Source organism: Liolophura sinensis, chromosome 5, assembly GCF_032854445.1.
Source record: "Liolophura sinensis isolate JHLJ2023 chromosome 5, CUHK_Ljap_v2, whole genome shotgun sequence".
Classification (NCBI taxonomy): Eukaryota; Metazoa; Mollusca; class Polyplacophora; order Chitonida; family Chitonidae; genus Liolophura; species Liolophura sinensis.
Genome location: NC_088299.1, coordinates 4,778,021 through 4,884,934, shown reverse-complemented (window position 1 = coordinate 4,884,934; position 106,914 = coordinate 4,778,021). Strand labels below are relative to the sequence as shown.

At 37.9% G+C, this 106,914-nt stretch overlaps 2 protein-coding genes across 3 annotated transcripts; one reads left to right on the top strand and one right to left on the bottom strand.

Moving 5' to 3' along the window:
* Positions 1–333: 333 nt before the first annotated feature.
* LOC135466058 (DNA replication licensing factor mcm4-B-like) lies at positions 334–19,586 on the top strand. The gene is given in 19 exon segments (XM_064743468.1): positions 334–397; positions 1,066–1,173; positions 2,757–2,792; positions 3,031–3,222; positions 3,417–3,592; positions 4,280–4,486; positions 6,211–6,345; positions 6,347–6,446; positions 7,127–7,369; positions 7,806–8,043; positions 9,145–9,236; positions 10,278–10,380; positions 10,849–11,025; positions 11,984–12,077; positions 14,460–14,614; positions 15,218–15,335; positions 15,661–15,902; positions 16,382–16,592; positions 17,339–19,586. Coding segments are annotated over 18 exon segments (2,709 nt in total). The 5' UTR covers positions 334–397; positions 1,066–1,079; the 3' UTR covers positions 17,435–19,586.
* A 10-nt stretch (positions 19,587–19,596) lies between these two features.
* On the bottom strand, positions 19,597–72,516 carry LOC135466059 (H(+)/Cl(-) exchange transporter 7-like). Of its 2 annotated transcripts, XM_064743469.1 has the most exons (24): positions 72,234–72,516; positions 66,223–66,384; positions 62,338–62,427; positions 58,957–59,022; positions 50,095–50,227; positions 49,347–49,456; positions 43,594–43,737; positions 43,161–43,244; positions 42,591–42,749; positions 41,987–42,097; positions 40,211–40,265; positions 39,494–39,554; positions 38,944–39,112; positions 38,299–38,392; positions 36,765–36,934; positions 32,746–32,922; positions 32,113–32,198; positions 30,782–30,902; positions 29,265–29,312; positions 26,674–26,742; positions 25,684–25,770; positions 24,741–24,824; positions 23,355–23,435; positions 19,597–22,755 (listed from the first exon to the last, which is right to left on the bottom strand). In XM_064743469.1, exons 1-24 carry the CDS (start codon positions 72,261–72,263, stop codon positions 22,663–22,665), a joined length of 2,484 nt encoding a protein of 827 aa, XP_064599539.1. In that variant the 5' UTR covers positions 72,264–72,516; the 3' UTR covers positions 19,597–22,662. The 2 variants fall into 2 exon arrangements, with proteins under 2 accessions (XP_064599539.1, XP_064599540.1); XM_064743470.1 differs by lacking the exon at positions 29,265–29,312.
* Between the last annotated feature and the right edge of the window lie 34,398 nt (positions 72,517–106,914).

Here is a 106,914-nt window from a genome sequence, read left to right as displayed (position 1 = left end):
GATGAATCAGATCATATAATGAACCAATTTGTTTTTCAAACGCACCATTTTGTTCAGAAATAATGGAGCAGTGTAATGTGAAAATGCGTCAATCGACAATGTTGAAGCAGGGAATCTGCACATTATGCAAGGGAGAAAACTTTGGCGGCACAAAAAAAGAAATATTACTTTTATACGGTGGCCTCCCCTGACACCCCCCCCCCCCCCCCCAATCTAAGGGAAGATAATCAGCGTTGTCTTGCGGTTATCTCCGGAAGATGGCGTTCAGAAAAGTTAACCTCTTACCTCTGACCGCTCACCCCGAATTTCCCGCGCTATTTCAACACGTGATTTAAAGATCTTTGTTGGAGTTGATGATCGCAGTGGGCTGTTGTGTTGAACTTAGAACCAGAAATTGGTGAGTTATGTGAATTTGTCGCATTCAGACAGTCTTTAAGATTATCCCCTAGCTTGCAAATGCATGCTAGTTAATTAGTACAACGAAATTATCGCGATCTGTGGCTTGCTATGTGTCAGTAGATAAGTTTCCGATGTGCCGGGGGACCAATACCGAGGTTGTGAACCGAAAAGAAAATTACTTCAGGTCTTTTTGAAAACGTCAATCTCACTGATACTGTTGTTGTTCTGATGTTTTAAACAATATAAAAGTTTGGAAGTAATGTCCTGTGGGTTTACTGTGTACTGTTGTGTCGCCTGTTGTCAGTCATTACTTGTGAAACGCTCGTGACGGGCAACCATTCTTAGCCAGATAACCATTGGCAATCAACTTCTTTTATAGTATTAGTCTTGTAACCTAACCCCACTTTTGCACACTGTACTCCAAGCTAAATTGAGGTAAAAATATCATTTTCAGTTCATTGTGACATGCTTACAGTTCAATAATGGAAGGAAAAGTAAAAAAAAAAAAATGAATGCACTGAAATAGAATTTGTCTGCAGTTGCATGCATGTACTTCATGCATACGAGTGATACCATCCATATTCAACGCTTTCTGTTACAAGTAGTTTTGGTGTTGAACGCAAGAATTTCATTAAGCAGTGACCATGTTTGTTTGTTTTTTTGTAGCAGTCAGTTGAAGTATGTCGTCTCCCGCCACTACCCCACGTAGGAGGAGCAAAAGGGGGAGGAGCGAAGAGCCCAGCAGCCCCCCGGAGAGTGCTGGAGATAAAACACGTGAGTGGGGATTAACAGGGATGAGAGTCTAGGGTTAAGAATTATCATCATGAATTAGGAGAAAAAAAGTAGCCCAGGGTTAGCCCTGAACGACCCCAATTCCTTTTCGTATCCTAGCATAGCCTCGATGGAGTCTCGAAGCTTACAATGTTAATTTCGTACCCAACGAAGGTCCAAGCCAATTGTCTTTATTATTGAACAAGTCTCGCGCAAATAAAGGACATCAACCTGCTTTCCGCACCCATATGTCCCTACTCGATTTAGTGTAAATGTATTATAGCCATGAAGGCTTCCATCTTCCCACTGCTCCACTATGAAGCAGGACTTACGCGTAGGGACTTACCATGGTGGCAGTGGACAAGGAGCATATACCATGGAAGCCTTCATGACCATAATTAATCTATTCTAAATTGAGTAGAGACGGATGATGGCAGTGCAGTGGGTGCAGAAAACACGCCTTTAGGTAGGTGCCGTTTATTTGGCTGAGACTTGTTCGATAATAAAGACGATCGGCCTGGATCTTCATTGAGTACAAAATTTACATTGTAAGCGTCAAGACTCCCCAAGTGTGGACTTCTTCACACCGAACGACCTCAGCTCTGTAGTACATCACTGACCCGACGCGAAAAGGACTGACATTCAGTTCAACTGGTTCTTCATATAACTGACATCAGTCTGCCATGTGAATACAATCCTCATTTTTAAAATTCCTAAATTCTTCTTTATATGAAAACTAACATTAAATTTAATAATATTGTTCAGCTGAGCTCGCTGTATATTATGAGTCATTGACCCCATCTAGTGGGTGCCCATCTTGTAGTCATTTAAACATTTGTTTATAATCATCAGTGTGTATAGAAATATCACCTTTGTTATGTCTTTGTATACATCTGTACTCTGACTTGTTGAATAAACATATTCCAACGATGCTGGGCCAGTATAATAAAAGGAGTTGAAAGTCCCTCTGGGCTAGCCTTTGGCATGAACTTTGACATTTGAAGTCAAGGGAAAAGGTGTCAACAGACTACAAATACATACAGATGATGTGTTAGAGTGTTTTCTTCCAGCATGGTTTATCAAAAAGGCAGAGTTTTCTCCCCTGGCAAACAGAAAATAACTCCTTATTTTCATCGGAAGTAAACATATTCAACTCCAGAACATATTTTTAGTATATTTAATTTCACCTTACATTAAGTATTTTTCATGTGACACATTTTGCTTGATTCTTATTGATTCATCTCCTTGCAGGGTCACTGAAGAGTTTTTGGTTTGTTTTTTTGAGTTTGATTTCTGTTTAGTCAGGAAAACAAGTCTTGGCATCAATAGTATCATTTGGAGGACTCTATGAGTTTGTAAAAGTAAATTTGCATGTACCAAAGACAATATTCATCCTCATTTATGCCTTCATTCGGCTTTCATGTGACCATTTGTGATCGTTGCACTTCCTGTGGTTGGTTAGACCTCATAAAGTTGAGCATCTACAGTGTTGCACTTTTTTAGAGGACTTTATAGGAATAATGACTTGTGAAGAGTCACAAAGAATGTAAAAATTTTATCTTATCATATGTGACTGTTGTTTTCAGCCTCAAGGAGAAGCACCCGTTCTGGAGCATCAACACGTAAGTTTCGCAAAGCTAAGTTCTCCCCTCACTTTTATATGTTTATATTCACCTTATTAATATATCGTTGCAAAATTTCGGGTGCAGACAGTCTGAAGAATCAGAAGATTTCTGAAATCACAGATATCTTCAATTAGCCATTGATTTGTTGTTTCTAACTGGAAAGTTTTTTCTTACCTGAGTGACTGATTTTTCAAGACATGATAAATGTTTCACGATATTATTTGCTTGTTTTCAGCGAGCAGCACAAGGAAGAGTGCCCGTAAATCTGGACATAACAGTACGACCTCCTCCCCTCCCTCACAGCGCCGCCGTATAGACACCTCCCCTGGGGTAGATCTAGCACCCATGCCCTCCTCGCCCCCCAGTGGGAACCTGGGAGGATCCGGAGATGCTTCACTCTTCTCCAGCCCTGCCCCTCACAGAGGAAGTAAGAGATTTGTTGTCCTCCACTGAATAATATGTTTGTTTTTACGATTGGCGTTTTACGATATTTTGGAATGTCCTGGTTTCATAGTGAATGTAAGTTGTCAAAAATATCTTAGTTTAGAATTCATTATACACAGGAAATTGTTATTCTTGAAGTACTTGCTGATCCATTCCAATGTTTGCCCATTTTTCCAGTCCCCACCAGTGAAATAGACCTCAGCTCTCCCCTTAACTATGGAACCCCCAGCTCCCGTGGGGCTCCAGGCACTCCTATGACTCCCGGTGTCGGGGCGACGCCTATTCGACAGCGTCCAGACGTTCGCAGTGATCGGAAGATCCGCCAGGTAGCTGTGGGGGCTACGGATCCAGTGGTAAGAAACATGAGAATGATTTACATGCAGGTAAAACTGGATTGTGGAGAGTTTAAAAATAGTCAAAAGTTGTAGCAAAAAATTGCTGATTTCACATTACGCTTTTTGCACCAGGTTGTAATTTTATTTCAATAAATTATTACAGTTGATTATAAACTTTCACCTAATGTTAATGTAGAAATAGTGTCGTTGTAATGGAAACGGCAAGTATGAACTTAACACTTGTCTGCAACTTTCGTTGTGAATTACAGGCTTGCTAAAGAAGCAAAGTGTTTCCATCACAAAGTATGCAGATACAAAATACATCATTATCCACAGAAAGTTTGTTAACCCAGAGTTATCGTCCGCTTCGGGACCGGTAGATCCAGGATCAATCCTTGATCGAGTCACACCTAAGACTTTAAAAGAGGAAGTTGTAACTTCCTCGCTTGGCGTTCAGCATGAAGGGGATAGTGCAACGACTGATTGACCTGTATCAGTATAATGGCTCGGGCGGGGCGGCTTACTTGCCTTCGGTAAGTCGTCTCAGTGAAGCAGCACTAAATAAAAGAGCGGTGGAAATCCGTCCTGCAACAAGGAGGCACATTACACGTACATGCACCCTAATGATTCCTTCATCGTCATATGACTGAAAAATTGTTGAGTACGACGTTAAACCCCAAGCACTCACTCACTCCCTTGTTGCAGGAGGGCACCCGCATGACAAGTGAAATCACAAGCGACTCTAACGCAGGACCACAGCTTGTAATCTGGGGCACAGACGTTGTGATCAGTCACTGTAAAGAGAAATTCAAACGCTTCATCACGAAATATGTCGAACAAGACGTACAGACGGATGAACAGTTTGACGGAATGGACATCAGTCAGCCATACTATTTACAGAGGCTGGAAGAGGTAGGTAGATTGAAATGCAACAGCAGTGCGAACATGGCATGTTTGTGTGAATTCATTCTGAAATCTGAAGTGCACTTTAATCCAACTACAAATGGAGTTCTGCTTCCTACACCCATAAGCCAGAGTGCTTTCACCAAGTGAAAAATTCACGAACTCTGAGTTAAAACAATAAAAAATCAGTATTTGGTCTCATAATGCTACCACGAATGAAGTAACTTTTTATACTTTGAAAATTTTTTTTGTACAATTTAAAGTACTAAATATGTTATTAATTTCAGAATTCTCCATGCAGTAGCTGACAAAGATTACCATAAAGTTGACTCCCATCACTAAATGAAAAGTTCTTGAATGCAGTGAAAACAACCAATCAAAGTTCAGTTTATTTGTTGGCTACGGTCTTTCAAGGAATTTCAAAAACAACTCTTCCTTGTTACAGAATACTTCCTTTTTTTCTCACATTCTGAAGAAGATCTGAAAATGTTCCATATTGAGACAGTACTTTATCACTACTGTTTTTTGAGCAGAAGGCCACCCTGGAGGAGTAGTTATCTCCCTGATTAATTAATTAAAATCAGTTCGGAGCATTTGTTAAAGCAGGCGCCTACCTGCTCAATTAGAGAAGTACAAGACTGGGTAGCTGATAACAGCCTTCTCAGTGGTGTAACTTAACATTTACAGTTGGTTGCCATCAGGGCAACCAAAACCCTAAAACTGGTTGCCCTGAAATATTTTCACTTACCTGGAAATTTTTTTTCGCATCAAAACTTAAAAATTTCAAAATAGCAAAGTTGGACACGAAACAGAAGATCTTTCCTTGTAAACTATGAATTTAGGCCAGTATATTCAAGGTCCATATTAGAAAGCTGCATAAATCCTTGCTTTAAGCCTTCGTTGTTAATTACATAATATGACTGCAATTCTTCCTTGAAATTGAGACATACATTTTATTGGGTTATTCCGGAACTGGATAAATATGATCACAATAAAAAGATAGCGATCAATTAAAAACTCTTATTGACAGATATTATCATGAGCACACAATGTATTTATGTATGTCTGGTTCATGCCCGTATTCTGCTTCAGTCGCCCACGGAACCTTTTATTTCCAAGATTCTACAATCTGCCTTTGTCATGTCGTTGTCGTATTCTTTATCTGTAGTAGCGGACTTAGACTTAGAAGCTTGCCATTTTCTGTTTTCCTTTGCTAGTGGGCCTTATTAATTCATCAAAAAGTGCTCTGTCATCACTTAGCAACCACAAGCATAGTGGCATTCAAATACAAAACAGAAGTACGTTCTCGGAGCACGATGAAATCTCGGCAAGATGATCTAGAGCGTGGAGAGTGAACACCAAAAATATAACATCTTTCTGGTTGTTCTGACAACCATTTTATTCAAAGCTCGGTATTGATTATGCCTGGGTGGACAATTTACGTCAATAAATTTATTTATATATCCATCTGTTTGATAACATAAATGCTTAATGCCATACCCAAGAAATTTTGTTTCATTAAATAGTATGCTGGATACACTGCTGATCGGCAAAAAAATGTACTTGCCCAGCCTGGCTGGCAAGTTGGCAAAGCTAACTGCCCGACGCATTTTCTGCTTGCACCAGGTAAAAGGAGAACAGTTAAGTTACTTGGCTGCCTTCTAATGAAACCCATGTGTGAAATCTCTTACCACCGCTTTATCAACAACAACGCTCCTTTAATTTTCACCCAGATCAACATCATTGGAGAGCCATTCCTGAACATCAACTGTGGCCACTTGCAGCAGTTTGACCCGGAGCTGTACCGTCAGCTGATTAGCTACCCGCAGGAAGTCATTCCCACCTTTGACATGGCCATCAACGAGATGTTTTTTTGATCGCTTTCCGGACACCACACTGGAGCACCAGGTACAAGTGCGCCCATACAACGCGGAGAAGACGAAGAATATGAGGAGCCTCAACCCTGAAGGTAAGGGATTCATATTAGTCCAAATTTTAGAAATAAAATTTGGTGGGAAGGGGTGCTAAATTGAGTTTCCAAAAAATTACTGGCCAATTCGGAATCTGAATTAAGTGTTTACAAACTAAGGTTAGTGTTATGTATTAGTATTATGTAATTGTCTGTAGATTTCTACGAACATTCACCGCACCATGCCACAGTCTTAGAAGATTCAATTTTCACACCCAAATTGTAAACATTTCTGTTTCCAGCCACAAAATTCAGTTTTACAAACTAAATATGACACATATGATTCCATGATTTATACAATTGGTCTAGTGTTGAGAATTTTATTTTCTTTGAATATTATAGTTCTGAGCATGCCTCTTTTTAATAAAATTTGCAGTTCACAACCTGGATCATTATAGTTATCACTGGATCATTATAGTTATCACAGGATGATTATAGTTATCACTGGATCGTTGCAGTTATCACAGGATCATTATAGTTATCACCGGATCGTTACAGTTATCACTGGATCGTTACAGTTATCACAGGATCATTATAGTTATCACTGGATCGTTACAGTTATCACAGGATCATTATAGTTATCACTGGATTGTTGCAGTTATCACAGGGTCATTATAGTTATCACTGGATCATTACAGTTATCTTGTTCAAGCAATAGTTTTTCCTATTTTTTATGTCAGATATTGACCAGTTGATCAGTATTGGGGGAATGGTGATTCGCTTGTCCACTCTAATCCCTGAGATGAGAGAAGCTTTCTTCCGGTGCCACGTCTGCAACAACACCGCCACCGTAGAGATTGACAGAGGCCGAATCTCCGAGCCTACCCTCTGTACTCACTGCAACACGAATCACTCCTTCTCGCTTGTCCACAATCGCTCCCAGTTCTCTGACAAACAGATGGTCAAGATACAAGAATCTCCAGGTATGTCTTGGTTCGTGATTTTGGCTTATATGAGATTAAGGAATTTGTGGCTGTGTAGAACAATGTATGTACAGAAAATTTTTTATTTGATTTTTGAAGAAAACATTAATTTTTACAAAAAAACATGGTAATTTGATTTCTTATTTGTGTCATTTTTGAAGACACCATCTGGCCCTTTATAGTTGAACTAATGCAGAAATAAGCCACCTGTCGGGTGTTTTTCATATGCCTACTTCGGTGGACATACAGTGGTTTAATTTCTGAATGCTAATGCAGTTTTATTTAAAATAAAAATTATAGCAAGACGGCAGTTTAAAGCTTGTTATGCTGCGTGAAAATAATTAAAAATAGAAGATGGATTTTCTTGAGCCAGTTTGGCTCTGTAAAACTGAACTCACCAGTGTGTTTTCCTAACATGTCTTATTCTCCTTACTAGAGGACATGCCGCCTGGCCAGACTCCGCATACTGTGGCAGTGTATGCTCACAATGATCTGGTGGATAAAGTCCAGCCTGGAGACCGTGTCACCATCACGGGTATCTACAGAGCCACGCCCCTCCGAGTCAACCCCAGGCAGAGCAACGTCAAGTCTGTTTACAAAACTCACATCGATGTCGTGCATTTCCGTAAACTGGACACCAAAAGGTTGCATGAGCAGAACGAAGATGAAGATAGGTGAGTTTCAGTGGAGATTGGGCGGGTTTCAGTGAAGACTGGGTTTATGTGACACCAGTTTTGTTTTGTTTTGTTTTAAGAGAGAGCCAACTCCAAAAAGTCAAAAAATGGAATAAAAAGAATAAAAAGAAAATTCACCTTTTATATTGGTTGATTTGGATGAAATTTTTTATGTTTTGCCTGTTTTTCAAGGCTTTTTGATCATATAAATAGGTCTTCAACCGGAAAATTATAGTGTGATCGTCAATAAATTCCACATTAGAAGATTTTGAATTTTTTTTATTTATGTCCTCTGACAACATTGAAAAAAGATTTATTTTCTTTAAAAGGGTGTGGCCTTACAAGAAATTAAATTTCCTTGAACCTTTTGTCTGTTGGAAACATCTAAGCATAATAAACTTGTGATGATGTCATTCTTAGATTTTGTGGTCTCTAAGAAGCACAACTTTCTTCCAATGGATGGATGAGATATTTTAGGGTTCTAGAAAGGTTTCTCTCTTATGATGTTGTAAGGACATGAAAGGCACTGTTTACCGACAGACATCGCTATTTTTGAAAGCTTTTAAGCTAGAAGTTTTGCATCGCAGGGATTAAAGTGATTTCCACTAATTTAGAAGGTAATTCTCTTATAATTTTTCGTCCGCTTCGGGAGCGGTTGATCCAGGGTCAGTCCTGGTTCGAGTCACACCTAAGACCTGGAAAGACTAAGTTGGAACTTGCTTGGCGTTCAGCATAAAGGGGATAGTGCAACGTCTGGTTGACCCCGTATCAGTATAATGGCTCGGGCGGGGTGTCTTACTTGCCTTCGGTAAGGCGTCCCAGTGAAGCAGCTCTAGATAAAAGAGCGGTGAAAATCTGTCCTGCAACATGCACTGTAGGGATTTCTTTGTCGTCATGACTGAAAAATTGTTAATTATAGTGTTAAATTCCAAGCACTCACTCACTCACTCACTCTTTAAATTTTTCCATTTCCATGCCACCTAATCCTGACTACTAATGTAAAAGAGGAAGATCAGATCACCCCCAATCAAACAAATAAATACTTCGATCAAAGTGTATTATGATATTAAATTGGTCCATTTATTTCTCTCTTTTCTATAGCAAAGAATCTAAGATGAGCCAAGATAAAATTGACTATATCAAAGAACTATCCAAGAAACCTGACATTTATGAAAGACTGGCGAGAGCAATTGGTGAGTTGTTGTTCACTGTTAAACCCACGGTCTACTGTTCACTGGTAAACCCATGGTTTTTTGTTCACCAGAAACCTACACACAATACCTACTAGAAAGTGAACGATAGGGAACTAATAGCATGTACTGTAATTCAGCAAACTTTTCGTATGTTGGCAAGGTGTTTATTCAAGCCTATTCTGAAGGCATTATTGTGTGCAGACTGATAAAATTATACTTTGTGAAGCCCTGAAACTGGTCAATCCAACCAATGTTATTTTATGAATAAATTGCTCTGAAAGTTGCTCTGTCATATGTGAAAAGGTTGAGGAATTAGAGTACATGTATGTAGATAATATGATCATGTCAATAATTTACAAGACTGACAACTTAAAGATTTGAAAGATGATGAGTTCAGGTCCAGCTCATTCTGGCTTCCTCTCTAGTCATAGGCGGGAAGGTCTGTCAGCAGCCTTCACACGGTTGTTGGTTTCCCCCCAGGCTCTGTTTTTGGGTCACCGTAATGCTGGCCGCTGACTTGTAAGTGAAATCTTTTGGAGTATGGTTTGAAGCTCCAATAAAATTTAAATAATTAAAACATGGTACACCTGAAGACAGATTTCATTATTTGAGATGTAAAAATGTTTTAATAGCTCACATATCACAAAGGGTCAACAAGCTAAAGATTACAACACAATTTCCATACAGTGTTTGAATCACATCCTTGCTGTTGTCAAATGTTTTCACATGCTTAAAAAAGGGTCAGTGATTTATTTCTGGCACTCTCTCTTCCTCCTCCCTTGAACCAGATTGTCAGTATGTTGGCAAATCTTATTTATTTGATTGGTGTTTTGCGCCGTACTCAAGAATATTTCACTTATACGACGGCCAGCATTATGGTGGGTGGAAACCGAGCTGAGCCCGCACGGAAGGCAAATCTTACGCACAGCATTTAGCACACACATGAAATAAGTCAGTCTGTGTCAGTCTGTGTCAGTCTAATAGACAGGTTCTCTGCCTTCATAATAATGCTTTGTTGACCATGTAATTTTGCTTTGCTAGCCCCCAGTATCTATGAGAATGAAGACATCAAGAAGGGCATCCTTCTCCAGCTGTTCGGAGGATGCAGGAAGGATTTCTCACATTCAGGCAGAGGCAAATGCAGGTGAATAATTCCAAATATACAAACATCCATACACCAAATTTTCACCCTCCCCTGCACTGCAGCACTTTCAGTTTTTCACTAATGTTAAATGTGATAACCTCATAAAAATTGTGTCTACTAATTTTCATTTATTACCACAAAGCAAAGTAAGTAACAAGTAGCATCAGACTCTGTTCCATGATGATAACTTTGGTGCCTCAGCTAAAGTTTAAAAGTATATAGATGGGAGAAAAGTGTGAGGTGTATATTTCGATATGTGGATGTAATTCATTAGTGGTAAGAGCTGCTTGCTCTTCGTTTGCTGGGAGACAAAAATTGTGCGTACAAAATTGTCTTTGGACAGGCAGTTTGTAGATTCCCCCACTCTCACTGCTTGGGTCATGAAAATTCTTTAGAAAGATTTATGATTTTGGCTTGTGGAAGCAAACAACTTGGCCCAATGATTATTTTGTTCTTGGATAACTACAGATCTGAAATCAACATTTTGCTGTGTGGTGACCCCGGTACCAGCAAGTCTCAACTGCTACAGTACGTTCACAATCTGGTCCCACGGGGTCAGTACACCTCCGGGAAGGGATCGAGTGCTGTGGGTCTGACAGCCTACGTCACCAAAGACCCTGAAACGCGCCAGCTTGTTCTGCAGACGTAAGTAGTAGCATGAAATTCATCAGTGGCGAAATCCTGCTTCAGAATGAGGTTCGCAGGTTGTCAGATATTCTTGTGTGCATGTCGATCATATTATTTCGAAGGAAATTCAGTTCGAAAGCCAACATTTTGCATGAACTTTGTCCCGTAATTACAGTATTCCCATGACTTTGCCACAAGGAATGTCAAAGCTCAACGAATTAATTCATAAAACATAAAAGTAGATTTGTACAGGTGTATTATTGAACACCTGCCACCCTATCTGTAAAAGTATATAATCTTTGGCACTTTGTTTAGAAACAAAGGGTGAAAGTGTAGAAGTAAAATGCCATACTGTAATTTTTTAACCATTTTGCATGTTTGCAAGGTGTTTCTTTCAAACATATTCTAAAAGCAGTGTTCTGTGTAGATTGATGAAGTCATATTTTTTGTGAAGCCCTGAAATTGGGCAAATCCAACTAATGTAGTTTTGTCTCCAAAATCAAATTATGAGTGTGCATAAATGTCTGTGAAAGATGCTCAGTCACATTCAAAATGGTTGAAGAATTGGGGGAATGCAAGTTTGAGCGAATTTGAGATTCATTGGCCGAGAATACCCACTTGTCGCTGACTGACAATGGCAGCATTGATCATTTTGCAATTTTAAAGTATCCAAAGGGCACAGCTACAACTGGCATTGCTGGAAAGTTGAGTTATCCCCCCTGTCTTGGCTGAGGCGCTACGTGAAGGCCTGTTTTCATATGCTGCTGATGTGATAAAACTTGAGGCATATCATATTTGGAAATAATTGTGATAGCACCTGACAGTGAACACCTTAGGCAAAAACTTTAATCTTGTGTTCGTATATTGTTGCTAACTATACATTTATCTTATTCTCATTAACAACAGGTTGTGTATTTTGCTAGAATGACAGACCCCATTGTGTATATTTGTTGACACACCCATGTTGTATTTGCAGTGGAGCTCTGGTACTCAGTGACAATGGTGTGTGTTGTATTGATGAATTTGACAAAATGAATGACAGTACCCGGTCTGTGCTGCACGAAGTAATGGTGAGTTTCAAGCGTTTTAAATTCTAAAACTTGGGGTTTCCTGTGACCAACTTACAAACAGGGTGCTTTGTGCCAGCTTGGGTAGGACTGGGAACTGGACACAAATTTGCAACTGTTCTTATATTTTGTTTTACAGTAACGTTTTCGATTGTTTTTAAGATTTACGAAATTGAAAACCATTCCTGTAAAATGTGCAGTGGAGTTTCAGACCATTTACCTGTTTAAATCACCTGTTATTCAATTACCTTGTATGACTGTGCCTACATTTATTTATATGAGTGTTTTTTCATGGGCCTGTTGGTGAGAATCACCCAGAGGCCCACTACAGAGGCGCAAAGAAATTGCCAGAAGTAGTTTCACCCAAGTATGACGCGTCCGTGCGCTTAGCAAAATAAACCATGTGTTATGGTCAGATATTAGCTCCCTTTTGTGATGTTCTCTTCATTGTTTTGTTGAGAGTTATACGTTAAGATCATGCATTGAATGAAAATTTTAATTATGGTTGGAGTCGTGCTTTCATTTATTATTCGTTTCGTGTCACGAATGCGCTTACACCTATTTGGAGAATCATGACGGTAAATGACACATACCAGTCGGTACCTTGATTGCCTGTGGTAGTGTATGTATCAGACAGATTTACACCAGGTAAGGTAGCCTACATTCATGTATCTAACAGCTCCTAATAATATTTACAGCAATCGAGCGCTTTTGTTACGTCACCAAAAATGGTGAGAATGAAAGGTTTACAGCAAAGGCTCATCTACCACTACCAGCAGTTGGGGAGAAATTACTACTGTGATGTTTGTATTTAGTGACATTCTCTAGTGTTTGCCATGAAGAAGATGTAACAGTGGCTAAGAAAAAACGGGTATTTGGGTTATTTTACAGCAAGTTCTGCTACTGTACTGCATGAAATCATCTTCATATCATCCCAATGTATGGTTTTAATTCTACATTGATCGTCAGTTATTTGTGCTGGTTAAAATGCCCAGTTTCCAAGGTGTACATGTATCGGTAATTTCTGATGAAAGATGCTAATAGGATGAAATACGATGATCATGAAAACAACTAGTGTTCAGAAACACTTTAGATCCGTACTATGTACTGCCAATAAGTAAAGCACAAATAATAAATTTTTGTCTTCCGTAATAGGCCTACATTTGGATTTAGCATAACAAGCATATCATGTTTTGATCGCAAAAGGGCAGTTGATCGTGTATACAGAAATGTTTCGACAGGTAAAAAAAAAAAAAAAGTGCTTGTGACATTAGGCAAGTTAGCATAGAATGAAATAATACTTCAACCCCTGCTATCGAAATAATATGAAAAGGTAAAGTTGCCATTGAGTGAGTTATGGGAATAAACCCAGTTGGCCTACAGGTTGAGGAATAATGAATAAATGTATGCCTGCGAAAGTTATTCACATGAAATAATCCATTTATTCCAGAAGTCGTGATTCTGGGCAGTCAACATGTACATACATATACTTGTAGTCCTATATGTAACTTCAAGAATCACTGTACCGGTATATCTGTGTAGGCCTATAAAATGTATGTCTTTTGATTTTTCCAACCTTGTTCACTCAATCAACTTCAAGTTTTCCAGGTGGATTGCTGGGGACCCAAACTAGTGAAGTGTTCAGTATTTTCAAAAAAATGTGTACTGCAGTAGGCTTCCTTAGTACTCCCTCTCTTGGAAAAGTAGGGGTACCGCACTACCTGAAAATCACCTAAAACACTGCTTGACCCCTTGGGTTACTGCCCAATAGTTGATCTTCCTTATTGCGTGAATGCCAACAAACATATTATCCAAAGTTTTTCATGGTCTGGTAAAGAAGTTATCTGTTAAATGCTGGAATTAGCTGTTAATTACGTATGCTATATGTGATTAACATTTGGATATAATCCTGAAAAGATCGAAAAAAAGGTTGACAGGTATTTTATGTGTCCTTGCCATATTTGTACTGTTGAGATACAACTATACTATGTAAGGACCAAAACATGTATTTTATTATGTTATGTTGCCTTGATTTGTTGCTGCATATGACAGTGGTACAAATAATGAAGATTGTCATGCTCACACTAACTGAACTAATAGATTTGGAAAAGACTTAGTTGCAAAAGAACTTCGGGAAAATGTGTACAATCTTACAGTATATGATAATACCACATTGTGGTACAATGCGTTCTCTATACATGTCCTGTATTACTGACAGAATAACTGATAGGCCCTTTGTGGGTGTAGAAAACCAATGAATTGTACCAGAAGACAATTGGTCATTAGTTATTAAAAAAAAAAACAGAGAAAGAGCAATAGAACCATTTCACAGCCTTTAGGCTGTAGTTGAAATGATTTTGGAATATTTCTTTCTTGTTTTTGCAGGAACAGCAAACCATGTCCATTGCCAAGGCTGGAATTATCTGTTCTTTGAATGCCAGGACGTCTATTCTAGCTGCTGCCAATCCTGTGGAATCCCAATGGAATAAAAACCGGACAATCACAGAGAATATTCAGTTGCCCCACACACTGCTATCCAGGTACTAGTCATTTAAATTCGAAGAGAAAGCAAAAAAGAAAGTATTTATCAGATAGGTATCCAATAACAAGGAAACCAGTATTAAGCAAAATGTTAGAAGTGGTATCTTACAAAGCACTGGCGGCATTGAGATCAGGGTTGACACACATGTAGAGCACAGAAACACAAAAGGGAAATTCATCGTTGACACAGGGTGTGCATATTAAATCGCATAAATTACCAAATTTCTGAATTAGTATATTGTGTGTTAGAATCAAAGTGAAACAAAATGTTACTGGTGGTATCTCAAAAAGTATAGTATGTATTGACTTGAAGGTTTACATGTGTATAATACACAATGGCACAAAGGGGGATGTTCCATCGCTGATACACGGTGTGCATGTTAATTACCGTAAATTACCAAATCCACGATTTCTGAACTTTGTGTATTGATCTGAAGTTTAGCGTTCATGGGTCTCCAACAGCCTTGCTACTATAGCAAGAGTCAATTTACAACCCATCTTGAAACTTTAATGCTTGTATCATAAATCTTTCTTGTGGAATGAGTCTTGCTAATGTTTGAACTGAGGAAATGGCTTTCATGGTTGTCTCCCCTTTTACACAGGTTTGACCTGATATTTTTGATCCTGGATCCACAAGATGAGCTGTTCGACCGAAGACTGGCCAATCATCTCGTCTCGCTTTACTTCCGCGGAGTGGAAGAGGAGGAAGAGGAGCACGTGGTAATGAACTGTGGTCATTTAATTTAGGCCATTTACCATAATTTGAGTACCATTTGAATACTTTTCTGCCTTGATAATTTAAATTTGGGGTGAAATTTACCACAGTCCTTTTGATTTGACTGGTGTTTTACACCGTACTCAAGAATATTTCATTATACGACAGCGGCCAGCATTATGCGGGGTGGAAACCGGGCAGAGCCCGGGGGAAGCCACAACCATCCGCAGGTTGCTGCCAGATCTTCCCATGTATGGCCGGAGAGAAAGCCAGCATGAGCTGGACTTGAATTCAATCAGTCCTTTTGATGATAAAACTGTGTGCTTGTAGGATATGGGGATACTGAAGGATTATCTTGGCTATGCTAAGAAATACATTCACCCCAAGCTAAGCGAAGACGCTGGTCAAGCCTTCATACAGGCCTACATAGAGATGAGGAAGATTGGCAGTGGGAGGGGCCAAGTGTCTGCGTATCCAAGGCAACTGGAGTCTCTGATTCGATTGGCTGAAGCCCATGCCCGTATGCGTCTATCAGATACAGTGGAGATACCAGATGTAGAGGAGGCTCGCAGGTTGGTTTTGTTTCAAGAATTATTAATGAAAAAGAGACCTCTAGATTATAATTCTTACATAACTTAATGAAGGTTACCATGAAAATGAACCAATTTGAGATCATAACATGGAGAATTACTGAAAGCTGCTGGAGTCTCCGAGGCCAAAGCTGGAGGCTGCTATTATAGCTAATGATGTACTGTATGATCTTCAGGTATGTCCAGTGTTCTGTATTCACGTCAAAATGATCAGCTATGTTAGATGTTAGATCAGCTATATCTTGTTACTAAAAAAAACAAAATATTTATGATTTTCTTTGAAATTTTGTGAAATTTTGAAGTGGAAAGTGCATATTCTGAAGCCAGATAAAAAAAAAAAAAAAAAATAATATAAATGTCAGAAGTGAATTTCAGTTGTCTTTGCTGCTTGGCAATTTTCAGTATTACATTATAAATTTTGGTGTCAGTAAATTATCTATTAACTTTTCTCTTTGTGACAGGCTGTATAAAGAGGCATTGAAGCAGGCAGCTGTGGACCCGTCAACTGGGAAGATTGATATCAGCATTTTGACAACTGGCATCAGCGGGGCAGCCAGAAAGAGAAGGGCAGAGGTCATGCACGCGCTCAAGAAACTCATCTCAGACAAGGGGAAAGTCGTCACCCTCAAATATCCAAAATTACTGGACGAATTTAAAGCCAGCTCAGATTTCGTGAGTGTTCTATTGATCTTGAATGGATAGATTTTCCACTAAGCTGGACAGGTAGAAATTAATGAAGGTAACGCATCCTCTAAAAGTGAGATGTAGCCTCAGCATGTGCGAATTTAGCTCTTGCTGTTTGGGCTCGAGTTAAGTCAGGAGGTTTCTCATGTACCTGGTAAAAGTCTGCTTTACTTCAGGCACTCAGGACAGCATTGCACATGACACGATCCTAGCTTCTGGTGCAAGCCCACAATTACTTAACAAGCACAAATTTGAAATAACTATTAAATGTTGCCAAAGTCTGATGTCATTGCACTCCGGCCACCCCGTCTTGGTACTTCCTGGCTTTATGTTTACAGTGATAGGTCAAGTTTTGATTTTTCTGCTGTCCATGTGCTAAGACGTTCAGGATTGTCTTTAGCATAGCGTTTCAGTGAGTCAGCGCTATCAATGCACCAGCAGGGTATCGGCTTGCTAAATGTCACGATTTCACTCTGATGTCGAATGTTGTAAAGCCAAAAAGGATCAGTGTATTGAATGCCTTATGAACTTGTATAGCCAATGGTCATTACAGTTAATGGGTGGGGAGAATTTGTTGAGTTGTGAATATAATACATGTAATTGCTGAACATTGGTGCAATTTGATGCTCTTACATTTGCATACCGGCTTGACCAGTTAACTTCAGAGAGATATGTCTGAGAAAAGTTTGAAAATGTGACATTGAGATACTGTTTGTTTTCTCTTGCCCCAACAGCCAATCACCAAAGACATGTTTGATGATGCACTGAAAGATCTGCAAGATGATGACTACTTGATCAGGACAAATCAGCTCATTCGTCTTTGCCAGTGATTAAACAGTGGCCAATCAGAAATCATTTTACATCTTTGCCAAAGGCATTCCATGAAGGGGAGTTGACGTATTTACTTGCAGTTCATTTACGTGAAAGTATACCTTGATTATTGTAGGTTGAAAATATAAAACCTTAACTTCTGGTATTTTCTTGGATACATTTGCTGTGTAAATAATGAAGTGCTTCCAAATTAGCTTTTGTAATAAATCTGTAATTTCCCACCCTTGGAAAATATGTACTAGGAAGACAAAAAGATATTGTTACGATTTTATTAATGTAAATAAAACAATACATCAGAAATCTTATGTATATGTGATGGGTTGAAACTCAGCTGTGAAAATTTTTAAGTGAAATTCTTAAAAAGAGATTATGTAGTTATCCGAGATGTTACAGCAATCAGAAAATTTGCATGCTTTGATGTCATTAAATAATTGTAGAGCATCTACATTACATCTGTTTTTGACTTTTACATAACCACTGAATCAGTTTGTAGAAATGACAATAAACCACCATGCCAACTTCAAATGTTGTTTTTCATCTTTTATTTGTACAAAACCTATTTACATGGCATAGATATGTTTTATGTATTCAAGTGCAAAAAAAAAACAACCCTGGCTTTTGTCTGAACAAAAACCCTGTGTTGAAAGGGCGCCATTTTTCTTTCAACTTTACTCCACTTTTTAGCTGTTCATCAACACCGAGTGAAGTTTGAAATAACAGTGAAAACAAACTGCACTATCGTAAGGACCTTTTATTAGTAAAAAAAAAAAAAAAAGTGGAATGTTCGGCGTGTGTGTTGGGGGTGAAATGAAGGAATATCAAGAGTGGTTGTCGTGGCAACACACTATGACAGTGAGAGAAGTAGTAATATTCATTGTTTATATGGTTAAAATAAATCTTTGGTAGAAACCTGATTGATTATGTATCGTGACCTGAACGTCAGTTTTCAAACATGCCAACAATAATAGCAAAAAAGCCACAGGGACTAATTTCATCTGAGGACAATCCACTGCTCTCTTCATGGTCTGACCAAGTCAAAACTAAAACAATGCTTGGTATGCAGATTTGCAATATGGCGGAAAGCAGCTTGTGGATAAACACTGAGAGACCGCAAGGAAACACAATCTATTTGTGATAAATGCTCAACCCTCCTCAGATTTGATCCAGTCTTGTACTTGGGCCTCTTACCTGAGTTAGGGAGGCACACACACTTTCCTTAAGATGTGGTAATGCCTGCAGTATATACACCAGCCTCCGGCTGCCATTCGTAAAGTCTAAATGCAGAGCCCCATTCTCGATCTAAGACGGCTCGTCCTTCTGTACTACACATGAACCTCATTGGTTCATGGCCTGTACAACAACAACTGCTTTGTCATTGCTGGTAATGAAAACTGGGAGGTGGAAGTAGTGCAGATGATTGTTTTGATTGGTGTTGTAAGCCATAATCAAGAATAGGAAAGAAACCAGGGATTAGACCCAAGACCTTCACCAGATTGCTGGCTGACCTTCCCATGTATGGCCAGAGAGGAAGCCAGATTTTGCTGGATTTGAATTCAAAGCGAATGTATTGGTGGGAGGCCAGTTGGTTGTTATGCACATAAGCATAAACTGTAAGAAAAAAATAAGTGCAGCATGAATGTGGTAAAAAAAAATTTGTCCTTGTATACTGAATATATATATATATATATATACTTATATATTTTTGTCCTTACATATTGAATAGAAAAGCACTGTCTACATAGCATCATTCCCCCATTTCCTGTTTCTTTGAGTTTGACTCAAAAAAAGCTTCCACAACTTAATAATGATTTTACTGTCGTAATTGAAGTCGAGCGATCACTGGAAAGACTCTTTTGTCTTTTAAATCAGGTTTGAACTCTGATTCACAGGGCATGTTTTTGTACAATTGTTAATGTGCACTGCTGACATACCTAATTATAGCAATATCTGTGATGCAAATTTGCATAGACGATTCTCCTAATGAATACAATTTCAGTGGGATAAAGCACATCTTATTATCAGCGTGGAAAGTTGATATTAAAATTATGAATGCAGTAATTCTGTCTTACATGGTAGATACACATCAAAGCACTGAATATTCAAAATTACCTACTACACTGCTTACTTTGAAAATGCTTGTAACTGGACTTAAGAACATTCATGGTAACACCAATCAAATTCAGAGCCAGCTAAAATCTTTTTTAACAAGCGAGCTGAGAATATGTATTTTGTCAATGGTTTAAATGCCAGAAATTACCCTGCATATATTTCCCTTCTGAAATATAAAGCCTACATTTTAATACTACATATCAGCGAAAATGTGTAGCTGTAGTTTTAACATCAATGGTGACACAGATTGAATGATAAATTTTGTTTGTGTATTTTTTTTTTTTAGCTCAAGACCAGGGGCTAATTCCCCACAGCCCTTTCTAACTTAAGTCAAAACTTAAAAACTCTGCACGACGCTTAGTTTTTGTTACTGAAAAGTGAAATTTTGACGCATTTGTCTTAACATTGATGTGGGGTACAGAATTTTAATTACTAAAACCCCAAAACAAGCTTTGAAATCTTATTTCAAATTTTGACTTAAATCAGAAATGACTTTGTGGAATTGGCCACAGGCTGGGGTATAATGATGGGTGGGTAGGGGGCAGAGTCAAAAGCACTATACTGTATAAAAACGAATGCAAGTTGTGGATAGCTTGTGGTGTATAAAAATAAAGATGAAACAATCCATAACAGATATATATCTATATGTATATATGGGTTTAAACTTTAACAAAAATGGTTAACAAATTCCTTTCCAGTTATTATATCTCTGGGGTAATAAATATCGCTCAGTATTAAAGTCAACAACTACAGAAAAAAACGACACATAAATATTAACACTGCTCAACAATAACAACATTGTGACAAAATAAAGCACTATTCCTGTGTAAACTGAATTTCTAACTCTTAGTCATCTCTTTACTTATACAGGCATGATGAGATACTGGTTCAATTCATACATATCACTCTGATCACAGCTTTAGAGATTGTCCAAATTATAATAATGTCATCATGCAGTCAAAATGTCGCTAACGTGTACTTGCTTGAAATAACAATAATAATAATAATAAAAATATCACTGCTAACATTCAATAAAAATCACAGCTAAATAACAACTAAAATGATGAAAGGTTATCTTTTGGATTACCATTCAACAACTACTAGTACACAATGAAGAAAGCGTGCATCTGTATAGTAGGGTACATGCCTGGAATAGCCAAGCTAAGGGAACAGACCTGGAATAACCAGGCTGAGGGAACAGGCCTGGAATAGCCAAGCTGAGGGAAAAGGCCTGAAATAGCCAAGCTAAGGGAACAGACCTGGAATAGCCAAGCTGAGGGAACAGTCCTGGAATAGCCAAGCTAAGAGAACAGGCCTGGAATAGCCAAGCTGAGGGAACAGGCCTGGAATAGCCAAGCTGAGAGAACAGGCCTGGAATAGCCAAGCTGAGGGAACATGCCTGGAATAGCCAAACTAAGGGAACAGGCCTGGAATAGCCAAGCTAAGGGAACAGGCCTGGAATAGCCAACCCAAGGGAACACCCAAATACACATTAAGGTACACTTTACAGAAACATTCAACCAAGAACACACAACACCAGCATTACTGTATTTAACCAACATCATATCAGTAGGTGAATGTCCATGTGAAGAAGTATAGGAGCAGTTTGCAGTCAACAAGAGAATCATATAAACCCTGTCAATTCTTGCCTCATATACAGGTTTTCGACACTCATTACATAATAAATACATTAATTATGTAACAAACACTTATTACGTAATAAACACTCATTACATAATAAACACGCTCACTATGTAATAAACAAAGCCATCACAACAGCTTAATCATTCTTCATAAGCAACCAAAGCTTACAAAGACGACCGAGGCCATTATTAATATTACAACAGACTATAATTTCAACAGTGTGAGCTCAAATCATGGCATTTTTTTAATCCTGTTAAAATTGATGGCTTTTTTTAATGTTTTTTACCACAATATCAACTTTTCTAGTAACAGTCGTATACATAAAAAGTACATTACAAATGCCTGGAAACGATATAGCTGTACATCAAATTTCAAATTCAATTCATTACATTCTTTTCTTTGGTGTAATTAAAATTCGCATAATTATCCTGACGCCTAGAATATATAACTACATGTACATAGAAATGACATCATATTAAAACAACAAACTGACACCTTTTAGAGATGTCTCATAAAAAATGTCAACAACTTCAAATCACAAATGCTCTCCTGATAGACATACACGTAATAAAAAATAGGGTAGATCACAACCTTTTCAACCATTAAAATGAAACACGACTTCATTAATGCAATTCACAGTGCACATCAATATGCTTCAAACATAAAAAATCCATTCTCAAAAACTACCAAAGAATAAAAAGGAAACAAAAACCAGTAGATGCAAAATGTACAGGAGATAATTTACACCATACAACTGGTGTTTGATTGTCACAATTGACTTTGTGTGTGTGTGTGGGGGGGGGAGGGGCAAATTGTTACAATTGGTGATTTTTTAAGGGCAAACTATCAACGGCAGTGTGATTGTTGTGATTGTAAACAGTAAAACCTCAAACAAACATTCCTGAAATTGTATAATACACCAAATGTATATATGAGATGTGTGATTTCTAATTTTGTACATGAAGAAAATCATTAAAATATGACATCTGACGATTTCACATTGTTCTCATACAATTTACACATAATAGAAAATCTGAGATCTTTCATGCTGGGTCCATATTTCTGTCATGACATTATCAAATATGCTTTTATACATTATCAACTTTTACACCTTAAAATATGGTTGTTTGAAGACAAAACAAAATAATAACAAAATGGTATCGCTAGATTCACTAAAGCACAATTTCATGTGAAGTAAAAAAATTTTCCACTACATCCCTTCATTTTTTTCTTTTTTTTGTCATTTTCTTTTTAGCCTACTCCCTGAATTTAAGAAGAGGACACACACTGTGTGCTAATTTAAACTATCAAAGACGTGCATAGTTTGAGAACGAAAACTATTACAACAGCACTCCACTCAAAACAGAATTTTCCAGATATGCAGTCAGTCCACGGAGCCATCGTTTCTATTCTTACAACACCACTACTCCATCATGATGAGAAAACCAGAATAATTATAATACTGTGTGCTCATCTACTGAATATCCAGAATCTCCATCTTCAGCATTCCCCTCTTAGGTTCAGTCCTGTAGCGAGCCAAATCCTTCCTCGTCACCATACCCAGCACCTGCCAAAAACAAGTTACCTCACTTCCATTAAAATTTATTTGTTTATTTACCTCATTGGTGCATTACGCTGCACTCAAAAATATTTTTGCTTATTTTCCAAAATATCAGTCGCGATCAAACACACGACCACCTGGAGGTTGCTGTCAGACCTTAAAATTGAAGATTTGCTAAAACATGCCTAATCTAACCACGCTTTGGGAAACTAATGTCGCTAAACATGGCCTGAAATTAACACCAGTAATTAATAAGTTTGAACTAATCCCTTCAGAGTGAATTCATTCCAAACAAACTGAGAAGGTTTTAATATGGCATCACCCAGATTGAAAGCATGTAAAAAGGTACATTATAAGACATAACGATGAAGTTGTATGGGGCCACTTTCATAATGATTTGTAAGTTATATTTACCCATAACTTTTATTCTAAAGGAAGTCTAGCTTATAATGCCATAAGGTGATGAGATTTACAAGACAACGTTATGAAAATTCGGTTAATTTGGTTAAATTTTGTGAAAGCTGGCCCTTACATGCAAATATAGTGAGAGTAACATATAGCTATTTAGCCATAAGAGGGCTGAGGTGCAAAGTGTCTCCACTTACCTCATTTGTATCACTTACAACCACCAGGTGGCGTAACCCTAACCCTCGGAAAATCCGAAACACTCTTGGTAAGGACACTTCCTGTGTGAGACAAATCATTTACATACCCTCAGCGACTACGCACAACAACAGTCTCCTGCCATATATATTTTATGCGCTGACTTTATACAAGTATATCCACAAAGTGTCGCGGTGATAGAGGCAGCCAGTAGATCGGAGCCAAACTGGACCTCAGCAGAAAGGTTATCTGGACACTCAGGCCCAACAGTAAAAATGCTGTATTCTCGATTTTTACCAACTACATTCGCAGCAGGATAAAGAATTTATGCTCATACCGCATTTACTTATTTCTTTGACTGTGCTTAAGCCCATACTGAAGAGTTTCTCCACTTGTACCATGGCGGTCAGTTTTATGAGTGGAGGAAACCAGTGGCGTAAACCACTCCCCTCTGGCAAATTACTGATGAGCATTCCCACATGTAACATACAGATAAGCACACCGTATTCGTAGAAACGACCGTGACAAGTGGTCTTCAACGAATGTTACACTGTCTAGATGTCACATTATCAACCACTTACTGTCAAGAAAACTCCACAAGCAGTAAGAATTGATGTGGATATTTACATGTTACTCTACACCATTTTCATCAGTGTGTTAGGCAATTTTTGTGCGTCTAAAAGTAACTTGAGCAAACGCTGTCTTAAAACAATTTTTAAAAGCATATTGCTTGTAATACATGTATTAGAATCACTTCTAACACAATCTGAATACTGTTTACCCAAAAAATAAAAAAAATAATAAACAAAAACTGGACCACCAGTTACGCCAGTCATGGCAGAGTGAAGAACAGACAATGCCGTGAATTTTCACTTGTTTATTTATTTGACTGGTGTTTTCATCATACTTAGAAATATTTCACTTGTATGACTGCAGCCAGCATTATGGGGGGAGGAAACCAGGCATAGCCTACAGGAAACTCACACCTTCCACAGGTTGTTGGCTGGCTTTGTGGCAGAGACAAAAAAAAAAGTTAACTGACTTTATAAGTGAAAAGGTTCTGTAGATATGGTTGAAACAGAGAATATTTTACAAAAGGGCAAAGGGATTCCGCCAACCATAACAGACCGTATGACCCGTAATATGGATGTATGAAAAGATAACATGTCTCAACTGACTTTAAATATATATATTTATTTATTTATTTGTTTGGTGTTTTTCGCCGTACTCAAGAATATTTCACTCCAAAGACGGCAGCCAGCATATGTTGCTGGCAGAAATCCCGATGTACAGCCGGAGAGGAAGCCAGCACGAGCTGGACTTGAACTCACAACGATCGTGGGTAATTACACTGCGCTAGCGCGCTAAACAACTGAGCCACAACTTACTTTAAATATGGTATAGGGAAAAGGATTCATGTAGGGGCGCAGATCCATGACAAAGTCTTTTTCTTCATCACTGATTGTTATATCCTAGAACAAAGAGAAAAAACCATCCAACCATGTCAACATAGAGCACAATTACTTGTACTGACTAAAATTACAGACATATTATGGTATATAACATGCTCCAAGTGCAAGCACATATTTAACATTTCTCAGGGGTTCAGATTTGTACAAACTGCCTTTGGCCTTGATTTAAATGCATGGAAAAATTTAAAGGCTGATCTTGTCATAAATTCATTGTGTTAATGAAGTCAAATGAGTATTTTTGTTTTTTCTAACTTTACATTTGCTTCAGTGAAAAAACATTCAGGCCTTTTTGAAGTTCAAGCAGTCTCAGCCAATTTCCAAAACTTCTACCAAGGAAGTGAATTTCAAAAACAGGGTTCAAGGCATGAAAATGTTCTTTAATAGCTGAGTGGTAGAGGTGTGGACTCCAAACCCAGAGATCACTGGTTCAAATCCCCAGTTGGTAAGCCCGGTCACATAGGTTTTCCATTACTTTCATGTTAAGCTTTCATATGGAGAATAATGGATACTAGTTTTGTAAATAGTAATCATACAATATGAAATTTAACGAACATTGAAGTATTTTCAAGAACCTGTCACAAGTAAACCTTTCTTTAAAGATTAGCTGTCAAAGGTCTTGCAAACCTTTCAACAAAATTTGAACTACATTCCAAGGACTTCATGTCGGCTTATCTATCGGGTTCCTACAAACAGTTTAACAGCTGTTGTGTTTCTACTTCACACTTCAGAATATTACTCTTTTAACCGGCAGGTAAATTTGAGTAGAAATTTTCCTTGATAGAAGCAGGATGTCAGATGTCACCTGACAGACTAAGTGACTGACTGACTGCCAGATAGACTTAAAGTCTCTGTTACCAACCTCTATGTTGACTGTCCACGGATATTCATTTCTAAAATCTTCCATCTTTATATTTTTTGGAATGGACGACCCTTCCTTTGCATAAACCTGCATTAAGATAAAAATGTAATGTAGATGTAAATGGGCATACTGGTACTGTAACTCTTCCACCTTTTCAACCTCTGAAGAACATTTTTCAGTGAAATTTATGCGTATATTTATTATAAAAATGACACAAAAATGATTTGTTTGTGTCACTACAGATGCAAGCTCCAGTGCAAGTTATTTCTCTACACCACAGTTCTCTCAGAATGTTTCAAAATATTGTTTGCAGTGGTGGTTGAAAAGGTTGAAGAATTAATGTGTGTCCTTGAGGATGGTATTTATTATTTATTTATTTATTTATTTATTTGACTGGTGATTTACGCCGTACACAAAATATTTCACTCATACAAGGGCGGCCAGTATTATGGTGGGAGGAAACCGGGCAGAGCCTGGGGGAAACCCATGACCATCAGCAGGTTGCTGACAAACCTTCCTACTTACGGCCGGATAGGAAGCCAGAATGAGCTGGACTTGAACTCAAAGCGACCGCATTGGTGAGAGGCTCATGGGTCATTACGCTGCGGTAGCGCACTAACCAACTGAGCCATGGAGGCCCCCGGTATAAACACTAATCCTATAAAGCAATCAAAGTGGGTGTAAATGTTGTACAGTATGTGTGTAGGCCTACATGTAGACAGAAAGCATTCATCAACTCACAACTTTCTGTGTGTACAAAGATAGATCAATCAAATCAAAAACATTCAAATTCCAAATAATGTGCATTTTCTTCAATCTTTGAATACGAATGGTAACAAATTTCCTGCTAAAACATGTCAGTTCCAAGCTGTGTACAAATTCATCAAATCCCTGTTGTTACAGTAATGTCCTACATGCAATCCTTCTCTTATTTGCAGAAAGATTCAAGACAACAAATAAATATTCTGTTTACATCTCGCATGTACTTACTTTATTTTTGAGCAGAATTGTGAGCTGTGATCTCAGGATAAGGCCCTTTAACCTGCCGCAAGATTCCACCTGACAACAACAACAACAAAAGGTCAACTGAAAGCATGGGCATGATAGTATTTTGAGAAAATATTTTTTCCGTCATAGCTCCTGAAATTAAGGCTAAGTTACATTTTCAATTTGACTTAAGGCAGCCAGAGAGGCTTGCAAAAGTTTCATCCAAAACTTAATTTTGCAAGATTGCATGTAGGCTATTCAATTTCGAGGACGCATTCATTTTTGGAATATGTACCGAAGCTACAAGTTCTATACAATTTTACATGTTGTTACAAATTAGTCAACACCAATTTTACTTTGTCTTTTATAGGCTAGCTCATACTAAAAAAATCCAATCCAAAATCGAGAATAAAAGTAAAATTGACAATCTATCTTTCCATTTTGCCTGATCTTATAATGCTTTTTTCATGATTGTCCTTTTTCAAGGTTTTCCAATCATGTAAATATGTTTCTGAAAGAAACAAAACCTGCGAATGGTCACGGGTTTCCTCCGAGCTCTGCCTGGTTTCTTCCCGCTGTCTGATGTCACACAAGTAAAATATTCTTGTGTACAGAGTGAAACACCAATCAAGTATGAAATAAAGAACATAAACAAAAATTGACATTGATGTGGACTTAATAGCCTATCACACATACAACAGGCCAATAGTTTTTTGAATACAAATAGCATACATGCAGTAATCGAAGCAGTACATAACATTTTTTGAGATTCAACAGTGTACATATGAGAAATCAAAGCAATATTGTGAGAAAACAGGGCCAAAGTAATAATAAATGTCAATCACATGCTGTAAAACACAACTTATTATGAAGAAGCCAACCTCTGAACTATAATGTAACAAAAAATCCAGTGCTAATGGGATAACATTAACAATGTGGTCGGTGAGAGCAACAAGGCTTTACAATCACCGTGTCTGCTTGTTTGATCTGTGATCCACAAAAATAAATTCTCCACAGTAGCACTGAAAGCTATATATACACATGCACAAATATAAACATTTATGCATGTATTTCAAAATCCTTCAGAATACTTATACATCTGATGAGTTTCCAACTTGTGACATATTTTCAATAGTAGATATATCCATTAAAATGCATCCTAAACACATCATTAAGCAGACTATTAACTTTTCTCAAAGGGCTTCACAGTTATATGTTTAAGATCGAACAGTGACTGTGTACAGCCTAAAATCAAATATAATTTCTTAACACTGAAAACGAAGCAAAATCATGCATATTAATAAGATTCAGGAGTCTTGAGGAGGAATTAATCTTGGCAGGATCCTTCTGTCATAAACATAAGGGAAAAGAAGTAGGCATGAAATTAAAAATAAATAAAATTCAAAATATAAAACTAGAACTGCCAGCAGTTTCACGGCTTCCAAGCAGTCTGCTGGAATGGTTGTCAGCTTAAGTACTTACAACTGAAAAATCATTTCCCAAAGCAGAAACTGTTAACTCAGCTGTTCAACAGCATGCAACTATCCAATTATTATCCTCTAAGTCTGGATTACATGAATGGGCTTTAATTTCTATTTCTGAAATAGGGTGATACGTTATTTAAACACTTCTAGCAAGAAAACTATTAATTACACCTTAAGGTGCATACTTTGGTTTACAATATGGTGCAAACTACGAATCTGGCTCTCACAGTTTTGGATTTATAGGCCCTTGAAAGTAAGTAAATTCAAAACCTGAAAATTAGTGTTTTGACTACATGTCAAAAAGTCACAAACATAGACAAAAAAATAAAAGCAGATTTGGAACCACCTTTTTAAAATACACACACTTGATTACATCAAAGATATCAAAGTTAACTTATTCAGCTATGGCCAGCTCCTACAGGTTTTAAAAGATTATAATGCATTTTTCAAACTTTATGTAACTAGTATTGATCTACCTGCATATAAAATTTCAGAGGAATCCTTCCTCTGGTTCTTTAGAAGATGTTTAAAAGCTTTGTTTGAATCCAATAAGGCTGCCAATCTAAATGACCTTGAAGAACAAACTTTTAAAACCCTTAAAAACAATATCCGAAAGCATTTTGCTGTCAAATTTCAATCAGCTGTGATTTATAGCGTTCTAGAAAAATGACAAAAAGGACTGTCTGAAAGGGCGTGCGTGAATGTGTGAGTGAGAGGGCCTTGAGGAAGGTCAACTACTGTTGTTGACTGTGTATATAACCCTCTGTAAAGTTTACCGTGATAATTATTATTTATTATTCCAAGCAAAATGGAACAATAGGCGTCCAGCTCTCAAGCCTAATAAATCCATTTAGACATGTAACAAGATGACATCTGACGCAATTTCAGAACAATCAGGTATAAAAGGAGTAGAATCCCAATTACATTATTCAGTCCAAAACCATACTCTCACAAATAAACGTAAACAGTGGTCATCAGGTAAAGCAAGCAAATAATTAGTGAGTGAAAAAAGGGTGCTAAATCAAATTCAATACATGTATTAGAAAAAAAGTAACTGATACAAATCTCAAAATGGTGAGTAATTCATAAATGGCTTCCGGTTGGACTTACTGTTTTTTTGGCCCTTGGACATGGTAGAGGTGGGGCTAGATATCTGGGCTTAAAACAAGTACACAGATTTACCTGACAAATCCATCGTAGCACATGGTCAACATGTACGTGTATACATGCACATGTTAGGTGAATATTTGCTTCAGGGTGTATATACACTTCAAAGATTTCAGATTTCCACGCATTTTCAACAGACTTTTACATTGCATCATGGTTTATATACACTTCAAAGATTTCAGATTTCCAGGCTTTTTTAACAGGCTTTTACTTTGCTTCAGGGTTTATATACACTTCAAAGATTTCAAATTTCCAGGCTTTTTCAACAGGCTTTTACTTTGCTTCAGGGTTTGTATACACTTCAAAGATTTCAAATGTCCAGGCTCTTCAACAGCCTTTTCCAGGCCCAAAATTCACATTTTCAAGGCTGACTTGGAATAAACATTCATTACATCAATTTAACATTTACAAAGCAGACTACTATGTAGTTAGAAAGATGTTTTAAAACAATTAAATTCCTCCAAGAGAATGTCAGCATACTATGAATTGTAAGCCAGGCTGGTTCTGTAGTCCCAATTTGAAGGCTTTTCAAGGCCAAAATACTTAAACCCCTAACTTTTCCAGGCCAAAATACAAAAACCCCTAACTTTTCCAGGCCAAAATACAAAAAACCCTAACTTTCCCAGACTTCTCTAGGCTTGGAAAAGATACTTTCAAATTCCAGGCTTTTCAAAGTTTTCAGGGCCCTGTATGAATTATGACAGAGATACACATATCGTCCTGATACACAGCTTACTCCACTAGCATATCTATCATGTCTGGCCCGGTTTCCTCCCACCATAATGCTGGCTGCCATTGTATAAGAGAAATATTCTGGAGTATGGTGTAAACCACTAATCAATAAACTAAATAAATTTACAAATAAATCTGCACATTGATTTCAGCCTCTTTGATTTTTTTTTTTTTTTTTTTGATTGGTGTTTTACGCCGTACTCAAGAATATTTCACTTATATGACGCCGGGCAGCATTATGGTGGGTGGAAACCAGGCAGAGCCCGGGGGAAACCCACGACCATCCGCAGATTGCTGACAGACCTTCCCACATATGGCTGAAGAGGAAGCCAGCATGGGCTGGACTTGAACTCACAGCAACCGCATTGGTGAGAGACTCCTGAGTCATCACGCTGCGCTAGCACGCTAACCAACTGAGCCAGAGGCCCCCGGCCTCTTTGAAGGTCGCCATCATGCTGATTGATATCTACACACTTTTTGAGAAGAATATACTGTCTTTACATAAAGAATATTTTCTTCTATCAAAATGTACATCTGATATCGATATCCCATTTTTCAGAAATAAAAAAAACTGATGAATTAAACTGCATATACATTTAATACAAAAAAATTTTTGACATCACTATTAATACCAAAATTAGCCTCAAACTACACTTTGCAGAAAATCTGTAGTATGTAAAATTCCAATGGTTGGCCAATATCAAAATTTCACAAATATTAATACTTACTGCATCAGACTGTGCCTCTGTGACAGGAAATCCACAAAACGTCTCAGTTCTCAGGGTGTTCACAATCCGCCCAATCCTCTCCACAGGCCTGAACACAGCCACAGGGGCATTCATCACATCACTGAGGGCAGAAATACAACCTAACTGTTATCTGACTGAACACAGCCACATGGGCATTCATCACATCACTGAGGGCAGAAATACAACCTTACTGTTATCTGACTGAACACAGCCACAGAAGTGTTCATCACATCACTGTTATCTGACTGAACACAGCCACAGGGGCGTTCATCACATCACTGAGGGCAGAAAATACAACCTTACTGTTATCTGACTGAACACAGCCACAGAAGTGTTCATCACATCACTGTTATCTGACTGAACACAGCCACATGGGCATTCATCACATCACTGAGGGCAGAAAATACAACCTTACTGTTATCTGACTGAACACAGCCACAGAAGTGTTCATCACATCACTGTTATCTGACTGAACACAGCCACATGGGCATTCATCACATCACTGAGGGCAGAAAATACAACCTTACTGTTATCTGACTGAACACAGCCACAGAAGTGTTCATCACATTACTGTTATCTGACTGAACACAGCCACAGGGGCGTTCATCACATCACTGAGGACAGAAAATACAACCTAACTGTTATCTGACTGAACACTGCCACAGGGGCGCTCACCACATCGCTGAGGGCAGAAAATACAACCTTACTGTTATCTGACTGAACACAGCCACAGGGGCGTTCATCACATCACTGAGGGCAGAAAATACAACCTTACTGTTATTTGAATGAACACAGCCACAGGGGCATTCATCACATCACTGAGGGCAGAAACCAAACACAGAGCAGGGGAACCAGGCATACACCCTGGGAAACCAGGCATACACGAGGAGAAACCAGGCATATAACATGAGAAACCAGGCATACACAATGGGTAACCAGGCATACACCATGGGGAAACTAGCCATATACCAGGGGAAATCAGGCATACACCATGGGGATACTACGCTTACACAATGAGAAATAGGAAACCAGGCATACACCATAAGAAACCAAGCATACACCAGGGGAAATCAGGCATATACAATTGGGAAACTAGGCATACACAATTGGGAAAACAGGCATACACCATGGGAAACCAGGGATGCTCCATGGGGAAACCAGGCATACATCAGTGGAAAAAAGGCATACACCAGGAGAAACCAGGCATACACCATGGGAAACCAGGCATACATTAGGGGGAAACTAAACCAAAACTAAGGGAAAAACACTGCACTGCCTCTGATACTTCTCCATCTTATCATGTGACCTACTTGGCTTTTAAGTTGTCAGACATCGCCGGAGGATCCCAGGGAAGAAGAGGAATTCCTGCAACGTGGACGTTCATGTCGTAAAGACTCTGGAAGAAAACACGTTCACATTTTAAGATACATACATGTACACATCCAACGAATCAAAATACAATCAAATACTTCCATCACCAACAATGAAGAAACTTGGCTGGTCCACATACTGACTTCGTAAACTTCTTCAAAAGGTTTCATTTTTTCATACACAACTATTCCTGTAAAAGGCCAGTTACTCTTATCGATCTATGCATTTTTCTGCCTTTAATACAAAACAAAATATGAATCAAACTTTATATGCATTCAATAACACTTTGCTGTTCATCATAACACAGCTAGGCCAGTGATGTCTAATGTACACTGTGCTGCAACTAACAACACTGCACATATTTTTTTTACCCTAATTCTGCTTAAAACATGGTGTTATGGGGCATGGAATTTGCAACTATTTAAGCATTTACATGAAAGGTAAATTGACACAGCGGCTACTATGTCGTGGTTGTCGCTGCTCCGGTTGTACTCTTATGCTGTAGTCTTTCTGTGTCACCTGTGCCTATCAATACACAAACCTGCTTGCATGTCCACACATTTTCCACTTACGGTGTCAAAGAAGTCGCCGACCCACTTAGTGATCATGAGAACCAGCATCATGGGCAGACCAAAGGTGATGTCTCCCGTACACTCCACCAATATGACGGTCAGACTGATGGTCATTCTGACCGTGCCCCCTAACTGGCAGGCTGCTCCTATCAAGGCGTACTTCCCCAGGTTAGCCTCCTGTCAATCACGAAAATCAACCAATCAGTTCAAAACTTTACAGATTTTGTGTTACACTTTTTTTGGAATATTAATTCCTTCTACTCTCAAAAGTGTAAGTTCTAGTTCTTTATTTCAGTGAAAAATTTTAACATTGACTACAAGTATTAGCATTATATAATATAAAAATTTTGTTAAAAAAAAAGAAATAACTGCATTTGACCTAAAGTTTGGCCTGTCATAATTCACTTTCAGCAGCGCAATTAAGATGTTAAAATGATATTTTTGATGTCAAAACATGAGTTTTTCTAATAAGAAATTTACAAAATTTCACAAAAAAATCTTAAGTCGCCCTATAAGGGGAATGAATCGATCAGAATCAAGCAAAATGTGTCCCTTGCAAAATGCCAAACTTCAGGTGAAACGCAGTAATATACCAAGTGGTCAGTATGCGATTGCATTTAATTTGACCGTTTTTCAATTTCCAATTTTATTTAATTATTTTTTTTTTTTTGGAAAAAATAATATACAAAAACTTGCTTAAATGGATAAAACTAATACTTTGAGATTTAAATCTCATTAACTAATTAATAGGAATTTATCTTACAATTGGTATATGTGTATATATGTGTGTATATATATATATATATATATATATATATATATATATATATATATACACACACACACAATGGGTATATGTATACGCATCAAAACTTTGTTAACTATAAATGTTGGTGAAATAAATGAAATAAGAAAAACACAAAAGTAAAAAAAAAATAGATAAATATGTTCTTTTCACCATTCGTTACCTTGCGATGCCAACTTTGATACACCTAGCTACTTGTCGTCGTGCTACCACAACTGACACTGCCTACTGCGTAAAAGATCATTGCATTTTGACTCAATCATTGAAAACAGAAGTGTGTTTTTTAAGAACAAAGGAATTTGAAATATATACGTGTACATTTAGTTACTGATTAACTGCTTCAAGAGGAAGAATCCTTTACCGGGGTTTGAATACCATTTGCATGTTTGAATACCATTTGCATGTTTTACACTACGAAAATCAATCAGAGATTTGAGCATGGAATTTCTTTTAGTTAACGACTGTTGCAGATACTCTTAAAAAAGTCACAAATTTACGGGGGAAAACTGATCACATGAACATTTCTCTAACCATGCGTCAACCAATGAGAACATCAACACTCATACTGGACCGTGTCTCGAGTCAGAACTTATGTTACTAATGTGTCCAAAAAACAATGAAATGTATCTTAAATGCACACATGTACAGTAGTCATTCAGCTATTATTAATGAAAGTTTACAATGTCCTGTGCATATTTGCGAATGTCACTTAACATGTAATTGTGAAGCCCCACATAATATTTCGATTATTTAACAGAAATCCCAATTATGAATACATGGAATAATTCCAAACAAAAAAAAACAAAAAAAACAACAACAATACAAGTGTATTAAGCTACAGCTAAGACTAAGGAGGTAAGTCTGCTGAATTGATTTACACACAAAAGCACAAGCTCCATGGTAACATGAATTATCTGTGTACATTAAATGCTTTTTTGAACAATGCATCAAGGGGTATCTCAACTACTAATTAACTCACTGCAAGATAAAGACAAACCAACCAAGGGAGATAACTTAACACTGGTCTCCTGCACACTTGGTATCTGATCACTATCACCAGGAAAATCATATCAAACTATTGAGCAAAGATTTGATCTGATATCCTGAACACATTTAGTGCAAATTATATACAAGCCAATTTAACTGAAGCATGTGTTCTGTTTTGTGATTAATAACGAAAAAACAAATTGTGAGCCTATATTTTCAAATTCATAAAAAGGATTGATAGATTCTTAAAATTGCAGCTGAAATCCTGGTCTAAAGCTTCACACAAATCAAACCATGCAAAAAACGTTCGCAATTTAACAAATGAAACTTCGACCCACAAACTAAACTAATAACCATGATACATATAGTTAAGTTCACAAATTGACTGACAATATTGAGAACAATTTTGTGACAAATTTGCATTAAATTTGTATTTGAATCTTGTTGATTTATGAGTGTTTTTATTTATTTTTTTTTTTTTTAGGCTGTTGATTTATTTATTTGATTGACAATTCACGCCATACTCAAGAATATTCACTTATATGATGGTGGCCAGCATTATGGTGGGAGGAAACCGGGCAGAGCCCAGGGGAAACCCACGACCATCCACAGGTTTGCTGCAGACCTTCCTATGTACAGCCGGAGAGGAAGCCAGCACGAGCTGAACTTGAACACACTTAAACTGGACTCTTGAACTGGGTCATTACACTGTGCTAGCGTGCTAATCAACTGAGCCAGGCTGTTGAGGTAGTCCTACATAATCTTAATGCAATCACATTACCTGTCTTCTATATACATGTACCAAATATGATTGGCATACACATCGGCTTGCTCTGTGAGTGAAACCTACGTGTCGTCCAGAAAGTTAACCATGCAGTGATTTCAAACAAATGCCATCCAATCCAGACTCCTTTTTTCTAAATCAGTAAGTTATCTTGTTTTAGCCTTTACTACTTGTGGATATACTTGGGGGGAAGTTTTTTTCTAGAATCATGGCCAGAAATCTGGTATTGTCCCTGAGTGTAAAATATTTATTCTTTCTAATCCAACTCAGAATCATATAACATGTCTGCTTTTTGTAACAATACAGCCCTATACGTGTTGCTTCCAATCTGTGCACAAAAATGAAAACATAAGCTGATCACAGCACTGAATGTGTTCCAGGCAAGTCTTACCTCTTTAGTCTGAATTAAGTTTGTTAGAGAAGTTCACAGATGTTAAAAGAAACAAGGCAGAAAAAGTTACAACATTTCATTTCTACACACTAAACATAACAGTCATAGCCTGCAATCCTTACAGCTTACAAAGAAAGTATCACACAGAATTGATTGATAAACTAACAACAAAATAAAATGAAAAAGAAAATAAAAGAAAATATGAAAGAGGTTAATAAAAGCTTATGTTAAATGAAAAACATGATGCAATTATCTGTAAACATATCGTTTTACCACATTGTACGAAACTTGTATAGATTTGTAACGTTACGTTCACTTAACTACCATGGCAACCAGCACTGTAGGCATTACATTGTCATGGTAGTTGCGAGTTCGTAACGTTAAGACAGCTTCGTGAAACAGGGCCCTGAACTTCGGGGCAATGAAATACATCTAGTACCTATAGCACAGGCTGTTGGAACCATATAATTACTGCTATTACCCCAAACCAGGTAGTCTGATTTGTGTTCATCCCCAAACCAGGCAGTCTGACTGGTGTTTAGTCCCAACTGGTTAGTCTGATTGGTGTATTACCCCACACCAGGCAGTCTGATTGGTGTTTAGTCCCAACTGGTTAGTCTGATTGGTGTATTACCCCAAACCAGGCAGTCTGACTGGTGTTTAGTCCCAACTGGTTAGTCTGATTGGTGTATTACCCCAAACCAGGCAGTCTGACTGGTGTTTAGTCCCAACTGGTTAGTCTGATTGGTGTATTACCCCAAACCAGGCAGTCTGACTGGTGTTTAGTCCCAACTGGTTAGTCTGATTGGTGTATTACCCCAAACCAGGCAGTTTGATTGGTGTTTAGTCCCAACTGGTTAGTCTGATTGGTGTATTACCCCAAACCAGGCAGTCTGACTGGTGTTTAGCCCCAATGAGGTTACCTTGTTTGTTGGTTGGTTTCAGTCAGGCCTATTGTGACATGACTCTTGACAAAGATTTTATCATTTTTCTACCTATTTCTATCATTTGTGTCCCCATGATGCTATTTCATACACATCAAATGTCCTTACCAGAAATGGAAAAATTTTGGCAATGCCAAGCCCGATGAGCCGTCCCCAGGAAGCCCCGATGAGGAGGGAGGGTACGAACACCCCACTGGACACGCTCAGTCCATATGTCCACACAGCCAATAGGAAATACAGCGGGATAAAGATGGAGAGTACAATGGCATTGTATTCCTCTGCCAATTAAAATACAAATCAATTTTTAAATTAAAAATTAAAGACATAACATGGTCGTGGGTTTCTCCAGTGCTCTGCCCGGTTTCCTCCCACCACAATGCTGGCCGCCGTTGTATAAGTGAAATATTCTTGAGTACGGCATAAAACACCAATCAAATAGATAAATATAGACAGAACAACATGGCATTAAAAACAGATAAATACAACGTAACTTTATAGATATTGCATTACATCGATTTTTGACATAACAGTGGCTCAAGTCCCAGCTTCAGCTCAATTCTAGCTCAATTTTCTGTCTTATTTTTCATTTTTTAACTTGAAACTATATATGCTCAGGTGTTATACAGAATACCAATAAAGCTTGCTGAATTGTGAATGACTGCTGTGGATAACTTGGATGTGGTAGCTAGGTAACCAAAGAGGTAACCAAAGAGCTCACCTGTAGGAGAAACATGAACGCAAGAAACATGAGCATCCTCCTTGTGCTTTATATGCATGTAAAACTTCAGGTCAATACATGCTGTAGTTTTTGATTTGATTTATTTGATTGGTTTTTTACGCCGTACTCTCAAGAATATTTCATTTATACAACAGCGGCCAGCATTATGGTGGGAGAAAACCAGGCTGAGCCCGGAGGAAACCCACGACCATCCGCAGGTTGCTGACAGACCTTCCATGTACGGCCAGAGAGGAAGCCAGCATGAGCTGGACTTGAACTCATAGCGACCGCATTGGTGAGAGACTCCTGGGTCATTACGCTGTGCTAGCGCGCTAACCAACTGAGCCATGGAGGCCCCCTGTACTTTTTGAGATACCACCCCTAACATTCTGTTTAACGCTGATTCTAGTACACAACACACTAAGTAAGGAATTCAGTAATTTTCTGTATTTAATATGTACACACCAAATTCCACAGTGGAATATCCCATTTGTGTTATTACGCTCTACATTGTGAAGACCCTCATCTCTGTACCAGGGCCGTAAGTGGAAGGTCTGTCAGCAACCTGCGGATGGTCATGGGTTTTCCGTGCTCTGGCCGGTTTCCTCCCACCACATTGCTGGCCGCCGTCGTATAAGTGAAATATTCTTGAGTACGGCGTAAAACACCAATCAAATAAATAAATAAATCTCTGTACCAGTAGTACTTTTTAAGACACCATGCTTAACATTTTGTTTGACACTGCTTTCTCTGTTACTGTACGCTGGAGCCAACATGCGTGCCCCGGGTGCGACTTAAGCTACACTTGTACTTTTTACAGGCACGCTAAAACTGCTTTAACATCTATCTTACCCCACCTAAGATCTAATTTTGTCAAAATGGCTACATGTATTTGGCTTAATTATACCACTAGTTGTAACTTACCTGGCTGTGCATGTAACATTCCGATCAGACTTGATTCCGGCGTCCTCAAGAATATCATAGACATGATATTCTGTTCTCCTTCTTTACAATACACCTGTCAGGTAAGAAAAAAAAAAAACATTTCAGACAAATTTTAGAAAACAATATCTTTGCAATATCAATATGTACTTTGCACAGTTTCACATACATCAACATGTAATTAAACATGTAAAACTAACTAGTATACCTCACTCAGTGCACTCATTTGTAGAATTTTGCTTTCAATATGACTTTAAAGGATTTGACACGTTTGACTTTCATTTCTTAACATATACTATAGGAAGTGTCCGAACACACAAAGGTACGAAAAAAATTCGTTTTGGGTAGTAAAAATGGCTTTAAACTATGTATAGATTTCTTGGCGCCACAATGGTCTTTCCAGAAATCTTGCCAGGATCACTGTCAAGGTCATTATTTTGCTTTACATGTATGTAAAATCTCAGAACCAGTCATTTTTTTAGACACCATGTACCCATAATAGTTACGGTACTTAAAACTGCTTTCCCTGTTATTCAACGACGACGCTAGGGTTATTCTGTACAGGTGCGCTAAAACAAAATTGTCAACAATTAGAGGGAATCCAATGGAATTCAGATATGATGTTACCTGTGAAGGATTTCCCGTGCCATGCCCCTCGCTACCCCCGTGACCGTGATCCCCGCTTGGAGGGTGGTAACACTGATTAACAGAGTAAATGAGGACAAAGGGCAGCACTGCACTCATCGCACCCACTAGCCCCGTCTCAGCAACCTTCAGCCATTTTTTAGCTAAAAACCTGAAACACAATGTTTTACATAATTACAGCAGATCTAGGATTAAAACAGTCAGAGCAGAGTAGATGTACATGTTATCCAGTATAATGCATTTCTTGAACATTGAGGATAATTACCAACAGGGGCTGTATCAGATAGCAATACAGACAAGAAATAAATTTGTGAATAAACTGAAGATAATAAGATTGTTTTTTCTTTCCTGACCATTGTGTTGTGTCATAATCAGTTATTTTTCACTTAATATACAGATATGACTGCAACAAGCATATAGTTTGGTGGGGTGGGGGGGGGGGGGAGGAGAGTGGGGGACAGGAGATGTACTTACATATAGCAAAGTAAACTAAGCTAATAAAGTCTGTTGCTACACTGGCATTTCAACTCACCTTTGCCTAAACACTGTCAGTTTATAATTCAAAAATACAAACAGAGCACCACTAAGTCCACCTGTGTAAAACAAAGAAAACAAAATTCGGATAAAAAATATTAATTATAACAAACTACAAAGTGGTATTCATACGGCATGATCTCCCAAAGATGTAAATGTCTCACTTTTGGATCTGGTACATGTGTACATAAATCTTGTTGAAACTTTCTTTTCCTGTATCCAGAAGTTTTCCAAAAAAAAATTTTTTATAAATGTATTTTGGGTGCGAAAGCATACAAAAAAAAGAGACACAAAATTACATATTGCCATACACTTTTGATTACATTATTATTTAATAATAATTATTAATAAATATTAATAACAAGTGGCAAACAGTCAGGCAAGGCCATAAAGCAGAGCTACTTTTAACCACAATGATCACACCATGATCGACTTCTCAAAACTGTTCACACCTTAACAAAGTCAGGCGGCCAATACACGACAACTCAATGGTGACATTTCTGAGGAAACATACATACATATGCGACCTGGACAAGTCTTTATCAACATAAAGTGTTCAAAAAAGGTGTTTGAAGCTCATTAAATAGGTTAACTCAAAGTTCTTAACAACTTTAGAGACGTAATTATAACAAACTTGAACACTGAACAAATGTGGTTCATTTAGAAATCAAGTTCTCATCATATTCATTTAAAATTCCAAATTGCAACAACTTACCTATCACAGCCATCAAGAAGAAAATAGGAATTTCTAGAAGATCATATTTAATATCCTGAAAATTGAAAGAGACATAATCTGAAATCTATCAAAACTCTGATATGTAGTTTTTATTTTCTTCCATAAACAACAAAATATATACCAGTAATGAGAGCGTAAAACACCTTAATAACTGCCCTTTTCTCAGATGTTTCTTGTTGTTGTGTTACGGTATTGGCCACTTTAATGAATGAAACTCCAAAAATCAAAATCAGTTAAATCTGGAAATAACGATGTACCAGTACCTTTCATGTGTAAACAAAATGATCCAGTGCACAGAATTTTAGAATATCTCATATCATAAATGATCATAAATGATATGAGGTGCCTACAAGGGTAACTTCAGTTGTGAAAACAGTTTTTGACACAAGTGTATATCTACTCAAACACCGGCCCCGATAGCACGGTTGGTAGAGCGTCTGCTTCAGGACCGGTAGATCCAGGATCAATCCTGGGTCGAGTCACACCTAAGACTTTAAAAGAGGAAGTTGCAGCTTCCTCACTTGGCGTTCAGCATAAAGGGGATAGTGCAACAACTGATTGACTCGTATCAGTATAATGGCTCGGGCGGGGCAGCTTAATTGCCTTCAGTAAGGTGTCTCGGTGAAGCAGTACTAGATAGCAGAGGAAATCCGTCTTGCAACAAGGAGGCACATTACATGCACTCTAAGGATTCCTTCGTCGTCATACAACTGAAAAATCGTTAAGTACGACGTTGAACCCCAAGCACTAACTATCTAATCAAACTACTCTGTTACACATGCAAAGTCGAACAGCTTGCATAAGTCACCTTTGGCCTTGCATGCAATGTTTATTTGCAGATCCTCCTGCTATAGAGAGATGTAAAGACAAGGTTGAAGGGCATCAATGATTATATACCAGAGTTACTAGGACCCCAAACAATTAAAGTTGAATGTTGAAATGCTATTAAATGTTTCCTGCTTATTACCTTGAATAATAGAAACTTGGGAGTTTTATCAGGTCATTTGGTGCAATATAACAGTCTCCCTAAAGGCTCCAGTCTGCAAGCACTAACGGCCAGCTGGAGGAATCTGTACCAGGCCATCTTTAAAAATATGTTCGCTCAGCCTAACCTTTCCAAAATTTTTTATCTGTCTCCATCTCAACTTCTTATAACTTCCTATCTTTTCATCAGCAAGAAAATCGAAAAAACTGTCAAAGAGGTCACACATTCAAATTCGACTTTTGCTGTTTGGGCTCTGTCATGAAGTCAGGAGATTTGTACCTGGCAAAGGTTGAAGGTTTGTACCTGGCAAAGGTTGAAGGTTTGTACTTACCAAAGGTTGGTGGTTTGTATATGCCAAAGGGTTGGAGGTTTGTACCTGCCAAAGGTTGGTGGTTTGTACCTGGCAAAGGTTGGAGGTTTGTACTTGCCAAAGGTTGGTGGTTTGTATATGCCAAAGGTGGGTGGTTTGTACCTGGCAAAGGTTGGAGGTTTGTACCTGGCAAAGGTGGGTGGTTTGTACCTGGCAAAGGTTGGTGGTTTGTATATGCCAAAGGGTTGGAGGTTTGTACCTGCCAAAGGTTGGTGGTTTGTACCTGGCAAAGGTTGGAGGTTTGTACTTGCCAAAGGTTGGAGGTTTCCTCCAGGCGCAGCCACCTTTACGGTTAAAGTTTGTGAAAATCACAGTGAATTTCTGTTCAATTAGTCATATAAGCATGTTCTAAAATGAGGCATAAGTGCCAGGTACATGTAGGTTTACTTTCAATACTGACCGGGAACTGTCCAAAGCTGACCAGACCTGGTGATGACAGGGCAGTGGGATGACCATGGATAGAACTCAGGAACACATTCACACTGAACGTGGAGATCATGGAGGCAAAAAACTGAAAAAACCAACAAAATAATTATCATAAAATGAAAGCCCACAACTGAACTGGAACGGACCACAGCATGAAGCATAAAACCACGCAGAGCAGTCTTGATAGTGTAACAGTTGACAAATGGTAGCCAAATTGTAGCATCAACTTACATGTCATCGAACACAATGGCTTAAAGAGAATAAGTTAAAAAAAAAACAAACAAACAAAAAACACTGATGTCTTTTTTTGCCTGCTTTTGGAGTAATGTCATTCTTCAAGATTACATACATGTAAGTACTACAATTCTGATGGCATCTCCTTTCACAGCAATTTGGCCTAAGTTAATGCTGAAGTGTTTTATATAATTCTTCCTCACTGGAATGTCATGCAGAAGACACCTAAAATGATAACCCACCTAGTCACAGTCATACTGTACTTTGTCAATGCTGATATAGTAAGCTTGTTCCACTATTACCAAGAAATAAGAATAAGAAAGACAGAGCACATTGTAACATACCACTCTCCATGTCAACGACTGGTTCCAGAAACTTGCTCCCTCCTCTAAACTGAAGAGAACTCCACCCACGGGAGCCCCAAATGCAGCCGCAACACCGGCAGCTGCTCCCCCAGAGACAAAGTCCCGCACCTCGCGGTCATTTCGGAAGCTGTCAAACATCTGAAAAAAGGGCAGTTACTAAGGTGTTTTACAATAATCTGCAATTACACTCCTCTGAAATGACTTTCAAATTAACCATACTACTACCAGCAAACAAATTTTACGCCTATTCAATCGTGAAGGAATTCTTAAGATGCAGTACAATCGAGACAGAGCCTCTCACCAAAGTCGTAGTTATGAGCTCTGTCAGCAACTACGTGTTGGTCGTGGGTTTCCCCAGGTTTCCTCCAACAACATAATGCTGGCAGCCATCATACAAGTGAAATTTGGATGGCATAAAACACCAATCAAAGAATTAAATAATGCCCAGATGACTAGCAAACAGATATACAATAAGATGATCCGTAATGCAGGGGTTAACAAAGCAGTACACATTACAACATAAAAATACAGTCTGCATGCTTTACTTACATTAAAATCCTTTTTACATATCCTTGAGCGTCCCTTCGCCAATCCAGCGGCTACAATAGCACCTGAGTGAATCATTGGGCCTTCCTGAAAGCATAAGAGGAAACAAAATCAATGAATCAACAGAACGTTCAAGTATTTGACATGATAGCGATTCATTTTCAAAGCAAATATATTCAATCACGCAGCCTTCCTGAGACCCTGGCAAAATCTAAACATGGACATTTGTATTTACACACCTCCCATGCTTTCAGCTATGAGAGCCCGTCAGGCCATCATCAGGCCTGGGGTCATCACCAGTATGCACCTTCCCAAAGGCATAGGTCTCCCATCACAGACAGCACAACCTCCAGGCCTTTAGCTATGAGAGGCCGTAAGGACACGCAGGCCTGGGATCTTGACACCATTCAGATATGACATGATCACCAGTACTTACCTTCCCACAGGCCAGGCCTCCCATCACAGACAACACAACCCCCAGGCCTTTAGCTATGAGAGCCCGTAAGGACATCAGGCCTGGGATCCTGACACCATTCAGGTATGATTTGATCAGTGGGATGCCACTACCTGCTGCAGCTGGCTGTAATCGAAAATGGACAAATAAATTTAACAATTAAATTTAATGATCATAATTAGGTGAATTACTAGCAGAGTATACCACTGACAATTTAACAAGCACAAATTTGAAATACATGTAGATCCCTCAGAAAGCTGATTTCGACCTAGTACTCTTGTCCCTCCTGATAAAGTAACTGGTCGACCAATTGTCCAAAGTGTCTGACCAACAGTGTGGCTTGTGTACAACTGCTTCTCAAAGCTAAAAATAAGTACATTTAATCATAATGTTAGTGGTTTATAAAAAAACAGGGCTGAAATAATTTTCTTAATTTTAAGAATATGTACTTTGTAATGCAATTTGCAATAGAAATTTTGCCCCAACAAGTGCCTTCTTTGACACAAATAAGGCCATAAAGTATTACTTTCTGGTGCTGAAACTTATAATTTTCCACTACATATCATCTTATATGAAGCTTTCCAAGGAAACCTCAAGACACCTTTCCAAGATCAAGAGAATTAAATCGCAATATCATGCAAAATGTTTAACTTGGTCTAAGAAGCCATTTTAGGTCAAATATACTGTATTTCATTTCACTAGCTGTAAATATGTCAAAGATTCCAGACAGTGGGAATGGACATGTAATTGATTTGGGTTTTTCTTTCCTTCTTCATTCCAAACTAATTTACATCTTCAATATAACTGCAAAAAAACATTCCACTACAAAAAGTTGCCGACACAAACATTGGTCTTGATGTAACTGCCCATGCATTTATGCAAAACACTGTAGCTCCGCAGATTTCTACTGAACACAAGGCCTTATGGCCAAATCGTTACTCCAAATCTTAAACCAGAAGCTGATGTATTAGCTAAACATACAATAAGGTGTTACACATTTTTCAAAGCAAGGACGGTTTTATGGATTTTAGATTTCAGAGGCAGCTTGCGTGCAGTAATTATTAAAATGCCAATTAAGTGGCAATCTTTTCCACTCCAACGGCTACAGGAGCAGCGTGAATATTTGCAAGACAGGAGTGACATGTGAAACAGACCACTGTTAAAACTGAATATAATGATTAAATCAATATGTCTTCCTGAAAATGTCAGTATTGGACAAGGTAATGACTCAGATTAAAAAATATAAGGGTTTGTCTTGTGGCTAAAACGCCAGCCAGCAATCTACTGACAGAATGAAATCTTTACTAATCCATAAAATTAAATGACAAGTTCACCTTGCAGAATTTGTAGCTCAAGAAGGTCACAAATTGATCATCAGTGATCAAAAAAAAAAGAAAGTAGAACCAGATAATAAGCAGAACCACATGAACTTACAACTAAATCATATATCAAGTAAAAGTGTGCTGGAGCTCATGGTATGCGTAAATGTATATTGGTACAAAAAGTATTTTTTCATTTTTATTCACGAATGTATACGAGATGCTATGGTAGGTTTGCACCAGTTTTTAATATACATCAGAGGTATGTTTTCAAATATATGTTCAAAGTTCAGTTGATGCACCAATATCTGGAGATCTGCAATTATCATTTGATGATTAAGTGATATTGCCTTAGTACAATGTACACATAGTTACATCCAGCTGAGGAGGACATATAAGATGTGTAAAACAATGATAACTACATCATTACCAGTATCAAAAAAGCAGCAGGCCCATTAATTAAGACGTTAAGTTTTTCTAATTACTAACAGACACAAATAAGTAATGTAAATGATGAGCAAAACCAGGCAGAGTGTGTATCAGCAGTGTATTAGTGAAGAAGTGGCTTAAAGAGAAACTTTTAAGTATCAGGAAACAATCTGATATAATCCATTGATAAATAAGTGAGCAGCTTCAATAGCCTGTCATCAGACAATCTTGAGGAGTGAAGGGTAAAACTGGTGCCAGAAAGCCACAAGCAAAGTTCAGCTTGGCTTGACTTGGACTCAAAGACCCAAAAACTCATGAAACTGACCAATTATTACCCAGTAGATGTTGAAAAACTTAAAGACCTACTTTGTTGTCAAAACATCTGTGTCTTAATAGAAAGGTGAATTGATAAAGACTGGGACAGTCTGAACTGCTCTGCTAAATCGTGAAAATATTGGAGTGAATTAAAAACCGATATTGTACTTTTCGTAAGAGTATACGGAAACAAAAATATTTCTGTCCCGTCCACTTTGCCTGGTGTGACGTCACCCACGAACACATGATGTCATCAATCACTGACATATACCCACAAATGACGCTGCCCTTTCAAATGCTCTTGACGTCATCCCAGCATTAATGCCTCACTCAACATCACATCTGCCTGATTCAACGTCATACAGTAAATATTATCATGTCCCATCAGGAAAATTTTATGGACACAGGCGAAGATTTTGTTTTTCAAGGAATCTTCAATTATATGAGTAAATAGTGTTGTTCATCAAAATCCCATTGAAACAGAGTGTTAGGCTTACTCCGTAGGATTTCTTTCATATCATTGTAATATTTATGCGCAATATGTGTTCTGACCAGAGTGGCACTTTAAATACATGTACAGTAATAAGGGAAACAACCCATGAATGTAGAGCCGTACAGGTTAATTATATTACCAATGGCAACCACAGCATTTCAACCTATGACAAAAGCTGTGCACTAAAAATTGGCTGGGTGCCAAGTACACCCAAGAAGACTGATCTCAGCTGGGGGCGAAATGTAGCATGTCATAAAAGCAAGCACCACGGTTTGCTATTATAAATTTATGCCCTTGAAAATTGGATTTTTTTTCCTTCTTTTCCTCGTCATCATGCGATGGCAAAATATCAGGGGAGCGTCTGTTGTCAAGAGATTTCGCAAAATGTGCCAGAATCACTGAATTATCCACCATAAGCATCAATCAAATATTGCAGTTGAAAGTTTAAAAGGGTGCCCCGGAAAAATAAAAACAAAAATCAATACTCTAGCTCACTTCTGGGACAGAGTCGTTTCACTGCAGAGTTCTTCCTTTGAGACATTTAAACAAAATAATAGTCAGGTTCACAGTGACTGATCACTGAGAAGTTACAAAATGACACCTCTCGACTGTTTCTGAAGATGGAGAAATATGAACTACATTAAACCTCAAGAAATATCACAGGAATTTAGCTGACCTACATAATATGGGTAATCGTTCATAAACCTGAAGATTTCCCAGCTCGCTACATCTAGGTCACAAAAAAGGCAAGCTATACCTCAGAGCAGTGTTAAGATAAAAGGATGCGAGGTAAAAATGTAAGTACTGATTGATTGGTGTTTCATGCCGTACTCCAGAATGTTTCGCTTAATATTCGATGGCGGGCAGCGTATTATTGGTGTATTGTGGAAACTGATGTGACCAGAGTACCAGAAAACTTCATGTAACTCTACATACACAATACACGTTTTTAGGAACTGGAAGCGAATGGGAGCAGGTGGAATTAGCAACTGGGCCGGAGCGTATACATGATCGGGCACTGGTTTTAGCCAATCTATGAGGGCTAGCAATCATGAAGCTGGATATCTTCTAGTTTTCTAAAACCCAGATGATTAGGACCACATGTCGACCCACGTCCAGAACAAGGCCTCAGGAAAGTAAAGGAAGGTAAACACGAGCTGATACATCAAAAAGCACTATAATAAATTCATACAAGATTGATCTCTTAGCAAGAAAACACCTTCAGGACAAAGATATACCATATGGGAACTCATGAACTCATTCCCGCCTGTAAAAAGGTAGGCCTAAAGCTATAAACTATTTTGTTCTTTGTTTTATGATGTAACAATAATCCATGAATGAGTGCTCATAAAACACTTAGGCAGTAGACTATCACTGCAGCATCATAGAAGAAAACGATGCTCTTAAGACCCCTTGGTGCAGTCTATGCATGACTTTATTTATTAATTTGATTGGTGTTTTTTAAGTCGTACTCAAGAATATTTCCCACATACAACTGCAGCCTACAACCATCCGCAGGTTGCTGGAAGACCTTCCCACATATGGTCAGAGAAGAAGCCAGCATGAGCTGGACTTGAACTCACAATGACCGCATTGATGGGAGGCTCCTGGGTCATGGCGTGCTATCCCCTTCAGCCATGGAGGCCCCCTTGTCCATGAGTCTCCCATTTATTAGTTTTCTTGTGATGTCAAAACAAAGGAATTAAAAATGAAAGAACTAAAGCATACAGGTACTTATAGGTTGCAGAAAAGATTTTCACTAGACATTAAATAAATACTTGTACAATGTGTATCAACAACAATGTAAACTGATTTGGAGGTTCACCTTAAGGCAATGCCTATTTAAATTGTTATTTTACAGATATGTTCTTTTCTTCAACTTCAGAGGGAAAAATAAAAATTAAACCTGAACATCATCTAATTTGTGAAAAATATAAACTATCCCAGTAATTTCTTCAGCTGAAGACATATCCACATATTCACAGAGTCTTGACAAACAGGAAATTTACAAAAGTCTCAAGATCTGACAAAATAAAGATTGAGGTGGATCTTCAGTTTTATTGTTATTCCGTTTTGGGATTTTTTTGGGAGTCAGCTTACCAGTAAAACACAAACTAAAATTTGTGACCATGACAGTCTTCAATTACTTGAAGGTTTGCTTGTTGTGATCAGACTTTATAAAGATGCACATGTAGATAGCAATGTTTGATATTCATTATGTAATTAAAGATGTGCAGGATAAAAAGTGAAAACCAGAGCAACGACGACAAGGTGATAACTGGTAAATGGTCACACAATAAGGGTGAAATACGGCCTCTTGTCAATTTACCTCAGTCAGGGTTTTATTCTGACTGTACATGCATAAATAGTGGCAGTTTACATGCCCCCTTGCACCATGACTTAAGCAGATTTAGGTACAAAAAAAAAAAAAAAGAAAGAATGGTCGTGGGTTTCCCCCCTGGGTCTGCCCGGTTTCCACCCACCAAAATGCTGGCCGCCATCATATAAGTGAAATGAGTATGGAGTAAAACACCAATCAAATAAATAAATAAAGTAAGCAAAAAAAAAAAAAAAACCCAAAAAACAATGCAGTAAAATGCAGGCGCCGCCAATCTGGACTTTGATTTCTTTTTTTCCAACTTTTAGCCAGAATTAACTTTTCATTGCATTTGTAAAGTAACTGTCACACAATTCTAGTATTCAATGGTATCTTTTGTGAAAATGAACCAATGAAGGTATTCTATTTGTACATCTAATATCATTCTGAGTTAATCCAATCTAACTGATACCAGAGCCATGATCAAGTCAAGCATGCATGTTGACTCTTTCCCCTGCCTATCCTTGTTTTTATAATTCACTTCATAAATTAATATTTAATATAATATATAACGTATATGTTCATAGATATGACTGACGCATAAGGTAAATGACAAACAGTTTGGTCATTTTGTCAACTATATTGCACGCTTTGCCAGATTCTAAGAGTTTCACTCACTTAAAAAAAGGTATCTTGATGTTTGTTTGGAAGGTGAGATGATATCCGGCTGGAAAAACGCTAATTTCCACCTCAAAAGTAATATTTCATGACATTCATTTGTTTCTTAAAAAAAAAATTTCCTGCGAAATTTTTGGCTCTTTACTGTATCATCCCTTTTAATTACCAAAGGGAAATAACTCACCTCCACATACGTCACCAGTGCAGCCGCCAGCACCGAGATGACCAAGTTTACACCGGCCCACATTAACACCGGGATGTACATACAGTTATCCTTGGCACAATTGGTAAAATCTGACATCAAAGTTAAAGGAAATTTACACAGTGAAGCTATTACAGCGATATTAAAGTAAAAGATAGCTTTCATTTATTTTTTCAGATTTTATATTCAAGAGTGCTGAAAGGCATTCAAATGTCTGAATACTATGACGAGTTTTATGAGCAATGCTGTATCTAGGAACTCTGACCTTACATCACCGTTTTTTGCTTATGTTCACCGGAAGGAAGGAATTTTTGGGAATCTTTTATCAGTAATCTTTTACTCATGGGGGGAAAAAGAATTACTGCAAGATTCAATGTCATGATTAGAGTTGGAAAAACTTCCTGTGATGTCAGAGTTCCTAAACTCTGATAGTATAGTCCATACAGCGCATCTTAAAATGCAAATGTCTGAACGCCTCTACCTCTCCTTAAAAAAATCTAACAAAATAAATGAACGTATATTTATACATAGTTTTAAGTGACTTATTTAGTGATGCCTGCATCAATTTTTGTACAGGTTTTCATTTAAATGCATGGCTTTCCAGTAATATCCACCACAAAAACAGCTGAAGCTGACAATATTACCTGTACATGTAATTATAACATTACATGGCATATAATTGCATATAACATATTACCTGCAAAATAAAATAAGTAAGAAACAAGGATACATTTTTGTAAAATGGAAAATTTGAGATGAGCAGCATATTCGATCATCATCGCCACTGCCACGGCAACCAAAGCCACACCCAGTCCCACTAAAAACATGATTAACCACCGGGCCATCCAGAGGCGACGAATTTTCTGTAGAACATAAAAAAAAAACACCATATATGCAAGTTTTTATATATCGTAAGTTTTTCTACCAATTATGAAGATTAGAAAGTAACTTGAGGGATACATGTATACTGTATTTCAGTAAGTTTAGTAAGTAAAAATGAATTTTCTGTGGCATATGAAGACCTTGAAATGATACTTTGGGTATCAACAATTAAGTTATACTGATAAGGAAATTTATCAAATATCACAACAACAAAAAATCTTATAATGTGGAGGAATCAATCAGAATTAAGCAAACTGTCTCACCTGAAAAATGCTAAACTTCAGGTGAAATAAAGTAGTGCATATGTTGAAAGTTTTACCTCAGGACCAGAGTTGCCATTTTGGGGCACATGTAGTTAGGTAACCATTTGGCCACTAAGATACTTTTCACATTAATTATCTCACGTCATTAATTATACACATTAAGCTGCAACTTGTAATAGACAATCACACAACTGATCAAAAATTAATTTTTATTCTATTAAGCAATACTTAAGATACCATATTTTTTCGCCACTTCTCATGTTCAATAATTATGTTGAATTCAATACACCAGAACCAGTAGCAAATCGTATCAGGAAATTTATATGTATAAAGCAACATGATTTACAACAGCCAATAGAAAGTGGCATATTCCTTCGGTCCTGAACCAGTCTTAAAAGGAAATGATTTTCCGTATGCCGGAATAAGAGATGTCATCCTCCACAGCTGCTTGGTTTATGACAATAACATGTAAAATCCTATAAAGGCCACACTAATTTAAATTTCAGTTTTATAAGCAAAATGAATTTTCTTTCAGTGTCGGAGGACTGCATAAAAATAACAATTAAACTGAAAAATTATCAGATTTGTGGGAAATATGGACTGCTCAAGCAATTGTTCCTGTTAAAGATATATTCATGTGACTAGAAAGCCTTCAAAAAGATAAAAGAAATCATTAAAGTCAGACAAAATAAAAAGATGTATTGTGTTGTTTTTTGCTCATGTTTCCTTGTTCAACTACAATCACAGTTGCAATCAACCACAATCCCAGTTGTCCCCAATACATCTGCCACCTTTCATGAAGATCCATTCACAACTTTTAAGACAAATCTCAATGACAGAGTCTCATTTAAGTCCACATTCTGTCTTCAGTTATGATATGGGAAATAATTCACCAAATGGAACCAAAGGACATCTATTGTGTCCCTAACACACTCAATGCATTTCACGAAAGATCTGATGAAAACTGAGGTGGAGTTCCCTGGACAATGTAAAACTGACAAACATACAGACAAACGAACAGACGGAGTGAGCTCATAGCTACATGTATATCCCTAGCATTATTTATGATAAAAAAAAAACAAATTTTTATCTCCTCAGGAACATGAATTGTATGACTGTATGTGACAATACATGCTGTCAAACATTTGTTGATAATCGCAATGTTTCAGCAGAATAAATTTTTTAAAGGTCACCTGCATCTGTACAATAAAAAGCTATGTACGCAGATCTGCCAATGCACAAGTACTTGAATATTGCAGACGGAACACCCGCAGTAAATTTATTTACTTATTTATTTCATTGGTGTTTTCTGCCGTACTCAAGAATATTTCACTTATGCGACAGCGGCCAGCATTATGGTGGGAGGAAACCGGGCAGAGCCCGCTGGGAAACCCATAACCATCCGCAGCTTGCTGCCAGACCTTCCCATTTATGGCCAGAGAGAAAGCCAGCATGAGCTGGACTTGAACTCACAACGACTGCATTGGTGAGAGGTTCCTAGTTCATTAAGCTGCGCTAGCGCACTAACCAACAGAACCATGAAGGCACCATCGACAATAAAGCTAAACTGCCAGTTATCTGCTTAGCTGTCGGTGGTAATTCGTTATTTGCACAGACAATCAGTATAGGCCAGACAGTCAAATATTTACTGACCTTTTGTGGCAGTTCCATCTCTCATATGAACATTACCACTGCAAATCCCATGGGCTCAATAGACCGAATAATGAATATAAAGGCCAACATACATGGCATATATCAATTCTTGGATGCCATCCACAGGCAGTTGCACATGTACCAAGATTAGATGACAATTTTGTATAAAGCCATTATTAATACATACATAACCACAAAGAGCATTGATAACAGATACAAATATCCTCGCCGGTAGTCTGTTACTATGAATGTGTACGTGCATTCGTGCATAGGGTGACATTTTATATCAAATATATGCAACAAACCTACAAATCTGATTTTCATTTATTTATTTGATTGGTGTTTTTACGCCGTACTCAAGAACATTTCACTTATACAACGGCGGTCAGCATTATGGTGGGTGGAAACTGGGCAGAGGCCAGGGGAAACCCATGACAATCTGCAGGTTGCTGACAGACCTTCCCACGTACGGTACAAATTTGAGGAGGAGCCTTCGTAGCCTGGTGGTTAGTATGCTCCTGTAGTATGTAGTAGAGTGACCTATGAGCCTCTCTGCCAATGCGCTCACTGTGAGTTCAAGCCCAGCTCATGCTGGCTTCCTTTTTGGTCTCACATGGCAAGGTCTGCCAGAAACCTACGGATGCTCATGGGTTTTTCCTGGCTACCCTAATTTCCTCCCATCATAATGCTGGCCACCTTCATATAAGTAAAATACTCTTGAGGATGGAGTAAAAGACCAATCAAACAAATAAAATAAATACCAATCTGTGGGGAAACAAACAATCTTATTAAACACTCACCTAAAAATGACCACATGAATTAGATGTTAATATGTGCACTATTTTGCTTTGTTCAGGTGAACAATATGCTTATTAATACCATCAGCTGATGACATCTCCCTGCTTACACTGTTGGGTGAGCTTGTGCACCAGCTTTGAAGATGATACCATTGGTTACAAAGTTACTCAGTAGCGCGATATGGAAATATCTGGTGTCAGTAACCAATAGTGGGTCAGGTGTAGATCAAGCCCAACAGGACAGCGTAAAAGCGAACACTTTATACAACCCTGCATTTCTGTATCCTGTTAATAAGTAACCATGTCACAAATTTATCCTGCAAAAGGCCCTTTAATATAGCGCAAAAGGCTGATGTAAAAGTGAATCAAGTCAGAGTTTTGACGGCCAAAACGAGATAGATAACCTCATCAATAGATGCATATGGTATCAGCTGAAGGATACAGGAATCTACATGTGTTCCATGTGACCATTGCTGGTCAATGAATTTGCTGGTGTAGCTTGCCTGATGCGGGATAACAGCTACACAATGAGGGTATATACATGTATATGTTTGTGCCATATACATATTTTGCCAAACCAAAGATGGTTTTATTTCCTGAAGCTATTTATTTTGAAAGGTGAGCGATTAAAGACATACATGTTAACATGCATGGATTGCCCTACTGTACCATAGAGTGACGACACGACAGCCAGCACAAATTAAGGGATGTCACCATGCTGTCTTAATACTCAAACCTGAAACATTTCACACTGGGACCAGGGTCATCGTGCCGGATCGCTAACCCCCTCGGCCACGAAGGTCTGCTGTATTTTATAATCTAGACTGCAAAACTGCATGCAGCAGAGCTGACTTGACTTCAGATTAGATTTGATTCATTCAATAATAACTCGATCATGATGTAATCACAACTTGGCACCAACTTGACAGATCAAAACCAAAATGAAGTTGTTGAAATTGAAATCTCAGAATGGACTTTACAAGCAGAACTCCTGGGGGGCTGTGCGTGACGAGCATTCCGTAAGAATTTCTTCCCTGGCACGCCATATAATTAACAAAGCAGTACATCCAGTGCATATGAGTCAATGGTAGAGGCCGGTGCTGTAACAGTTACCTAATGCATATGTAACAGGTTTCAATTAGTTAGACCAGCAGTCTATCAAGCCTAACATCGACTTTCATTATTTATTTATTTGATTGTGGAGCCTGTGTGGCGGAGTGGTTAGCGTGCTAACACAGCACAATGTCTCAGGAGCCTTTCACCAATGAGATCGCTGAGAGTTCAATTGCAGTTCGTAATACAGGGAAAGGTTTTATAGCCGTGTTTCCCCGGGTTCTGCCCAGTTTAATCCCACCATTAAGCTGGATGCCAACATCCAAGTGAAATATCCTTGGGAGTGGCATACATGTATAAATCAATTTATCTGATTGTTGTTTTGCATGGAGAAAAATTTTTAAATTGTACTGTCAAGGGGTCAGTTATATGGGCGAAGGAAACTGCCCAGGGTAATTAATCAACCGATCTTTGGCACGTCACTGATGAGCTTTCCTTCGTTTGACATAACATATGCACACCATATGTATCGAACATTACAGATTGTACACGCAATTTCACGAGCACTCGCCACCACTCCTTCAGTGTCACCAAGGCAGCAAAGACGCTAAAATCTGCAAATTCCTACAGTCCAAGGAGAGATTCTGAAATTAACCTGTTCATTGCATGTACAGGGCTAAGCTCAGTACTTCAGTGATTTATTGATACAATACTCAAGTCAGGTGCATGTACCTGTGACAAATCAGAGGTATCAGCTTTATCTATTCTATGACACAATTAACTAACCATGGGCCTTCCCTTGGGCTCTGCCCAGTTTCCTCCCACCATAATACTGGCCGCTGTTGTAAAAGTGAAATATTCTTGAATACGGTGTAAAAGACCAATCAAACAAATAAATAAATAACAATGGACCTGCCATGCTATAACCGACTTAGGTCCAGATAACATAATCTTCAGGATATTCCCACTCCTCAACATGTCAATTTAAACCTTCAAATTATACTGCATAATTTATATTCAGATTGAGGTAGATTTGTGTTCACTACATGCAGTTATATTCCCCATGTGCACAGCTTGAGATAAACTTTGAGATTGACTTACAAGAGATTGACGTTCCTGCGTGACAGGTGATATTGCTTTAAAGTTAGATGAAAAGTTCAGATGAAAGAGTGCAAAAAAGTAATTGTAAACATGGTGTTGAAAACGTTTTTCACGATTTTTCTTCAAAGAGAAAAACACACCAGTCATAAAAATAATATTTCTATGATGGGTATTTGGAACCACTTTTTGGTATATATTGTCTTTACATAATAATGTTATTAATGAAGATGCAAGACATGTGTTTGCACTAGAATTTTGTTTTTTCAGTTCACAAATGTGTTCAACATGAATTTTGATCATATTTGTATTTTCAATATATTCAATGTTCAATATTATGTTACCATAATTCAGATTAAGTGTATGTATTTGGATATGAAAAACAAATTTATTTTCAAATAAATTTATTAGACTCCTAATTTAGAATCTTATTATGCAAAAAAGATATATACCAAGATAGCCCCACTTAAGAATCAACCATAAAAAAATATTTTCGAGTATTCTTTTCTCATGAAAAAAAAATCACCAAAAAAAAAAAAACAGAAGACCATGTTTGCAGATGAGTTTTCATGCTCTTTCATCTGATTTTGGCATCATTTTTATGTTTTTCTTCTCCTTTAAAGTACAGTATAGGGTCAGTGTGCCAATTTTAGGGTGGTCAAATTGTTAGACTGGGGCCACTTTTACAAAACTTCCTAAGTCATATTTCTCATAACTTTTTCCATAAAGGACTTTGTGAGGGTTATACTCCTAGAAACCGACGTCATTTATGAGAAAAGTTTGTATGAAAAACAGATTTATGAAGTTCTGTGACAGTGGCCCCGGGATTACAGATTACTCCTCTGAATTAGGGTGATTTTGGATGCCAAATATTGCAAACAATAAAAATGTTCCACCAGTATATGAACGATGAGTTAAGCAGCAATATTATTTTGTTATCATGATAACTCCAAAACTGCTTATAAACAGCGTCTTGTGGCTTCGCGTTTCCACCTTTCATGAGCAAAATATTTATGGTATTTCATCTTCACTGTGCAAAATACTGTATTTATTATTTCTATTTTAACATCATGATTTTGAGTATCTGAACATGTGAAGCACTATTTTTAGCTGTCTGACACTACATGCTAGACAGATGCGTATATAGCGTGATATCATACATGTGATGTGTTGCACGCGATCATGTCTCATTGATGTGTGATGTAGGAATGTAGAAATTGTACATTCACCATGAGGTAATTTTGCTGACCATGTACTGGAATATCTTAAATCAAAATGTTTGTGTTCTGATACCATGGCTTCTGGGTGTGAAATATCAAAATGTAATAACAAAAGTGATACCTGAGTGAAATGTCACTTTTATCCGTAAAAGAAATCCTGACAGTTTATAAATAGTAAATAATGTTTTGTTCACTCCTGAGGCAGGGCATAGACCAGGTCGGTTAGTTGTGTCATTCTTTATTGATTTATTAATCTGATCGGTGTTTTACGCTGTACTTAAGAATATCTAACTTATACAACGGCGACCCTCATTATGGTGGGAGGAAACCTGGTGAAAACCCATGACCATCCGCAGGTTGCTGGAAGACCTTAGTACTGCCGGAGAGGAATCCAGTCTGAGCCGGAATTGAACTCACAGCTGTGTCATTCTTCAAGAATCAAATTCACAAAAAATTAAAAAAAAGGTCTGAATTCAAGCAGAGCATTTTCAATCGGTGGTTTTACCTGTATGCTTTAAACAAACTGTCTGTTCAGTCAACAGAACAGTGATATTTTCACTGTTCAATTGCACTATTTGCTCTAAACATTACCTATTTTTTCCATGTGTCATTTGATTAATTCTTGAAACAAATAAAAGAAAAAAATTTAATTTCCCAATCCTACTGTATATTGCAGGATCCGAATATAAGCATTTACTGGAAATGTCCTAAAATTTTGGGCAGGATTAAGTTTCTCAATTTTACTGATTCTGAGACTTCTATTGATCTTAGAAAAGTATATGGAGATTTGTTGGGAAGGTTGACATCCTACAGAAGAAATGTAACTTTCAGCGTTAAAAAGTATTTGAAACTTCTTCATCAAAGTAGGCCTAAATGTAGATACAACCTGTGCCTTTACACTGTGAAAAATCCGAGTTGTCACATGATAATCCGTTAGCAGATATAATTTCTACCATTCAACACCAAATACTTTTAATTTCATTTCAAGCTTTGATTTAAATCAAAACTGTATTTAAAAGATACATGAAAAGGAACAATAAAACCAAGATTATGTTTCTATGCCAAATGAAGAAAATCATGCCCCAAAACTAAAAAAAAAGACATTTTGGGGTTATTTTAATACCTGGTAATTACCCATCTATAATACACATCTTTTCCATCAATTGTCAGATTGTTTAGGAAATTATGTCATCATTGATCTTGCTCGGAACTCGGTGAATATTCCCGAAGTGCCCTGAGTCCAGTGAACCGTGTCGCTACAGTGTCGGCAAGGTGACATGTACACAGATCCTGCATGGCTTCTTCCGGCCAACTTAGCGCCCTCTCTGTGCCCCTACACCTGCCCCACTCAGTATGTTCCCCACACCTCTGCCCGCACTCGGCCTTCCCCCACAGAATTCTTTTTACACAGGGATCATCGTAAATGTCACCACTGCAAGCTATAGAACTGATTATTGGGTCCTTAAGAAAAACGTACTTTAGAGTCATTTTTACCCCTCAAAGCAAAAGTTGAAAAATTTATTTGTACTGTTATATGTTAGTAAACGTCATAATCTACACATTAAGAAATAAAACCAAAGCTTTTTATGTATCTTTTACAAAATTCTGTGTTGCTCCAAAATCTCAAAGGCACAAAAAGCAGCATTTAATGTTATAAAATAATATTTGTAATAAAGACATCAAGCAAATATTTTTCAAAACCTTTCTTCCATCAAACAAAGCTGACAACATTTTCAAGTTAGGTTTTTTAGTCATTCTTAGCTTGCCTTTAATTGTTGATTGCTTTGTCCTACTTTTCTCTTTACTTGATATCCATGTTTATAAGCGGAAAATCCCTTAAAAGAAAACTGATACCACAACGTTTCACACCTCTTGTATTAACACTTTCTACATCTAAGTTCATCTCCATATATATAATTATTTTGGTGCTACTTAACGGATACATTTATTTCTGTAAATGTACGTGTGTATGACATACAGCACGATGCCGTCAGGTTTCTACACACCACTGTTATCTGTCAACAGAGCTTTATCTCAATAAACCACATCTGCGTTTGAGTGGTAGATCCTGGGTCGATCCTGGGTCAAGTCACACTTAAGACTTTAAAAGAGGAAGTTGCAGCTTCCTTGCCTGGCATTCAGCATGAAGGGGATAGTGCAACGACTGGTTGACCCGTATCAATATAATGGCTTGGGAGGGGTGCCTTACTTGCCTTCGGTAAGGCATCTCAGTGAAGCAGCACTAGATAAAAGAGAGGTGGAAATCCGTCCTGCAACAAGGAGCTGCATTACATGCATTCTAACGATTCCTTCATTGTCACATGACTGAAAAATTGTTGAGTACGACGTTAAACCCCAAGCACCGAAAAATTGTTGAGTACGACGTTAAACCCCAAGCACCCACTCACTCACATCTGTGTTTTATTAACAGATTCCATCTTCAGCTATACTGAGAATCAGGTGATTACAAGGATTAAATATGCATGCGGCTATTAGGTAATTTACCACCGACCCATACCCTGCTAGTGTGGAATTAGATTTGCATGGATCATAAACGTCCGTTTTTTTTCACGGTCACAATCAAGTGTTGATACACGTATTGCATGTAGAAGAAATTGCCACCTACATTCTGCCTCTGTTTTTCCATCTCCTGCACATACAAGTGATTCTCACAGATGTCATAGTTTTGGCTCTGAAAGAAAAATACACAACCATTAACACTTTAACAATTTGCAGCAAGTAATCATACAAAACAAAAACTGGATGTGCATCATGAAATATTCAAGCAGGTCGAAAATAGGTATGCAACATTCCCCGTATGTCGAAATTGCTTTTTGAATTTAATACATAAAAGAGTGAATGTAACAAATGTGGACATTTATTGTAAAGGCTGTAAATATTTAATGATTGGGATGACAATTGGGAATATTACAAGGTTAATGGTACATACACCCACATCTAACTGTCAATCTACAATGTAAACATGCGAGGGCACCCGGCAAAAGGGAGACTTTCACATTTAAATGCGTTAACTCCACATTGTACATGTTTCTCCATGATCTATTCACTATCTAACACTTCATATAAAAAAATAAATAAATAAACGAAAACAGTGGTGTACATAAATGTACTTGTATATACATTTCGCTGACAAAATTAAAAATTTGTTTGTTTGCTGCAACAAGCTCAGTTTAGGACTTTATGGATAGACACTTTGGCTTGATTTTTGTTTTTTTGTTTTTTTCTTTTCTCTACAGAATGGATTCTACAGGTATTAAGTGTGAAAAGTCATAGTAGTGTTTATGACCAAATAATTTAATACAGATTTACTGTAAACATTTGTTGATCTACCATATCTCAACTGCATCAAACTTTAAACGAAGAAAAAAGTTCATATGTTGATTTTAGTGCAAAAAGATTTATTATTTATTTAATAAGTGTTCTACGCCGTACTCAAGAATATTTCACTTATGCGACGGTGGCCAGCATTATGGTGGGAGAAAACCAGGCAGAATCCAGGGGAAACCCACGACTGTCCGCAGGTTGCTGGCAGACCTTCCCACGTACGGAGTGAGAAAAGAAAACACCTTAATATGTGGGTAGGGTAGTTTTTCCAGGTGAGGCTAGGGCTACCCTAATGCATAAAGAATCCTTTTAATTCCACAGACGCTTTAAAACAGCCTTAAAAGTGTTAAATTACATAAGCCCCAGTGAACATGTGTTACATGGTTTAATTAGCCCAAAGAGAAATTGTTCGACCTGTAATTTGTAACTGTGACAAACTAACCCGCAATTTAGAGGACCGAACCCCTCCAAAAGTTTTATAAAAACAAAATGACTGAACTTTCATAAAAGCATAATGTGGCTTAATTGTACTGAAACATGAATGTATACGGTACAAGTTCTTCAAGTATAGATGTACCGGACATACCAGTTGGTTTGATTTCTCGTTTTTCCTAACTGATAAATTTCAAAACCCGCATTGAAAATTATTCACTACGTACAGTGAAAGTAATTGTTGGTTTTAGGTGAAACGAAGAATGCCATGAACAAGCCACTAACCTGCATTTAAATAAAATCAAAGGTTAGTATTTTTAATTTCATGCTGTTGTGAATAGCGATGCATTTTTCTGCATACAAAGTATACAAAACTGAAGTTCAAAAAAATATATATATACTGTGTGAAAACATTACGCAGTAAGCTGGGTTAATGATGTCAAATCTTGTATAATTATACAAGGTACATGTACATACATGTAGCTTAGATCTCTTGCACCTTTATACACACTACTGGGATCTGAAAGTATTTTCTGATGGTTTCTTATATTTTCCTTGTCAACATTTACTGAAAATTTTATCACAGGCCGATTCAAAAACTCTCCCAAAAACTTTTATACATGTATATCACCAATCAAAGGAAATATGTCTAGGTACTAGCATATTATGCAAATGTTATTTGTTTATTTGCATCAGGTACATATACGTGCAAGTGTTATCTGTCAGTTAGTTTGTTTGTTTAATAGTTTGCGTCAGGTACATATACGTGCAAGTGTTATCTGTTTGTTTGTTTATTTGTTTGATAGTATGCATCAGGTGTGTTTTTGTTTGTTTGTTTGATAGTTTGCATCAGGTACATATACGTGCAAGTGTTATCTGTCTGTTTGTTTGTTTGTTCAGGAGCAATACAAGTGTAGCCTGTTGTTTGTTTGTTTGTTTGTTTGCTTGAAGTGCAGGGCAACATCACATTTAATATCTGATTTTGACAAACACGGATGAATTTGCCTTTACAGATATGCGTGTATAAACTGTCCAAGGTACTGCTGCAGCCTGCTTTTCTGAGCCATCTGCTTAACAGTATGGTGGTACATGTATGCGTTTAATCAACATAGACATGTTGTGACACTATGCCAGCCCTTCAATGGGCATCTCTAAAAATAAGTTTGCTTTCTGTAACCCTACATTGGCAACACACCACAAAGATCCCTACCCAAATACTTTCACTGAGCCTTCCTCCACAAAATCTTTTAAATTTTTATTCCTAATGCCATATGCCTTAAAATGCAAAACTTCATTGAAAAAGTAAAAATAAAAAATAATAAATTCCCAACTGCCCAACCTCTAATTTTCCAGACAGGGTCAGGGATACATAAAACAAACAATTTCTTAAGGTTGGCCTAAATGTATAGACATAAACAGCAGCTGTTGCTTCAGGTATTGACTTCCAAAAATCACCAATGACAGTGTGACTACCACATAACAGAACAGTGCTATAGTGCTATAAACATGTATGTGGCTACAACACCTCAAGTCTGCCCGATTTTCTTACAAAATAATGCCAGAACGAGTGAAATATTCTTGAATATAGCGTAAAACACAAATCAACCAAATAAATACATATAACAACACAACAACAGGTGCTAACAGCACAAATAACTAACAAATAGAGTGTCTGACCTTGCCTGACCTTGGTGGTATGATAACAATTCAGAACACTCAATTAAGAGTGTATCATATGTGTTAATTACTAGGGTTTCTCATTAAAACAACACACAGTGATTCAACAGACATTGAGAGAGATGTTTGTGCATTGTATGAGTATTATATAAAAAATTTCACCTTTATTCACCTGTTTGCAAGACGTTTACTCAAGCATATTCTGAGGTCATTATTCTGTGTAGACTGATAAAACTATACTTTTTGTGAAGCCTGAAAACTTGCCAATCCAACTGATGCTGTTTTTGTCTCAAAATTCAACTTAAAAAGGTGTGTACATTGCATTACAAGTGGCTCTTTCATATTAGAAAAGGTTGAGAAATTAGAATAACTAAATTAAATACAGTCAGGAGCATTAAATACTGTGTTCGTATAGATCGATGTCTGTCATTAAGAAGAAAGAAAAAAATACACAAACGTTTATTATCTTGCAAGAACAAGTTTTTAAAACAAGCTTCTCCAGCTGTAACACCAACTACACAAAGATTTAATACGACAATCCAAAACGTCTTACCTCATATTTGGATATTAACCGCTTCCTATACCTTATCAAAGGTTCGTCAGCGCTTGTTATACTATACTGCCGGATCTTCTTTCCAAAATCCTGAAAATAATAAAAGATAAACACATAAGTCAATGGAAATTTCAGACAGAGACACATAATTAGGCCACAATTTAAGACTCCCAAAAGATCTTGTAACATGAGGAATCATGTATCAGGAAAACAACATTCATGTACATACAGACTAAAACACTTCCTGATATCGTCTCAAAGACATCTTTTTACCTGAAGTTTTGTAATTATTTGGAATAATTCCGGACCCACTGCCTTTCTTGAGACTTTTTCGAAGATGCGTTTTCCTGGTTCCTTTTCTGTCACGTAACCTCTTGCCACTTTTGGAGGCATACCTTTCCCCCGGTGTGCACTAGCTTCCATTCATGGAAAATCTAACTGAGGAGCGGCAAGCAGACAACGCACAAGATTGATTTCAGCGCAAGACCTGAGTCTTTTTCTCCGACAACACTGACTGGTCCCCGAGGCATTAAGCATGTTGAACTTAAATACTGCCTTAGTATCAAAACGTTTTATGAAGATGACTCTTCAAAGAGAACCTTGTAATCTTCACCCTAAAGAAACAAGTGTCCATGTGTCTAATGGGTTGTTGAGAGGAAACAAGGAAATGAGCGTCTGATGTGTTGGCGCCGTTTCAGAAAGTGCAAGACGGCTAATCTTGTCAAAACAGGCTGTTGGAGAACCGTGGGTGATCTTTGTCACGCGAGATGAATGGTGTAGTGTTCTAGTCCCAGGGTGGAGATGTTTTAACTGTAGCTGGCTTCTGATATTCCAGCAAAAGAGAGGAGTATGAATTTATCAATAATGTACAAGTATGATGAGCATTAGCAGTATGGCGGTGACATATTGACCATCAACTTGCAGTCGCCATATGGTTGCGTGTCTTTCCGCAACACTGAAGGGGACAATTTACCCATAACCTGAGAATAAAGAATGTGGTAATTACGCCCTGCCTCAAAAACAGACAGATGCATGTACCTTTTAAAACCATGCAAACAATACATACATTCACTCAAATCAGATAGATATTATCATATCAGATAGATATTATCATATCAGATAGATATTATCATATCAGATAGATATTATCATATCAGATAGATATTATCATATCCGATATATCTGAGTGAATGACTCGATCACACCTACCTTCCTGACAACTTGAATAGTTCCTCAGGGAGATACAGACGAACTCTTTCACACTGAGGTGGATTACTGAGATAGCTAGCAAATCATGCCATAACAAAGGCTGCATATAGGCGATAGGCAATCCAGGGAAATTCGATGAGTTATTGTCTGGTAGATGCCGGGCCCAAAGCCTATGGATATATTCCCACCTGTACAGACTCAGACTGTACAGTCATAAAGGCTGTATTATATTTACTCAAAATTTCCATCAGAAATCATTCCAGATATATTCCAGCGGTGGGGATGCCGTCAAAGGTAGGGACAATTGGCCAGATCATTGTATTTATCACATACCCATCTCACATGATCACATGTATATATTCTTATGCAGATAAGAGCAGCCTGAAGATGAACGTGGGTTTCCCAAAGGCTCTGCCCGATTTCCTCACACCTGAAAGGTGTTGGAAAAAAATTGGAATATGGTGTAAAACACCAATCAAATAAATTAACAAAATAAATCATACTAATACAGGTAGTAGCCATCTTTATTTTGTTTTCATCAGTTCTAGCAACACTGTCTACATGTACATATATCCCTTCAGCAATTTATATATATACAGGAGTAACCCATTACTGACAGCAAGACCTATGAATTATCCAATCAGGTTAATTAGACATTGACTGGCGTAAAACTAATTGGCAGATGGTCACCTAATGCTCTTAGCAGCCACAGTACATCTCTGTCTGAGTAACTCACTGGTTATACCCTTCTCTTGTCACTTGATTAAGATGTACAGTATATAAATACTCCTAACTACTTGGTGATGGATTTACTTTTAAGGCCAGCATTAAAAATATGTTTGTTGGGCAAAATTAACCGACCCTTCAAAGAAGTGCCCAAAAGTTCTTTCTGAAATTTTGAAAGAAGAAAGTTCTTTTTTTCTCTCTCTTAAAGTTAATTTTGTAAAATTCTTTTTTAAATAGCACAACGACTGGTTGACCCGTATCAGTATAATGGCTTTGGCGGGGCGCCTTACTTGCCTTCGGTAAGGCGTCCCAGTGAAGCAGCACTAGATAAAAAGAGTGGTAGAAATCCGTCCTGCAACAAGGAGGCACATTACACACAACCTAAGGATTCCTTCGTCGTCATATGACCGAAAAATTGTTGAGTACGACATTAAACCCCAAGCACTCACACACTGAAAACATACTAAGCAATCTTTCTGACTTCAACCCATCCAAATTCTTATAATTTTTAGGACAGATATTGGAAGCTCTGAAAGCAAAGAATTACATCTCTCTCCCATTTGTTTGCAAAAGTGAAGGCATGAATGTGTTTTCCATTCGATGGACTAGCCCAATGAAAAAGAAAAGAAACAAAATATTCCTGCTTCAATTAAATATGTATTGGCTAAAATGAGCAGGGCAGCTGTCCCAAAATTAGAAGAATGAGATAGTAAACTAGAAGCATGAGGTAGTGAGGACCACATTCAAGCATGCAGCCTCATTGACCAAGGGCTTCCTAGTCGTAGCTGAGTTTTGGTTGTCTGAGCTAGAGGGGGCCCCCTATAACCTTTCAGGTGGGTTGTCAATCTGAAGTAAATCCGTAAACAATTAATACTGCATTTTAATTATCATTGCTCAACAATAACGCCGGGACAGTATTGCTTTGATTCTTTCCTGATCGTCATTAAAATTATTTATTCATTTGCACGGTCTTCATCATCACAGGGCACTGAATGGTGGACGCTGATTGAGGATAGTGGATTATGGTAGTCAGCAAGAGTCACTTTCATTGTGATGTCAATAGCCAGAATCGATCTTTTCGCTTGGAAACACACATATGGGTAAAGACGCACGTACACAGGTAAACGCACGTGGAGATTTAATTTCCAAAATGAGATTATACAGTATCAATCTCCTTCATAGATACTTGCACATAGACGTGCAAGTACATATAGGGCAATTCTGGTCCAAGCTGTGTAGTCCATAATATGGTGGTTCTGCCTATTAGCTGTTTGCAGAATTTGTATTTCCTGCAGAAACACATCTTTAAGGAGACACCAAAAGATGCTATGAAACGAAGAGTATGGTTTTAAAGAAAATGAACAATGATGAAAAATGAGAGAAAAAAATTTCTTTATAACCCCCTCTATTTTATGCATATTAGTACAGCAGGCTACTTAATTTTATTAAGAAAACAGTAGTCCGAAGTTATATTTACACCCCAAGAAGAAAGATGAGAACCTTTTTTGCACTTACATGTATATGTTAAGTCACCTCATACACTATTAAAAACTAAAACCCAAGCGCTTCTTCCATCCTTTAATTTCTGCATGGATATATTTGTATAGCACAGATGAGCAATGAACTCTCCAGCCTGAAATTTCTCTATACACGAATATTAAGTTTATTTATTTATTTGATTTATGTTTTATGCCGTACTCAAGAATATTTCACTTATACGACTATAGCAAATATTATGGTGGGAGGAACCCGGGCAGAGCCAGGGGGAAACCCATGACCATCCGCAGGGTGCTAGCAGACCTTTCCACCTAAAGCTGGAGAGGAAGCCAGCATGAGCTGGACTTGAGCTCACAATGACTGCATGGATCACAGGCTCCTGGGTCATTATGCTGCACTAGCACGCTAACCAATTGAGCCACAGAGGCCCCCTACTCAGCGAATTAGACTTACCCTGAATCTGTTGGCCAAGAGATATGTAATGCTGTTCTGGTTGTAAGAATCTGTGTTCTCTGCGTCATGGTTCAACTCCTCAAACACAGGGATCTCCTTCTCCAACGTCCCTCGCTTTCCCGAAGCCGGCTGATCATCTGCACTCACAGGAGTTACGATAAACTGTCAACAAACAATCATGGACATAACTGAGTTACATGTAGCTCCATCTTCACTTTACGCTGGCACAATACCATGGACTGTCAACAAAAAATCATGGGCATAACTGAGTTACATGTAGCTCCATCTTCACTTTACGCTGGCACAATACCATGGACTGTCAACAATCAATCATGGACATAACTGAGTTACATGTAGCTCCATCTTCACTCTACACTGCCACAATAGCATGGACTGTCAACAAACAATCATGGACATAACTGAGTTACATGTAGCTCCATCTTCACTTTACGCTGGCACAATACCATGGACTGTCAACAATCAATCATGGACATAACTGAGTTACATGTAGCTCCATTTTCACTATAAGCTGTCACAATACCATGGACTGTCAACAATCAATCATGGACATAACTGAGATACATGTACATGTAGCTCCATCTTCACTATAAGCTGTCACAATAGCATGGACTGTCAACAAACAATCATGGACATAACTGAGTTACATGTAGCTCCATCTTCACTATAAGCTGTCACAATGCCATGGACTGTCAACAAACAATCATGGACATAACTGAGTTACATGTAGCTCCATCTTCACTGTACGCTGGCACAATGGCATTGACTGTCAACAATCAATCATGGACATAACTGAGTTACATGTAGCTCCATCTTCACTGTACGCTGGCACAATAGCATGGACTGTCAACAAACAATCATGGACATAACTGAGTTACATGTAGCTCCATCTTCACTATAAGCTGTCACAATGGCATGGACTGTCAACAATCAATCATGGACATAACTGAGTTACATGTATCTCCATCTTCACTATAAACTGTCACAATAGCGTGGACTGTCAACAAACAATCATAGACATAACTGAGTTACATGTAGCTCCATCTTCACTATAAGCTGTCACAATGGCATGGACTGTCAACAAACAATCATGGACATAACTGAGTTACATGTAGCTGCATCTTCACTTTACGCTGGCACAATACCATGGACTGTCAACAAACAATCATGGACATAACTGAGTTACATGTAGCTCCATCTTCACTCTACACAGTCACAATAGCATGGACTGTCAACAAACAACCATGGACATAACTGAGTTACATGTAGCTCCATCTTCACTTTACGCTGGCACAATACCATGGACTGTCAACAATCAATCATGGACATAACTGAGTTACATGTAGCTCCATCTTCACTTTAAGCTGGCACAATACCATGGACTGTCAACAAACAATCATTGACACAATTGAGTTACATGTAGCTCCATCTTCACTTTACGCTGTCACAATAGCATGGATTGTCAACAAACAACCATGGACATAACTGAGTTACATGTAGCTCCACCTTCACTTTACGCTGGCACAATACCATGGATTGTCAACAATCAATCATGGACATAACTGAGTTACATGTAGCTCCACCTTCACTTTACGCTGGCACAATACCATGGATTGTCAACAATCAATCATGGACATAACTGAGTTACATGTAGCTCCATCTTCACTTTATGCTGGCACAATACCATGGACTGTCAACAAACAATCATGGACATAACTGAGTTACATGTAGCTCCATCTTCACTCTACGCTGTCACAATACCATGGACTGTCAACAATCAATCATGGACATAACTGAGTTACATGTAGCTCCACCTTCACTTTACGCTGGCACAATACCATGGATTGTCAACAAACAATCATGGACATAACTGAGTTACATGTAGCTCCATCTTCACTTTATGCTGGCACAATACCATGGACTGTCAACAAACAATCATGCCAAAGTAAGCTTCAGTGATGTCTCTACATGCAAATGTACATGTGGTTGTCAGTCAGGCCTCTCCGTGTATTTTACATATATGTAGTTCTTACACAATACATATAGCTGTACATTTGCAACTGCCTGCAGACTCCAGTAGCATGATGCTCATGACCTTAAAATGATTAGGCAGATAAATGGAAAATTTTTCTAACAATGCACCAACTTAAGTTGTGAAAGAGAAGTCAAAATAATAGACACCTAGAAATATAAGGCCATAACTGAAAGAACAGGTCATCCGTATGCAAAGTACACATTATCTGAAAAGTTATTTCATGCAAATAGAAAAATATGGTTATCATGTTGTTGTTGTTGTTTTTTTGACGATAAATAAAATACACAAAAAAAAAAACAATAAGGTCCTATGGTTGACTCTTTGGACCCTTTTGAACACACTGAGGCACACAGAAGTCAAAAATTGATTTTAATCTTTTACATGTAAGCATGCTCTTAACTGTAACATTTCAACACTAAATACATGAAGAACTATTCTACAGTGGACAAATGTACATGTCTATTCATGCTGAACAAAGATGCTATCAGAGCATATGTTTAGAGCAGCACGACAACAATATGGTCCAAAAAGTCCACTGCAAAATCTCAATATTTATTTCAATTGTATTCACAGAAAACCAAAAAAAATGTAAAACAAAAGGATATTATGAAAACCACATTTGGAATCAACATAAAATGGCATTTTAGATGATGACATGCACGTACTTTATTTTAGATCTTGTTTATATTGAGGTTTTATGTTTATACAACAAGGCCGCACTGGCTTTAGTCAGGTAATAAAATGTACATTTAATTAACAATTGGGTTCATTAGGTATACATTTACATGTAGAAGAGAAATCACTGACCTATATTCAGGACTAATTTCAGCTTATTAGATCACAGTGTATATCACTTCCAATTACATGATGATGTACACATACATGTATCTCAGAAGGCCATCATTAAAAAAATGTTTGTTTGGCATAATACTCTCACAACCCAGTTAAAACTCTGTTGCAGGTTTCTTACTGAGCTTTTGATAAAAATTTTTGGGGAGTCTTTCTCACAATGTTGCATAGTTTCTTTGAAATCTGTATCTTTTCACTGGCTAGCATACATAAAATCCCTACCAATCTAACTAATTTTCCTGAGGTTAGGTCATGCAAATAAAGAACTTTTTAAGATCAGCCTTTACTAGTCCCTTAACTATGTTATTTCATCTTGCTTAGCTGCAGATTATAAATAATAAAATACGAGAACATACGCACCGATAACCCTTTGATTACGATAACCCTTTGATTACCAGTGCACTATATTTATAAACTCTGTTCCTTTTATCAATAGTAACTGCAGGATATATATCTATAATTAAGATAAATATTTGGACCAAAAATATTTAAGTACAGAAGAAGTATGAGGATGTCGAAAACATTGCAAGGATGTCAAAGAAATGCAACATAAGGTAATGTCAAGGACATTTCATATATCAAAAGACTGTCATTAAATGTTACTTGTTTCCTACAGAATGAAAGTCAATTTTTTTTTAACCAATGCAAGATCAGAACCTGTTCCTTTCATTTTATCCCCCATGGTTTACACTTGGAGTATTAGAACCACTTGTTGATGACATATTATATGGTACACACATGTTCACTCCGGAGATACATGTATGTATAGTTTCAACAAAGGAATTTTAGTTTTCAGGCTGACTTCAGGCTAATTCTCAAAAATTTTAAAAAATAAAACAGTTCAGTAGATCACAGTTTTCCTTCTTACTTTCAATCACCCATATAGGATTTTTGGAGGGTGTACTTGTACATACTAGATATTACAGTGTTTAGGTGAGCCCTATAGCCAACACTTTCAGATGTTATCTAGAGCGGTGAAAGCCAGGTTTGCCAACTTAGCCCACATCTGTCATATCTGATTACAACCAGCTCATGTCAGATACGCCTTTACAGGATTCCAACCATTCCTCAGCCTTAACACTTTGGTAACCTCAACGGAGCCATAGCCAAAGAACCAGTTGTAAACTGCTGTTGCCATGGTAATAAGATCCACACTGACCAATCCAAACCATTGAAATTCCTCCCAAATGGCGACTGATGGTCCCCTCAGGTTTTTCCAAATATTTGATTACCATACAGGATCAAAAAATTTCCCCATGAAAAAAAGCTCCTTTTTAGAGGCAAACAAGTGCCACAAAATATTTCTTCTCCTGTTGAAACATTTTTCTAAAAGAATACCATTCTGTTTTCCAACAAACTTCAAACTGACTTTCCAAGATTAATAGAGCTCTTAGTATCCAACAAAATGAGCAAATTGATATAATTGTGGACAAACTTTTAGGTCATTTACAGTACTCAAGGATGAATAATATTACATGTAACAGTGCCATACAGCCCCCAAAAAACCATAAGCCTCTTGCACTCAACACCTTTTTCTTTCTTCCAAAGACATACATTTACACAAGTAAACCATGTTTGCTGCAGAATTAAGGCTATATAACATCAAGTTTTTTGGAATGTTCAACAGGGTACATGAGAGAGAGATACAAGTACATGTACACAACTCAGTGAACTGCTGACAGCCTTTCAAGCAAGCTTCACAATTAGCTGGAAATATATATGGCTAAGGCCAGAAAAAGACATCTGATGTTTCTAATGGCAAACCTCCTTTTTCACTTTTTTTTTCAGAAATGACACTAGGTCATGCATCTATTTACACTTCACTCACAACACAACCAGTGAAAATAAAATACTTTGAGACAAACCCCCCCAAAATTTTAACAAACCAGTTGACAAACACAGTGCTACATGTATTTACACTGTACATCTATTTACTAAAGGCATTTACAGCAATTAATTCAAAAAGTATGTAAGACAAAAAAGCTGTATATTGCTCAAAAGGGCTGAATAGTTGTTTTTTTTAAGCAGTAACTACACATTCTTTTTTTTTTTTTTTGGTCCAAAATAAAAAAATAACTGAGATTAAGGAGTACTTAAGCTGGTATAAGGCACTTCTTCACGAGACAGATTATCATTTTTTTCACAAATATTTGCAAAGAATTGAGACTCGGGGACAACCTTATAAACCATCCTCCCTGCAGAAATGATTCATATAACATAATAGAGAGTCATATTCAAATTTTTCTAAATCTTTGTTATACCCAGTTTGGTAAAGTGCACTATTTAACTGAGGCAAACATTTCACACAAATAAAAACGTTAAATTGGCCAGTGAGTAACCATCATAATCTGACATGTCAACTCTGAACAGATTTGTCATTCCCCAGCATAGCAGGGTGTCCAAGTGTAGAAAAATATACCTTTCACTTTAAAAACAGATTACCTTTCACTTTGAAAACTGGTTTATTACAGCCTGATAAACTTAACATCACCTGAACGCAATAAACAAAGTGTATTCAACATTTTTTACATTTATAGACACAAATCACAAAATTCCTCAGAGAAAATCTACTGCTTAAAATTCCAATTTCATCAATTTTTCCAACTAGTACATGTATATTTATGTATTGATCTATTTGACTGTTTTTAATGCCATGCTTAAGTATTCAATACTACATGGTGGGAGTCAGTTTTATGTGTGGAGAAATTAAGTGATGCACGTTGCCTGGATTAAACCACTGATCTTTGGTGAGTTACCTACAAACTTTCCCACTTCTCCAAGAATAAATGTGTCCTCACAACTTACATGTTGGTTTCACAATCAAATAATAAAACTTTCAATTTTAATAGGTAAAATATAAAACTGATATACACTTTTTACCTTGCTTGAACATGTAATTTATATGTAGACATCACACACAGTAAAAGCGATCTTGGGGTAACCTTGAGTCTGGACAGTGCGTCAAGGTCATAGGAAAACCGTTTTCATTTATAAATGAAAAACTTTGAGTTAACATGTATTTTTAAGTATGAAACATTCAAAAGTGCTTTTGAAATCAAATTTTTCAGGGAAAAAAATTTAAAAAAAAAAAGAAAAACTGTAGGAATACCTCTGTCTCGTCTTTTGCTGGTGCAGACATTATTTATGCTCCAAGTTGTTTCATATAAACTTTCTTTCATTCACAAAGGCTATCCCCAACTTAAGGCTTCAAAAACCACAGCAAAGTTTCCATGCACCATTGGCTGATAACAGTTCAAGAAACAATTAACATCAATTCTCAGGAACCACAAGTAACTTCCTAATCACGGCTTGAGAACCGTCCAAAATGAGCGCAACTGCTTAACACTGGAACGATGCAACCAGGTATCTAAGACAATTTGCATAAAGGACTTCAATTTATACATATCAGCCACCGTCCGAGCACAAGAAAGAATGAGATTTAACTCTACCCACTAATAGAGTGACGAGCTAGGAAACCAAACTATCTACTATATTTGTCAAAGTCTTCAATGGAGAGTGTTCATATAAGAATGAGTTCATAGCACTGCTACCTGGCAATAAGTAGGATCAGGGTTGGGCAGAATTTGGACAGGGTACTTCTCAAACAGGTTCCAGTGGTACCAGAAAGATAGGCAGACGGCTATAGACTAATGATCTGTTGATAGTTCATGCCAGAACACAAGCATCTACTGTATCTGTGTATAGACTTCATGTATATCTTCTTGTATATAATTTGTATACTTTACATGTGCATATATGTCGGCAGAATGTAATACTAGTTGCTCTACAAAACTATATTTCTCCATTTCCAATTACTCACCTGCTGGTATACAGAAACCATTCCAGGGCCCAGTTGTTCAAACTGTTTTAAGTCTTAATACCAGATTTAACTTTAAACCAAGTCTTCAATTTTCTATCTTTGTCCAAAAATAATTGTGTAACAGTGTGTAAAACATGAACTAAATATGCTGATGTTATACCTTGACTTTGGTCAAGTGCCTAGTCTGTTGAATTTGACTCAAATCTTAAATATATGACTTAATATTAGTATTAGCTAATACACTTTCTAACAACTGGGCCCAGAACCTTATATCTACCAAGGTATTAATATCTATGTAAAACCATGAACACTGATGGATATACAATCATGTAACATTTAACAGAATCATTTAGCATGAAACCAGATTGCCCCATTTCTTCTAATTTTTAAGACAGACATTATGAGCTAAAAGCAGAATATTATGTTTCTTTCCCAGCTTTTTTGGAAAAGTAAAGATGTGCGTATGCTTTTCAATAGATGGTCTAGCCATGTGAGAAAAAAGGAACTCAATATTTCTGCTACTGCTACATATACATTGGCTAAAAAGAGTAGACCAAGTGTCCCAAAAAATAGAAGATATTGGGTAATTAGATTTGTACATAAAATGCTAACACAATTATTTCAATACATTTCCTCCACCAATAAACCTAATCACCATCAAATGAGCGGAAAAAAATTAAACACCAATCAAATATATACATTACTACAAAATCAAATACATGCACTTGTTTCTTTTCAAGATCACTATGTATCATAATAATAATAATATCTATTTATCGAAGGTAGCTCGGTCAATTTACAATGAAACTGTTCTTCCCCAAGGCCTTCACAGAGAAAACAAATACATGGGAAATATGTACTTCAGAGTCCAATCAAAATATACATCAATATATATAAAACAAGATTAAGCACCATGTTGTTTGAAAAGAGAAGCTATATACATTCAAAGATACAAAAAGCAACAGCACAACCACTAGTACTGTCCCTGCAACTGTCCCAACTAGCAGGAGAAGTATGATAATGTGATAAGGCCCATTACCATCCTCTTCCTCTAATAAAACATCACTTTAAGCTGCACTTAATAAAATGTCTTTGTGCACTGTCACAATATCACTTTAAGATGCATTTTATAAAATGTCTTTGTGCACTGTCACAATATCACTTTAAGATGCATTTTATAAAATGTCTTTGTGCACTGTCACAATATCACTTTAAGATGCATTTTATAAAATGTCTTTGTGCACTGTCACAATATCCCTTTAAGTTGCATTTTATAAAATGTCTTTGTGCACTGTCACAATATCCCTTTAAGTTGCATTTTATAAAATGTCTTTGTGCACTGTCACAATATCACTTTAAGATGCATTTTATAAAATGTCTTTGTGCACTGTCACAATATCCCTTTAAGATGCATTTTATAAAATGTCTTTGTGCACTGTCACAATATCACTTTAAGATGCATTTTATAAAATGTCTTTGTGCACTATCACAATATCACTTTAAGATGCATTTTATAAAATGTCTTTGTGCACTGTCACAATATCACTTTAAGATGCATTTTATAAAATGTCTTTGTGCACTGTCATAATGTCACCTTTAAAATCTCAGATCAGAGTTTTCCATTTTGTTTTCTAGATGCATGTATGACCCTCTACATGTACACAGATGCATTGTGCCATATGGACAAACAAATCAACTTGATATCAAACTGTCACACTCAAAGGGCGGGATATAATGATTAAATTATTAAAAATGGTTTCTTCAATAAACACATGTAGTTCTACAAATAATCCTAGATGCTCAATATCAATTTTGTTTCTTAAGTCAGTGTGTTCAAAATGGTCCATTATTGTTTTATTGATTTATTTATTTGTTTACATCATTGGGATTTAATGAGTGAGTGAGTGAGTGTTTGTGATTTAATTCCTCACTCAAAAAGAATAAACTTTTAATACAGAGGTACATGTATGTCTAATCACCGAGAAAAAAACATACAGAGCGAACACCTCATCCTTTAGAACTGTAAACACAACTGAGCTAATCGAATGCCAGATACAGTTAGGGATATCTGAACTGATCAAGACTTGATCGTGCTTTATCCAGTCCAAAAAGTCTCAAAAAAAAAAGGTACAGGGAGCTTTGGATACACATTGTAGTTCTCAGTGAGCTTTTTTTCCTTTAGTTCCTCCCCCACCCCCCTCCCCCTTTTTTTTTCTTCACACTAAAGACACACTAAGAATTTGTCAGCCAGTCAAGGACAGTAACACTGGCATTGCCTTCTCCCCTCTTCATGCACCACATGGCTAGCACAAAGACTTTCCTCACCAACTTCCACCAGGAAACATGAATTCTGTATGGCATTCGTCTTCATTACCCAGCAACTGTCTATCCGTCTGCGACTGTTACTGATTGGCTCTTGACTAGGGTGTTATGTCCATCCCACCAGGTATAACGAGGGTGTTGATGACTTAGCCTGATCATTGATCACTCCACACAATCACCACCTTTCAAAGTGTTTTACTGTTTTCTATCAAACAACCATGAATATTCATATTGTGAGATGTTTTTACATCAGCTCTGATGTTTTCACATGAAAGCTGTGCTGCCAATTGTGCATTGTTCTAAAGTACAAACTTCTTTTAAACAATACTGTAATTCTTCAACTTTTTTGTCTGTTTATTCAAGCATACTCTCAAGGCATTATTCTTAATGTTACAATCATACTTTTTGTGAAGCCAAGAAGTTGGACAGTCCAACCAATGTAGTTTTGTCTCCAACATCAAATTACAAATGTGCATAAACTGCACTGAAAGTTGCTCATCTATAAGTGAAAAGGTTGGGATTCAGTTAGGGTATGTGACTTCTTTGTCTTACTTACTTTTATCAGAGTAATCCTTCACTTAAGAAATAATGTTCGCATCAGGGTAGTCTAACAGTAGTTTTACATCAAATCGATGTGGAAGAGTTTATATTTTATATTTATATTTTAAAATTTGTAAACTCTTCCACATCGATTTGATGTAAAACTACCATTAGACTACCCTGACGCGAACATTATTTCTATTCTATTACCTTGGTAGAAGCAAAATCTATTCGTAATTAAAACAAAAATGCCATTGCGGTATAGATTAACAGCAAAAAACCCCCCCACTTTCCCTGACACGTTGTTTTCGTCCAACCAAACATTCTAAAGGGGCGTGACCTAAGTCTGGACGAAACCATGATGTGTTTTACAATGGGGGTGTTAAAATGCGATGCTAAATATTACGGACGTGCTTCACGACTAGAATGGAATAATAAAAAGAATACGTTTGTTTCTCGAAAACAATTCCGACTATAAAATATAGCACTATAAAGTAAAACATCTGCAGGGTTGCTTTCATATTGTCCCGCTTTCAGCTAAGACGCTGTTATCAGTGTGGGCATCGGTAAGACAGGCATGGTGTCAAACAGCGACAAACACTGACAGTGAGCCGGGGAGGTCGCTCGTTGCTGGCAGCGAGAGTTCGGGCAGGTCAAAAGTTTTGCCAAAGTCTGTCTAAGAGAGCTAAAGGAGCTGGAAACCTCTGGCATCAGCAAAACGTGGGGAGTTCAACTGTTTAAATGTAATTAAAGTCTGAATTAGGTACGAAAAAATAATAATTGAAACACACAAAATTAGGTTAACAATAGTTTGATACTGAATTTTATTTGGTTTACTTGTGTAAATGCTTTGAGGTCGTGTTGTATTCTGTATCAAATTCATAAACGCTGGGTAACGAATGTTGAAATAATGGAACACTTCAGTTTACATTTTCAATTCAATATTAATTTCTCAAGATATGTTGATAAATAACAAAACAATAAAAACATCACAGATATGTGTTTATGCTTATTATTAGTAAGCAAATAAATATATTATAATTTATATGTTGAAGGTATCATGAAAATAAATATGATTTGCGTTTATTGTATTGTGAAATACAATGGATGGCTATCACAATTTAAATTTGTAATGACGCAATCTGTACAAAGTTATATGTACATTAAACCAGCCCCGTGCACATGTTTCACTCAGTGCGCCGTACCAGTATGTAAAATGTACCAAATTTGAAGATCTGGGTCAACGGCAGTATATTGGCGGCAGTCCGGCAATAGCGTTCGCAGAGAGAAAACATGAGTAAACGGACTGAACATTGTGGATAAAGAAACAACAGTTTCACTCGGACAAACATCAAACAAGAATTGGGAGTTGAAAAGGACGATCTGCAGCCAGTCTGCTTTCCAGAGGATGTGAAGTTGATGTGAACTCTGCTGTTATTTATTGTTGCATTGTTAAACAGCCCTCCAAAACTTTGAGGCGTGACTGAAAACTGGAATTTTGCCATTTGGACTGTATTGCTATTGTTATGTGTAGCATTACAGTCGACAGCGTCGGGCATTTGCACTGGGAGTGGCGTGACTGACATGGGGGTATTTTCACTCAATGGCATTTTCTCTTTCAGCATTTTCTGATAACAGACTTGAAGCATGCAGGATATTGTTGATTTCACGGCGTTTTGAAATGGACGGTTTGGTGACATAACTCCCTACACTGGATTCATTGCGATGGCCCGTCACAGACATAACATCCATCACAGAAACCCTGGCATCAGCAAGAACTGTGGCTGTCGTAGCCCGGACGCAGTGATTCGTGTACCAGCGGCTAAGTTTTGCATTGCGGGGAATATCAGACATCATGGATCCGATCTCTTTTAGACCCATTGGTTGATTGCCATACCATGGTTTGTGGTCAACTGGGACGTTTGGGAGAGGCCGGTGAAAGAAAGACTCGGAGGAAGAATTATCAGGTCCATATGTAAAAAAAAAAAACTTTTCGTGAAACCATTACTACCTCTGTTGTTTAGCATTCAAACGTCCCTATGGGCTTTAAATTGTATGTAACCTGATACTTTTCTTCTTAAAAATAAACGTTCGCTCCGACAGAAAAAATAGCCATTTTGTTTCTTTGTTTATATTTGTCGTCTGCTTTATTCAATGTAAACAACAACTTCCATCGCTCTTTTATCTAGTGCTGCCTCTCTGGGACAACTTACCAAAGGCAAGTAAGGCACCTCGCCGAGACATCATACTGATACGGGTCAACCAGCCGTAGCACTATCCCCTTCACGCTGAACATAAACGGAGGAAGTTAACTTTTAAAGTCTTAGGTATTACTTGACCCAGGATTGATCCTGGATCTACTGTTTCCGAAGCAGACGCTCTACCAACTGTGCTACCCGGGCTGGTCTACCAAAAAATTGAGGGCCAACTAAAAATTAACTTCAATAGTTATCCAACAGCACTGCCTGGGTCCACGCCACTAGTCTTTCACCAATTCTGCTAGTCTGGTGTCTATACAGTTCATGATAATGGGAAAAAGCAAGAAAAGAAATGGAAAGGAATGTACTGGTTTTGAACCCTAGACTGCCAGGCATCATTGACAATTGGCCAAGTACTGAGGACTAGCATAAAGATTAGGCAACTTTGATCTTCAATTGCTGGCTGAGGACAAAAGACAAAAATAATACATTGTTGCAGAGCTGATGCCCCTTCCTAGGTAAACTTGAGTCAATGCTTTCATCCAGTCTAGCACAAAGCTCCCATGTTATTTACATAGGGCAGTTTTGTCGAATTCTTGCTAAAACATGAAAACAACACAGAGTACAAAAATAATTCTTGCAGATTTGTAATTGTGACATCAAGCAGCACCAATTGACCTACTTTTGAGCCAAGTTCATTGGTCAGTTTTGGCCTTATTTGCATACGGTACCAAACTAAAAGCTTTTTACAATCTTGGTAGGGCGATCCACCTAAAAACTGTAAATGTAAACTTTATCTGAATAGGTTTAGCCATTTTGGAGAAGAAGGTTTTTTTACCTTATCAATCAAATTCAAAATCCTGCTAAATCATGTGACTGGTAAAACAGCACAAAATGTAAAAAGTTATCAAATGTAAGAACTAGGCTACTGTCCTGTCCCAAACAGACGGCGGCCGTTTTTCTTTTCATACCTCGGATATACTTGTACAGATTTATCCCATAGAATCAGTGAACATTGTGAAGATTGACAGAGTAAATTTTTTCCACCACACCAAACGTAGGTAAGCCATGAGTGCTATATGTGAGAGTAAAATGAGAGACAGATATAAGGAGAATCTGTGGTTGTGCGTTGTCAGACAGGAACCTTCCGCCATGTGAATGATGGCGATGAGAAAACATACCGGCGTACAGGTGACTCAATGTGGCGAATTTCTACTAGATATCACAAAAGTGATTTCGAAGCACTTAAAGGCCTTATCTTCAATTTGTTTACCTTTATTGTTCACTGCAATCGATGATTAGTCATAATATCAAAATTACACAGAAGCTCAAAATTAACAGGCAAATCTATGGTAGCTCTATTTCCCCCGGGGCAGCAGCTTTGATGCAGGGGCATCGCCAAATACCTTACATTAGGCGTGGTTTATACAAATCATTCCGGTTTCCTGCACTCATAAACCTAAGAAACGATGTTCAGCTAAAACAAATTTTGAGTATTTTATGCAAACATTAATGGCAAATCATTATCGTACGTGTTTTGTGTTACATGCTCTATGTGTTATGTATGCTATTATGAATTGCCTCTAATAACGATGTAATCTGTCAAGCGAATTTTCCTTTCACAAAATTGCGAAACAACAGTTGTTGTTGTGTATGTCTGCGTTTGTAAGTGAATTAACAGCTTTCGTCACACCTCCAGGAATTTATTTATTTCTCTACTTTCATACATGTGTATTTGACTTGTTTGATGCCATATCTAAGGAATTTTACTTACACCATGGCAGTGAGCTTTATGGATAGAAAAAACTGGTGCGTGTGCCTAGGGCAAACCACCAACATTTCACTGACAATTATGACATTTACAATCAACCTTTGGTATTATTTTAGAATATAGCCCAAATAATAACCTGCCTGAGCTAACAGCCACGCAACCGTCATCAACTGTTTACTTTCACTTAAGTCCTACAAACAGTTAAATCAAGGGGATCAACCATTTCCGTGCCCGATGTCAGGTTTGAACAAATATCTCATGCATTCTAATGATTCAAAGACAGGCACCTTAACCATGGCCTAATCACAGTTACCCTGATTCCTCACCGTTTTCGCATATGACAGAGCAACTTTTAATCCCATTTATGCACCTTTCTAACTTGAATCTTAAGACACATGATGTTATGTTGGCCAATTTCAGGGCTTCACAAAAATTATTATTTTATCAGTGTACACACAATGATGTCCTAAAAATATACTTGAATAAACACCTTGAAAACTTGCAAAAAGGTTGAAGATTTACTGCACAATTTCACTTGACGTATTATTGTATTTTCCACTGGCTTATGAATATGAAGAGATATACATGCACATACATGTAGGCCATGTGTACAATCACTTATTAATAACATCTGGAAAGTAGTTCTGCTGAGGCTTATTTTCACATCATGCTACAAACACCTTACTCATGTTACTTAAAGCGAGTATCCAGTAGAAAGCATTCAGATGTGGCACCTCGATAAGACATCTTATACTGATAATTCATAACCAACTTTCCAAAACACCACATTAACACCTGTTCACTGAAAGAATATTCCCCCAGCCTCCACTAAGAGAGAACAAAAGGCACCAAGTCATATGTCAAATATCAGTGATCATTAAAGCCAAGACAGATCATACCGGTGGCTGTGAATTGAACAGCAGCCAGATGCAACGATGCTTTAATACAATATATTCCTTTCTGATCCCAATATAGCGTGACTGGGAAAAAGATTAATTAGCATGCACAAAAAACGACAAAGGAAACAGTGAGTAACAATGTATCTGACCTACTCCTGTAAATAGTGATATTGCTATAACTTGGCATACAGACAGAAAACCCAAGGCCAGGCAAGAGAAAAACAGTTCCTTGTGAGTTACGATGGAAGCCTTGATGAGCTTTCAGTAAGTATCAAGAATGAAACTCCATGTAATATTCTGCAATCTCCTGTGCATCTGGCTGCTGATCTTGCCCAGTTTCCACCCATAATAATGCTGGCTGCCGTCATATAAGTGAAACATTCTTGAGTGCGACTTAAAACACCAATCAAATAAATAAATAAATCAAAAACCTCCATGTACACATAGATGTGCATGTACATTGTGGTAAAGCACAACCCTACATACATGTATATATATATATATATATATATATCTGATTACAATTCCATCAAAACGTCCATGTACTTAAGTCTTGATGAAAACCACTCTCTAAAACTACACTATCTTAACAGTACATGCACACCTACACGTAGCTTTAAGATCGATTGGCCATAATTATAGCGTTAACTGTCATCAGTCTGCCAACGCACCTCTCTGGAATGTAACCGATTTATTTATTTATTTATTTACATGTATGTTGTTCAATGCCACATTCACGAATTTTCCACCTATATACGACTGTGATTTTGTTTAATGGTTGAGGAAACAGGAGTGCCAAGGGCACATGTACGCACGTCACTGCGGATGGGCCTCAGGGAAGTCACTAAGGAAATTCTCACCTGTGACCCACATCAAAAATGGCTGCTAACACAGTTTGACTAGCATTCGATGTGACAGGTACATGTACAATGTATTTGTGATCATAATAAAATTATGATCTTCATTATCCATGAAACATTAGGTGATATTAAGTCAGAAGTACTGTAGGATTAAAAGAAACATGTTTTTGTAGCGTACAGCCTGACATGTTTAGGACAGCACACTCGAACAGACCCAGTTGCAGGTTGATGAATGGAAGAGTACAGATCTGTATTTCTGAAAGCCTAGCTGGGAAGAATGAAACAGAACTCAGATCCAATGGCTTATGCACACTGTACATTCTACTCACATTACCCTCTGAATGCCATGTATTGAATACAAATACATTAAAAGTGGGAGATCAGATTGTGTATTCAGTTTCACAGATCTGTAGTAAACTCTCATCAATACAATTTCTGGTTTTCTTCTCCTTTTTGGGGGGGGGGGGCATCCATGGCCTAGTGGTTAGTGTGCTAGCGCCGTACAATGACACAGGAGCCTCCCACCAATGCCATCAGTGTGAGTTCAAGTCCAACTCACGCTGGCTTCCTCTCGCCCTGGAAGGTCAACCAGCCACCTGCAGATAGTCACTGCTCTCCCCCTCAAAATCTGCTTGGTTTCTGTCAACCATAATGCTGGCAGCTGTATAAGTGAAATATTCCTGAGAATGGGCGATTGGGGTGAAAACTTCAATCAGATAAATCAATAAATAAATACATTTTCTTCTCCTTTAAGACACATGTAGAGGAATACCCCCCTATCATGGATTTGGTGACTGTTCAGATATCCACCATTACTTAAATCTAAACATTAAATAGTTTGTACAAGGGAATGAAATTTATTTCACCTGTTTTTAATCTATCACAAGTAAAAATAAACTATCCCTGCATTAGCAAGGCAATGAAAATCTACGGGAAACGGTCCTGCCTGAAGCAAATGGTATTACAATCAGCATACAAAGTAATTAATGTTAGTTCATTAAGCTCACTTCATTTCGAAGCAGGCAATTTTGCCTCAATTTTTTTCAGATCACACTAGGACAAAATAATATACAATGTACATGTAATATTATTTTGGGGGTTCATGCAAACAAGATAATGGTTTCCAAGTGTACACTCATGGACTAACAATGTAATGTGTGCATGCTTAGGGGGACACTCACTTTAGTATCTTAATTTTTAATACATTTATTGAATTCTGGCTTTTGCACACAACAAAACAAAATGAAGTACATTTGACATCTTTAATATAGTTGAATAATTTGGCATGGACATACACATGAGCCGACATGCAAAACTGAAAAGGTGACAATGTGAACACACAACCTACATAAAATGATCATGACATGAAAAATGAATATAAGTGCATGTCCTATCAGTGATCTCTGGTAGGTCCACCTCCTAGTGAGAGTAAGAGTTTGTGAACAACTTTGTTCGGTGGTCCATGTTAGTAAATGACTTGTGAACAGCGTGTTCACATGTTAGTATAGGATGGCGGTCCCTACTCTTGCTTGTGAACAGAGTTTGTGAACAACTTTGTTTGGCGGTTCATGTTAGTAAATGACTTGTGAACAGCGCATTCACATGTTAGTACAAGACAGCAGTTCCCCCTCTTTCAGAGCCAGGCTATCTAATTTCTTGAACTATGGCTACTTTGATTGGCTGGAATTTAATTCAATGAATCAAAGCTGAATCAATTGGTGTGTATAAATTACATTCAATAAACATTTAATTATAAATACTGAAATAAGATACCTTAATAGGGAGCGCACAGAATTCACGGTACCCTAATTCTTGGACCTTTCCACCATTTCAACCAATATTTCAGGATAACTATGGGTGTAGAGAAATAATTTGCCAAACAATTTTTGGCATCATTTTCATAATAACTGTGTGCATAAATGACACCTCTTTCCTTTAGGGACTTCTCAAGTTCACTAATGTTCAGTTCCTCAATTTTCTCCATCGTTTGCCTATTCTAAATTACTTTCTGTGAAATTTTTTCAGACACTCATTTTATAGTACATGCAACTGTGATCTAAAATAGTTGCCTGACATTTTTGACACATGATGTGGTAGGGCTTTACAAACCTTTACTGATTAAAGAGTTCGAGCTCAAAAGAGGTATTTAATTTGTTCTTACCGTGTCAAGTAAACATACATGCGAGTACATGTATTTGAAACATGGCTCATTATAATAAAGCCCACCTAATATTTACAATCTGAGAATTTATTTGCACTTTACTAATAACAAATTAGAACACATCTTCCTAGATCAATACACCTGTAGTCTTCTACATTTTTGTTCAGTGGTTTTTTATTGGGGGAGGGAGGCGGGGGGTATTTTGTTTTTCACATAAAACTGAAACAATTTCCAGTAATACCACTGGTTGAAAACTTTACTGACTACAACACCATCTACATGTATCAATGAACCTGAAAGGCACTGATCCCAGCCCAAGTCTTGACCGTTCAAGTTTACATCAGTGATCACATCAATAGACTGTCTGGATAAATTAATTCAACAGCTTTATACTTTCGAGACATATTATATACATTATTTCAAGATAAACACATTGAGAGTGCAGAGTGCAGAGTGCTTAAAATGCATGTACAGGAACATGTGTGTATGTGCTTGTTAATTAATATCACATGTATAAGATGCAAAGATATTCTCCACGCGGTAAGCCGAGTCCCTGAAAGGGCATACTACAATTCCGGTATATCACAATAAGTATACTGTGTTTAACCTAGAGTTTTGTAGGTAAACACGCATTTTCAGCATCACTTAACGACCTTAAAATAATGCTTTTTATGCTTATACCATTGTTTCTTTATAAGCAATTAACCAAACTTAAGTGGCGGTGGATGACTCCATCAGAATCAAAGCAAAATATATCAACTGAAAAATGCTAAACTTTAAGTCAAAGAGAGTACATACATGCAGGCATTTTTTTTTTAATCAGAAACAATCACCTAATGCAGAAAAGTGCAGAATGTGGCATACTTGGTTTTTCTTATGACACATGCACTAAAGTAAGAGCAATTTATCAAGATCTCCACCCCTCACCCCTCACCCCCACCCCCCACCCCCACCCCCACCCCTAAAAAAAAGTGTAATAATAATCTGGTATTGGGTCTATTCCTAGCATAATGAAAATAAACATAATGAATCATAATGGTATGATTAGCTTAATCTTGGAAGCTGTACTTTGGCAAGAACAGATAATCAAATTCCCTGTGTAAATTGATCTATAGGAGTCATGTTGAGGGAATGGACTCAGCTTAGCATTGCACCCCTGGGGACCTATTAACGCTGCCACTATCATATCATCCACCCTAGAACATAACACTCCAGTGCCAGAATTAAGTCAGCCCTTATCTGTGAATCTCTCACAACAGAGGATTGTAACTGACAGTTAAACCACTTCATGGCTCAGCAGTATCTCACTGACATATATGTGCCTGTTCAGATAATGCCTACAATTGTACTGAAGACTATACTGTGTCTACTAAAGCATACATGTACATCTAATATCGTTATAACTTCTGTGATTTGCACTTATTTTCATATATCGGATAATTTATACAGTCCTGAACACTGAACTACATGTAATTTGCATGTTGTTTTAACACATCTGATACATCACTAAAGGTTGTACTACTGTTAACTTCTGTAATTTGCACCATGCTTTCCCATATCAGCTAATGACTATACATACAACACTTAAGATTGTACTGTTGCTAACTTTTGTAATTTGCACTTCGTTTTCATATATCGGATAATGACTCCATTTACATTTATACAGTGCTATTAAATGATTAGATTCCGTAATTTGTAAATTTGCCTTGTTTTGACATATCAGATGACTACATACAGTGCTAAAGATTGTACGTTTGATCAGTTTTGTACTTTGCACCTTGTTTTCACATATCAGATAATGATTCCATATACATTTATACAGTACTATTAAAAGATCATATTCCGTAATTTGTAAATGTACGAAGTTTTGACATTTCAGATCACTATATACAGTACTAAAGATTGCACTGTTGATCAGTTTTGTAGTTTGCACCTTGTTTTCACATGCTCTAAATGACCTAAAATGGCACCCAAATTTTTCACCCCATTCGGAGATTTCTTTCGATCTTAGAAAGGTATTTTGATGTTTTGAATGGTACGATCATAACCTACTTGAAAATTATATTTATTTATGTATTTATTTATCTGATTGGTGTTTTACGCCGTACGCCGAATATTTCACTTATACAACGGCGGCCAGCATAATGGTGGAAGGAAACCGGGCTCAGCCCTGAAAACTATAAGTTTCTGCACCAAATGTAATATTTTGTATATTACAATAACTTGTATTCTATAAAAATGCACTTTTTGGGGGCGATACTTCAGACGAGTTAGCATATAAGATAACTACATACAGTACTAAAGTGTGTACTGTTTGATAGCTTTTGTAATTTGCAAATTGTTTTTCACGAATATATAACATGAACATGTATGCATTAGCTGTCATGTGTTATCATTGTGCCATTATATTTAGTTACAGAAATATGCATCCAGGGAACATTAAAACGAGTGATTACATTATATTTATATAATTCATTCACATGGACATTGTTTTACAATTAGTACATATATATACATTCATTCGAACTATCACTCATTCAAAAAGAAATGATGACACACCCCCTCTGTTCCATCAACTGTCCATCTTACCACTGCGAGAGATGAACATTCTATCTGTATCACTTTTGGCACACAAGTATTTTTATCATCTTAAAATTATTCCTCCCAGCTTCAAAACTCATCTGTTAAAACCATCTGCTACCCATCACTACATGTATGTGACTAGAACAACTCGATTTCTATTATAACAGACCTACGTATAGAACGAATTTATCATACTTCTCATTAAGAACAATTTGCCCTCGAGAATGGAATCAACAACCCATCACTATTCGTATTATAAATTTCACAGCTCTTTTTAAATCCAGGCCTAAACTATATCTCCTTGAGCAATTTGATTAAGACGCATTTTGGTTGCTTATGTAGGTTAATGACAACAACAACAACAAAAGTTCCCTAAAGTTCCTGTTCCTAAAGTTTCCAACATCTTTTATGATTTCTGACTTTGAAGATTTGTTTGTTACCATGTATGCTTATATATGTCACACAGTAAAATCATTACCATTATTCCATGTATATACTCCATTATATATGTCACACTGTAATATCATTACCATTATTCCATGTATATACTCTATTATATATGTCACACTGTAATATCATTACCATTATTCCATGTATATACTCTATTGTATATGTCACACTGTAACATCATTACCATTAATCCATGTATATACTCTATTATACATGTCACACTGTAATATCATTACCATTATTCCATGTATATACTCTATTGTATATGTCACACTGTAATATCATTACCATTATTCCATGTGTACATACGCTATTATATGTCACACTGTAATATCATTACCATTATTCCATGTATATACTCCATTATATATGTCACACTGTAATATCATTACCATTATTCCATGTATATACTCTATTATATATGTCACACTGTAATATCATTACCATTATTCCATGTATATACTCTATTGTATATGTCACACTGTAACATCATTACCATTAATCCAAGTATATACTCTATTATACATGTCACACTGTAATATCATTACCATTATTCCATGTATATACTCTATTGTATATGTCACACTGTAATATCATTACCATTATTCCATGTGTACATACGCTATTATATGTCACACTGTAATATCATTACCATTATTCCATGTATATACGCTATTATATATGTCACAAGTACTGTAATATCATTACCATTAATCCATGTATATACTCTATTATATATGTCACACTGTAATATCATTACCATTAACCCACGTATATACGCTATTATATATGTCACAAGTACTGTAATATCATTACCATTAATCCATGTATACCCTATTATATATGTCACACTGTAATATCATTACCATTATTCCACGTATATACTCTATTATATATGTCACACTGTAATATCATTACCATTATTCCATGTATATACTCTATTTTATAACATTCTACTTTTCACTGGATAGAACAAGCTATTGTGAGCTTTATTCCCGCCAAATGCATCACTCATATACATGTATACCTATGTATTTAATTAAAGGTTTATGGTGAATAAAAAATGAAATGAAAATATAAATCTACATTGTACAGGTGCTACAGTAAAATGTATACTTTACATTCATTACATATAATATACATGTAACACGTACATTACATGTACACTGTTGTTCCCTAATACCAGGTTACACAAAAGTGTTTACTAAGATGCATGTATTTAATCAAATTTCTTGGTATGTTTCAACACTTTTTATATGCAAAATATAGTATTTGATGTTCTGATAAAGACATTATAGATTTGAAACCTACATATCATCTATGCAACTCTATTCAACTTGGAAGCTAGATTCTACTGGTGCTAGTATACCAGTACCTATGTACATGTAGGTACATTTATTTATCTATATCAAGGACAAAATGAAAGAACTTGCAGTATACCCTCCCCACACACACTGCCCCACCCTCAAAAGATAACAAAATCTGGGTTAATGTGATGGTCACTCCTAAAATGTATAGATACAGTATCACTTAACAGAAAATGTCAAGTTAAGCATTCAAATGACCACATCCCATTTTGTATTAATACAGCTAGGTATTTCCAACAGAAAGTTCAAAACCACCAACTTCATTCTCTTAATGACATTTATGTATATTTTTTTTTTCTTTTTTCGATTACTGTTGGTATGCACGCAAGTAGATGCTTACACCATAACTGATACCTGGTCAATATTGCTCAGCAGTGCATTATATACTGCAACACGAATTTACTCAACAAACAGATGTGAAAGGTAAGCCTCAGCAAGTTGCCTGTATACAAGACTGGCCGGACGTTTAACCCAATTGTTCAATTAATCATTTTAAACCTACAAGCATGTTGAAGAATCTTTACAGCGAATCTCAAGGGACATAACTTGGGTGAGACAAACAAGCATAACCACCAAGAAGACGTGTCCATGTGTACTGAACAGCTGTTCGTTTATTTACATGTATTAGACTTTTGGTTTACTAAAAAACACTATACTTAAGGATTTTTCATTTCTTTTTTAGGTATGTGACGGGATTCAGTTATATTGGTGAGGGTAATCAGTGAGAACAGGGTAAACCAGCAACTTCTGGCTGCAGTTTGATAAACATTCCCACATGTGACATACAGACACATACACATCACACTGATGGAAGAAATAGCTAGGTTTTCCTCAATAAAAACAAGTAGTGTTGACTGTTTATAATTAATGTCGGCAGAGAGGGAATGGGCTAGGCTAGAAACCATGCAGCCTTGGGCCTGTATTTATCAAGCAACTTAAGACTTGCGTCAAAAATTACAAGCGCTTAAAAAGCCAAACTCATAACAGGAAAGAACTCAGGTTGTGACTGGAACATTGCTCTGAAGTTTATCAGTGTACATAAATTTTAAACTTCCAAGAGCAAAACAATTTAACTGTAGCTGAGTTTGAATTTTTGATTTAAGAGTGAGTGGGTGAGTGCTTGGGGTTTAACGTGGTATTCAACAATTTCTGTCATTTGACGACGAAGGAATCCTTAGGGTGTATGTAATGTGCCTCCTTGTTGCAGGGCGGATTTCCATCGCTCTTTTATCTAGTGCTGCTTCACTGAGACGACCTACAGAAGGCAAGTAAGCTGCCCTGCCCAAGCCATTATACACATACGGGTCAACCAGTCATTGCACTATCCCCTGCATGCTGAATGCCAAGCAAAGAAGTCACAACTTCCTCTTTTAAAGTCTTAGGTGCGGCTCGACCCAGGATTGATCCTGGATCTACCGCTCCTGAAGCGGACACGCTACCAACTGTGCTATCCAGGCCAGTTTTGACTTAAGACGTGTCATAAATACGGACCCAGTACACTAAGTGTTCTAGCTATTCAAAGACATGCAGCCATCTTAATAACTCAGATATGAAATGCTCTCCACTGCTGCTCACATCCAGTGTTGCGAGCCAATTTATTTATCTGACTGATGGTTTACGCCATACTCGCCATACTCGACAATACTTCACTTATATGACCGCCACTGGCATTAAACTGGGAGAAAACCAGACAGAGGCCGCTGGAAACCCATGACCATCTGTAGGCTGCCAACAGACCTTGCAACATAAGGCCAGAGAGGGAGCCAGCATGACCGCATTGATGAAAGGCGTCTGGACCATAGTGCCACCCTGGTACGCTAATCATCTCAGCCACGGATGTCATACATGTATGACCAGTTACAAAACTACTATACATTTGAACTAATTATTATGAAATCAGTTTTAAAAATCAGATTTATATTTACGATTCAATTTAATCCACATACTGAAAGGACCAAATATAGGCACTACCGTCACATGGTCTGAGAATGATATTGTTTATTAGATTAAGAGGATTAACTCAGTCTCTACTGTACTTGTTCAGGCTTGCAATATAACTGAATTGTGTTCAACATCGCAGTCAGGTGGCTAAACCCCTGGTGATGGATATATTGTATATAAGTACTGCTCTCTGCTGGAGAGGCCAGTTAAAATTTGGATTGGCGAGTTGACCATTAAGAACTTGTTAGTCCTGGTCACTTCCTATGTTATATGGACAATGAATGAAAACGTTGTTGACTACACCAGGCTTTGTACATTTTTGCTGTTCAGTGACATATTTAGTAAACCAAAATAACAGAAATGACTGGACAACACAACAATGGACCATCCTGGTCTGACGGCCGAGCCCCCACCCCCACCACCATGCCCCACCACCAGTCATACATGTGACATGAAGATCAGGGTTTGTGATGATCCACTGAATAATATCACCATACACATCTGACAGGTAAAACCGTGCTCACCGGGTGCAAGTTTTCGTATTGGCACGCTAAGTGCATGTAGACCAATCAAAATGGGACAACTTAAGCTATTTCATATGATTTGCACATTTTAACACAAAATTGACAATTCACACATTTCCACTTCAGTAAAAGCAAATCAGGCAATGAATCAGCCTTAACCTGTACATGTATATATATATATATATCCATACTGCACAAGAGTACATTTATACCATCTATTACATAATTGCTCAATTTTCCCATCATCTCATAAATTCCCTGCATGCATCATAATCCCCATTGGACATAGCGGTACATGCACATTTGCATGTATTCATACATTATACAACTGCAAAAGGCTTATAATGCAATTAATATCTAACAACAATTCTAAAATGGCACAGCAGCCCCGAGGGTAAAAATGCATGTTCATCGATTATTTCCCACAAGTCCCAGAACGTGTAATTAGTGGTTGTCATCTTCTAGCCCTAGACTCCCAGGAGTGCCTGACTCGGAGGTTCAGGCCAATCCACAGCTGATGTAATATACACTGTACATGCAGGGAGCGCTACCATGGTGTTCCAACATGGCCTACGCCCCTTTGGATTGATTGTGATGGAAATGTTACACAGTATGGATTCTATAAGCACAGAGTTACTGGTGCACACAACAGAAACACAGTTAAAGCTGAAATATACTTCATGTTTTTATTAACCCCAAGTTCACAAATGTGTTTTTATTCACTGACCTATCTACAATGTATTTAAAAGAAATCAGTTTTTATTTAGTTCCTTATTTGATTGTTGTTTTAATACTGCATATACTCATGCATTTTTTTTTTTACTTCTTCTTATGCAGTCAGTTTTATGGGTGGAGGAAACCAGAGTGCCCCAGGGTAAAAACACCGGCCTTTGGAAAGTAACAGATGAACTGCATGCATCTCACAAGTGATATACAAGTGGCTGCTGGCTATTTGCACAATACATGTATGTGTGTCTCTTCAATGAATGTTAGATTGGACAAAGAGCCCCAGGGGCATTGTCAAACTCCCTTTCCAAGGCTGGTTTTGAAGCAACACCTTGTGTGCCCTAGAACTTTCTCTAACTGTATTTCTCTGTCCAACTGTCTCACTCTATAAGAATGTCTCTATTTAACTAATTGTCTTAATACTATCTTCTCAAATCTGACTGTCTCACCCTGTTCAAACACCTCAAACTATCCGTCCGAATATCTCATCTCAGGATGTCTGACCATCTCACTGTGCTTGATTGTTTAAATCAATTTAATGGTATGGAATACCCTTCTGACCATCTGGCTGTCCACACCAACATTATATAGACTCCCTTAATCTCCCTACTTAAGCCTGGTACCCTCAACTACCCTAAATGACCTAAAATTTTGCCCACAAAAGTGCATTTTTAGATGAAAATAAATGTCACAATATATTATTTTTGGTACTGAAACCTACAATTTTCCAAGCAGAATATCATCCCATGGTCTAAGCAAACCTCAAAGCACCTGTCTAAAATCAATAGACATCTCAGAATGAGGAAAAATGCGCAGGTTAGTCATGGACCAAATTTATGGTCATTTATGGTACTCAAGAATCCCTTTGTCTGAGTAACCGTCTGACTGAGTCTGATTGTCTGTCTCCGTCTGTTTGACTCACTGTCCTCATTCATTCATTGTCTCAATCTGTACTTGACTGTTTCTCCATATCTGCCTGAGTCTGATTGTCTGTCTCCGTCTGATTATATGTCTCCGTCTGATTGTCTGACTGAGTGATTGTCTGTCTCCGTCTATTTGACTCACTGTCTTTATTCATTCATGGTGTCATCCTGTACTTGATTGTTTCACCATATCTGACCGTCTCATGTTTTCTGATGGTCACTGATTTATCCTGTCTGATGTGCTTATTCTGTTTGATTATTATCATATTTGACTGATTTGTCTCATCTTGCTGCCTTTCTCGTTATGTCTGATGCTGAATTATAGCCCCTCTGCTAGTCCCAGCCTGTCTCTTACCCACACGACATGTAGCTGTCTTGCTCTGTCTGTCACAAAGTCCCTTTTTCAGACCCTCACTTCCAGACAATCTCTAAAACCCTGTTTGACTGTCTCAGACAGTCTCTAATACCCTGTTTGACTGTCTATGTTTTACTGACTTACTCTAGCCTGACTGTTCCATAATGATTGATTGTCTCAACCTCTCTATTTGTCTCAATCTGTCTGATTAGCTCACTCTACCTGATTAGTTCAGCCTGTTTGATTAATTTCTTTTGCCCTGTTTAATTGCCTCATCCTGTTCGACTAACTCACACTGTCTGATTAGTTCATGTCTGATTGGCTCATTCTTTCTGATTAACTCGCCCTGTCCGCTTAACTCCAACTGTTTGATTAGCTAACCAAGTCTGATTAGTTCACCTGTTTTGATTAGCTCACTGGCTTCCTGCCTCACATCCTCATCCTCTGATTAACTCAAGATTATCTCACTCTTTTTTGATTAGCTCACCCGGCCTGATTAGCTCACTCAGTCTGAATAACTCACCCTGTCTGATTAACTCACTCTGTATGATTAACTCACTCTGTCCAATTAACTCACCATGTCTCATTACCTTACACTGCATGATTACCTCACCCAGTCTGAATAACTCACCATATCTCATTAACTCACCATCTGATTAGCTCACTCTGTCTGATTAGCTCACCCTGTCTGATTAACTCACTCTGTATGATTAACTCACTCTGTCCAATTAACTCACCATGTCTCATTACCTTACACTGCATGATTAGCTCACCCAGTCTGATTGGCTCACCCTGTTTGACTAACTCATCATGTCTGATTAGCTCACTCTGTCTGATTAGCTCACACTGTCTGATTAACTCAGTCTGTCTGAATATCTCACCCTGTCTGATTAACTCATTGTCTGATCAGCTCACCCTGTCTGATTAACTCATTGTCTGATCAGCTCACCCTGTCTGATTAAGCTCACCCTGTCAGATTAGCTCACCATGTCTCATTAACTTACTCTGTTTGATTAGCTCACCCAGCCTGATTAGTTCACCCTGTCTGATTAACTCACCTTATCTGATAAGCTTACCCTGTCTGATTAACTCACTCCGTCTGATTAGCTCACCCTGTCTGATGTCTGTTTCATAATGACTGACAGTTTCAACCTTTCTGTTTGTCTTAACCTATCTGATTTTCTCAACCTCTCTGATTGTCTCAACCTGTCTGATTAGCTCACTCTACCTCATTATCTCACTCTAACTGTTTAGCTCACACAGTCTGATTAACTCACCATGTCTGATTAACTTACTTTATGTAATTAGTTCACCCTGTTTGATAAGCTCACCCTGTCTGATTAACTCACCATGTCTGATTAACTCACTCTATGTAATTAATTCACCGTGCCTGATTAAATTGCGTTTTCTGTCTGACGTTTAACTCACCCTGTCTGATAAGCTCACTCAGTCCGATTAACTTACTCTGTCTGATTAACACACTCTGTCTGATTAGCTCACGATGTGACTAACTCACCCTGTCTGATTAAGGTGCACCCGCACCTCGCGTGTCCTAGCAATTGAAAAATAAGGACCTGAACCACTCAGCAGGCCTTTATTTTCGTAATTCATTAACCACCCCGATAGCACAGTTGGTGGATCATCCGCTTCGGGAGCGGCACATCCAGTATCAATCCTGGGTCGAGTCACACCTAAGACCTTAAAAGAGGAAGTTGTAACTTCCTCGTTTGGCGTTCAGCATGAAGGGGATAGTGCAATGACTGGTTGACCCGTGTCAGTATAATGGCTCGGGCGGGGCAGCTTACTTGCCTTCAGTAAGGCGTCTCAGTGAAGCAGCATTAGATAAAAGAGCGGTGGAAATCCGTCCTGCGAGAAGGAGGCACATTACATGCACTGTATGGATTCCTTCATCGTCATATGACTGAAAAATACGACATTAAACCCCAAGCACTCACTCACTCACTCATCCACTTGTAATTCTTTACCAGATTTAAATGGATTCCCGTAAATTTGCTTTGCGGGAATCCACCAGAATCTAGGTCAAAACTAGTACCACAAAGTATGCAGTTACTCCAAGTCTACATATGTGGTATATAAAATCAAACAGTTTTGGGGATTCTGGGTGACATAAATATTACTATACAGAGGTGAAAATAAGACCCACACATCACAAGTCCACCAGGGCCAGTTGATTTGGAAATCAATTAGCCCTTCCTCAATTTGAGAAGGCCCTTCATGATAGAAAAAAGCTCTACCCCAATAAAGCTTTAACACAGTAGGTAGATCTGATACATACAGTGTATTATTATCTTTGTTCAAAGATTACTGGTTACTGATGACATTTTTTTTTGAAGAAGTTCAGGTACATGTACTAGAGGTTTGTAACCAAGAAATCAGCTGTGAACTTTTAATATTGGGTAAGATGTTGGGGGATCAGTGATCCTCACACAGGCCCCATTAGCAAAATATAGACCATCCTTAGACAAAAGCTTTCAGCTACACACTTCAGCTTTGGTTAAGGGAGTCATGGTGAGAATCGGATTTTCAAATTTCCGTCCTAAGTAAAGCCCTGCCCAGACATGGCAAGCGTCTTCAAATGAGCTAATTAATCCAGATTCCAGCTCATAATATTGTCAACAGTGAGACATGCAAATGTCTACACTTCTCACAACAACGGAACTTTCCACCAATAATGAATAGCCGGCCTGAAGGAAACCTGCTTTGGCATCAGACAAATCAATATACATATATCCGAATGAATACAGACAATGATAAACAGTATAGAATATTTAGTACTCTTCACACGCAGATACTTCGCCAGGCAAAGCCAGGACAAGGCATACGTAATACGTATGTAACAACCTTTACAAGAGCAAAACCAAAGCACCTAATCACAGGTCATATATATTTAATCTTGTAATTCCTTTTTCTTCTGTATGATTTAATTTTGTGGTCATATTATCATTTGTTCAGAAAATCTAAAAAAGTTATCACAAAGAGTTTTTCCAAAGCTTTAAAAAAAAAAAAACACAAAGCTTCTAAAGAGAAAATATGTTGGCTAATTTTGTTTGTTTGATTTGAACTGAACATTATTTAGAGTATTCATAGTCAGTGCTGCCTCACTGGAACACTATACTGAAGACACCTAACATGACACCCCATTCAGCCAAAGAATACTGACAAAAGGTGAACCAGAACTTTGCTCATGGCCATCTCCAAATATCATATGATTTGCCATGCCAGTAAAGTATCGAGTGCCAATTTTTAAGGAGACCATCTATATTTTGTCTTTTTTTACTCTGAATAAAATGCAAATATCACTGAATTTCTGTGGTGCACTGTTTTGGCCATACTGAACAGAATAAAGCACAGTGATATGTCAGTGATTCTTTTAGCTACTACACAGATTCCTGTTACATTTCCACATTAAAGGAGATAGATGTGTTATGTAGCATTGCATGTATAGAAGCTAAAAAGAATCTCTGACCCCAGGTTATTCAATATTGTCCTAAAAGTTCACCATAAAACCTCAGTCTTTATTTACATTTTATTCACTGTGACAAAAAAAAAAGATGTAAGAAAAAAATTACAAAAACCATATTTGGAATAAGTACAAAATGACCTTTCTGAAGATGCATACTTTAATTAAAGGTAGTCTGTTCTTCTAAGTTTTCTGGTATATGCATGACCTTATTCTGGATTGAACCCTGGTTCCCCAGATCACAAAATAACAGACGTATTTACTACATTTGTCCTGCAAAATAAGCAAGTCACACAGTCACATGAAACACTCCACATACATACATATATTTTAATAAGCTTATACATTTCCTGGGCCTACTTTCACAAAGCTTCCTAAATCAATTTTCCACAACTATAACCTAGACAACATGTTTTACGAAAAAAGTGGAGAGAAATACATGTATGACTCATAAACTTTTGTGAAAGTGGGCCCTGGGTACTACATGTAACTGAAAGCCTATTGGCACAAACCTATGCCCCAATTAGAAACAAAAACAATTTCTTTCACATGCATACAAAGTACATATACATGTACATCTATAAAAAGGGGTTTGTTTTTAGTTGAGTATAGCAGTACCACTACCACCACCACCACCACCTAAAAGCTATAGTATTGTTTCCGGCACCAAGAAGTCATACAGACATGCACAATTAATTAAGAAAACACAACTGTTACTAACCCCAAATATATTCAGTCCCCTCGACACGACTTTTGCTGAAAAAAGATTACCAACATTTAGACGGACAATATCAGAGGGGCCATTTTTTTCGGGGGGTGGGGGGGAGGTGGAGGGATGGAGGAAAGATCATTTACATAGCTACATGGGGATGACTGGTTGATTTAATGAGATTTTCCTTGTTTCATTCAGTTCTGATCCTGTCAGTGAAACTTCACAACACAAACACTTAAAGTACAAGAACCAAAGTACAATGAATAAGGTGCTGATGGGTACAAAACACTGTTTTCCCACATTAGGCTGTAGATACATAGTCATAATGTGCATATATATATATATATGTGTGTGTGTGTGTGTGTTATTTTGTTTATGTGTGTTATACATGCCATAAAATAATACACCAACACTCACAGCTCAAAACTAACACTTAATGGTTTAAAATTGAAAATAAATATCAGATTGAATCATGAAGATAATCACAGTCTTTATCAAATTCACAAACAAGTAGCATTTTCTACATTAATAAGAAACCACATCTAGCCAGACTACTTTGGCAGAAATTAAATCGCTATCGCACATGTGAACTTAATTTGACCTAACTTACACACCACTTGGCTTGCGATTATGCCAAAGATATCAACCCAGTCTTGGCCCTTTTTTGTTTGCACCGAGGCCTATTCAGCTATTGTATAAACTTTTACTGCTAAGCCAGTCTGAGTAACGAGAGGTATTACATGTACCTGTAGGCTTACATTACCTTGCTTACTAGGCACTAGTTACCTACCTAGTTGTTGTTTTACTTTACTCTTTAGGCAGAGCCTGACCTACATATTGCCTGTTAGATCTTTACAATTGAGACGTGTTTATAGCGCGTGGCATCACGAGAATCCTATTAATTATTGTCACAAAAGTTTTGAATCGCGACTTCGGCGGGATATCACAGTTCAGACATGCTGGTATATGTAAATGACTGTCATTCCTTTCTTTATGTTTTCCGTCTACTTCTAACACGCGCGTTCAAATAGGTCATCGTGTAAACAGACACTAGATGAGCGAAAACAACATTCCGCAGAAATCAGCTGACATGCCTAAAAAACAACAGGCTTGCATACACATACGACCGTGTGGAGAGCATCGCTGTTTCATTGCGTAATGAATCGTGGTATGTGACAAATGCGAGAATCCTACACAGGAGTAGTAGTGAGAAAAAACTTAATGCGTTCACCTACCTTAACTTTGGGTATGTTGTTACATGTGACAGGGTGAGAGACGCTGTTTAGATGTGTTTTTTCGTCTTCATCCTTAGCAGAAGCAGGCGGAGATGAAGAAGACGCCATATTTTGAATGGCGAAAGCGAAACTAGCCTCCAGGCGATAAAGAGTTCCGCTCAGCATCTATGCCAGTGTCAGATCTATGCGAATCAGTGGTTTCTAATTGAACATCGTAAACATCTGTCCCCTTCCAGTAGAAATTATCACCCACTCTTTTATACCGGAAGAAAGACCCTCTATCCTTTTTGCCACTGCCTAAGGAAGCATAAACGTTGTAGGTTCCATCTATACCTATGCAAGTAGCGGTATATTAAATTAAGCCTATTGGCCTGTACAGTTCCATGTAAGCATGTAACTCACGCATGTTGCCCGACTGCAAGTGTTCGATTTTCTGTTACACGTTCGCTGCCTTTAAGCCTATTTCCTGTAAGCCACTATTGCATGTCTGTGTTAGCTTTTCCCTATGTATAATAAAGGTGACAACCTTTAGAATGAACAATTGAGAGACCATGTATCGGAAACCATTCAAACACAATAAGTTTGTAGGCCTGCACTCTAAAGGCCTACACGTTACCGTGCGGTATATTTCCATTGTAGGCCCACATCGCACAAATGATGCCATTGGGATGTACATGTGATATATTTGGTTATAAATGGCTTCAATAAAATGTGTGTCTATATAGCCTGCGCATTATATAAATAAAACACGTGTGCCCATACCTTCTTGGATGCAAAATGTATTGGCCCCTATCGTGTAGTATATAGATATAGCCTTGTTATCATTATGTATCATATATATTGCGTATTTCTGCCCATTACATGTTGATGTATGTAATGTATTTATTAGGGGTCCACGCTAATATCCCAGCGGGACAGCTTTTGAAATTGTTCGGATTATTATTATTCTTAGTCGACTCGTAAAATTGCAGCATGTCGAAAACTGGTAAATGTAGAAAAAACAAACTTGGGAGTCTTACTAAGGAACATATGAAGCAACTTTTGACGTTTTGTGCTGTTTTGCCAGTCACGGGATTTAGCAGCAAATTTTTAAATTTTCGAATTTTATTGATAAGCTAAAAAAATCTTCTTCTCAAAAACGGCTAAAACTATCGAGATAAACTTTCCGTTTACAGTTTTTAGGTGGATAGCCCTACCCAGATTGTAAAAAGCCTTTAGTTTAGACCAAAACTGACCAGTGAACACAAAAATAGATCAGTTTTTAAAACTGCTTAAAATCATCAAACAAACACAGTGTTTGGTGCCGCTTGATGTCACGATTACAAATCTGTAAGAATTATTTTTGTACTTTGTGTTGTTTTCATGTTATGGCCCGAAAAAACATAAAAAAAATTGACAAAACCGTCCGATGTAAATAACACAAGAGCTTCGTGCTACACTGCATGAAACCATTTATAGCAGCTTGTAGAAGAGTAACTAAACGCAGCAGTATATATTGGTTTCCAAAACATGTATTCTTACATCTACCGTCCAGTCCTAGATAAGGCTTTTTCCGCTACACGTTGTACTTCATAGAATGACGTATACAGTGCCGTGTACAATGACGTCATACTACACTGTTAACCCAAAAACATGCGTTGGCACAACACCATTGCAGTTCACTGTGGGAACGTGCATCACTTCTGCAACAACGTATTTTTTCTGTCTTTTGTCCTCGGCCAGCAGCTGAAGATCAAAGCCCCCAAATGCCTAATACTTAGCCAATTGTCAATGGTGCCTGGCAGTCTAGGGTTCAAATCCAGTACATTCCTTTCCATTTTTATCGATCTTTTCCGCATTATCATGAACTGTATAGACACCAGGCTACCAGAAGTGGTAAAAGACTAGTGGCGTGGACCCTGGTAACGCTGGAGTTACTCGAAAATGTTTCACTTGTACGACGGCCTGAGGAGTGTGTGTGTGTGTGTTGGGAGGTGGGGGGGGCGCATGCATGACCATCCGCAGGTTGATGTGACCTTTTTTAATGTAGGCTGGAATTATCTCCAATAACGTGGAAGAAATACTTACATGTACCTATACATGTATGGCTTTTGATGTGATGGTAAACATTGGAGCTGAAACTCGCAGTGTGCATGTACGCTAACTTACCACTGAGTCAGTGCATTAAATTGTTCAAAGATGATTCGTGAAGAGAAATGTTTCATTTTCCTTTCACACCACAAGATACACCCACGTATATATTTTGACATCACCACTGACAGGGACACCCGTGGCTCTTCAAAAACATAAAATAAATTAAAGTTTTAATTACTGATAAAACCATCTCTTAATTTACAGGTTATAAATGCATCATTATTAAATGCACAAATATCATGCAGTTATGCCTAATTATGTTTGTAATGCCGATGCATATTGAACAGATAAACTTTCACACCTGACTGAAGTGTGTGTACACATATGCACGCCGCCTAAGTGCTGCCGCCACTGATCGAAGTATCATGCCAAAGATGCCAGACATGACAACGCACACATTCACATTATATACTGACACCGGGCCGTCCAGTCATGTTTCCTTGATCTAACCACCCAGTGCTGAGCGCAAAGAGAGACAGCAACAAGTACCAAGTCTTTGGTATGACCCGACCCATGTTGGAACCCGTTACATGGAGTGATGAACTGCGCATGTATACAAAACAGCTGACTTTCTGGCGATCTCCTGCGTTTTAGTGCTTCAACTGTCCTTACTGAAATATTTGGTCGTACTGACCACACGAATATCTTGTTGACATAAACATTTTTTTTAGTACTTTGGAAGCTATTTTTGAAATGTATGGCAGTATTGAAACAAAAACCAATTCTGAAATAAGAACTGACTGTTTCTGAAAAAAAGTCCACTTCCGGGAAAAAATTTGCAACAAACTTTTTTTAAAGCGATAAATATTTTTTTATAAACGTTGAATTTCAAGAATGGTCAGTTTTAAGAAGTAGGGCCTACCCAGTAGTATTATTTCAAAAATGGAAAATTTTTATTTCACAATTGAAACTTATTTTAAAAGTGACCAATTTTTATTTGGAGAGTGGTGTTTATTTCAAAACTGACATCTATTTCAAAAATTCACATTACCATTTTTCATAGCCATCGCATAATTTGATATTTAGCCCCCACCACCTCCCTGTCTCTGCTGCACGGTTAGGCGTGAATATATGACTATAGGCGCAAGTACACGATTAGAGGCGAAAGGCGCATGACTGTCCTCGCTCTCTGAATCGCCTCGGGTGGTGGCTAAATTGGTTTGTTAGGTCTACGCGAATGACAGTGTCTTATTCCGACTTCAGTGACTCATACGGCCATCATATATACATGTATGCGCATGTAAGTGAAATGTTCTTGAAATTCTGACGTTAAACACCAGTGAAATAGGTAAATAAGCATCCCCTTTAAAGAGTCTATCGGTAACTTTACGCAAAAAATTGATCGGCACAAATCCAGTGGAATATTAGCTTTTATTTTAGAACTAAAAATCCGTATTAAAGTTCCTAAATTTTACAAAGCGGGCAGAATAATAACTTTTTCCAACTTTAGAATCATTTTAACCCTGTAAATCGTATAGGACCTGATATTTGCTGAAAAGGAATAATTTGTAATGAGCTATTCTGGGTAGGCCTATACACAGAAACTTTGATTTGAATATCGAATATGGATTTTTTGCCAATATTCTTCAGCATATATAGCCTTTTTAAGGGTGTGTAAAAATGACAAGTGCAGTTTGAAAAATGAGAGCTATTCTCTAAAGAAGATTTCCAAATTAAACATGTCATTTTTTTCTAAAACAAGGTGATATTCTACTGGAAACAACTAAATTCCATTATACAAGAGTAATATTTTGTTACTGTTAGTTGCATTTAGCCTGGAAATTCATTTTTTCAGACAAATGAGATACCATTTCCTACGCAGTGCATGGCAACTCCTGCCCGAGTCAGACTGGACACTTTTCTTTTGTAATTCTTGAGTAAGACGTTACCAGTTCGTCCACAAATCATCATCGGACCGCTTTGGTGACCTAATGGTTATCTAGCGTGTCAGCCTTGAAGACCTCGGGATCAAATTCAGATCGGGTCGTAGGGTGAAGTGGAGTTATATGGACCCTCGGGTAATATGGACACCCTGGATATTTCAGCCTGAAAAGATGCTTGTCAGTGCTGCCTTCTGTATTGCTATGATGTAGTAATAGACGACACCAACGCACACACTCCTGCTCATATGACAAGAAAGCTAAGATATATATACCAGTTTGAACAAGAAATGACCACCATTTGCTGAAGATGTTAGCAGCATTCTACAAGGCCTGTGAACTCTGAGTACATTTATCTTAATCAGTAATACTGTGTTAGGTTATAGTACAGGCAACAATTTCCCGCCATAACTGCGCAGAGTAATGGTTATGGTGGTGGTATTCGTCATGGCCATACGAATTAAGTGTATGCACCTGTGGGAATATGGCCACCGTTACCAAAGTATGGCCATATTATCCACCTTGTCATACGCCTTATTCTCATTATTTATTTCAGCCATTTATGAAATGACATTTCCATGCAGGTAGTTGTTTTCTAAATCCTAATGTACGTATGGAGAAATAAAGTATCTTTAGATATAGGCAAATAGTGGTTTAAGGGATTTTATTCTGTATGTAAGTCTTTACCAGGATTTGAACTTGGATCTTCACATCCGAAATTCAGCACTTTTTCCCACACTTCTTGGAACTGTTTGGTCACGGCACATCACCTGATCTAAGTCTTATTTTCTGTGTTTTAAAATTTTCCTGCATTAAAAGGTGTTCCATTTAAGTAATTATTACAGCGCTATTTCATTTGGGGTAATATGGACTCAGGGCGTTCATATTACCCAAATCTGTGAAGAATATGGACACCCTTGGCAAAATTTTCATGTCGTCTTACATAAAGTTTCATTGACATCACATTTATTTATTTATTTATTTATTTGATTGGTGTTTAACGCCGTGGTCAAGAATATTTCACATACGACGGCGGCCAGCATTATGGTGGGTGGAACCCGGGCAGAGCCCGAGGGAAACCCACGACCATCCGCAGGCTGGTGACAGACCTTCCCACGTAACCTCAGATACGGCACAGATACCTAAAGCCCCAAGGTACATATAGGGATAAATTCTACTCAGCTTGACCTGGTTTAGTGGACAAAACTGGCCTTAAGCTTAAGTGGTCCATATTACTCCACTTCACCTCAAATGCTTTTAAAATGGTCGTTCCTGCTGCCTCGCTCGGGGTTAGATCCAGGAAACATGACTGTTTGGCCTGGTGTCAGTATAATGTGACTGGGTGGGGTGTCATGTCTGGTGTCTTAGGCATGATGCTTCAGCGGCGGCAGCACCTAGTCCGAGGGACTCGCCCTGCAACAAGTATTCCCAGAAAGTTCCCCCATTTTAAGAGCAAATAGAGAAATGAACTTGTGCTAAGTTGTAAATGCTTAAAATGTCATATATATAATCAACTTTACATAATTCTGCCTTCTCATTTTTGTAAGGACGTGTGTGTGTTTAAGCCATGGTACTTATTGGAAACAGTCTTATTAATAAATGATGGCAATATATTGATTAATCTGCGCGTCTAGATACGGAGAGGATTTTTGCTCAACAAATTATATATTATGTATAGATCTACACACACAAAATGGAGCGCTTAGTTTTGTACGGATTAGTAATTTATACACCATCAAACTGAGCACCACTATGAATGTTACGTAACTGTAGCTTTTTTTAGATACCGCATGTAGTTCCATCCAAGATTCTCTAAATTATGAATTATATCAATCCCGGACCATTGCACGAGACCGCGTAGTCATATCCAGCACTCGTCATATGACTGAAAAAAAGTACAACTATAAACACTAAGAACTCACTCAATCATATCCAGCACTTACTGAATCGACAGCGGCTTAGCGCTGGAAGGTAAAGCAATTTCCTGCGACATACTCATCCTGTTCTGCCTCCCACTCGGGAGTGACAGCAGACAAATAACCGACGCACATTAACACGAGGAGAAAGTTCACTTTCTTTATTCCAAGGGTACATCTCGGGATGAGCCATAATGGTTGCACAGGATGTGGTGTGATGTGATATGAACTTGTGGGAGTTGTCTCCACGGAATGGTTTACCTTTACTTGACTTGACCCGTATACATGTATTAATTACGATTATGAATAAAATAACTCGTTAACACATACCTAGATATACTATTTTTGTTCGAAAGGAATTTAATTTTACTGTTATGATTATTTCATTTTTTATGTTGAACACTAAAACAAGCTGAAAACACCTTATCAATGATTTACAGTAAAGCCCCAGTTTGATGTTGTTGTTGTAAAGTGTCACAGTTCAAACAGAAGCACCAGCTCGGAATAAGGCGTCTGTAAGTAACTCTCGCTCCTTCTCGATACACACGGACGACAACCTTGCGCACACTTCCATCGGATCCCGAAATGGCATCCACGACAATTCCAAATGGCCAGTCATTGCGATGGACGTCCTTGTCCTTGAGTAGGACAACGTCACCGGTCACGAAGTTACGTTGGGCTCCCTTCCATTTACTCCTGGTTTGCAGAAGATGAAGATATACGCACCTCCAGCATTTCCAAAATATCCTGCCCAACAGCTGTACACGTATCCATTGCTTACTGTACATGTTCTTCATGTCGTAGTCTGTAAGGGGTTCCACTGGTAAATATGATTTCTGTGTTAGGAGCATGCTCGGGCTGAGGATGATTGGTGATTCTGGATGCACTGAGAAATGTGACGAGCACATCGTGTGTAAGGTTTCTGGCAATAACATCAGTCAGCATAGAGTTCAGTATCCTCCTCGTAGTTCGGATCATTCGCTCCCAACTTCCGCCAGAATGGGACGAATGTGGTGGATTAAATACCCATTCAACGCTGGAACTGTCCAAGAAATCCCGAACTGGGCCTTCCTCCACGTTGATTGTCCTTTGTGGCACCGACGAAGTTGGTTCCTCAATCGGAGTAGAACTGTTTAACTCGTCCTCGAATGCCGACAAATCCACGCTTTGCAATTATGAACGCCGACGTACTCATGTCCTCCACGACTTCGATGTGAACGAGACACGAGAATAGTATTGACCAGCTACTTTACTTCTAGCGGCTCCACCTCGTGTTCTGCGAGTGACGATTGTCCAATGTTCGAAAGTGTCCACTACGAAATACGTGAAAGCTGGCGCAGGCGAAAGTCGCTGTGGGGGGAGGTCGGCCAATATCTGCTCTTAGTATTCGGTTCTTACAACCGGGCATCCACAGTCCAGCCGCACGCACGGCACCCTCGGTAAGATGACGGCCTTGAGGCCGTGTAGTCTCGGGATGATGACGAATCAACAGAACGGCAATGTAGTGCTCACCAGGGATAATGATTGGGTTTTTTCCCTGATAATCAAAGGTAGATCGGTTTAGGCGACCCCTACGCGAAGAAGTCCATCGTCGTCCAAGATGTGATTGACTGAAGAAATTCGCTCTGTTTTGGAAAGGCCCTCCTTTCGGTGATACAACGTAGTTTGGTTTCGTACACGTCTGCTTGTACAAGATTAAGAATCATCGTTCCTGTGCCCGATGAGAGGTTCACGTTCCTCGCTTCTGGACAGGTGTGCCACCTTTGCATTCGTTTCCGATGTGAAAGGTAGCAGCAATGTGTTTGAGGCTGCTAAGGCTTTAACAAGCTTTTTCCGCAAAGAAACCCTTTGGAAGTGGTTTGTATCTTATGATGTCGTTGAGAGGCGTGTTTTACTGACTTTCACTTGTCGGACTTCCCTGTCTTCATTCTGGGTTGTAAAGTGGAAAGTTATCTGTGGTGGACCGTGAAGCCAACAACACTGGGCAGTATCAGTAGAGGGTAGTTCTCGTGTACCGCTATCTGCTGGGTTGTTTCCTGTAGCCCAACTGGGTTGGTCTTGAAAATCATTTGCTCTAATCAGTTGCTGACATAGACATGGAATCTCCTGGTCTCATTGCGTAAGTAACCCAAATTTACCGTCAGTATAACAGTGAATGGCGCAGGGATCGACATTCAAATGTTCGACAATCGTCTCTCCGATTTCCACAGCCGAGACTGTGGCACATGGCTCCAGTCGCAGAATAGTATGACCACGGGAAGGCGCTTGTTTAGCCTTCCCAAAAAGAGAACTGACACGGTGAGTGCCAAATTCATCCCTCGACTTCATGTAGGCCATAGCCGCAATGGTCTTTTATGATGCGTCTGAGATATCTGGATTGGAATCAGCTGACTTGGCGTATGTTCGGGGAATGCTGAACTGCTGCGCTGTCTGGACAGAAGTCTTCCATTCCTCCCAGCTCCATTCCAGAGTTCAAGTCCAGCTCATGCTGGCTTCCTCTCCGGCCGTATGTGGGAAGGTCTGACAGCAACCTGCGGATGGTCGTGGGTTTCCTCCGGCTCTGCCCGGTTCCCTCCCACCATAATGCTGATCGCCGTCGTATAAGTGAAATATTCTTGAGTACGGCGTAAACCACCAATCATATAAATAAATAAATTAGTTCCCGCAGAAGCATTTTCCTTCGAATCACAATCGGCGCAAAAAAAAACCATGCGGATCAAACTGCTGATCGTCAACAGAACTCCACGCTGTGTAAACGGCTTCTGATCTGATGAGATTTAGAAAGTTATTGAGTGCTTTCACATCCCAGGCCAGTCCAAGACTGGAAGAGGAATAGCGTCAATCCCTATATCTAGGTCTTTCAAATCCTTCGCGTGATCCACGGAGTGGAAAGCATCCACGACTTGTTGGCTACTGGACACGATCTTGTGGAGATGAACATTTCCACTCGTTGAAAGTGCACTCTGTGTACGCTTTAGTAAGTCAACAGCTTC

What these genes read in the sequence shown, in the direction of transcription:
- LOC135466059 (XM_064743469.1), bottom strand. Translation starts at nt 72,263, where the DNA reads ATGTCTGCACCAGCAAAAGACGAGACAGAG. An exon ending in CTTCTTGATGGCTGTGATAG is followed by an intron (nt 39,555 to 40,210) that starts GTAAGTTGTTGC and finishes TGTTTTACACAG; the next exon opens with GTGGACTTAGTGGTGCTCTG. An exon ending in GCACGGGAAATCCTTCACAG is followed by an intron (nt 38,393 to 38,943) that starts GTAACATCATAT and finishes CTTACCTGACAG; the next exon opens with GTGTATTGTAAAGAAGGAGA.